At 32.9% G+C, this 144,179-nt stretch overlaps 1 protein-coding gene across 1 annotated transcript; it reads right to left on the bottom strand.

The window, feature by feature from the left end:
* Nucleotides 1-30,118: 30,118 nt before the first annotated feature.
* LOC129230019 (collagen alpha chain CG42342-like) lies at nucleotides 30,119-132,700 on the bottom strand. The gene is made up of 30 exons (XM_054864404.1): nucleotides 132,643-132,700; nucleotides 123,704-123,739; nucleotides 120,949-120,984; nucleotides 119,450-119,476; nucleotides 116,854-116,889; nucleotides 115,382-115,450; nucleotides 107,627-107,680; nucleotides 105,073-105,171; nucleotides 101,469-101,513; nucleotides 100,813-100,848; nucleotides 95,823-95,921; nucleotides 90,532-90,663; nucleotides 83,755-83,871; nucleotides 82,724-82,804; nucleotides 79,628-79,717; nucleotides 65,471-65,515; nucleotides 63,325-63,348; nucleotides 61,749-61,775; nucleotides 59,672-59,704; nucleotides 55,041-55,112; nucleotides 53,223-53,267; nucleotides 51,487-51,549; nucleotides 47,587-47,613; nucleotides 44,541-44,594; nucleotides 38,975-39,001; nucleotides 38,612-38,647; nucleotides 36,561-36,614; nucleotides 35,325-35,411; nucleotides 33,106-33,212; nucleotides 30,119-30,896 (listed from the first exon to the last, which is right to left on the bottom strand). The coding sequence occupies exons 10-29, from the start codon at nucleotides 100,840-100,842 to the stop codon at nucleotides 33,153-33,155; spliced, it is 1,203 nt and encodes a 400-aa protein (XP_054720379.1). The 5' UTR covers nucleotides 100,843-100,848; nucleotides 101,469-101,513; nucleotides 105,073-105,171; nucleotides 107,627-107,680; nucleotides 115,382-115,450; nucleotides 116,854-116,889; nucleotides 119,450-119,476; nucleotides 120,949-120,984; nucleotides 123,704-123,739; nucleotides 132,643-132,700; the 3' UTR covers nucleotides 30,119-30,896; nucleotides 33,106-33,152.
* Between the last annotated feature and the right edge of the window lie 11,479 nt (nucleotides 132,701-144,179).

Here is a 144,179-nt window from a genome sequence, read left to right as displayed (position 1 = left end):
TCTGTATGCGAACATTTATTACTACTTAGATATTCTGTTATAATGCTATAGCTTTTAAAAAGCTCTTACTTATCAGTGTTGTTTTCGTATGATAGTTACTGAGAATAAAAAATCGGATAGTCTAAAATGTGTGTAAACTTTTGTATTGTATTAGTATGTTTTGATTAATATTACTACAACTGTGAACATTTATTTCTTCGTAGATATTCTGTTATGATTGCTTTGTGTTTAATTCTACTAACATTTCAAAGCTTCAAATGGTTAGTGTTGTTTTCGTATGAAAATTATTGTGAATGAAAAATGTAATTGTTTAAAATTGATGCTAAACTATAATTTTTAGAAAAAAATAGCAATTAACCTCTACACAAAGTGGTCATTTGACAAGTGAACGTTTCAAAAAGGAAAAAAAAAATAATAATAGAAAAAAAATCAAAGCATGGCTGCAATTTTGCAAAAGCTAATTTGTCACAGAGAAATCAATTCACTCTTTTCTTTTATTTATTTACTAGAAAATGTCATGCTCACTTAAATAGTACAACACTAAGGAACCAAGGAGCATAAGATTTCTACTCCTGCCGTCGACTCGTGTTAATTCTAAAGCAGATAACACTGGAGTTTTCAGATTTGGCAACTAGTGACGTCAAAATTAAACATAATTTATGTCAACATGCTCGCTAAAAAAGTTAAATCGCTCGTTGCCGGGCGTCCACAATCATGGCGAACCGCCTCTTGACCTGAAGGGGTGCAAAGTCGTCGTGGCCACAGATTACACTAAGGAGCGATACGTCTTCGGACTCATGTAATTACTATCTATTATTATAATTTTTAGTAGAAAATCCCCCTTCAATGTATGACCGGTGAAAATTGCTTCTTCATTTGAACGAAGCCATTGCCTGTTCGGTGATATTTTAATAGTAACCCTAACTCCAGTGGATTAACCCTCAACTCCAGTAGAACACGCGAAATATCCATTTTGACGATTCCCGTGACGTCTGTATGTACGTATGTATGTATGTGCGCATGTGCGGATGTGCGTATGTATGTCACATAACTCAAGAACGGTATGTCTTAGAAAGTTGAAATTTGGTACGTAGACTCCTAGTGGGGTCTAGTTGTGCACCTCCCTTTTTGGTTGCATTCGGGTGTTTCTAAGGGTATCTTTTGCCCCTTTTTGAGGGGAAAAAATTGTTAATTTCGATGTAAACTCAAGTGGTGTTACAATTTGGCGGAAAATTGGCGATATATCGCCAGTCTTTTGGTCGCCAAGTTTGGTCACCAACTTGGCGACAAATTTGGTGATTTTTCAAAATCTGGTTTCAATTAGGCCTTTGTTGGTGATATTTAGAGAGTAAACTATTGAATCACATTAAAATTGCCAATAATGGGGAAATGACATTAAATAGAAGTAAAATGTAGTCATGTGAGGCACAGATCAGCTCGTTTAGTTTCTTCATTCTCCTGAAATGACATGGTATTACCAGTAAAACAGTTAAGTGACAGGATCGAGTTCAGCCTTGTCACAAATAATCCCTTTCATGCATATTAAGCAATACCAAAACATATGAAATTATCATGCCGTGGCGCGAGTTATAGTGTTGACACTCGCGGGTTACGCGATCACTGGCTATCATTTATTTGAGGATGAGTTTTAATAAGCATTGTCTTTACCTTCGCTTTTTTTTTCTTCTAAACTGTTACGAAGAAGTAGGCAAAAAAAAAAAAAACCTAAAACTACGCAAATTTTAAGATATAGATATTTTACTTAGTTTTCGCATACGATTTAATGTATGCTTTTTTCCTACAAGTTTTCTTAAACTCTCATGGTATTTATAATTCTCCACGGAACGTATTATTCTCACATAAACTGAAAGTGTTATTAATAAAACTGAAAAAAATATGAAAGGTGGCACTGTTAATTCTAGAAATGTTATTTTAATGCAAAAAAAAATCATAAATAAATAAATTCCTCCTGCGTTTCCTACGCGAATCCTCTACTAAAATCAACCTCAGCCGCATACAGAAACAAGTTTTGAATATTGATTTTTGGTTTCGATATCGGATCCCATCACGATTCGCGTCACGTAATTTCGAGCAAGTTCAAGGTAAAAAGAAAATCAAGACTCTAAGTTATGCACATCTCCTGATGATGGCAAATAGCTAATTTGAAAAAACTGCCTCAATGATAAATTGAGAGTGTGTAATTCACGCTTGTACAACCTATAATTAGATCAGGAAGATTTACCATCAGTCCTAGATCTGCAACAATTGTCGTCGTGTTGAACCATATTGCGTTAGTTAATTCCCTGATGGTAGGGAATTTGGTTAAAGAAAATCCCTGCAAAGTGGTACGTTGAAAGAAATTTACTCTTCATGGACCAAGGGACAAACGGGGCACCAAGGGATCTTTGATAAGAGGTCACTGCGACCTTCCAAAAATGTCCGTTCTCGGCAAATTTTGTCTGACGATTCAGTATAATTTGGAGTTCCATTTGGTAAGAGTCAGAGGCGGCATTTCAGCATTTCGTTTGGGAGGTCGAGTTTTTTGAATATGAATTTTCTCAGTACGGTATAAAATACATATTGGTTAACAAGAAGTGATAATAAAATGGTTTTAATGTTAAGAACAATAAAGCAATATTGAAGTTGAGACACAAAAGTTATCTACTATAAAATGACTGACCTGATTGAAATAGTCAAAAAACAACGAAACAAAACAACGAATAAAGCAATATTAAAGTTGAGACACAAAAGTTATCTACTATGAGATGACTGACCTGATTGAAATAGTCAAAAACCAACGAAACAAGAAAGTTATATTAAATAACACATTTCCTTCAAATTCCGCTCTTTAAAGTAACCAAGAAAACTTTTTAAATTGGGCTAGTATTTATTTAGCGTCATTAAAAAGTATAGTCGCAATTCACAAAACAATTCTTCTTTCCTCGTGCTATACATTTTACTTATAAGTGTAATATTTTCTTTTTCACTTTCTATAATCGATCTACGCAATATTGAACAGATCAATGATAAATATATCTCATCAAATCCTGTCTCAATTTCTTGAGAAACTGAATTGATCATTTTATTCAAAATAGTGATTTAATATTTTGACTAAAACTTCATATGGTTTTGTTACCTTTTCTACATTGGCATACAGTAAAAACTGTTATTCAAGGGCTCAAGCATGCATAAGTGTGAAAAATACTAAGAGTTTCAAATGTCAATCCAAGAGTTAAGGTTAGCGGATTGAAATTTTTATGATAGAGTGTAGCATTGTTCAAAAAATGCTCCGCAGTATAAATAAAGTAAACAAAAATTCAAACAAAGTCATACATATTAAAATGACATCAGATTTTCTATCATTGAAAAGGTCGCTTTCCAGTCATTCTTCCACGGGGCTTTTATAGATTTAACTTTTGAATACCATCGTGTGTCACTCAGAGATTGTCAAGTAAAGAGCCTCATGATATATTTGTTAATGTGAAAGTATTTTTTGATGTGGGATGTTTTTCATAAAGAGCATATCTTTACAAAGAGTTTCTAAGAAAGCATATAATGTTGCTAAATCGAGTTGATAAAATATGTTTCTAGTACAAGGAATCAATGAACACTTATTAGCTAAACATTAAGTTATAATATGAGCATAAAATTTTATGTAAAATGACATGGAGTTAACGCGTAACAATTGCACAGTCTAAACACTGTACGGGCATCTCATAGAAGATGCACCATCATAGCATAGATACACAATTTTGAAATATTTAACCCATATGAAGAGATTACTTCTTTAGTTAAGGCTAACAATTATTCTCCATCTGTTTTTTCTGTTCTTAAAATGCAAGCAAATAATTTTCTAAGTTATCTGAATTGAATTTAGCAATTTTTTAATTATTCTTAGTGAAAAATTTGGGGGTGCTCCCGCTCCCTCTCGCTCCCCCTATTTGCCACCCCTGGTAAGAGTATCATCATTCTGCAGAATTTGGAGTTCCATTTTGCAAAATTATCATCATTCGGAAAACAATTAGAGTTCCATAGACAAAAGTATCATTTGGTAAAATTTGGAGTTCCATTCGGCAAAAAGGGGTGTTCCGTTTTGTCAGCAAAGTTAAAATTTTTGTCAGATGCTATCTCGATTACAAATCTTTTATATATTATATTTTTCCCTATTTTTGAGACATCGCATCTTAATGCAATAGGATGTCAAATATCAGAACTAATTTGAACCATAGGTAGTTCGGATTTTCAAGCTGTTCGGATTTTTGAAAATAACAAACAAGTACCGTTTAAGAAAATAGTATATCATTTAATTAAATTAAATAGTAATACAATATATGTATGAACATAACGTACAAAGCAGAACATAAAGCTGAAATAAGGCAGTGAGAAGCTAAGGCATGTAAGTGGACATTTTCAAGTTTTTAGTAAAACGGTTCAAAGATTACATCCTAGGTAGGCTTTCATTGATTTTTTTTTCTAAATCATGCTATACAGTAGCACCTGCGAGGGCTATTAGTACAATATCTTGCTCCAAGACAGAAGAGGGGTTCACCTACTCCATCCCAATTTAATGCTTCCCAGAAAAAAAGTTACAATCGATTTTCAGAATCCCCCTCCCTCTTAATTTTAATTAAAACTTTATTTATTTGTTTAGTTATTTAGTTATTATCAGTCATCTTTTTTTTTTACTTACTTTACTTTACTTTTTTTTTAGAAAAGAAGTACTAGTTATTTCCAAATTTTTAATTTTGCCTCTTACATCCCTTTGCTCTCATTACCTCAAATGTGTAATCACAATTCTTAACAAAAATTAACTCGCATTGTTTACTGAATATAAAAGAAAGTTTAGTAAAACTTCATGGCATTGCGTTTGTATTTTTGACGATTATGATTTCGACGTTCTACTATATTAGCAAAAAAAAAAAAAGATGGCTGATAATAACTAAATAACTAAACAAATAAATAAATTTTTAATTAAAATTAAGGGGGAGGGGGATTCTGAAAATCGATTGTAACTTTTTTTCTGGGACGCATTAAATTGGGAGGGGGGGGGGGTTGTATTGCCTGCCAATGTTTCCAACCCTTTGTAACAGTGATTCGCCATAGAACTGCTCCAGACGATTGAGCGACCTATCCATCATTTTGGTTCCAAGAGCGCTTTGGTTCCAGACTTGTTTCAATTATTTGTAAATGCGCTTTACTGTAGTCACCGGTTGCTACGTGGTAAAAATAATTGATGTAAGGTTTAGTAAATCACAATTTTATCTTGTCTAGCAAGGTTACTAATTTCTTAAAATAATCAACTCATCGAGAAATATTTTTTCCTAAGAACCAAATTTCCTTACATAACTTGTTTTAAATGTGAACGAATGACATTTTCTCCTTTTGTTTACGGAAACTGTCAAACATCAATCCAATTACGCGTCTGATGTTTAGACACCATTTTTTTCACTGCACTGCACATGCGCAAGAAAACACTCTTCAATATGCAATCATTAGCGCCATCTTCCGGCTTTTCATTCTCATACAATTACATCAGTCCTGGTAATTAATAGCCGGACCTTGTATTATAAATACAACAAAATCTTTAACGAACATAATTTGATATTCAGATGCTTCAATTGCCAAATCGATTAACTCCACGTTTAAAAAAATCCTCATTTCTGCTTTAATAGTGCTTTACCAATACTTAGCATGTGAATTCATATTAAAGTTTTGGTTCAGTACATTTCTGACAATCTGATGACTGAAAATGTAACACGAGGGCCTATTTACTCCTCTGGATAGCTCAATCTTCTTCATAACTTTTCTCGACTTTTTGTTTTATGGAGTTAATCGATTTGGCAAGTGAGACATCAATTTATCTCTTTTTCTTAATATATAAAATTCTTCTGTGCGGACGTTTATTACCATAAGGCTTTTAAACGGCTCGACCGATTTTGATCAAATTTTTTGTGTGTAATCAAGCTGTCGCAAGCATGGTTTCGAAGCGCGATGTATCGAATCGGAAACGTTTTTTAATTAATTAATTAATTTAAACATTGGATGGTTATATCTCCCAAATAATTAATATTTATTTTAACCTATTGTTGAGCAAGAACTGAAATAAAAATTTAACTCGTTGCCAAAGGACAATTAGAAAGCTAGTTTTGCTATCTGTAATGAAATTTCCTACTGTGATATATCAATTGGGAATAGATAAAACATAGAGAGAAAGAATGAAGCCTTCATTTCTTGAAAGCAACGATTTTAGATCCCGTGATATATTTTAAAGTAAAGTACTGGAAGGTTCACGCAAAGCGTGTGTTCTGTTGTCGTAGTTGAACCATGTCACTGGATCGGTGCTTTAGGTTTTCCTAACCAAATGATCAGAAAGTACCGAACCTAGCAACATTTGTTTCTCGGCTCAAATCCATCTGAGTTTTGGCACCAGTGTCAAGAAGACTTTAAGGATTATCTAACTAATCAGTACATTATTAAAGGAAAAGATGATGGAATTTAAAGACGAAACAAATTTTATTTTCTTCCAGATAAATTACAACAGGGTAGTTTTGTACACAAAAGATCAGTGCAGTGGAAGATCTTTATCTTTGGTGGAAAGAACAAATTAGGCATTATATGAAATTCAAAAAGTTTTCATTAAAAAGATCAGACCACTAATCGGTCGGACCTAGCTTCTCTCACTGATCGGCTGGATTACAGAAACGTGGCGGTTTTCCGACTTCGGCTATAAACATAGAGTTGCGTAATCATTTGTTTACATTTTAAAGCTACTGTTAATATAATTTATTGCATTTTTTGTTTATTTGGCGAAATATTTCAAATTGCAAAGGATTGGTTTTTGTTTTGAAGAGTTTTTAGTCATTTTAGTTGAAGAATGTGTTTATTTTACATTGGGAGGGGGGGGGGAGGAATGAGTGATTTTCGCTTAGTCAAAGAACGGTTTTTACCTTTATCATTTTTTTAAAATGATATCCTTTCCATTGTTTTATTATTTTTCATATGAAGGACGTTTCAGCGGGATTTGCCGTTTAAGATGGGAAGTTAGTTTTTTACCCTTAATATCTGAGCACGATTTCAATCCTTTGAGTATGGCTGAAGGAACAAACCATCAAGTATGGGAGAAAAAATAGTTAATAAAACAACTGCTCAGTAGGGTGTCCCGAAAAATTTTTTTTTCGTTTTTCTTAATGCAAGACCTCTCAAAATTTGCGAAATCGATCGTAAATTACAAAAATAATTTAAAAAATAGAATAAAACTATATCTTCAGGGCTCTACCGATCGTCAAAGTTTTGAAAAATTGTCATTTTTATGGCAACTGAAAAAAAAGTACTGTGAATAAAGTTATAAATTTACTGTGAAATAAAAGCTCGACAGCTGAAATAAAAAGATCGTGATTCGTAATATCAACACGAACAGGAAAAAAAAACATATGGTGATTACTACTGTAAATGCCTATATGGGAATAACCCCCATTTCCGCAGTAGAATCGTCCACGAAGCTTGGCGCCACGTCTCGATTTGCATGCAACAATATGTTACTGACGACTTCGACTTTGTTTGGTTTCAACTTGCTAATTCCTTTTACTTGTTTCGAGGACTTTCTTGGCTTGACTCACGGGTGTTTTCTTCGTAGCCAAAGTAATTTTAATGCTATAAAAGTACAGTTGCAATTGTTAGTGTTATATGCCGATTCTGTTAGTTTTAAGTAATGAGTTCGAGACGTAGTGAGACTACTTGTGCTATACTCGGACCCTACAAGGAACTTGATGATCGGCAGCTACCTACTGTAAAGGACGTCATAAAATTTATTTTATTTATCAGGAGTGAACAGAAATGTATGCATAATGGAAAGGACCCTTCCAGTTCAGATATATATACAATTGTTTCTGAAAAAATCAACAGTATTTGGACAAAAGCTTCAATTCCAATCGTAACTAAGGAACGAGTTATTCAATTATTAAAATTCTATTTCGAAAAGTACGTCAATTTGAAACGATACCCCAGAAACAAACGAAGTGATAGTTTTGAAAATAAACTGAAGTGCTTTTTAGAGTCATCTGAGAAGTTCTTCGACGTTGCGGCTTGTAAGTGCCCTGTATTTGAGTCTTGTTCGTGTTTCAAACCTAAAAAAGTTCCCATCAATGAGAGAAGTTTCTTGTTGGATCAAAGAAATGACAGGAAAATGGTGATAAGAGGTGTCGATAAGAAAGAAACAGCTAGATTAATGAAACAACAGCAGAGAAAACTTGAAAAGGCAGCAAAAAAGTCTGCTACTGAAAATAACGATTCTGTCTCAGCAAATTTTGATGACGATTCGATGCGTGAATTTTCTCCAGAAACGTATCCCATAACAGAGACGAATACGGCCTCTACAGGGACACCATCAACTTCAACGACAAATAGGAATACACTGATCTTGCCAACAGTTGCTAAGGTCTGTGATAGATACAGTTTGTCGACGCGATCTGCTGCTGCTGTTGCTTCTGCAGTTTTAGCTGATGTCAGCTTGGTTTCAAAAGAAGATTTAACTCTAGTTGTTGATAAAAAACAAAATCCACAGAGCTGTAGCTAAAGCTCGAAAAGAAGCTTCCAAAGATATTGGAAGTATTGTTATAAAAAGCATTTACTTTGATGGACGTAAAGACAAGACTCTGATAAATGAGAAAATAGGAGCTCGTTACCATCGCAAAGAAATTTTAGAAGAGCACATCTCAATTTTAGCAGAACCCGGATCAATTTATTTGGGACACACAACGCCAAGTCGTGGCACTGCAAAGGCAATTCTAACTTCGATTACAGCTCTATTAGAAGGTCAATGCTTGAATTTAGAAGACGTGATTTGCGTTGGATGTGACGGAACTGCAATAAACACCGGTTGGAAGGGTGGCGTGATTCAATATTTAGAGGATTATTTGGAAAGACCATTGCAATGGTGTGTGTGTATGCTTCATGCCAACGAATTACCCCTTCGTCATTTATTCTTGACCTTAGATGGTTGCACTTTGGGTCCTAAAGAATATTCCGGACCTATTGGAAAACAGTTAGCTGGTTGTGAAAATAAAATGACATTGTTTTTTTTGCGCGGTGGATGATAATTTGCCGAAAAATGTGGTTGATGAACTAAGCACGGATCAAAAATATCTTTATGAGATTTGTCAAGCTGTATCAACTGGTTTCTGTAGTCCTGAGCTGGCAAATCGCCAACCTGGAAAAATGGCGCACTCGAGATGGCTTACTTCTGCTAATCGTATACTCGAACTTTATGTAAGTACTCTTAATCCAACAGAAAATTTGCGATTACTTGTTAACTACGTGGTTAAAGTGTACGCTCCAGTTTGGTTCTTAATCAAGCAAAAGTCATCTTTTAAGGAAGCAGCCAAACATCTTTTTCAAATGATTGTGTACTCTCGATTTTTACCCGAAAACTTGAAATCTGTTGTGTATTCTGTTATCGAAAGAAATGCTTTTTTTTTTTTTGCGCACCCAGAAAACCTGCTGGTCAGTATGTTGTTTGATGATAGGGAGCACATTCGGGAGTTAGCATTACGAAGAATAAAAAAAGCTAGAGAGGCTGAAAGTAGCACTAAACGCAGAATATTTAAAACACCAAGAATTAACTTCTCTGCTAAAGATTATACGGAAATAATTGTCTGGCAAGAGTGTCAGGTTACAGCACCACCGGTTCTTCGACATATTTCTAACGAGAACCTTCAAATTATGGCAAAAGATAATAGCTTGGAAATCGCTGACTTTCCTTGCCACTCACAATCTGTGGAAAGATGCGTTAAACTAATAACACAGGCTTCACAAAGTGTTACTAACGCTTTCTTCTAGAGATGACTTCGTTAGAACCAGGTTGCAATCTCGCGCAGAAATGCCAAATTTTGGACACAAAAATAAGTTTAAATTCTAAACTTTTGTCATTATTTATAAACTGTAGTTTGTTTATTTTGTTTTCTTGTGCTTTGTTTCATTAGTTTCTTAAATAAAATGCTTTCTAAACTTTATTTTTGTATTTTTTAAATCATATCGTTTAAGTCTGTCAAAAATGTGAAATATGCAAAACTTCAAAGAGCGGTAGAGCCCTCAAGATGACACGCAATTCCATTTTTTTTACCTTTTTCGTGATCTGTGAAAAATTTCGCAAATTTTGACACCTCTTGTGATAGTGTAGCTCAAATTTATTTTTTTCTCATATATGAACGGGACACCCTACTGCTCAGTGGGCATCAAATAAAGCAAGTTGTAATAAATATACGCATTCTGACAACAAGCAGCTTAAAACATTTTCTTTTTACTTAATTTTTTCAACAAAACGGTTTAAACACTTGATAGTTTATTGAAGTTTTTTACGTTTTCAATTTACAAAGTTTGAACAGAACAACGTCTGTCAGGTCCTCTATTCTAAATATATAAAGGTGACATTGTTTTTTCGTTTTTTTGTACACGATGGGCAGAAGACCCCATAGCACCTACGGTCCTGAAACTTGGCACAAAAATTCGAACGTACCCCGAGCCCGTGCACCTCCAAGCCGGAATTCTAAATTTCGAATTAGTTGTTTTATAATCAACTAATTAAGCGAAATTTTGCCTTATTAGGGGGTAAAAAATCCCCCCACCGTCTAACATTATATATCGTTGGAAAGAGTTTTCATTTCCGAACAAGATAATTTTTGTTCCATTTCTCTCGATTAATAACTCTTTTCTTTCGAGAAAAAGCTATAACACTAGGTCCACTTTCCAGACAATTTTGAACTATATAAACACTACGTCCATTTTCCAGAAATTTTAAATTACTTCTTTTAAAACATTTCGGGGAAAGTTGTCATATTTCTAATGAATGTTTTACTGTTATTACTCTAGGATAAATTCATTGTGTGTATGTTAATTGAATTTCTTTTTAATTAGAAAGCCGCTTGGTGAATTTGGCGATGAATTATGGAGCTGCGGAACTATTTTACACTTGAAAGCTACAGTAAATGTAGTTTTAATATATTTTTTGTTTATTTGGCAAAATATTTTTAATTTCAAAGGATTGTATTTAGGATTTCAAAGGGTGTTTACGCCTTTTAGTAAAAGGATATGATTATTGATTATTTGACATCAAAAGTGAGGGGAGATCGAGGAGGGTATTTTTTTTTATTCTAGAAATTGTTTTTTCTAACTAACCCTTTTCTCAATCGATAGCTTTTCTATAAATAAATTCTTTGCCACATGGGGTACGGGACTTCCTTTTTGTCCTAGATGTACCGTGTTTTTGAATTACGTTGTTTATCTGCTGGGGGAAAAACGTTGCTTTCGTTTAAACGTTTTGGTTAGAAAGATTGGATCGCTTATCGACAGGAGTTCGCTTACCTTCGCTGATTGGGTGTGATACTGTAGCGCGGTCGCTTTGACGATAAACAACAGATTTACGGGATCCCAAATATCGAAATATCCTCGTAAGTTCCCCACGCTACCGGATCACTGAGAAGAGATTTAATTCATGCTCTAAATACCGGACTGGGTTCCGGTAGCTTGGTAACTTGGCGCTGAGCAACTCAGTCTAGGATTATTGTTATAAAGCACCCGTAAATGTAATTCAATATTTTGCGAAATGTTTTGAATTTCAAAGAAACTTTTGATTTGTTTTTAACCGAATAAAATATGCGACGTCTTTTTCTCTTTTTTTCTGGTGATGATTTTCGAATGTCCCACGGTGTTTTTTTTTTTCGTTGTACGGATGGGATGGCCAATTATTCGGAGTTCGCTTCGCACTCTAACAACTGGGTTACGGTAACTTGGTCACTGGGCGAGTTTGGCAATAAGCAATAGAGAAGTGGAATTATTTTACATTTGAAAGATACTATTTGATGTATTTTTCGTTTATTTGGCAAAAACATTGTAAATTGCAGAAGAAACAGCTTCACTCGCTAAAGAGTTTTAAAGCAACTGTAAATCTATGAGGAGATAACATTTCCGGGCTTATTGGCCGTGGTCTAATTGGCATAGAAATTCCAATTAATTAATTAATAATTATAAATTAATAATTAATTAATTAATAGTTTGGAATTTCTACTCCAATTAGACCACGGCCAATAAGCCCGGAAATGTTATCTCCTCATATTAACGCCGGCCGTGAAAGCCCTAAACAGTATTTAACTGTAAATCTAATTTAATGTTTTGGTGAATAGTTTTAAATTCCAACGAAACTTTAATAGTTTTTTTTTTTTTTTTTGAAAAAGTGTGTACGCATTTTGTACAAAGAAAAATTATCATTTCACATCAGAGGGGGGGGGGGGGGCGTTTTATTTTATTCAACGGACTTCCTTTAAATTTTAGCGCGGGCATCGCAGTGCGGTTACTACTAATAAAAAATAAAAGTAAGATTTTAAAGAAGTTCTGGAAGGAAGTCTGTGACGGGCCTGCGTCCAGGAGACTCCATAGCACCTGCAACCTTGAAATTGTCTACAAAATAACTTCGAGCCCCGGTGTAATTTTTAAATTCAAATTTCGCGTAAATTGCCTATTATTGCCAATTAAAGGGGGAGGGAATACTTGCACATAATAATAGCATATATCGTTGGAAAGTAAAATTTTCCGCGTGCTACGCAATTTGTTTCAATGCTTCAACTTAAATACGGCGGGAGTTATTTGCGTTTTTAGCTCGAACTTTTTTAGGCTTGGCTAAAATTTAGGCACTACATTCTTCAATAAATCTATCAGTAAAAATTGAAGGAATTGTCCCACAGTTTTCTTTTTGACACCACTAGAAAGAGCCGCTTTTTTTACTCCAGGTCGAAAAACTAATCTTCTATTTCTAAAGGAGAAAAAAGTTACAAGCCGCTAAAAATCAATTTCGAATAATCTAATCTCCATTAAAATTATTGATGTTCTATTTGGCGTTGCCATAGTTTCGTCTTTTAGATTCGCTTATTTCTTCTTTCTTATTCACAAATTTTTAGGGTTTCGATTTTAACGGAAAATCTTATACTCAACTCAATTCAAGCCCTGAGCAAAGAACAAAATATATTACTAGAGACCACGAATATGAAAGTGACTTTTCAAACGTACAAAACAGCAGTTTTGCAATGCTCGGGAGCACCTTAGCCTTTATGGATCTGCAAGTTGGTACAAATTATTTTGAAACCCGGGGGAGGGGTGCTTTTTGTTCCAAAGGGAGCTAGCTCATAATGCGTTTTTAATATGTTTGTTTTTAATTGACGATTTAAATCTTTGCGAATCAAATAAGATTGCAAAGCAATTTTCAGGAGTTGTTGAGCGTTCGCGAGCAGGGAGCGGAGCCACCTAGTCTTACAAAAAAAAATATATTTTGTTGATCATGATAATTATTTATGTTTAATATCCTACATTAATTACGTTTTTCATGAGCTAGTTCTTTTTATAAATGTATTTCTAAAAAGAGCCAAATTCTTGAGCAGCGAGGCACTCAACCTAACGATCTCAGATTTTCATAAAACTTTTCGCAATCTTTCTCTTTTAAACAATTTTATTATAAATTTAAAAAAAATCTATGATTCATAATTTATAATTAATAAGTTTTTAAATTAATTCAAAATTACTTTTAGTAACTGGCAGCGTGTAATTTGAAATGTTATAACACAAGTTATATACTGCCATGGGCAGGTAAAGGGGAGTAACTGCAATTTTTTTTCTGAGCAATCACGATGGCTTATTGCTTTCATTTGACTGTTTCGATGTCCGATCATTTTATTTTCCCACAGCCACCCTCCGCACCATCACCATGGACCGGCCGCCTCACGATGCTGCTCCTATAGCGAAAGTCGTCTCCAGGTTGCGTCAATATCCTACACTTACACGCATACATACACGCACGAGCAAACAAACACATACACATGCATACATACACCTACACACATACACAAACGCATACATACACCTACACACATACATACACCTACACACATACACAAGCACATACACACACACGCATACATACAGACACCTACACATACACACACACCTACACACAACTACCCACACACTCATGCCTACACACACATACACATTCCCCCCCCCCCCACCACAAACACTCATACACACAACTGCCCACACACTCATACCTGCACACAGGCACACACGCCTACAAACACACACACACATACACTCGTGATTGCGGAAACATAATTTGAATTTCAGATGTCAAAATTCAAATTAATTTTTAATTTTTTTAAATTCGTTTTTTGCCATCTTTTGTACGTTAGCTTTATTGTACATGTTTATTTTATTTACGCTGGAGAAAAAACGTCTAATCCTAACATATCCGCATTGTTTGTATTGAATCCAAAGCGCGTTTCTTCAAATGTCTGAAAAACTGATTTTTGCAAGTATTGCCGCTTACCTGCCCACGGAGAGTAGAATAACAGCTTATTTTGAAGACAATGGGGTCTTTTCCAAAATTTTAAAAGTATTTTTTTCTGAAAGAGCATGCTTAAAAACATAGGATCTGACCCTTTTTTAAATAATTTGTTTAAGTTAAATATCTTTAAAAAATTACTTAAATCGTTGCGCTTTCATCGTTTAACGCTTCTGTCGATGACCATGCCATTCAGTGTTGTCATTCACGGAACAAAATATTTAATTATCATCTTTGCTCACGTATATTGGCAACGATATGGTTGTAAGCAAACGTAATGCGCAATTTTAATTCGCTTCTTGATTATCATAACGTGGATACGCGATAGAAAGATGCGCCAAAGAGCATCATTTGCGACGTCATTAAGACCACGCGTTGTTTGAAAAATCGGACATTTAAAAAAATTAATTAAAAAATAACTGTTGGGAAAATGAAAGTATTTTCTGGTTCCATGTTTTTTTTTTTTTTTTGCTTATTTTATCAATTTTAGTGACAAAAAGTACTACTTTTGACTGAAGGAAACAACCCCATTGTATGAACTTTGATATTATACTTGTATATAACTTGAGAAATTTTCAAAAAAAGAAAAAGAATGTTCTCAAAATAAAAAAAAGTTCGTTATTGTTAAACATGTTGTCTTTTAAATGTTTTGAGAAAAAAAATTAATGTAGTTCAATAAGTGCATATAAATATTTTAGAGAGGAATAATGAATGAATCAACAGTTACAGTCAATTAGATGGTCAGGTTGTATTTTAATAGCCTTTTTTGTTGATTTTGTTCCGAGTGACCTTATTTAATTCGTACATTGAGAGAAAATTAGGGGAAATGGTTCCCGTTTTCTGCGTTAGTCGCCTTCTTTGCATTAACTTACTTCCTTTTGTTACTCATTAAGTTGTTCTTGATTCGACTCTTTCCTGCAAAAAGGGAATATTGGCCGAAGTAGGGAATTTTCCAAACAGAAATTTAATTCAGTACATAGAACCAATTTCATGAATGTGGATGATATTTGAATCAACCAGGAAAGGTTAATGGGTAATCTTGTTTATCTTATTGTATTATAATGTTAGCAATTAAAGTGCTTATTTATTGTTTCTAGTTTTTTAATTTGGTCATTTTGTAATAAATATTCCGCGATGTAAATAGGTTTCACTGTTTTCAATTTCGTTACTATTAGACATTGAATTAGTTTATGATATTTTTTTAAAATACAGTTAATGGGCTTTTTAAGGCGACCTACTATTTTGCGCGACTTCTTTAGAGCGACCGATGCATGAAGTCCCATTTAGAGGCGTCCCGATGGGAGGTTACTGTGAATTTGCTTTTTCGGCAAATTTTGTCTGACAAAATTATCATCATTCGGCAAAAATTTGGAGTTCTATTCGGCAAAATTATCATCGATCGGCGAAATTTCAATCTACATTCGACAAAATTTAGAGCTTTTTTCGGCAGAATTATCATTATTCAACGAAATTTGGAGTTCCGTGAGTAAAAATTTGCAGCTTCATTCGGCAGAATTATAATTATTCAGTAAAACTATCATTATTTGGCACAATTTGAAGCTCTATTCAGCAAATGGAGAATTTCTGCCCTTCCAAAAATTCAAGTTTGGGAAGCTTCTGATTCCTCTTGCCAGTAAATAGATGTATTGTAATTTTAACATCCGTTAGAACGTACAAACTGAACTGTTCCTTTTAATTGCGTTCAAAATCAAGTTTAAAGTTTTTGTATTCTTAATGTCATTGATTTTATACTATAAATTTTATGTTTTCACTAGTTTTATTAAAAGGAGTCTAACTCCTTTTAATAAAACTGAAGAAATAATGAGTGCCTCACACAAACAAGACATTGTACAAAAACCGCAGCAGTATGAAAATATTTAATTTTAAGATTAAAAACTAGAAATCTTCTACAATAATTAAATGTAAGGATAAACTATATTTTGAAAAAAAAAATCAAATGAAGCAGAAAAAACGATTATCTCTAAATAACGAAATAACTGATTTCTGTCAGTTATTTCCATCGTATTTTCCTGCTGGATATATAATGCGGTTGTTTCCTTCAGTCAAAAGTAGTAATTTTTGTCACTGAAATTGATAGAATAAGCAAAAAAAAAAAAAAAATCATGGACGCAGAAAATACTTTCATTTTCCCAACAGTTATTTTTTAATTATTTTTATTAAATGTTCTACTTTTCAAACAAGGAGTGGTCTTGATGACGTCACAATTGATGCTCTTTGGCGCGTTTTTTCTATGGCGTTTCCACGTTATGATAATCAAGAAGCGAATTAAAATTGCGCTCTACGCTTGCTATCAACCAAACGGTTGCCAATACATGTGAGTAAAGATGCGAATTAAGTATTTTGTTCTGTGAATGGCAACACTGAGTGGCATTTCATCATTTGTGATGTCATCGGCAGATGTATAAACAATGAAAGCAAGTTTTTTTTTTTTTTTTTTTTTTTTTTCAAAAATATTAAACTCAAACAAATTATTTAAAAAATAGTCAGATCCTATGTTTTTAAGTATGCTCTTTCAGAAAAAAAAATACTTTTAAAATTTTGGAAATGACCCCATTTTAAAGTTATGCGAATGTTGTAGCACAAAATTAGAAAACAAAAGGTGCAATAATTTATTATTATTTTAGTTTCTTTACCCTTCTTTTAAAATGAAGCATAACTTGCGAAATTATTTTAAGTGTTTTTAAATATTACTAATATAGATGCAATACCTTGTATAGTTGCATTTAACGAACTTTTGTTTTAAGAGACCGATTTTGTTTGGACGACAAGGGTCGTTACACTGAGCGTCGACTATAATAATAAAGTGCTTAGGATCCCTAATGTATTTGAATTATAAAATGTACATTTAAAGCACTAGTGTTGGTACATTTTGGTGACCTCCTTCAAAATACACATTTTATTTTTTTGTTTTCGCCCCCGCCCCGATAAAAAAAAACTCTTCCGATTTTTGTTTAAGAGGTTTTTTCAACTCTAACAGAACTCGATTGAATCAAATACAATCAATTCTATCTACCGAAAGGCCATTTCTTTTGCTTCACCCGGGAGAAAATTTCTCGCTACGCTATTAGAAGATATAAATTATTCTAATCGAGCACAATCAAGTTGAAGGATTCCCTTAGTATTTTTTTCAAGCCACTTTTTTAACTATTTCAACGTTTCATGGAGATATTTAGGAAATTTTCAAATTATGCGTCTATTTTTCACTCAGATGTAATAACAACACACGTCAAAATTAAAGAAAAAAATGTTTTAATTAAAAACAATCAAATATTTACATGAAATAAAAGAACTCCATAAAATATGACCATTTAAGTCCAAACTATATGAAATTTAATGGAAAATAAACAGCGTTTTATCACACAAAGTTTGCAAACTACTTCATACGCGTATGATGCTTAGCAAATTACTGCATTGGAGTTTCAAGGAAAAAGGGTGATGAAAACGGAACCTTAGATTAAAATTTGACAGGAAAATTTTGCCTGAATGCAAAATATTCCTTTTATTTCGTACAAAGGAAGTAAATTTCATACGGTTACGCGAGACACACGAATATTAAGCATTGTCACAAAAAATTCAAAAGTCCAAAATATACAAAAACAAAAAGTTGCGTCATCTCCGTACGTAGAGCTATCGAAAATCATGCCATAACTCCAACGGAAAAAAAACAGATATCTTACCATTTCCGTGGGGAATAGAATGATTTTAGTTCAATAGATTTGTAAACCGCAACTTGTTTTATCCCAATTTGTTTCCTCAGGGATCTTTTCACTTTCAAATCTTTTAATGCAGTAATTAATGTTTATAAAACTTGTGAAGACATGCGTGCCCAAATTCCAGTTAATTACTTTCAAATTACCAGGGTTGTTTACAAACATTGATTGATTCGAAAGTTGTTTTGGGCTTCGTAGCTCTTCTTTTGTAAAAAGTCTTCCTAAGTTCGTTTTTAACAAATTGAAACGAGGATTTTCTTTATTGGAGCAAATTATTGAAAGAGAAACATGTTATTGGAAAGAAAACTTTGAATGAATTCTATTATTCGAAATAATTGTTGAAATAAGAATTCTATTATTGGAACGAATAAATTAAATGCAGAACTTTATTATTGGTACAAGTTATTGAAATGAAGGCTTTTTACTTCCTTTTACAAAAAAGGAAGTATTGTATTCACGAAAAAAAAGTCATTCAAAAATCGGCCTTAATTTCCACTTTACTCACCCCCGAATTAATGTTGAGTGTATTTTTTTTTCAACCCGACCACACGCGGATAAATGCCTAAGAACGTATAAAAACCCGAAGTATCCATTTTGACATTCCCCGAGTTAATTACAACGACTTTTCTCGTGACGTCCGTATGTACGTATGTACGTATGTGCGTATGTGCGTATGTATGTCGCATAACTCACAAGAACGGTATGTCCTAGAAAGTTGAAATTTGATACGTAGACTCCTAGTGGGTCTAGTAGTTCATCTCCCCTTTTGGTTGCGTTCCGGTGTTTCTAAAGGGGTCTTTTGCCCATTTTTTGGGGGAGGGGAATCATTGTTAATTTCGATGTATACTCAAGTGTTGTTATAATTTGGCAGACACTTGGCGATATATCGCCAGTCTTTGGCGATTTTTTTTTTTTAATCTCTTTTCAATTTGGTCACTGATGGTGATATTTAGAGAGTAAACTATTGAATCACATGAAAATTGCCAATAATGTGAAAATGACATTAAAATTGGAGTAAAAAAAAATCATGTGATGCACACATCAGCTCGTTTTTTTTATTTTTTTTTTTTTTTTACTGAAATGAATTATGGAGACAAATAAATGTAAAACTTTTGACTTCGTCAGATGTCTGAGTTACATCTCAAGTCCTTCACCCATGTGCATGCAATATAACCCTTTGGGACTGATTTTAGCAGTAAAATGTTTTAATCCCGGTAACAGAAACACCGTGACGCGGGTCGCAGATTATTAAGGATGTTTCCAAATAATTTATAAATTGAAAAGCTTTTTTTTCCCTTTTTCTGAGCGAATTTCTCAAATTTAAATCAGAAAAATATATAGTAAGATAATAGTAAAAAATAACAACGTCAAAAAGCACAAATTGCAGATTACTGCGGACAAGCGTTTCGGTGTTACAAGGAACGCCTTTTTCAATGCAAAAAGTAATGAGCTCATTACTTTTTGCATTGAAAAGGCGTTCCTTGTAACGCCGAAACACGTGTCTGCAGTAATCTGCAATTTGTGGTTTTTGACGTTGATCGGTTACTTTTCAGCAGGAAGTTATTTTTTTATCTCAGAAAAATATAGTTCAAACTGAAATTTAAAAAAATAAAAATAAGAAAAAAAAATCTTTGAAGGAGTTTTAAGTCATATTCAAATTTTTATACTGTAACCTTTTTCTGTCTCAAATTTTATTAATTTTAATGCTTGTTGCTCTAAAGACGGAGTTTGCTTTTTAATGGATAGTTGACGTTACAACTTTATGATTGGCTGTTTCCAAAATTATACTTTCCGCTAGCTGAGACAATGTTTCGAAACTTTTCACGAGTCTAGTAAATGATGAGTTGGAGTCCAAAATCAACCGTTTAACAGATAATGGTAACGTTTAGGTCTCTTGCTCGAGCGACGTCAATTTTAACGTTTGTTGCTCCAAAGCCGAGTTCGATGAGTTTGCTTTTTAATTGTTGGTTAACATTACAAGTTTGTAATTATCAGTTGTCAAAATTTTTCATTACACAAGCCAAACTATTTTTTAAAAACTATTTGCGAATTCAATAAATGAGGGATTGAAGCCAGATATCAACCATTTTGACAGGTAGTCAAGTTGCTTCTGTGATGCTAACATTTAGGTCTCTTGCCCTGTGCAATTAATCTTATGTTCTTCCTTTGGGATTAAGTACTATTAAGGTCCGAAAGTGGAACATTTTTTTGGGTAAGGAGGGTGTGGGTTCCGGACCTTCCTGGGTTAAAACACTACCTCCGTATCCACATTCGTGCTCATCTTTACCCTTGAACTTCCTTCTCAGTAAGAAGACGTGCTCACGATCGGTAATGATTGACGAGCTTTAGGTGCCATATGGGTTTCCGAACTTTCGTTATGAAAGGTCAAAGAAATTAAAAAGACGCGTTAATAGTGGGTGTTATTTTTAGTGGGGATGATTGTCGCTGTGTGTTTTTTTTTTTTTTTTTTTTGGAAAAGTATAGTTTCTTTTCTTTAATTGGATTCGTGCTGAAGTTTTTTGTTAAACTATTTTCAAATTTTATGTTTGGTGTTGCTTAATTTAAACACTGTCACGTGTGTAATTATCACATTTTTTTCAATAATGTTTGAAAAGTTTAAAAATTGTATTTTCATGAAGTTTTTGTCTTTGGAAACTGAGTTTAATAGTTTCAAATGGGGACGAGCATCACAGCAGTGTTGGCGTCATTTTGAACATTACGTGAAATAATCGCGTCTCTATTGGAAATAAATACAGGTTTTGACTAACCATTATATGTATTAATTGAATAAATAGCTTAGGAATAATATTAGGATAAATTGTATTCTTCACTTTACTCGTAATGACAATAACAGTAAAACTTGTAAAAACAATACAAAAAAAAATAAATAAATAAAAAAAAAATAATAATAATAAAATGTCATTTTTTATTTGTGACCCAAAAAAGTAATGGTTTCCTTAAAATTATGTAACTAAAAGTTGTCAGTAGTTCCCAGTGGAAGAATTATGGACTTTCTCATGCATTTGAATCGTATAAGTTTGGATTTAATTTGTTTTACGGATGAAAATGGTTTTTCACTCTTATAAACTTTGTAAGCAAAAAAAAAAAAATGAAACGGCTTATCTGTTGAATTTCTCACATTAATTTTTGAGTTAATTTGCACATTTTTTCTTTTTTGTGTGACTAAAAGCGAAAAACTGATGGATAATCATATTAAGTCAAAATTCCTCAAAGGGTTCAATCTTAGGTAATATTGTGGCTTTTATCTGGCCTTGTACTGTAAACGGCAGTCTTTTTTTTTCTCTTTCCACACCTTCCTTGAAGGTTTTTAAAGCAGATTCTTACTTCATTCGATAGAAAAAAAATCAGAGATACTTCAATGTATAACTTCTGTGCCGATTTCACTGGACTCAAAATTTTTCAAAGAAGTAATTCGCAGAAATGTTTTTTTTTTATTTCATCATTTTCATTATTCGATTTTAAGTGTGGAAAAAAGTGAAAACGAGCTATAGAAGATTGTTTTGTCAGCTGCCATGCTCAAAAGAGGAGAAAATTACTTGTTTCGATACCATAGAGAAATCATAAGCAGGCATCAGGACTCTCTTTTTGCCTAGTTTGCCAAAATATGGCAGAAGTTTAAAAAAATAATTTTGACACTATTAAAAAATTTAGCATGCGTGAAAAGGACAGTAAAATGGTACTCAAATGGCAGCTGTAATGATCAACTTTAAAAGCATGAACGAGAAAATTATAGTAATAAATGTATGCAAATACAAAGTTAGATGACATTTTATGGGATTAACAAATAATATAATGGATCAATGAAAGTTCCTCATGAAACTGCTTGACATAAAACTGCCATCACATGAACTGTTAATTGGTCTTGAAGCCATGTGATCAGAATAATTTTATTCATTCACATATTCTAATTGTGTGATTAGACCCTTCAGTACCTAAATAAAAAAGATGGATACCCTTTGCGTGACCTAGCGAATTGATACCGTTTAACTCTTCCGCCATTGTCCTTGAAATATTCCTCCTTTGGCCTTCAAGCAAGGCCACATCCACAGGATAGTGGACCGGAATCATACCACGACTCTTCATTTGGTAATTTCCTTTAGCCAATAAGTAGGCCGGTAAGTGTTCTTAGTCTTCCCTTTGGGGCTTGTGGAATCGAGACTTCCAAGATCGTTAAAAGAATCTCTACCTTGAGGAAAGCAAACCTCTGTTTTACTATCAAAGGTGGAAGATTCAGGTCATTGTGCGACTTACGTTTCTGTTATAAAAAATGTCGATAAAAGTTGAACTGAGTGTAAAGATGATCTACTTTTGTTTCTGTGAAACCAAATACAAAATTATGACCCAATTTTATAAGTATAGCTTTACCGGAGGTGTATTGAATTTGTACTAGTTTAGAAAGGGCGAGTTACTGTTTCTCAAAGTAAAAGTCTGTGGAAAGGAGATTTTATTTTGACCTAGTTAGTGAGTCGGGGGCAAGACATAAAAGTGTTTTGCTGCCCGTAACGACAAACCCGGAGAATACTGAAAACTAGAAAATTAATCCTTTTGTTTTTTATGGTCCTCACGATTTAGGCATCATAAAATATCACTTTTTTGCGATGCTGTAGATATCTAATAACGTGGTAATTGGAAAGGGAGATTTGTTTTCAGATATCATTCGAAATATCTCCCAGATTTTTTTTTTTTTTGAAACAGTTGTAGATCTTGAGGTTGTTTTTGCGAGTCGTTGGAGGGTTGCCATTCTGTGGAAAGTAATTGCAATTAGAAATTTATTCCAAGTCATAAAATTGGTGCTGATTAAAAAGCTTTTGTAAAAACAATTTTCAGTAATTTATAAAATGCATTTTATGAACTAATTTACCTCCTATATGTTGGTTGTTTTGAACTAAAGTAGGCGTAAGTAACTGTATATTCTGAAAAGAATAATGATTATTAGGAAATTGTTTTAATAATAATACTAGGAAAATGTTTCGAAATAAAGTGTTATTACCTCCTAAAAAAAGTGTTTTTTTTCCGCCGTTTTTTAACTCTACTAGTAAAAAAAAAATCTCTTCTGATGCTAGAATTGTTCAGGAAAGAGGAGTTTGGAGAAGGGATCATATTTCAAACATTCCACAAGAACATACTGCTTACTACGAACTTTCTAAGAGTACCGATTGTTAATTCACTGCTTAAATGTGAATGAAGAATACTTTCAGATAGATGATTTGCCAATAAAGAAATATGGCAGCTAAAAGTTTAATTTCAGCAAGTCTCGATATTTCTGGCACCATCAAATTGTTATGTTTTATTCAAAGTTATAAATGTTCGATTGTTGGTTCCTAACAGAATGAACACGCAAATATAGAAGTTTAGAGTATGTATTTGAAAATATTTTTTACACTTACATTGTTTACTCACAAGAATTTTGAGCTTTGCAAATCTTGAAAGCTACGAGCCATGAAACTGCTTTTCATCATGTAACATCGCAGAACATATGAAAATATCTTAATTGTATATCTAGAAAAAGTGCTTTTAGCAGTTATATATTTCTACTTTTATTTTCATACCATTTTTTCAGAATCCCGAAACGCAAAATATTAATTCATGTGCTTAACTGCACTTGATTAATTGATTGTGATAAATGTTTTCTCACAATTCTTTAAACGGAATTCAGACATAGCAACAGAAATTTATCAGATTCTACTGTTGCGCTTGCTTTTCAAAATATTCAAGAACTAAATCTTTGCATGCTGAGCACAGAAGACAAGGACGGATACAAGGGAGGAGCGATGGGAGCGATCGCCTCTCCCTTGAGGGATCCAACACCTAGCAATTTTTCCGAACTGAAGTCCCAAAATGTAAGTGTAGGCCTTTTTTGATGTAGTTAAGAAAATGAATAGGGTTCAAATTTCCCTTCCAGAAACTTTTTGTAATTTAAGTTTCAAAAGGGAAATTTTAGACGATCTTTGGCGGTTTTAGGGGAAGAAGATTTGAAGCCATTCTCCTGATCATTTTGCAAAATTTAAGTCTTAAAGAATTGATTGTGACAGCTCGGGAAGTATTAGGAGAAATAATAAATTCAGTGACTCTACTTTGGCAATTTTTCGTTTCAAAACGCAGTTTAAGATGATCTTCCATGATATTAAGAGGAGAGGGTTTTGAAACATTCCTCCAGAATTATTACGAAACTGAAGTTCTAAAATGCAATTTTAGGGTACCTCTTCAACGGAAAAGGAAAAAAAGGAATAATTTCGGGGGCCTCCTTGACTCTATATATTTTAGTTGCTTTACATAAACATGCTGAGGCACCCCCCCCCCCTCATTTAGAATGTGTAGCGCAGATAAGTTGTAAGAGGTCAGCTAAAAAATGCCCCCCCCCCCCCCCCCTTGAAAATTTCTGGATCCGTCCTTGAAGGAAGGACAGCTTGAGCTACGGAATTTTCATTGTTATTCATCAGAATCCAGCATTACGTTTGACGACAATTTTATGGCTTGCAAAACTGGGTCACCGGTAACTTTAGTAGCCAGACAGAACACTTTCACGTAACCTTTGATGTCTTGTTCCTAAAAGTGCATTCCTTTATCGAACTGGAGTTCATACCAGGGTGGGTTTAATAGGAGGGGGTCATTATCGTAAGACGGGTCATAAGCGTAATGTTCGGGCACTATAGAGACTGAAGGCTAAGAAGGGGGTACTTAACATTTAGCTTTTTGTCAGATTGATCTCATTATTGCAAACTTTTTAACAGCCAGTTTTGAGAATTTCAGGACTGTTTGCTTCTAAACGTTGTTAGAGCTGAAGTTTGCATGTTGGTGTTCAATGATAGCATGTTTAGCGAAAACTGCTTATAAATTTGAAATTTTTATATTTTTCCATCATTTTCCGACAGTAAATTTAAGAGATCTCAAGACTTCTAAAATGTCAACAGAAAAACGACAAATACCCCTTATTGAAAACTTGTAATAATATTTCTATGCAAGTTATGATTAAAATTGTAGTTTTAAATGAAAGCTGAAAATTTGAAAAAAAATACAAGATATACTATACGTTTAAACAGTAAAATTTTACTATGGGAAAAAATAAGGATACAATTTATTTCTTTTGAAGTTCGAAAAATAACATGCTTCAGCATGCACTGTTTCTCACTGTAAAATTCACGTATACTTATAATGTTGAATTTTAATCATTGCATTGACTTCCCCTTGGGAACCTAAACCTAAATTTAAATTCAAAAAATTTTAAAAAAATAATAAAAAATACTTTTACCTGAAACATTTATTTCAAAAAAAAAAAAAAAAAAAAGAAACAAAAGGCTAACCAATTGGGAGAAAATACTTTGTTTAAAATAAAGTAAATTTGATTTTTAAGAGAAATTTAGGTTCAGGCCAAAAAAAAAAAAAAAACAAAAAAAAAAAAAAAAACAGGCAAGCAAAGACAAAAACGTTTTTGAAAATATATATTAAAAACATTTTGAGAGATCACGAACGCAAAAGAAAAAAACAGACTTCTAAAAAAAAAGAGGTCTCGACCGGGATAGTACAGGTATTTTACGCTAACCCGAAACGTCTTTTGCGTATGTTGACAAAAAATCTATCATATTGTTTGGAATTAAATTATGCGTAACATATATGTTTTGAAGAGAATCAAAAATTTTGAAGGTTTAAGATCCTTGCATCCCTTAACTCCACCACTAATTTGATTCAGGTTTTGTCGGAATGTTTTTCGATATAACACTAGACATATGCATAAGACTTTACACTGCGTCTGCTTGAGTTGCGATAGAAACCAAGTAAATCCCTTTTTTGGTGCTTTGTAACGGTTTCATTCATTTATGCATGCACCTAAAAGTACGCGAGTAGCCCTTAATTTTCATTTATTTTCGAAATTTTGTACGAATTTTTACATATTAACAGAATCCAGGATAATTGCGCCTGGACCGGAGTACTGAAGACCTGCATTTACTTTACTTGAATGAAAGCATAGTATCAGTAAATACAGAACATTTCCTACAATCCGAAACTCTCTTTATCCGAACCTCGTTTAATCGACGCCGGCTTTCTTAAATACCTTTTAACTTCACTATTATTCTACGTCACCGAAGGAAGCCGTTCCAATTTTCGCAGATCTTTGACCTTTAGTACATGGTTCATTATCAAAGTAATGCGCAATTTCTGGGGAAAATAGATTTATTGATCGTACTTGTACAAATGTTTTAAGTTCAAAATACTGTCCTCCAGCATCTACTGTCCTCCAGCAATACACTGCAGATATGTGTTTGCACCGCCTCGAATAAGGCACCCTGAAGCCCATCGACGGGAATATCTCTCAGGAACGTTTGTAACTTGGTTTTGGATGTTTCTCACGGTATCCCAATGTTTTTCTTTCATCACTTTCTAGAGTCTGAGAAACAATCAAACAAAAAAAAAAAAAAGGTGAATGGAGCCAAGTTGAGACTGTAAAGGGGTTGGGGAAGCGCCGGAGTGTTGATCCGGGCCAGGAGGTTGGTTTTGCGTCAACACTTTCGGCAGAAGTTTCGCGCAGACCTTGCGTATTTGCAGATCCTTGGTCACTATTCCATGTACTACCACTGTAGGACACGTGTAGGGTTAGCAAGGGGTGCTGGGAACTCGATCGATCGTCGGAACGCAAAACTTCGCGCACGTGATCCACGTTCTCGTCTGTTCTGGCCGTTGTTGGGCGCCCAGAACGGGGTTGGTGGGTGACCTCCTCCCGCCCCTCCTTGAACGCCAACTTCTTGTGCCACCTCCCGGACTGTGACCTTGAAATGCAATCATTCTTGAAGGCATTTAGAAGCATCTGGAATATTTCGATTGCATGCTTTCGAAGCTTCACGAAAAGCCCTATGACGTATTCTCCATCGCAGGCCTTGTTACATAAGTCGAAAACACACTTCATGTAAAGTCATGTCTTTCCGCTCACACCGCTCGGAGCAAACTGACGACCAGCTGCGTTCAAAGAACAGCTACCCCACCATATTTCGTCCTTGTTTAACCGCACTGTCATCGATCGTCGCGCCACAATAAAATCATGCACATTACCTTCATAATGAACCATGTATATCATAAGGTATGATTAAACCTGAAACAGGTTGAGGGGGGGGGGGGATTTTGTGAGTCGGCAAAACTGGGGAACCACCGATATTAATACATTTCTATCATTTGTTTTTGTCTTTTTTCAAACGCATTTGTAAATTTTTTGGGCGCTAATTAATGCAATTAAAATGCTCTTAAAATTGAATGCGCAAAGTATTGTTTTAGTGAGTTAGTAATTAGTTTAATTCCCGTTTGAAAAACGCATTTATCTTTACCTATTAAGAAAAAGCCTTACAGTGTCATTTTTAATGAAATTATTGTTGTTAACAATTTAAGTAGGCAGTTATTATTAAAAGCAATATATCGAACCCATGTGCGCAATCTTTCCAACCCTGTGAGAATAGATTACGCAAAAATGCCCTCTTGTTTTGTTAGTACTGTTGCAGTACATAATTAAACGGTACAGCAAATATTCCCTTTAATGTATCCCTGCCTTAAAAAATCTTCAAATGACTTTTCAGAAACGGTTCAGTGCCATGTTAAAATACGGAAGCAACTAACTGGTTTTGGTATAAAAATAATAATATTTTTAAAAATTTTCTTTTTTTTTGGAAAAAAAAAAAGAAGAAAAAACTCACCCACACACACAAATCATAACTTACGAGGCTTTTTAACATAAAAGAGTGACAACGTTGTTGAAATTGAAAATAAATTTAAGATCACCTACAATTAGCTTTAGGGTTGTGTTCATTGTTATTTTCACGTTTTTAGAGCTAATTTTTTGCTCTATTTTGTTAATTTAGAATATTTGTAAAACTAAGAACAAACCCATACACTCCCGGTGCAAAAAAAAAAAAAAAAAAAAAAAAAAAATCTTTTTTTTTTTCCCAATAAAGATATCAGCGTATGGTTACTTTTTCCATCACCAGTTCTTTTACACGCGCTCTTAGCGAGTTTCATGTAATTGCTTTTGAGGCAAACTTGCTTATGACCTGCAACTCGCTTATGACCTATGTTTTCAACTCCTGTTAGTCAACAACGTAATTAATCATCTACAACATATTCCTTTCAGAAGTAATTTATTTTAGTGATGACAAAATTTCGTCTTGTTTTAATAATTCATTATGAAGTAAATTGAAAAGAACTATCTGGCTGAACGTGTTTGGATGGAAAATTCTATCATCCCTACATAGCGCAAAATATGAAGCACTCAAGCTGCAGAAGTTGATGCATTAAAATTAACATCATAACAATTAGTTTCTACAAGAGTGAAACAGACACGAAAAATGACGCTGGGAGGTTCGATTTTTGATTTGTGTCGCAGACTGGTGAGAAAATTCTGCTTTCGGGGACAGGGTTAAATGAAAAGCTGAATATGTAACATAGCTGTGGGGTTGGCATTGACATTATGACAAGTTAACATCGCTGTTGCAATTAGTGCTTTTGTCGATACGTCTGATGATCTTTCAAGCTTTCGGGAACTAATGGATAGCCCGGAGACAAGATACTGTTTGCAAAACTTAACGTTAAGTACTTATTATTTTTTTTTTTTTTTTGAAATGAATAATGTGATATGAACTCCATTTTGTCTTATACACAGTGAAACCTGTGTATAACAATACTATCTATAACAATGAACTTGTCTATAACGATACTTTCTGTGGTCCCATTCAAAATGTCAGAATTAATAATCAAACTGTCAATAACAATAACCTGTCTATAACAATACTTTTTTAGGTCCCAACAGTATCGTTGTAGACAGATTTTACTGTACTATGGGTATATTTCCAAACATTCCAGTACCTACATGGTTGTATGATGACTAAACCGAAAACAGTACTCACTTCTTCACCTGTCTATAGTTGAGGCAAACCTCACCTGGCTGTACTGTTTTGATGAGGATCAGCGTAGCCTTCTCAATGCTACCAGAATAGGGTCGCCCTAGCTTTTATTACGATTCTTTTTTTTTTTTTTTTTGCAGATGGGAAAACTTACATATTCAAATTCAAAATGAAAAAGCCCCGACCAAAAAACAATTCTTAAAAAATTGAAAAACGCATTTGAAAAACTATTAAAGTCACAGGATACTAAATTTGGAATCGATCAGGTCAGTAAAGTTGATTACATTCTTTCACGATTAGAAAAGTTCAGATTGCGTGGAAACAACTTTCTGTAAACCATAGCTAAGAACAATCCAGATTAGATCAAGTTACCTTTCAAAAAGAAAACTTAATCGAAGTTGGTTCATCTGTATAAGAGCTGTGATGTCTCAAACAGACGCTTAGATACCCAAGAAAATTATGCACTAACCCTCTTTTTGCATTGAGGGATTAAAAAATCGTTAACATGCCCCTCTATGCAAAATAACGCGAGTATTTGGCATAAGAAGAAACAGCTTCTAATTCTTAATTTGCTATTTGAATAAGACGTTTTGCTAAAATTTAGATTTTAATATTTGTTAAGCGACGCACCTTAAAATTGTTTACAGCTAATAAAAATATCCCTCATAACTTTAAAAGTATTGCAATTATTTCTTTATTCTTCCGGATTTGGTGCATATATGTACTTTATTAACTACGCAAGGAAATTTCTACTCAAGTTTGCGATAATGATGCAACAGGCAAGGAAGAAATGTAATTTTTACTATGTTTTTGGTATTTTTATGTTACCGTAAAATACCAAAATTGGAGAAAGTCACTGGCGATTCCCCAGAAGTTTCAAATCTTTTGCCTATGTATGAGGGTGTTGATATGCACCGACTAATTTCGACATTTTCCAGATTTTGGACTTTTTCAGTAACATATTCGTAAAAAAAGTCAGTGCATGGCGCTGATCACTGAAAAACATCTCAGCACGTATAGAAATTATTTGCAATTTTCTTAATAACTCCGGATAAAAATAAAACATTTGATCTTCGACAAAGTCATAAATAATAAACCAAAAGACAGCAAAACATGGATAATTTAATGAATGCTTACACAATTGCTTTTTTTTTTGTGATTATCTCCAAAATGTTCAGTTACAAACCACTCATTCTACTCAATGTAAACAGATCTCTGGTAGGTATGAAGAAAAAAGTTAATTCTGATTGATTTAGTAACAGTATTCAAACAGCATAAAAGATAATCACTGAACTGTTGATATGCTCATTACTGATAAGACTTGAGTTCATAATCAATCTTGATGAAAAAATTGTTCTTGACATTTAGAACAACCATTTTCACAGATAATCAATTCTCAAATCTACCATTTTTCGTAAATGGTAATGAAATGCCTTATTTAGAACCATAATCCATCGATATGTGAAATTCAAAACTGATCAAGTCCTTGAAAAATCGATATGTGACAATCTTGAAACTCATGGCTGTGTATATGGCACATACATGCTTCTTCAAGATTTTTTAAATGTTCAGAAAATTATTGTTATTTTTTCAGTACACAATGCAACGAAATTAATGTTCAATAACTTAAACGAGTGCCGCTACATTGATTGAGTAATTTATGATACATGTAAGATTCTTTTTCAATCAAACCAAACTTGAAATTATGGCTCCATTTTCTGTAATGTGGCATTCTTATGTTATTTTCTTCAGTGATGAAAAAGTTGACGAAAACTTCAACATAAAGTGTGAAATATGTTCGGTGCATCTGACAGTTTTCTCCGACACGGTGCATTATTGACGACTTGAATGCTGACGATTCCTTCCTTGCTGAGGTAAGCGCTTGCTCTCCTGGAAAATATAATTTGAAATTCAGTAATGTTTCATACATTCGATGTTTTAAAAAGGGGAAATTTAAAATTTTCGACATTGGTTTAATAAAAAACGTTTGGGTCAAAATTAAAATCTTTCATTGACGGTTAAATTATAGACTTTATTTTAGCTATCGATACTTTCCATAATTGCTACTTCTAGCTTAACCGGGTAAAGACCATAGTTTGCTGTTTAAAAAAAAAAGCGCTTGCTAATGAAGGTGAAAGGTTGCAACAAGCTGTGAAACACTTTGAAATATTGATGTGAAAAAGGTGTTCCAGCTACTGTAAACCGAAGCGAAAAAAATATAATAAAACTAATAATAATAATAATAAATTCCAAATTTTTAAAAAATATATATCAAAATTTCTCTATAAATAATTTTGGCTAGAAAAAGTTGATATACTCAAAATGCTCAATCGAAGCTGCGAATTACTAGGAGTTAAAAGCTGAAAATGCTGTTACATACCACAACTAAAATAATAAGAACGATAATAATAAAATACTTATAGTTAAAAGGACTCTAGGTCAGTAATTTTATGTTCATCCAAGTTTAAAGGCCTGGTTTCAGGCCTACAAATACACAATAACAAAATTATTGCAAAAAAGAAGAAACAACTTAGAGCATTGCAGAACATGCGATCTTTTAAAATGAATTAATTTTTAATGAACAGTTCCACGATAACAGACGGATCAGTTGCTGTGCAAAGTTCCCTGTATAGACCAGGGGCGAATACAGGAAACAGAAGAATATAGAGTTTCGGGTACGAAAATTTTCTAAAAGTACTTAAGTGTCTACAAAAAGCATCCAATCGGTCAGGAATTGGGCACCTAATAGGGCTTAAACGTTACTAATTAATTTCGTAAGCAATGACAGGAAGTAGTATTTACTTAAAATGATTAATGAATTGCAAAGATTACTGCAATCGTTGACATTTTACTCATTTGGTGATTAAACACAATGTGTATGGTTAATATTTTAAAAGGTTGGGGGGTGGGGGGGGGCATGACCCCCATGACCTTCCCTTTGTATCTACTTCTGATAAGGGCTCTAAATGTATGATAGGTCCTTGGTTCATTCCATGAACGTAAATGAAGAATATGAACGCTATTGAATATCTCAATTAATTTTTTGAAGATTTCCAGAACTAATTTTTAAAATAATATTTTTGTCCTTTGTACAGAACGTTTCTTAAGAAATTTGTCCGTTAATTACGTAAGCATACTTTACTCGTTCAGAAATCAAAGATACTAAGCTAGTAGAATTTATTATTCGTTCAAAGAACTTCAATTTTTATCATTCATGTAAGAGCACTTAACATTTATTACTCATTCAAAGACACTTAATATTTTTATTATTCGTTAAAAGACACTTAATTTGAACTATTGTTTCCATGATACGTTGTCAGCATTTATTTTCTTTAAAGAAAATTTTTGTTGCAAAGACTGTTTGTTCATTTGATCAAAGACATTTACTTAATTTTTTTTTAATGACATCCAACGAGTATTCATTATTTTTTCAGTGAGATACTGTATGTTTCTTCAAGAAAAATTAGCATTTATACCACTGTTTTTTCAGTGATATTTATTTATTTATTTATTCATTTTTTTTTCAAAGATAAGTATTGTAGTTTAAAAATAGATGATGTTTATTTTTCATTTCAAGATAGTATTCATTATTAATTCAAGACAGTACAGTAAAACCTGTCTACAACGATACTGTTGGGACCTAAAAAAATATCGTAATAGACAGGTTATCGTTACAGACAGTTTTATTATTTATGCTGACATTTTGCTGGGGCCAAAAAAAAATATTGTTAAAGACAGGTTATCGTTACAGACAGTATCGTTATACACAGGTTTCACTGTGTTTAGTATTCTCTCAAAACATGCAGTATTTATTATTCGGATTATGTTGTTTTCTCGTTTATAAATCTAAAGTGGGGAAAAATAGGAAAATATGTTTTAAATATTTTTAGTATTTAATTGCATAGAACAGTTTCGACTACTAAGAATCCCTCGCTGTTGATTATTTGCTTGTTTCTTAAAGTTTTATTTATTTTTCTTACACTATTTATACTACGAACACAGCATTTGAGAGTGTATTATAACACATTAAAATGTTTATCATATGTGTTATGTTACACATTAAAAATATATATATATATATATAAAAACATGAACTTACTCCTTTCTCGGTGGCAGTGTGGAGCTCCTGAGTACATGTTGAACCATTTAGACATCGGGTCCCGTAGGGTAAGGTCCAGGAGGATATGCTCCGGGTGGGATTGGTCCCTAGAAAAAACAATCGAAAAATATTCAAAATTAGAACATTAATCTTTAAGATTTGAAGATTTTCATTAGTTTAACTCTTACTTTAATAACTTTTAAAAATGTTTATGATTGTGTGTAACCGTTTTTTATTTTTGAGTTATTTATCAGGCAATAACTAATCGCTCCTTAACAGACTTGAATTACAATTCTATAATTTACCTATGTATCAACAGTAACGTACATAAACTTCGGTGTACAACCCCGCTAAATTCATAAATGCCCCACAAGTTTTCTTTCTTTTTTTTTAAATTTTAACATTTGTGCTATTTTTGCAGAGAGTACGCCCTCATATCTCTTGCGCCCCCTGCGCCCACGGCCGTCCGAAGAGAGGGGCGAGCGGGGCAATCGCCCCGGGCGCAAATATATGAAGGGGTTCCATAAACTAAGCTTTTACTACATTTCAAATTCTTTTTAGCATTATTCTTTTTTTAAAAATAGTTTAAAATCTAAGACATTAGATTTCAGATTACATGCTTAATTATGTAATACTTGATGTGTGGGAATGGGGCGTCAGAAAATACTCGCCTCGGGCGTCGTCCTCTCTTGGGAAGGCCATGCTATGTACGCCACTTGTCATCAATTACAATGTAAGAAACTTGTAAATTTTAAATTTTCAACATGACTGTGAAAGTAATATTTTTGCAATTTGACGGGATTCAGAAGTTTTGTGTGTGTACAAAGAGTTAAAAGACCCAATGATCTATTTTCAGAAAAAATTGCAATTATTAAGGGACAAAATACTTATTTATTTGTGAAGAATCATATTTTAGCAACACATATTACATTTATTACTGAATTTTCAAGTTTGTAATGAAAGTTTTCTATATTTCTGATTATAGACCTTTTCATTAGGTTGCTTGAGATTATTTTTCTCTTATTTTACAGAACAACTTCGTGAATTAAATATTAAACAAGCATTTATTTTTTCAAGATGTTGAAATTGTAATGAAAAAGTAGTATACGAAAGCAACATTCTGTTTATTTCACCTTTATGCACATTGTTGAGAACAAATCATTTCCTCTATGACCAAGTCATCAATCTCAAGAATGTTTAAAGCTAAATTTTGTACTTGTGATTGCATGTGAATAACCTTCAGATATAAGTACAAAATTGTTATGATTTTATAAAATGTTACAGTGGCACAGAAAATTAATAAATGTATTAAATCAGTAAAAATTTAAAAGGAGAATGGGGTCGTTTCCAAAATTTTAAAAGTTTTTTTTTCTGAAAGAGCATGCTTAAAAACATAGGATCTGACCACTTTTTAAGTAATTTATTTAAGTTTAGTAGTTTAAAAAAAATACTTAAATCGGTGCGCTTTCATTGTTTACACTTCTGTCGTGTGACATCACAAATCATGAAATGCCATTCAATTATGCAATTTTCACAGAACAAAATATTTAATTCGCATCTTTTTTCACGTGTATTGGCAACGATATGGTTGATAGCAAGCGTAGAGCGCAATTTTAATTCGCTGAATGATTAACATAACGTGGAAACGTAGTAGAAAGATGCGTAAAAAAGCAACATTTGTGACGTCATCAAGACCACTCCCTGTTTGAAAAATCGGACATTTAAAAAAATTAATTAGAAAAAATCTGTTGGGAAAATGAAAGCATTTTCTGGGTCCATGTTTTTTTTTTTTTTTTTTGCTCATTCTATCCATTTCAATGACTAAAAGTAGTACTTTTGACTGAAGGAAACCACCCCATTAAAACTCAAGTTTCAAATTGCAATAAATACGTAACTCTAAAAATATATTTAAAAAAATGTATTTCTCATTACATTAAGTAACGGATGGGACAGATTAACAAACTCTGAAAAAAGGGAGTTCCGTTCATTTGGTACTGTAATTGATGGCTATAACATAATTTTGTGATTGTACCTTTTTGTTTTACTTTTCGAAGCTATTTTGGAGTTTAAATCTTGTTTCGAGGTGAGCTACTTTCAGTGGCTCAAATTAGGCAGAAGCATTGCTCAAGTGAAGGCGTGGCTTAACTGAGTAAAGTTCAGTTAAGCCGCGTCTAGAATGTAATGAGGGTTTGTCTCGCATGTTGCAACGCATTACTTACCCCTCCGGGCGGGGGCCTCCAACCACATCCAGGGAGCGGCAAACCATCAGGGCCCAGGGGGCATGGGGCATCTAATCCCGGCACTCCCTGTAAAAAAATATAGAAATATGTATTCTACAATTTAAATTATGTTGAAGAATTTTTCTTATAAAGATTTAATCCTTTCAATATGTTGACAGAAAGTTTTATTTTCTCTTTATCGTAAATGACAACATGTTGTAGGCTATGGGAGGGGGGGGGGGGGGGGGGGGGGGGGAACAAAGTATCCTCATTAAAAAATAATAACAAATAAAATTAACATGAATTAAAAAATAATAACAAATAAAATTAAATTGACATGCTTGCAAAATCAACTTATTTTCGACAACCAGCAGATTAGTTACGACAACCATCATTAAAATGCATTTTATGTGCAACTTTTAAAAGTCTATCACATTTAAAACTATCTTGTCGTTTAACCAAGAATATAGGACACTTTTTCGATAAGGTTGTCGTACTGTAACGTAAGTTTCCTCGTGTTAACCATAGAGCTTATACATACTAGGGTGCGCGTTCCTTTCTGCGCAAAGCAGAAATTGGCTGCCAACACGAGGAGAAAGTAGAGGTCAAATAAGAACTACAATTGGCATCTTTTTCGCCAACTCATGGTGAAGTTAAATTCATTACTAAACTAAGTTTGTGCTCTTGCCTGATAGATAGACTATTGAGCTTGCCTAAGAGTGGTGGTCAAAACCGTTTTCGTTACTACAGCCAAAAAATAACTTAGAGTGGACTCTAGATCTCGTCTTTCCAGAAATTTATGTACGATTGATTTGATATGAAATTTAAAAAAAAAACTTCTTTTATGCACATTTTAGTGAAACGTCATAAATGTTCATATTTTGAATCACATATTTTTTTAGTATAACGAATACAAAAATTACGCAAGGGGATATCTTCAATAACTCTACAATGGATGAGTTTTTTTCTCATTAGAAAAATTTATGTGATTGTAATGACTGCACAAATAAAAGGTACCTCTTTTTTAAAATAGCAGTTCAGTATTTGTCTATATTTTAAGAAAAATTTAAAATGGGACAGATAGCTAATTTATAAAATAAACATAGAAAGCAAAACTTGTGCTGCGATAAATGACTGTATTGGACAATCTTCTGTCAAAAAATCTTTTATAAACTAAAATCAGAAATAAGATAAATTAGCAAAATGAATATGAGTAAAAATATTTGAAATACATACTTGATCTCCTTTTTCTCCTTTTTCGCCACGTTTGCCCCTTTTGCCTCTTAGGCCCTATACAAAAAAAAAACATGTTTTTGAGAAATAATAAAAATGCTACTATGTGACGTACGCAAAAAGCAGAATGGCTACATAAGTCTGTAAAAGTCGTTCTTGCTATCGTAAATGGTATCAGCATAAATGTATTCCATAGAAATTAACAAGTTTCAAATAGTAAGTTTCCATTTGTAATTTAGAAGATTACCGCGCTATGGGCTCGGATTCGAATCCCGGTGAAGACATTGATGCAAACCTCTTCTGATAATTTCCTATTGTTTCGGAATCAATTTAATAATTTACGTTAGGCATTCATGCTAAGGAACATTTTGAGTTCGGTATGTTAAGACAAATATAGGTGACAGAGATGGCCGATTGTTTATTGATGCAAACTCATAAAATATCATCGTGTATTTTTTACTGATATTCTGTGTTGCTTGAAGCTCTGTTTGGTGTTTTAGTTAGAGTTAAAATGTCATACTAAAAATTTCTTCAACAGCAACATATAGAACAAGATCCCGTGAGCCACAGAACTACGTCATAGTATGTAGGCCCAAAATTTTTCTGCGTACGTACATTACAGTAAGTAAGAAAGGTTCACTATTATTTAAACTCAGTCACGATGGCTTCGGTTGGAAACAAGTAGAAAAAATTGCGTCAAAAACTGAGTCATTCCTTGTCAAGTGGCTTCGTTGTTTCCACCCGACCATCTCCGAATTGAACGAAATTTTATAGAGGTGCAGACATGCCTTTGAAACTTCCCTTTTCAAATTTTCAACTTCCAAGACCCATGTCCTTAGGATCCTAGGATCGATAAAAAAAGAAGGCTCCAAATTGGCGGATCAGCTTTGTGAAACAAATTGTCTTTAGCACGGTTCCCCTCATTGGAGGTTATTTTTGAGCCTACTTTTTTTTCCCTTTAGGAGGTATCCTAGATCCTCATGATTTGCGTCTTGGAAGCTGAAAATTTGCATAGGTTAGCTTCAAAGGCATGTCTGAACCTCAATAAAATGTCCTCCAAATTGGAGATGGTTGGATAGGGACCACCAGGTCATGTGACATGAAATGAATCTATAATGTTGACGCACCTTTGCTACCTGATTCCTGCCAAAGATAGCGCGACTCAGTTTAAATAATAGTGAACCTTTCTTACCTGCAGTGATGTCCTTAAGCAGAAAAATTTTGAGCCTTTATACTATGACGTAGGTCTGGCACACATGGACTCTTGGACTAATAGATTGACAAAGGGATTATTTCATGTGAGTGAGTTGCTATTGCCTTAATCGTTCGGCATAGTTTAAAAACCTATTTCCGTATTCAAGAGAACATGTTATGCTTGTATATGACATTCTTAATCAATCTTAATTTTTCTTTATTTTTATGCAGACATTCTTTAGCCAGGTCTCCCCGTTATCAAACTATAAGCTCTTGCAGTCTGCTAAAATTTTAAGAAAAGTCGGCAAAGTTAGCGAGCTTCGGTGAGAAATGGAAGTCATTTCTCACAGCCTTTGCAGATGATGCTATGCCACATGAAGACGGGAAAGTCAGGTGGTAACATCAAGTTTTCATCAAGTTTTCAAATTTGTCAATGTTTCTTCAAGTTTGGTTAGATTTTAAGACTTTATGCTTCTATAGCAGGAAGGGGTAAATTATTTATGAGTAAAAAAATATTTCACTGTACTTTTTTGACTGTTACCTTTTTAATATTTTTCATGTATGAGGAAATTCCACGAAAAGTCAACCCACAGTCCCGCATATGGCGGTTCATATATTTCATTAAAAAACAATAATTTTAAAGGATAATGACGAGATTTTTTGCTTAAGAAATCACACATAGGTTTGAAAATTTTTAAGCAGAAAAAAAAATTTGTTCATTAATATTTGAAAGTATTATTTTTACTGAAATATAGGAGGTGACACGTAAGGAACAAAGTGACTGTTCTCTGTGAAATTGTTGTATTGCATAATTCGTGTAGTTCTCTACTTAGATTTAAAAAAAATACTGATGTACTTACTGGTGGTCCCAGTTCTCCTTTTTCACCCTTCGGTCCCTGAAAATAGAGGTAAGGTCATCGTCGTCATGACCAAACAACATTCATAACAGCTGCATATCACTACAGTTTCATTCGAACAGAATGCAGAGAGAAACAACACACAGCATGCAACTGAAAGAAAGAAAGAAGCGAAGCAGGCAGCTAACATCGAGAGTGACGGAAAAGAAAAAGCCGCAAAATCGAAATGAGAGCAACATGCAAATGCAAGTAGCAACTACAGGGTGACTCTTCTATGTGTGAATGAGTTAGTGGATTAGTAAGTAGTAGCCAGACAAAACACGGACTTGAATAACCAGCACTGCGATGGTTGTCCTCGATAGTTACCGGTAATCCTGGAATTCCATCAGTTCCCTAAGTAAAACAGAGAGAGAAAATTAGTGTAGGCAACATGTTAATTATTCAGCATAAAAAATGTACTTTTAGTAGGGTAGAGCGGGGCACGTTTGCGGGGATTTTTTTTTCCAATGAATTTTCTAAATTTTATTTTTTAACTTAGGAAATTTTAGACATTGCGGTTTTATGAATCAGTTAATGGAATCAAAATTGGTATATTCAGTTGTTGCTCAGCTTGTGTTTTTTACCGTTAAAAAAATTATTTTTCAGTCCAAGTCGGTTGCGTGAACTTGCCCCGAACACGGAACACGTTTACGCATATTTATTTTGACACATAACGTGGTTCTGTAAGTGTTTTCATCATAATGTCTTAGCATCGTTAAAATAAAACAAATTTATTACACACTGAGGAGTGTATCAAGTAAAAGCTGAAACGGGCATGAAGATATAGCACTACATGATTATAAGCTATAAGATACAAATTCGTAACTCAAATAAAAAATAAATGGTGATTTTCAAAACTAAGTAACCTGAAAATACTAATAATGTTTGAGACAGTTTCGAGCGAAAAAAGTGTCAGGAGCACGTATGCACACTTACAGTGCTTTTTACTTAAGTAAGACACAGTAAGAACGATCGTAAAGGTGCTCCGACGTTCAATGCGTAAACTTGCCCCGTCGGCTATTTGGATTTATTTTCAACGTGTAAAAAAAATCAATAACATTCACTTCATACAAATACACTTCTCAAAAAAGGATAAAATTCTTCTAATTTATATATATATATATATATATATATATATATATATATATATATATATATATATATATATATATATATATATATATATATATATATATATATATATACACACACTGGTATCCAAAAGTTAAGCATAATTGTTATTTATGTGAGTAATGTGAGAAATATACATCGAAATAGGGGAAACGTGATATGCGAGTGCAACACGGTTACAAAATAAGGAAACTACTCAAAAAAAAACGGTAATATTTACTTTTATTATCCCAAAAAATAGTTTAAATGAAAATTAGGCATATGAGGAGTTTACTCTTTGCACAAAAATTTTTCTTTAAAAGATGATGCTGAAGTTCAATAATGTGTATGGGCACCTCTGACTGCCAGGCACGCTGCACAACGAGTACTCATACTTTCTATGAGGTGGTGGATGAGTTGTGGGCTTAAACAGTTCCAAGCATGCTGGAGAGCTCTTTTTAGCTTCGGAGCGGAGCTTGGCGGGGGCGAACGGGCTGCAAATTGTCTCCCGAGCATATCCCACACATGCTCGATAAGGTTCAGATCAGGGGAGTTCGCAGGCCACGTCATCCGCTGGATATTTTCTGATTTGAGGAAGTCATCGACCACAGCTGTTCGGTGACATGGAGCGTTATCGTCCATGAATATGAACTCAGGACCAACAGCACCTCGAAACAAGCGAATATAAGGCTCAAGAACCTCGTCTCTGTATCTTTGACCAGTGACTGAGCCTGTCTCAAAAATATGGAGGTCGGTGCGGGCATCCAACATAATGCCCGCCCACATCATTACTCCTGCTGACGCAAAGTGGTCTTTCTCTTATGTTTTGCGGTTGGAAACGAGTCCCCTTTTCTCTCCAGATTGTTGTTACCTGATGAGGATCACTCTGTAGAGTAAAGCGGGACTCATCACTGAACATCACATTAGCCCACTGTCCCAGACTCTAATGCCGATGTTGCAAGCTCCAGTTTAAACGAGCGCGTTTATGCGCTGATGTGAGAGGAATGCAAACTGCTGGTCTTCTGGCATACAGACCGACATGATTGAGTCTCCTGTAAACAGTTTGCCTCGAAATTGTTAACCTGCGACGGCACTGAGCGTCGAACTCAGTTGTCTGGCACAGCTGTCCCTATGACGTCGTGCATAAATTGCCAGAAAACGATCTTGGCTTGCGGTTGTGACTCTTGGTCGACCTGGTACAGGTCGGCGGGTAACATCTCCCGTATTTCAAAACCCCTGCCACAATCTTGAGATTACACACTGAGGCACATTAAGAATACGAGACACTTCAGTTTGTGATCGTCCAGATTCTAGCATTCCAACGATTCTTCCTTTCGCAAACATGTCCAATTGGCGTCTTTGTGCCATTATTAGTTCTGTTTCACCAGATCCAATGTTTCTTGGTACAGCAATTGCATGAAACGCGCCTGAACTCTCTAAAGCGTGCGAGCTGTTTTATTCACATTCCGAAACGCACACCTAATTCGCGCATGACACCATCGACTATACTATTTTGCATAAACATATTGTTTCTTCTTCAATCAATGAATCTCCATAAGTAACTTTATATAATTTTACGAAAATTTACAGATTTTTCTCGCATTTTATGAATTATGCTTAACTTTTGGACACCAGTATATATATATATATATATATATATATATATATATATATATATATATATATATATATATATATATATATATATATATATACACTGGTGTCCAAAAGTTAAGCATAATTCATAAAATGCGCGAAAAATCAGTAAATTTTCGTAAAATTATATAAAGTTACTTATGAGATTCATTGGTTGAAGAAGAAACAATATGTTTATGCAAAATAGTATAGTCGATGGTGTCATGCGCGAATTAGGTGCGCGTTTCGGAATGTGGATAAAACAGCTCGCACGCTCTAGAGAGTTCAGGCGCGTTCCATGCAATTGCTGTACCAAGAAACATTGGATCTGGTGAAACAGAACTAATAATGGCACAAAGACGCCAAATGGACATTTTTGCGAAAGGAAGAATCGTTGGAATGCTAGAATCTGGACGATCACAAACTGAAGTGTCTCGTATTCTTAATGTGCCTCAGTGTATAATCTCAAGACTGTGGCAGAGGTTTTCAAATACGGGAGATGTTACCCGCCGACCAGTATTAGGTCGACCAAGAGTCACAACCGCAAGCCAAGATCGTTTTCTGGCAATTTCTGCACGACGTCATAGGGACAGCTGTGCCAGAGAACTGGGTTCGGCGCTCAGTGCCGTCACAGGAATAACAATTTTGAGGCAAACTGTTTACAGGAGACTCAATCATGTCGGTCTGTATGCCAGAAGACCAGCAGTTTGCATTCCTCTCACATCAGCGCATAAACGCGCTCGTTTAAACTGGAACTTGCAACATCGGCATTGGAGTCTGGGACAGTGGGCTAATGTGATGTTCAGTGATGAGTTCCGCTTTACTCTACAGAGTGATCCTCGTCAGGTAACGATCTGGAGAGAAAAGGGGACTCGTTTCCAACCGCAAAACATAAGAGAAAGACATAACTTTGCGTCAGCAGGAGTAATGGTGTGGGCGGGCATTATGTCGGATGGCCGCACCGACCTCCATATTTTTGAAACACCCTCAATCACTGGTCAAAGATACAAAGGCGAGGTTCTTGAGCCTTACGTTCGCTTGTTTCGATGTGCTGTTGGTCCTGAGTTCATATTCATGGACGATAACGTGTCATGTCACCGAACAGCTGTGGGAGATGACTTCCTCGAATCAGAAAATATCCAACAAATGACGTGGCCTGCGAACTCCCCTGATCTGAATCCTATCGAGCATGTCTGGGATATGCTCGGGAGACAACTTGCAGCCCGTTCGCCCCCGCCAAGCTCCGCTCCGGAGCTAAAAAGAGCTCTCCAGCATGCTTGGAACTGTTTAAGCCCACAACTCATCCACCACCTCATAGAAAGTATGAGTAATCGTTGTGCAGCGTGCCTGGCAGTCAGAGGTGGCCATACACACTATTGAACTTCAGCATCATCTTTTAAAGAAAATTTTTTGTGCAAAGAGTAAACTTCTCATATGCCTAATTTTCATTTAAACTATTTTTTGGGATGATAAAAGTAAATATTTCCGTTTTTTTTTGAGTAGTTTCCTTATTTTGTAACCGTGTTGCACTCGCATATCACGTTTCCCCCTATTTCGATGTATATTTCTCATATTGCTCACATAAATAACAATTATGCTTAACTTTTGGACACCAGTGTGTGTATATATATATATATATATATATATATATATATATATATATATATATATATATATATATATATATATATATATATATATCTTATACATATAAAATCTGAGTATCTATCTATCTATCTATCTATGTCCAAGCTTCTTCTCCCGAACGACAGTGAACTGACCATCGAACCAGGTATCGATGGATTCGTCATCTTCCCGTCTTCATGTTTGGCTATTTAACATAATCCTCCGATAATAATTAGCGGAGATATCAATTAAAAATTATTAATTATGACTCTTAGATTTCAAAATAAAATCCATATTTTTCGAAGGCTTTCCTCCATTCAAATTATTATTCAGTGCTTCAACTCAACTTTCCGGATGAACGCTTTTATTAAAATTTACAGCGTGAAGAAAATCATTGAGATGAAAGATCTGTTGCCATTTCTTTTTCTCGAATATGAACAGGTAAAATTCTTGTTTTTGTTTTAAGGCTTTTCCTGTAATCAGGGTGTTTAAGTTGTTTACTTTTCGATTATTTTGCCGTAATCTGCAGCAAAATTTTGCTGTTTTTTTTTTTTTTTTTTGTTCAAGCCTGATTGTTAAATACGCGTCACATGACATAACTTTCATTTTCGAGGAGGACCGTGCACGTCGTAAAGTAAATGAGTGATTTACAAGTTATTTGAGTTCTTTGAGGGTTTGTACCTGGAAAACGGATTGATGTAATTCTTGTACGACCATGTGGATAGAATCCATCCAAATATTTATCTGAGTGGTATGTTGCATTAATAAACACCCGGGCAACGCCGGGTAGTAGACTATTTTATGTAAAAAGCGGATTGTTATTGTGCATAAATATTTCCGATATAGTCTATCAGATGTAATTCAGTTTAACGTGAGTAAAGATTATAGTTGATAATGCATATATTTTCCCCTTTTGTGCTGACTGAAAATGTACTCATAACTTGTATCATTGATAACGATTATTAACGTTGATGAGGTGTTTTGGCAAAAATATGTTTTACTGGTGTTTTGCAAACCTTGCTTTACGCGCATTTATTTATTCCTTAACGCGTTAGAAACTAGTGTCAGTGTACTACAAAAGCATCAACTGGACTGCTCTTACATTTTTTAGGTAGCCCGTGCAACGCCGGGCACGCAGCTAGTATATATATAAATTTTGTATTATTTATTCACAATAAGCTTCAAAACGTTCAACACAAAATTTAGTAAACTTGGTAGAAAACAGATAATTCTTTCTGCATGCTAGAGCGATGCTCGACTAATGCTCAAAAACTTGTGAAAATATTTGCTAGGGAGTAGCATCAATCTGTTATGACTGTTGGCTCTCCAGTTACAATTCGTTTTGAAAAAAGGGCACTGCGTAAACGTGCCCCATACGTAAACGTACCCCGGTCTACTCTACTCTTTGAATAATTGAAATTTAAAATAACGTATTCTGCAAAATATTGCAAAAACCAATGTAGTCGAACATAAACTGTCGAACTGATAAGCAAGAGTGGCTTTGAAAAGTTGTTTTACTTACTGGTAATCCTGGTTCTCCTTTGTCACCTTTACGTCCCTGATCCCCTCTTTCTCCCTGAAATTCAAAAGCATAAATATGGTTATAAGAGCAAATTAAAATAATTTATCTCACGCAATGTCCTTTTTTATTTGCATGCTTGATTTTTTTTAGTGGGGTAAGTTGTCCCTTTTTTCTTTCTTTCCTTTTTGGCAATTTTGTACGTCTCTTCCTGCATATTTTCACTCTGCGCATAATTAAATTTTTGGTGATTTTCCTAAAACAATTTCATTTACTGATTATTTTACTGTTCGTTATGGTCATTGTTAATGACTATAAAGTCCATAAAGACCATTCTCTGTTCTTGTTTAAACCCCACTTGCTTCGTCTTTCCTCCTATGAGATACTTTCGTTGTTTTTATTCTGCCCAATTGAAATACGCTTTTTTTAATTTCTACTTTACCTCGCACCAGTGAGAATGCTGCTCTTAACATAGTTCGCCTTCCTCTTCGCTACATTGATTCAGAGTTTTAAGTTTAACATCTGCTTGATTGGTTAATTATTATTTCTTGCTGTTCAAATTATTTATAACTTCGTCTCGTCTCTCTTGTCGGCTGTCCAAAAAAAAAAAGTTTTCATTGTACTAAAAACTTTTAGTAGCGCAGAACAAGGTTTTAGTATTCTGCTCATAAAATGTTTTGATGTTAATTTAAAACTTTAAACTATTTTAGTGCCAGCAATACATTTTTATGGAGAAAAGGCTTATTTTCACAGTTTTATAACAATTAGGGTAACGCCACCACTCACAGACATGCGTAACACATCGCTCTCAGGTTACCTCCATTTTCTGAACATTTCAATGCATTTAGACATTTTAAACCAGTTTTCTCTCATGCAACTATGTCTCATCCAACGTTTGGCTGCTTCTGGTTCCTCTGAACTAGTTAATTCTATTTTTATATGCTCAATTTCGAAAAAAGTTCCGACCCCCAGTAACAGACATCGAAAAATTAGATGCATGTCTTACACCAATCTGATGATACACAGTAACAGGCAGGATGTGGAAAGAATGAGTAGCATACAACGTTCCCTTTTTATCTTCAAAATTTGCAAGAGTTCTTCATTTTTAGAACTAAAGCCTTAATATACTCAAATGAACTTGAAACAGCTGATCACATGGTAGCTGTTCATAATCTTCCACCACTGCCTTGTAAATACCACCTGGCTCATAAAATTTACTCTGATAACTGATAGACTGTACTGTATTCATGGGCCACAGTAACATCTCTTTTTCCCGCTTAAAAGGCTTATTGTTTTAATCCAAACTTATGACTGTTTGTTACTGGACCCATGTCTGTTACTAGTGAGGTTACCCTTACTAAGAAATAGAGAGAGAATTTTAAGGAAAATAAACTGATAGCAGTACGCTATCGAAGAAATGCAGTCTGTTGAAATTTTAGTTTTGAGAAACCTTTTTTTCATTCAAGGTAAATGAATTACATAGTTGTTATCTGTTTTCATACCCTTGTTTCATATAAAACTGGATGCAGGTGAACGCGATTAAGCTTAAAATTTAACGATACAAGAATTTTTTCAGTTTAAAATTAACAGCACATGCCTTTGCTCGAAAAGTATGTATTTCTCTTTTATACTTGCTTTCCGTTAAATACAATTAATACTGGAAGAGATGAAATAATTTTTGTTTTTAGGATTTTAATGCATAATTGTTGTTAAATAGTATTGTTACCTTTGCTTTCCTAACAAAAAAAAGGTGACACAATAACATTTTAAACTTTTTCTGTTTAACTAGAAATTCAAATATTTACATAACAACACATTTACTTTTACTGTTATTTTTACAATGTTGGCTGTTCATTTGAAAACCCGTTAATTTGAAAGAAATAAAGAGTAGACTTTTATGTGGAAATAATACAGAAGAAAATGATCGTAATTAGAAATTCTTACTTTTAAAATATTACATTCTTTCCGCATTCATAAGTCTCTGGTACTTTATTGTTTTTGTCAAAAAGAAAATTTCAACTTTTTTTCCCGTAATGTTATGTTAACATTTAAAATTAAATGAGGTTAAACTGTATAATATTTGATATTTTCTGCTCATGTAGAGATAAAAATTTTCAAAAAAATCTTTTTTCTTTATTATTATTTTAAAATATTGTCTATTTACTTCAAAATCATTTACTGATACGAACAAAAAACTTTTTTCGAGAAAAAATAATAAATTAGAAACATTTGAACTAATTCAACATTAATTTTTAGGAACAATTTTCAAAAAGTCAATAACTGTAACATTTTTCAAAATAACTTGTTCCCATTAAAATTAAGTTTTAGTTTGAAATGATTCGATACGGTTTTAAAAAATAATTTTGCATTTTAAAGCTTTAAATGTGCAAATTTCTTATGATTTTTGTAAAAATAAGTTCGTTTAAAGACGCAGACATTTTGAAACGGATATTTGAGAAAATTTAACTTGTACACTATCTTATAAAATTAAAATGAATAATAAAAAATGTTATGCAATGAAATAGATTTTTAGACACTTTCTGTTACATCTGTTATGTAAATTTAAATAAATAAAAAAAAGACGGGGAGGCAGTTATAAAATCATGTAATATTACGTTAGAGTTGTGATGTTCACGGTTTTCATAGTAAATGAATAAAATGTTAAAAAATAACGGTTAGATCATCGATAGAGAGCTCTTTATAAAAGACAGTTAAATAAAGAGCTTCATAAATAAAGAATTGCTGAAAAAGAATTAATACTTTTGTGCAACATACAAGTTAGAACAATGGTAAACAGCGTAATTTAAGCACATAGTTTGCTAATTTGTGCTAAGTTATGCTGTTTACTATTTTTAAGGGGATTGTTTGTAAAATACTTGCAAAAGTAAAATAAAATTGGATTTCTTTTTGATTTCTTAATCCCTAAATTTAAAGAATTTTAAACTTTTGTCGTAAAAATAAATTTTAAATTTAAAAATAAATTTTCTTTTTCAATTATAATTTAAAATATAAAACAAAAATCCTTAAAAATTCAAAGAAAGTACTTTACCTTCATGCCGTCCAATCCCGGTGGGCCCTGCGTTTAAATAACAACACTAATAGTCAAAACAAGATGAGCACAAAATATACTGAACGAATAAGTTATGTTTATAAAAGTAGCTGCAAAAGCAAACTATTTGAAAATATAGCTAAAATAGTTCATTTCAGCCCTTAATTTACATGTTTTTTGAATTTATTCAACATGTAATGCTTAAATAGAAAAACATTTTAGTTCAACTCTCAAAACGAAAAATATACTAAGTATATTTCCTCCTAATATTAAAATTTAATTTTTTAAAATTGCTTTTAAATAGGTATTTTTAAAAATAGACATTTTATATGACACATATGTAATGATAAAACATTTAATTTCATCTCTCAAAAATAAAATTATAACAAGTTTATCCTCCTCCCCCCAAAATATTAAAATTTAAAATTGCTTTCTTATTGGTATTTTTCAAAAATAGACATTTTATATGTCACATACATACGTAATGTGATAAGCTGAAATTCAATTTTTTTTAAATGTTTTTGAGCATGCTTAAACTAAGAAGAAAAGCTAATTACGTTTTTCAATTGATAATTCTTTTTTAATTTATGTGCAAATTATTTTTCTTTTCTATTGCATTTACAATTTATATTTATTGTTCAACTTAAATACAATTTATATTTATTTTTCAATGTATTTGAATTAAACTACGATTTCGAAGGAGTTACAGCAAAAAGTATTCATCTGGGGTCAACAAATTGGGTAAGCTTCACACAGGTTTTTATCAAATCCCCCCCCCTAAAAAAAGAGAAAAAAAAATGCAAATGGCACCACAATTAGAGTGCAGTAATTAGGAATATACATTAACTATTGAATCGGTCACTTTACTTCATCTTAATTAGGATGATTGGACAAGAACTATCTATTAACTGCAAATGTCTGAAATGATAAATATTCACTTTTAGCAGTTAATAGCTACGTATTCGTCGCATTGCTGTGCAAATGGCACCACTTGCTATTTTTAAGATTGGACACAAATCGTATGACCTAAAAGTAGAGCAGCATATCATTGAGATATCTTCAAAGTCACTCCCCCTATTAACTAAAATCTAGTAATCTTGGAAACGGTAAGTATCTAAAAATGTTAGCAGAGGCTGATATTGTAGCTGAAAAAACGCTTTCCATTCTATTCATTGCTACGTAACAATAAATTTTGAAATTAATTTAAGATATTATTGATAATGATAACGAATTTGTTAATGGGTCTTTAAAATCGAGAAAATCTATATAGTAAAAAATATTTTCAAACCGTAAAATAAAATAAAAAATGTTTTTACTTTGCAATTTTGACTCAAGTATTTTTAACTGAATTGAATATTAGTTGCTCTCATTATAAATTTGGAGCATATTGTATTTTTTAACTTTATTTCTTCAATGCATAAAATGAAATATTTGAAAATTTAGCCTTAATATTTCATTTGTTTTATCGTATTTTTTCCTCACACGAAGTGCAGAAATGAACGTAATTTAGCACATGCCAAAGCAAAATAATCATTTGATTGCGAAGAAATAAATAAAAATAAAATATATTATAAGCACGGACATAACAAAAAAGGAAATAAATATACTTCTCCATAAAACAAATTGTTACACATATATATTTAACCATATACGCATTATTTAATAAAATACTGTAATTAATGGCATACATTTCAATATAAAATAGCATGGAGCATTAAGTAAATCAACAGAAAGATTAATGTAATAACTACAAACAAGAAATATATAACACACAAAAAGACAATTTAAATGAAAATATGTGTTAGTAGCTCCCACCACCAGTTTTTGTTAGTGAAATATTTGAAACTTTAGGGTTAATTTCTGAGTGGTTAATGGCTTGCTGATTGACATATGAGCGAAAGGTGATCTAGTTTTACCTATAAAGAAACTAATATCAGCATTAAAAGAATCAAATGTTACACAAACAAAGCAGTTTGAAAATAAACAGTTAGCAAGAAACAATATAGTATAATACCTTTGGAACAAAGAACGGAAACAAAACTAGACATTTTTTTCCGTTTATACACAATGTGATATTTATTTAAAAGATGTTAGCTATCAAAACAATACACTTTGTTAAATAGTATATGTATTTGATGCATAAAAGTTATTGTAATACGTAATACAAAGAAGCATTTATTAATGAAATAGCACTTTACCGTGAACATGAAAAAAAAAATATTGTAATATTTTTCATTTCAGGGAAAAAAAATTCGATACAATACAAAAAAATTGTATGCTTAATTTTTCACTTAAGAAACCTTTATGCGCTATAACTCAAAATAATACATCTTTTTGGTAAGGTACGTACTTTATGTATGGAAGTTAATGTGATATGAAGTACAAAATTATGAAATAACATTTTAGCCTAAGCATGTAGAAACACATTGCAATTCATGAATAACAATATGGAAAAAAAATGTTCGGTACAGAACAAAAGATCTAAGATATGTGATTTTTCACTTAAGAAACTGTCTTGTGCGTTTTTTCTTTGCATGAATTAGAAAAATATTTTGTGTGGAAAAGAAGAAACTGTGTTGTAATTTCTAATCCTAAATTTCTAAAGTTTAAGAAGAAAAAAATGTTTGTTTGCCATTGTAAACTATCGTCTACGTACAGTTTCCTTTTTAAATGTTTTTTTTTCACTACACTTCATTTGTTTAATGGTAAAGACGTGGGATACTAGAAATAGGTAACAACACATTTTGAAAAAAAAAAAAAAATAGAATGATTCACTTTTGCTGAAAATTTTGTTTGAATATGAACTAAATTGCGTTTAAGTCTTCGGGTTAAATACAATTTTGAAATGTAGTTTAATAAAATTTGAATCAAATTACCACATTCCCCCAAAATTGTGAAAAAATTCATTTGTTGAGCACCCATCGATTTCAGATCGATACAAATTACTATTTTGCTGAAATGTTATGTTAGTGAATTTAGTGTACTAAATGGTGAAATCTCTTCAATTAATAAACTTCATTAAAAGTTCTATCAGAGATTTTTTACTAAAGCAAGTGTAAACTTAAAACGCAAGCGTAGTCCTGCTTTTACGGAAGTTTAAAAGAAACGTTTGTTACAGCGGATTTCGAATTTAATATCCCTGACATTTTGTAAGTGGAAAGTGGGCAAAATATAACCAAACCGGCTTGTCAGTCCTAAAATTAGAGCGCATCAGAGAAACATCTTTACTATACTAATCATTCAAAATCGCGAAAAAAATATTTTACCACACTTTGTTGCATAGATTTTTATGGTAAATCCGGCGGAAATTTCTTTTCATGTTTTTTTTCTTTTTTGCTTGTTTCGGCTAACTACAATACACTCAGCGTGTGGTCTCCATTTTCTTTTCCTATCTTGTTTGGCAGGCAAATAGCATCTTCTACTTCAGGAATGTAATGAAACAAGAATATTTCAGAATTTTTCATTTTTTGTCACAGCAAACTACGTTTCATTAAGCCTGTTAGTATTTTTGATGTTAATGTTTAGAATGATTAAGATCTTTTTCAGACATGCTGTATTTTCCAGACCGGTTTAATTTTGCTACCAACTTGTGTAAGTGAACACAGGTCATATTTCTTCCTCTACCAGGAAAATAATTAGAAGTGAAGTCCGGAATTCGATTTTTTACAACTTTGAGTTAAGCGTTGAATTTTTCTAACGGCAAAAGAGAAAGATGCAATCAAGTTAGCCCAGGTAGCACATTTCGCTTCCGATCTATAACTCTTTTTAACTTTACATTTTTTCTGCATGAAAATTCGAATTTCGGACAGCACTACTTCCGTGGCACAAAATATTTATTGTTGGCAGTGAAGACACAAAGGGGAACTCACTAAATAGTTCTAAAACATTAATCAAACATACTATTAATCCAGATGTACCATCTCTTCCATTTTTTCCAGCAACGCCTGGAAGACCTCTTGGACCCTATAAAAAAAATATTTGTTTTATTCAAGAGATCTTTCTTGACAATTGCTAAATTATATGAGACATACAGGAAGTTGTTAAAATAATGGAAACACCTGTGAATAAAAGTGACATTTGTGACTGTACTTCGTAAGTAATAAAAAATAAAACTAGATGTCTGTTTTTTTTTATCAGTAGAAATGTACATATTCAGGTAGTATATGGTGGCTCAATTGAAGCTCTGGAAGTATTGAATATTATCAAGCACGTGAAATGTCGGACCTATTAAATTTTAAAAGAGGCCAAATTATTGGAGAACGTCTTGCTGGAGCAAGTGTAACTGAAACACCTCAACTTTCTGGCGTTTCTAGAGGTACAGTATCTAAAGTCATGACAGCATACGCACAGCACGGTAAGACAAGCTCGGCAAAGCAAAATAGTAGATGGAAAAAGAAGCTCAGTGAAAGAAACCGACGGGTATTGAAGCGGATTGTAATGTCTAAAAAACGAGCAATAGCAGCAAAATTGACCACAGTACTTAATCACCATCTGAGTTCACCAGTGTGAGTGATTACAGTCAGAAGGCATCTTTATTAACAAAATATTTACGGCAAAGTAGCGATTCCCAACACCATACTTGTATCAGTGTTTCCATTATTTTGATAACTACCTGTAACTGTTCCTCAGGGCTGGACTAACTTTAGTCCAAAATGACAATTTTGAGGTTAACCGGACTGTACTTAGAATCTTATATCGCATGCAGTCATAACAACGTAATTCTTTTTCAAAAATCCTTTACAATTATTTACCATTGTTATAAGAGCACGAGAATCAATCCTTGTATAACGCAGACAAACATTATTATACTCTCCTGCCAGGTCCGGATCTGTGTACCCACAGACACTGCAGTGCGGGGAGGGGGCACGTTCTTAAGGGTCCAAGAAATTGATTGAAAAAAAGAAAAAAAAAGCCCTAAGACTGCTCTACAGGTTTTGTTGCAGAGGGGCCCAACATTTACAGATTGAGGCCGGTCTCCTGCGAAATAATGATAATGTGACTATCCTTGCTCTGGATTTAAAACAAAGGTGGAGTTACCGTGCCACAAATGTTGCAATAGCGAGGGGCACCACTACCACAAGGGTCTTGAAGACGATTCAAAGAAGCCCATAATAAATGTTATATATTATTCTGTAATCGAAAAGGGGGCAGCCAAAATCAAATTGCGAAAAACCCTTAAACCTATGTATCCGCTACTGCTTTGAGGCACACATAAATCGGTATATTTAATAATTCACGCAATTTTTAATTAATAGAATTCTTGCAACAGTCATTTTTTCTTGAAATTTAAAATTATTCATTACATTAAATACTGTGAATATAGTAACAGAAAACTATTTGATTTTAAAATATGTGCAATAGAGTAATAGTAGGTCAAGTACATACTAAAAAATGAAAATTTGAACTATTAGGTTGGTAAAAAACACGGAACTTTTAGCATCATTTCGACGAAAACAACACAGACAATAGAGCAATTAAACTGTCGTTAAAACTTACAACTACACCCATTGCAAATAAATAAATAAAGAAATAATATCACGAAGTATCTAGAACTTAGACCACTATTACTCTGACGTTCTCATGTGTTTCAATTAAAAAGAAATGTCCAAGTAAGATTGTCTATTTCACACACTTACTGGAAGTCCCATAGGGCCGGAGCTTCCCTTCTCACCTGGATCACCCTAATTTGAAAGAAAAATCCATTAGTTTGAATTTCAAGAGCAAGTCCATTTCATAGCGGATTAAGAAAATGAATTTCATATCGTTTCCGTTTCAGCTAAAATGTTCCCATTAGGATATGGAACAAGATTCCGCTACGGTCAAAGTGAGAAGCATTAAGGAAAAGTATCGCACAAGCAAAAAAAAAAAAAAAAAAAAAAAAAACGTTTTAATGAGTGGCCATTTTTTATATAAAAAATAGGATAAATCGATAAAAAAGGACTCGCTATGAATAATGCATAAGAGTTTACTCGTGGTGGAAGATTTAGATGATTCTCTTGATATAGAACTTCAATGTTTTACAACTAGGTCAAAGAGGCTGCTTGTTCTTCCACCATTATATTATGTTTTTTTTTTTTTTTTTTAATTCTTCTTTCGATTTCATTACCATAACTTGAGATTTGAAAGGAAGATTTAGAACGTTGAAAGGGCTAAGTGCGTAGCATATTAAAAAACGTCTTTGAGTTTATTTTATTCCTAAGCATGTTCAAGAAGACTTGGTACCATTACATGATTTTTTTTTATTTAAAGGAATGTATGCGCATTATTAGTAAAAAACAGTTTTCACATAAAATGCAAGCACACATTTAGCAGAAAATTACAAATTAAACTTTTTTTTGAAATCAAAGATTTTTTTTCCTTTTTTTTCTATATTTATTTTGTTTCCAAAATTTTTGTAACTTCAGTGATCAATTTTGCTCTTAAGGAGTTAGCTTCTGAAAAAGAATTTATAAAAATGCGTGTCTATGAAAAACACGTAGGTTTGGAAAAATATGATTTCTACTGCTATTCCATTTTTAATATTTTATCTTTTTCAGATGTAGTAAACCCCATTCATAAGCCTGCTAGGCAGATTGTATTGTCTTCACAAAAAGGTATCAAGTTCTTTGATGAATGCGTCTTGAAATTTTAGCAAAAATACAACAATTTTGTGAAAAAATTCAAACTGAGAGAATAGCGTTTAAAGCTGCGCTGTGAAGTCGTATTCGTCATTACGGATTCGGGAGCCAAAGGCTTTAAAATTCCAACAGTCAGAGTCGCAGTCGGTTGTTTTCCTAGAGAGTCCGCAACCTTTCCAGTGCAGCGAAGTTAGAGTCGGAGTCTAACATATTGTATAGTAAGGGGGAGTCGGAGGTTCTAAAACTCCCGGAGTTAGTCATTTTCCCTCCGATTTTGCAACCCTGGCTTAAAAATACAAACTCTACAACCAGTTCTTTCTACAGTTGGAGTATTTTAAAATCTTGTTGCGATGCTAATATTGATCAGATTGTTCCAAATCTTTTCTAAGCAGTACTAAAGTTCGTAAACTACATTTTTAGCAAAAAATGGATTTTCTTTTTTTTTTTTTTTTTTTGCCGTCTGAAAGCTATTAAGTCCCCTTCAAAATTTTACCTAGATAAATGAAGAGTTAATCATTGTACCAACTATTTACCGGTATCTAATCAAATTATTTTACCTAGCTCAGAAGTTTTTTTTTTAGTCGCTATTGTTGATTTTTTAACCCATTTGCGAGAACTGACAGCCAAAATAAACGAAGAAGGTTGCCGTTTCGTTGCTAACATTTGCCTCATTAATGATTTCCTCGCTGAATTGGCAATTTTGTTTGTACTGACCGAGGTTCAGTAGGATTTTTTTTTCCTTTTAAATCAATATAAATTGGGTGGAAATTAATTATCATTTTATTCTCCGCCATATAATATATCTTCTTAAATGCTTCAACACATAACAAATCTTACTGGTTCGCCTTTTTGCCCATCCAATCCACGATCTCCTTTGACACCGGGTGCACCTTGCACACCTGCTGGTCCCTGAAAGAACAATAATCTCAGAAAAATAATAAATACGATCATTTTACAAAGTACACATTTGAATGATAATTACATCTCTTTCATTCAATCTGACAATTTTCCCTTAAACTATTTGAACCAGACAAAGCGCAAGGCTCCCACTTTGAACCTAATTAACGTTTTACGAACAGAAAATATTCAGTTGTTTTTGGTTCAAGGCCCATTACTTACGATGTAAAAATCTCTGCGTAACCCTCTCTTTTGATGGATTGCGGTTAAACAGCGACCAGCCTACGTAAATCCTTCCCACTGGCTAACTAACACCTTTCATTTGTTCAATTTCTTATAACTTCGTTTCTGCTAAAGTACCTTATACGATATTACTATTAATCTATTGATCAGCATCGGAACCAATGGGAATTTTTACTAATCAGCACCGAGATTTTCACACAGTCACTTTTCCAACCCTTGCCATCAATCCTGGCGACTTTATTGTCTATTTTCTTTTATGAGGTAATCCACATGTCGAAGCCAAGGGTTAAAATCCTACAGATTTCGCTGCTGCTAACAATCTCGAAGTTCTCAAGGACAAACTACCAACCCTTTTGGAAGTTGGTCGAACATAGCATTTGGGAGAAATGTTCATCTGCTTGTCGCGTGGTAACTCAGTTCTGAACTTTCCCTTACCGAAAATAAGAAACATATAGCTTAAATCTGCTTAACTTTCTCACAATCTAGATTCATTCGCTATAAAAATTTATGCAAAAATATCTAATGAAAGAATTGAATGTAAGAATACTGGTATTTCGAAGTTCTCTCTACAAATCAGGGTAAGTAAAACGCTGGAAAGATTCATAACTGTCCAAGCAACCCATGCGTCCAAGAAACGACCCACACATAAACAAACACACGTTCACACAAACTGTTCGTTTTATTTACACTATTTATTATTTTTTTATTTTTTCTGTTGATGGACTGGCACCCTTTGCTTTTACGACAGCATTTTCCCGTCATTAACTCAGACAGCTATAAATATTCGGTAGCCAACTTCGCAATTACCTACGTTTATTGTATAATTCAATAGTAATGAATGAATGAAGGAGTGGAACTTAGGCAATTGAATATAAATCATTTCGAGTGAAATGTCTTTCCCTTTCAATATCGTAGGCACAATTAAATGATAATACATACACTCCACTGAGATCACTGTTTTCGTGATATTATCAGATTAATTTCAGCAGCTGCTACTCTTTATTCACCTGAAGTTAAAATCATCACTTTTAACATAATGAATAATAGGGTGGACCGACGAATAAATATTTTTGAAAAGCAACTTCTAAGAGTAGAAAAAAGTTGCCTATTGACTTCTTAAATGTGGAGTATATAATTAAAGACCAAATATTAAAGTCTTTAGCCTCAAGGTTTTTAAAAATGGTAAAAAATAATCCAATTTCAACTTAAAAAAATTAAAATAGGTAATTTTAAATTTTCGTTCTAATACCATTCAAATGTGTAATTTCAATACTCACTTCATCTTTCTTTAACATTAGCCTTAGTGGTAAATTTTCATGAAATGAAACAAAATTCGACTTTTCAGCTTTTTTTTTTTTTTTTTTTTTTGCACATTGCAGTATTTCTTTTATAATCCAGGTTTACATTTTCCGCAATAAATTTGCTTTGTGCAGCTCTTTGCTGGTAATGCAATTATATTTTGTCACATTAACGACCCAGAACCTACCATGAGGAGGTAGCTGCACTCCGTATTTCACCCTGCCCTCTCCACTCACCAAACCAAGAGAGACAGTTATTTAAAATATTTGTTTATATGAAAATTTAACATTTACAATTTGATTTTTAAAAAAATTCTACTTCTGGGTTAAAATTTAAAGTTGGAGACTCGCTTTTCGCATTGATGATTGCTAGTTTAAAGTTGAATAAAACCATCTCTTGTGTCTTACCCCAAATAGCTTTTCTGCAAATTAAATGACCAGTTCCACAATCCTTTCAACACTCTAAATGCGACCTGAAATTTTTGATAGTGCGAACTACTGTCGTTATTTAGTTTATAAAATTACACCTAAACCTGTTTTTTTGCGGTCTTTTTTTTTGTGCGCGGTATATGAACATTATTTATAAAACGAGTGCGAGGTAGTATCTTCGAGTGACGGAAGGGGCTTCCCGATGGGAAGTCACTGTCACTTCCCAAAAATTTCCTTATTCGGGAAGTTTTTTGGGAGTCGGCAAAATTATTAGCACTTGGTTTATTTTGATTTTGTTTAAATATAACATTTTGGGTTATTTTCTACGTAAGACATTTTTTATGCAACCCCTATCCACCGCTTGAAAAAAAAATATTTTTTAACTGTGTTGCGAAAACAACTTTTTGTAGCTATTAGTGAAGTTTCGAACATTTTTTTTTTTTTTTTTGAGCAATCACGATTGCTAATTGTTTTCATTTGACGGACCTTGATGTCCGGTTCCTTTTTCAACACGACCGCTCTCTGCAGGCTTGAGTCCTCCCGGTAGCCGCTGCTCCTCGTCAGTGGCGACCATGTCCCAGACACACGCATCCTCATACACACTCATACACACACACGCGCGCGCCTTTACACACATACAGGCACGTCAATGTGCATGCACACATGTCTACGCACACACACAAGCCTACACATACACAACTATACACACGTAACCTCCCAAGAGTAGGGACAGGAACCGTTTCTAGAAACAAGCGAGTGGGGGACCAATGAGTACGGTCCTATCGCAACTCGTGAATGCGAAAAACATAATTTGAGTTCAAAATTTCATATTACTCTGAAATATTTCGTGACGGTTCACCTCTTGTCTTGTGTTCTCTCTTCTGCAAGACAATTTCTTTATGCGTTGACTCTCGTCCACTGCCAAAAACAAGTTCTCAGGGCTGTGTGGCAAAGCAGACACATTTCTTTGAATCACTGAATTCACTACGTTTAAGGGATTAGCAAATGTCTTGTGGACTGTATAACCTTCATTAAGCGTAAGATTCCATGTTTTACGGAGGGTTTTTTAAAGCTAACTACTGTCTGTCTTTTACGAGAAAAGCTCTCGCCGTTAAGTCTGAGCCTGTCTACAGCCATAGAAATGGACGTCGTTCATTTTCTGCAAGGGTTAGCAGAAAAGCTTTTCGGCGCCATTTCGCCACTCGTCTTCTCGCCTTTGTGCAGTTGTACAGGTTTTTCCAACATTAAGCTTCCCTTGGAAAAATGAGAAGCGCCTCGTTGATATAGCGGTAGACAGGCGCAGACATTTTGGCGGTGGCTTTTCTCGTGATGGTCGGACAGTATACTGAAGCATATTTATTTAAGACATAGCTTATAAATAATAAGTTATAAGTTCAAAGTTCAAACCTTGATTACAAAATAGAAACTTGTTTAAGATCAAATAGTAGCTGTACTTTTAGATAAATCGTAAATATATAAATACTGTCAATGACTTTTTCTTGGTTTGTTGGATGGGAAGGGCAGGGTGTGTAACACAGGATGCAGCCACCTCCTCGTGGTGGGTTCTGGGTCGTTAATGTAATAAAATATGATTTTATAACAAGCAAAAGCTGTAAAATGTTCATTTTTGCGAAAAATTAAAAACGGGACTGTAAAAAATGAAATATTGCAGTGTGCAAAAAAAGCTGCGAAATTAAATTTTCGGTTAGTTTTACGAAACTTTAGGACTAATAAATGAACAAAAAAACTGTAAAAGAATGTAAACAACTTAAAAAGTACATGAAACAAGTATTAAAAAGAAAATTTGAATGGTTTAGAGATAGATGAAAAAAAAAGGAATTTGAAAATTTTTTAATCTTTTCTTTAAACACCTTTGACGCTTAAGCGCGATCTAAAGACGTAAATATTTGATTGTTAAAAATATTTTACCCATACTTAGGATGCCAACCCACAACCTTTCTTTTGCTATTACAATTACCATTTTTTCTCTTTCTGCAGTTTTTTCCCAGTTTAAAAGACACTTAAACTGCTGGATATGTTACATTAAAAGAAAAAAGAGAGAAAAATAAAATAAAGAAAGGGGGAAAACGGCGGAAAATATAAATGTGTTTACTTTACTTGTGAAGCCAATAAAAAGTGACAAAAAGAGAAAGAAGAGAAGAACAAAGAGAAAGCTTATAAAAGCGTTTGCTTTAGTATATTCTGAAGCCAAGTGGTAAAAAAGTGGTGAAAAAAAGAAATAAAAAGAAAAGCGGTGAAAAAGAAATAAAAAGAAAATAAGTGAAAATAACGATAAATTTGTTTCCTTTAACGAGTAGTAAAACAAAACGAAAACAAAAGAGAAACCGATGAAAAAATGGTACAAATGTTTGCTTTCAAGCGCTATGAACCCAGTTAATTGTCTACTGCATAAATTTTTACAACTGTTTTTTATCTGCTAATTAAAAACAATACGATTATACACTATCATTATCTTTGGGTTGGGGTTGAATGCAAATGCTGGGTTGTAGAAAATTGACTTTTGATATCTAAATAATATTCTTTCATGCTCTTGGCTAAGTTGAATGGCTAAATTTTAAGCAATATACTTATAATACTTACAGCCGGTCCGGGAGGTCCAGGAGGCCCAGCAAACTAGTTAAAGAAAATAAATCGAAATCATAAAAGTATTTTTTTTTAATTGTGTTTAGTAAATTTTAACTTAGAACAAAATTTAAAATACATCGCATATAAAATACATGTCATATAAATAATAGGCATGAATGGTTTCATCAGACACCTGTTATTCATTTTCAAGTTTCTAATAAGTTTGAGAAGACTAGATTTTTTATGGTGTTTTGCCAATTGTCATTAACTATAACTGTTGGCATATTTAATATTTAAGCATTTTCCAGCCTTTCGTAGCAGGATAAGTAATTCCGTCGCCAATTTTGTGTGGTATGTTTTGCTAGTGCAGCGTTTCTGAATGTAATGCCTATTTTTCTTAATCCTTCAGAAGCGTTTCTGAATAGTTTGTACTTTTGCACAACCAATCACCAGTTTAATATCAAAGCCAGCTCAACCCTTGAAATTTAAAAAGTCTTTTATTTATTTATTTGTTATTATTATTTTGAAATGTTGGTACTTATTTGTAGATACTGTGCTCTGCTGTCTCAAAGGCCTATTTCTTTTGAAACTAAAGAACATTTACAAGAGTGGCTTGTTTATACAAGCCACTCTTGCAAATGTTCTTTGTCTCTCTTGTTTTTTTTTTTGTTTTTGTTTTTGTTTCAAAAGGAGGAAAAATGAATATAGAAGGTTTTGAAGCTAAACGCATCAAATATGCTCTAATAGTGTCATTGTTGACCGACATTATTCAACTTTTTCCGATACAAAAATTATCAAAATGAATAAAACTTTCAAACATGGAGGAAGCTTTGCTCAAAAGCTGTCTCAAATATCGGCGTGTAGGTTGCTTTGCACAATCATGCAGAACTAGTTGACCAGCGCAAAGCATTCGATACCGACAGCAGGAATCAAAAATCCATTAAGTGTAATTTGCTTTAAAAAATAATCAAAATTCAATTATTTGTATTTTGCCGATAGCGGTGAAAAAATCTTTAAAATGAAATCCTTCTAAAGAAGTTCAATGAAGTACCGAGGAATTTGTGTCTTGCCCACATCAAACTCCCTTGAGAAATAATATAGGAAGATACTGCGATTTACCGTGCTAAAATAATCGTTTTCTTTTATATTTTAATGCACCAACACAACTGCCATTCAGAATAATACAACGGGCTTAGATGATATACTCATAGGAATTTGAACCAGATTTCTGCTGAGGAAATGAAGTCATTCAAAACGAAATTTTTTGGCCCATTGGCGGATAGATCCTACGACCTTCGAGCTATGAGAACAACACTCAAACCTACTCGGGACGCTATACATTAACACGATGCTTAAAACACGTAAACAAATATTAATTAATGCCTCCATTTTGTTGAAATATTTTTTAAGTCTTATTCTGCAAAAAATGACGTTCCCACGAAAAAAGGAAGAAAAAAAAAAAAAAAGAAAGAAACCATCTCTGAGAAATAATATACAGTGAAACTTGTGTAACTGACCACTTGCGGTTCACTACTTTTGTGGTCAACTTAAACAGGTAGTCAACTAACAAATGTTGATTTAAATGATAAGGGCTAATTCCGTGCCTGAAAAAAGCAGTCAACATACAAGGATGGTCAACTTCACAGGTTTTACTGTATATGACAGCGGTTTATGCATTTCCCTCATTTAAAAAAGGCGGTAACTTATCCAGCTACTTGATATTTTTCCACGTTAGGATACAAAATGTTATACTCCCAATAATTTGTTAACGATTTAACTAGGGGATAATTCTAAACAGTATGATTGCAGCACCTAAGCGCTTTTGCGTAAACAAATGATCAAGTAAAGACTAGAATAAAAATAACTTCTGTTTAAAGAACAACATGTTTTGTAAAAGACAACTTAATTTTTAGGGCTGGGAGGGCATTCTGCCTAATTTATAATTGTTTTTTCTCGTCATTATTTACCGTTACTAATAGAAATAATTGAAATTTGAATTTCAAAATAAATATTAGACAAACTAGTCCTTGACTAATATTTTAATACTTAAAAATGCTTTTAAATTTAAGCACATAAGTGTGAATGTACTTACAGTGTTCCGGTCAAATGCACTTACACCCTAAAATAAAGAGGAAAGTAACTTAGAACTGAACATATTTAAATCAGTAGATTTTAATAGTTTTGCACATTTTTCAGCAAATTTACTTGGCAATATCTGGCGAAGAATTTTTGCTTTTATACCTTGTTAGTGCCAAAAGAAAAAGGTTACGGCTTTTTAGGGTAAAAAATGCTTTACATGGACATATTTTCAGAAATATTTTTAGCCATACGTATGTTATGTGTTTTGGGTTTTTGAAACGACATTTCTTTTCATATACCTGATGAACTTCAATGAGCGAATACATAACTTATTTGCCTTGAAATAAATGTCAACTTTTTTTTGTTTTGCTTGAAATGTTTGCCAAGAATAATGCATATGTGTACAGTTCATAATGTGTAAAAAATAAATTTAGCTTCATTTTCGATAACAAAGTAAAACATTTTTGAGAAAAATATTAGAAACACTAGTAAACATAAGAAAAATATAGCTTCATTTAAGATAGCAGAGTAAGACATTTTTGAAAACAATATTAAAAACACTAGCAAAAAAAAAAGAAAAAAAAAAAAACAAGAAAATTTAGGGTCAGATAACTGAATAAGAAACTTTTGAGAACAATATTAGAAAAAGCTAGTATAAAACAAAGCAGCGAATACTGATTCATTCGATTACAAAAATTAGAAAAACTGAAATTTAAATGCTTAAAGATAATACACTGATATCCAACATATTAAATATTCAATTAAAATACAACTTTTATATTTTATTTCAAAATAACGACTGATATTTAGTTGCTGCAATTAAAGTAAAAAAGTATATATTATTTAATGATGTAGCGAGAATGGTCATATTTATGGTCATATTAATGGTCAAGTTTTAAATGTAATTTGATAGTTGATTTACACTTTTAGGTATCAAATTAATTAAAGTACAATGATTATGATTTATAGATGTGTGAAACAGTTTAGTTAAGCTCAAAAATATGATTTTTTTTGTAGAGGTATTTATTTAATTTAAAAAGAATAAGTCTTAGCATAATATAAACACTATACGCCTTAAGCAAATGTTTATCATTAGTTTAAACTCATCTTATAAACAAACCGATGAGAAATTTAGATTTAAGCCTATTAATAAATAAACAAGTTAAGGTCTTTTTCTAAAAACTAATGGGTCGAAATGATGCTGCTGCTCGTAAATTAAAGATTACAAGCGTTTATAATGAAGCTTCTAACGGCAAAAGTTTTGTGGGTTTAGCCATATTTTAATCGAGTTTGTATCCATTTTAAAATACAAGTTAAAATAAAATAGCTTTCAATTTCTATAACTATTTTTGCTTTGAATTTAAAGAAGGTAGCTTTTATTTACAAAAGTGAGGTTCAATGCAGTGAGAAATTTTGAAAGTAAAAATAGATTTTACTTGAGAGTCATCTTCACTTCAAATTTCCAGATTTGTGTATGAAATGTAAAAACGAAATTTTAGAAAAGAAAAAAAAAAGTTTTGTTTTGACAAAATGTTAGTTTATTAAATTTTGGAACTATAAAAGAACATGGAAAAAGAAAGAATTATTACCTGCTTCCAGTAACGGAGAGGCATCTGATTAAAAGGGAAAAAAACATAAATTACAAAATTTTGAATTCAGAACATTAATTTGAAAAGAAAACTTCATATTTTTGATGAAAAAAAAGCATTGAATTTAAAAAATAAGTAAATAAACTCAATGCTAAAATGTTAATTTGTAGTAATAATTTTATCAAAATCAAATTTTTAAAAACTAGTAGGTTTTTTGCAAAAGAAAAAAACAGCGAACTTTAAAATTGTTATCTATTTTTTCTATTTAGTTTTTTTCTTGCTATATATTTTCACTATAACGGTAGTTAAAATAGCAAAACATGTGCTAAAAGAATGAATACATGAATTCAAAATACCGAGTTCAAATGTAAAAGATACAAAACGGATAGTAAGAGCTCAACATAAACTAAAGCGATTCAGCTGGTTTAGTTAAAATTTTGTTGGTTGGATGCTAACTGACGTTTTGTTCTTTGGTTTGGAAAAGCTATAAAAGTAAAACTGTAAAAATAGGAAAATGACTGAGTCGGAGATGGAAAACCTCGTAAGGAAGCCAAGAGTGCCAAACAAACTGGTAGCTAATATAGAAGAAGCACATACCAGACAAGTGACCGAAGCAATGGTTCGGTTCAACTAATTTAATGGACAGTAATTTACTGAATAATAGCATGCCTAGCCTTCAATCTTCGAGTTGAACCGAACCATTGCTTCGGTCACTCGTCTGGTCTGTGCTACTTCTATATTAGCTACCAGTTTGTTTGGCACTCTTGGCTTCCTTAAAATGTTTCCCATGTCCACTTTCCTATGCCGGGCTGATGAGTGCTAATAACCAAGAAACTGCAGTCCTCGGCTGGAAATGACTGAGCTGGTGGTGTAATTCATGTATTTCTGCTTTAGCCCTGGCTAATGGGCGGTAATTTATTGAATTATATGATATTTATTAGTTAACTTTAAAACGGTTACTTGCTGCTTAGTTGATCTTAATCACTTTTATTTCAGTTCACCTATTTTTTACTTATAAATTAGGACCATTTTTTACGCATTTTCCCTTTTTTAAAGAAGTTTCTTTAAAAATTGTAGTCTATATGACAAAAAAGTATTAATTCCCGATGATTCAAGTTAATAATATATATGTAGACTTATTTATTGTTGACGATTGTATAAATCGACGATTCTCATAAAAATAATTGTAAGTACATTTTAAACACTTATGAAAATAAATTAATTTTAACACGTTATGAATATAAAATATTTTTGGCAAAACTGTTACTTGATATCTTTTACCATCGTAATAAATGTAAGTAAATAAAGTTAAACTTGTGTAAGTTAACCACCTACGGTGAAGTGGTTTAGTGGTCAACTTAGACAAGTGCTCAACTTATGAAGGTTGATATATATGATCAAGGACTAATTGTGTACCCGAAAATAGCGGTCAACTTTACTGGTTTTATTGCACGGGAGATTTTTTTGACAAGTCGTTTTTCAAGATCTTGTAAAAATTATCTGAATAAAAAAATTATGTTTAACTCTTGATATCGAATAAACTCAAAACGTTTACGTGATAGTAAAAATTCCATTCTAAATAATTTATTGAGTAGTATAATTTGAACAAAAAAAAGTACAATTAAGTGCTTTATTTTCTGAATAATTTTAATACTTGTTTGAAATCTTGTTGGTTTCCAAAAGGAAAAATCCAAATGAAATAGAGATCAAATTTTAACCTATTACTATTTTACGTTGTAACTTATCTTTTATGTTGATTGATAACTAATAGCATGAAGTTAACAGATTATGACGTTTAGGTCCTGAACCATTAATCCGCATCCATTAACTAAGTATAGTCCTTCACCAAATATTGCCATTCTTATTAAAATGTTTTTTTTTTAATTTTATTAATATCTTGTTAAACAAAATAGACCAATGAGATATTGAACGCAACAAAATGAAGCATTTTATTAATTTTCATAATACAATCATTTCAAGGGGAAACATTTCAAACTGAGATGTTGTTCTAAAGCTATGCTATTAATAGAACTCGAGTTCTCGGGTTCTTTTTGTGGTCTTTATTTTTCGCAACTAAAATTTCGTTAGGTAATTATCATTTTTTTAAAAACATTATCAACAATATGAAAATTTATGGAGTACTTACTATGTCACCTTTAATTCCTTTGTCTCCTTTCAACCCCAAGCGTCCCTTCGATGAAAAAAAAAAACAAGAATCAATTTCCATTGTTTGAACTTAAGTTTAAGATCATTTTAAAATATATAGACAAACGAATAGAAGAAAAAAAGTATGTAAAACTGATTTATAAGCACTAACTTTGCGAATAAATCTAGGCTGTGATCTGATCAGCAGTAATAGTTACAAACAGCCTGAATAATAAGACGTTTTTTTCAAATCCGTATTAGATTATAGCCAAGACAAGGTTCTGTTCATAAATTTAACACGTTTTCTACCCCTACCAAATTGAATTGTTCAGCGGTAGTTCGTGACTTATAGACTAAAAGTAATACATAAATTTATATTTTTTTAAAAATGAAAAGCAGATGAGGATACTTTCATTTAAATACAGAAATATAATAAATCAACGCACTCAAGTAGAAGGAAAAATTTTATTGAAGCCATACAAGTTTTTTCAAATATCTTTGAAAAGTTTCCGAAACAATGTATTCGTACTATTGCTGGGAAATATTTTTTCAATATTATTTCCCTGTTCTAGAAAAAGAGGCAGCATTCCGCTTCGGCTTGACATCATTGCTCCTTATTCTAAGAAGTGTTGTTCTGGATATCCGTATCCGTATCCACGGATATCCGAGCAAAAAATAAAAGATATGTATCCGTATCCGTTACTTTTTTGACGGATCTTAAATGAATCTTTTCTATTCTAAAAAACTCTTAAATATTTGAATAAAAGACTCTTAAATTCCATTTAAATTTTTTTTATTCAAAATTTACATTAGAAGGTATTATTTTATAAGCCAATTTAAACCCCCCGTCGCAAAAAGGAACGGGTAATAAGTTTTAAAAGTGTATCTATGTGTTGATTTGTGACATCGTAGCTCCTAAACCGATTTTGATAGTTCTTTTTTCGTTCAGAAGGTGACTTGATCGAAAGTGTTCTTAGCTTGGCCTCGTTTTTGTAGAACTTTAATTACCGGAGATAAAACCGACTTAACGTTTTCAGAATTAAGGTAGTAAAAACTTACCCACCCCAATAATGGCCCCCAAATTGAAAGAAAACTTGGTCTAAGCTATTATACTCGTGATTGGTATAAAATGATTTGTTAACCATCTTAATATGAGGTCGGCCCTTTGGGACATGTTTTTTTTTTAAATTTTAGCTTAAAATTAGTTTTTGTTATTCATTTGGGGTTTCTGTTATTCTTCTTTTTGGTTTTTCTTTGCATCCTTCAAAAAAAAAAAAAAAACTAAATTATCAATTCACTGTTTATAAAGGTCTCCTCGGCTCTGTTAATCCGTCGGTTGGTGTAAGTTAAACTTCATTACGGAATACTTTCCGTAACAAATTTTACACTTGGATAGTTGAATTGGGTAAACATTTTTCAAGATCCGTATCCGTATCTACGGATCTGGACACTGATGATTACTTTTTTAACGATCCGGCACATCACTAATTCTAAGCATCTCCGTTTACGAAATTTTTGTGGTGACAATTGGAGTGAACAGTTAACGTCTATCCGAAGCGGAATGATAGCATAAGGATGCCGAAATAAACTATTAAGCAAGGAAGCTTTTGAAATCTTGATTATATTTTTGAATCTGGTTTGAACTGCAATAAAAACGTCTCATATTCAGGATGAGTCACAAATCTCTCCCGGGTTTCATGGCTTATTTAAACTGACATATTACCAATATAGCCACAACGTTGATTTTACTGGAGAAAGAAGTCTGCAAATTTTGATCCACAAATGTTCGATAGGTCAACCTTTTTTGATGCGGCAGATCAGAGCCGGCCTTAAGCCGATTAGAGCAAAAGAGCCCAATGGGGCCCCGCGCCAGCAGGGGCCCCTCTAAAAAAAATTTCCCTTCGCAAAAATAAACAAGAAAATAAAGAAAATAAAAAGTTCAAATGAACTTAACTGATAATAATTATAATATACTTAACTGATATTTAAGCTGGGGGTATGGAGCTACTTTCAGTGTGATTAAGGGGGTAGGGTTGATTCCCTGAGACTTTTAGCATCCCTATTAAAGTAAGCAAATATCTGAGCCTAGAAACCTATCTGAAACTAGTAGTATCAGATAAATTTCCAGAAGAGAAAAAAAAACATATGGCCGATTGAACATTTTTAAATCCATATCTAAGGCCATATCCGCTGTACCCTATAACTTTCGGTCAAGAGAAAGGAACTAGGTAGTGGGGAACCAAAGTACAAATTTTTAATGATTATCAGCAATTAATACGGGCCCCTATCCCAGGATCTTACTATCACATTGGCAATGCGGAAATTTACCCCCGAGATTCCGAAATTTCAGGAATCTAAAGAGCAATCTTTTTAATTTATTTCATTTATATATTTACTTTTATTATTTTTTTACTTTCTTCATTTGTGTTGATAAAAAATCTTAAAACTCAGCAGTAATGACAATTTTTTTAATACACAATTAACACTAACGTAAGTGCAATTCTGAAAAATAAGCAAACAAAAGATACTTCAAATACTGCGTGCATTTATTAGCGTAAAACGTCTCCATAACAATTCTATAAACCAAATTGCCATTAATCTTCTAACGTTTCTACATACTGCCTGGAATTAGGTTTTTAAGTCTTCAAGCCCAAAAAATTTCTTGGGGCATCCACCAAATCCTGACATATCTCCTAACGTGACTGAAGATGCGTTTTTAAAATTCAATTTCAAAAAATTCAGGAGGAGGCTACTCCTTACCTCAACTTTATCACAAAAAAACTGACTAAAAGTACATCATTCAGTTTAAATTTTAAAGGATTTCCAAGAAGGAAAATTCATAAGTTTCACCACCCTCCTCCCTTTCTTCTCCTCTAACGTCTCCAAAGCACTGAAATTTTGGGCCGTCACAAATGACTTTTCCCGGCCTCCCTTTTATATTGTTTACCCCTATATTTCACCCCTAGTTTAAAAAATATTGGATCTCTTTCAGGCTCGTTCCCGGGACAACAGATGCCCCATCTCTTGCCCCCCCTCCCTTCCCCCTACCGCAAAGACAGCCTAAAATAGTGCTTTTAAGATTTAAATTTCAAAATATTTTCTGATAAAGTTAACTGAAACCTTTTTCCTAACTAATGACCCCTTTCTTTAGAATCAGCACAATAGCTTAAAATTTTCGTTTTAGAAAATACTACTACGAGAGAACCCTCGAACCCTTCTTTCTCTTGGATAGCATAAAACTAATTTCAATTTCGAAAAAAAATAAGGGAAGAATCTCTTCCCTTTTCCTCCATCGTTTCCAAACAGAGCCTAAAATTGAGTTTTTAACACTTCAATATCAGAGCCGGCCTTAGCAGATGCGGGGCCCGATTTGAGAGATCTGACGGGGCCCTAAACAGAACGGTGATACAAATTCGAGGTGCCGACCGATTTTTCTGATTCGGGCAAGGATTCGAAACTGCCCCCAATTGTCCGTCTTCCTTCAAATTTCTACATCACATTTCTTTTTTTTTTAATTTTTTTAATATTATTATTATTAAAGAAAAGAATGAATGAATGACCACAAAAATAAATGTAAATTTTAAGAACGTAAGAAAAATAGCTCTGAGAATATTTATGCTCAATCATATGCGTTTGGTACACGAGAAAAGGGGGGGGTTAAAAGAAGTGTGGGGGTTAGGGAATGACGCCTCGGCTGCTGATTTCTTTTTTTTTTTTTTTTTTTTTTTTTTTGTAAAATTGGACGATATTGTGGGATTTTAACATGATTGATTAAATTAATTCCAAAAAATGTGGAATATGGCCTCCAAAACCGGGACGGATGACCACTGTAGACTTTTTTCTTTCAATTCAAAGTTCGTTTATCGTGAAATAACACTAGAAAAGTCCATTTAGTTAGAATTTTATTTTCGTGGAATAAATCAATCCACCCATAAAAAATCATTTTATGTATCGATCATTATTGTGCAACTTTGAGAATATGAAAAGTGAGGGGGCAATTCCCTTCACCATTGGCAGTGAGCGGGCGGTTGCTCCCCCCGCCCGAGGAGGGGGGGGGCCTCTCGTACGAGCCGCCTACGCAATTTACAGCTTAGACGGAAAAAGAAAATGCACCAAAATTTATCAGTTCTAAAAAAGGAATTTCAGACTACATGCAAAAAATCAGCCGTCTTTGGGATGTCAAAAGTGGAACGGAATTGCAGGGAACGGGGGAGCTCTTCTTGGGTAATTTTTCGAAATTGAAGTTTAAAAACAGCAGTTTTGGTACGGAGACAAGGGTTTGGGGGGGGGGGGGGGTTGGCGTTAGAGGTCAGATAAACCATCCACGGTCCCCGGAAGGGTCTTCAAAGCCGACGTCTAAAATCGCAAATTTGGACAATTCTGTGTAAAATGAAGGGAAAGGAGTAAGGCGGAGGTTCCCTGCCTACCGAATTATTTTTAAAATTTAAAATAATTTTAGATTAATTTTGGTAATGATAGGAAATTAAGGGTTCCTCTAAAAAAAAATTCCGGAATTTTAGTCCCAAGGTGATGTTGATGAAAATGGAGATGAAAGGAATTTGGTGATCTCCTATCGAGGGCTTTAAGGCGCAATTTTAGACTATTGTTGGTGACGTTAGGGCACTCAGTGACTCTTCGAAAATTTTTCCATATTGCAGTGTTAAAAACTCAATTTTAGGCTATGTTTGGAAACGATGGAGGAAAAGGGAAGAGATTCTTCCCTTATTTTTTTTCGAAATTGAAATCAGTTTTATGCTATCCAAGAGAAAGAAGGGTTCGAGGGTTCTCTCGTAGTAGTATTTTCGAAAACGAAAATTTTAAGCTATTGTGCTGATTCTAAAGAAAGGGGTCATTAGTTAGGAAAAAGGTTTCAGTTAACTTTATCAGAAAATATTTTGAAATTTAAATACCTAAAGCACTATTTTAGGCTGTCTTTGCGGTAGGGGGAAGGGAGGGGGGGCAAGAGATGGGGCATCTGTTGTCCCGGGAACGAGCCTGAAGGAGATCCAATATTTTTTAAACTAGGGGTGAAATATAGGGGTAAACAATATAAAAGGGAGGCCGGGAAAAGTCATTTGTGACGGCCCAAAATTTCTGTGCTTTGGAGACGTTAGAGGAGAAGAAAAGGAGGAGGGTGGTGAAACTTATGAATTTTCCTTCTTGGAAATCCTTTAAAATTGAAACTGAATGATGTACTTTTAGTCAGTTTTTTTGTGATAAAGTTGAGGTAAGGAGTAGCCTCCTCCTGAATTTTTTGAAATTGAATTTTAAAAACGCATCTTCAGTCACGTTAGGAGATATGTCAGGATTTGGTGGATGCCCCAAGAAATTTTTTGGGCTTGAAGACTTAAAAACCTAATTCCAGGCAGTATGTAGAAACGTTAGAAGATTAATGGCAATTTGGTTTATAGAATTGTTATGGAGACGTTTTACGCTAATAAATGCACGCAGTATTTGAAGTATCTTTTGTTTGCTTATTTTTCAGAATTGCACCTACGTTCGTGTTAATTGTGTATTAAAAAAATTGTCATTACTGCTGAGTTTAAGATTTTTTATCAACACAAATGAAGAAAGTAAAAAAATAATAAAAGTAAATATATAAATGAAATAATTAAAAAGATTGCTCTAGAGATTCCTGAAATTTCGGAATCTCGGGGGTAAATTTCCGCATTGCCAATGTGATAGTAAAATCCTGGGATAGGGGCCCGTATTAATTGCTGATTATCATTAAAAATTTGTACTTTGGTTCCCCACTACCTAGTTCCTTTCTCTTGACCGAAAGTTATAGGGTACAGCGGATATGGCCTTAGATATGGATTTAAAAATGTTCAATCGGCCATATGTTTTTTTTTTCTTCTGGAAATTTATCTGATGCTACTAGTTTCAGATAGGTTTCTAGGCTTAGATATTTGCTTACTTTAATAGGGATGCTAAAAGTCTCAGGGAATCAACCCTACCCCCTTAATCACACTGAAAGTAGCTCCATACCCCCAGCTTAAATATCAGTTAAGTATATTATAATTATTATCAGTTAAGTTCATTTGAACTTTTATTTTCTTTATTTTCTTGTTTATTTTTGCGAAGGGACATTTTTTTTTAGAGGGGCCCCTGCTGGCGCGGGGGCCCCATTGGGCTCTTTTGCTCTAATCGGCATAAGGCCGGCTCTGTTCAATATGGAAAAATTTTCGAAGAGTCACTGAGTGCCCTAACGTCACCAACAATAGTCTAAAATTGCGCCTTAAAGCCCTCGATAGGAGATCACTAAATTCCTTTCATCTCCATTTTCATCAACATCACCTTGGGACTAAAATTCCGGAATTTTTTTTAGAGGAACCCTTAATTTCCTATCATTACCAAAATTAATCTAAAATTATTTTAAATTTTAAAAATGATTCGGTAGGCAGAGAACCTCCGCCTTACTCCTTTCCCTTCATTTTACACAGAATTGTCCAAATTTGCGATTTTAGACGTCGGCTTTGAAGACCCTTCCGGGGACCGTGGATGGTTTATCTGACCTCTAACGCCAACCCCCCCCCCCCCCAAACCCTTGTCTCCGTACCAAAACTGCTGTTTTTAAACTTCAATTTCGAAAAATTACCCAAGAAGAGCTCCCCCGTTCCCTGCAATTCCGTTCCACTTCTGACATCCCAAAGACGGCTGATTTTTTGCATGTAGTCTGAAATTCCATTTTTAGAACTGATAAATTTTGGTGCATTTTCTTTTTCCGTCTAAGCTGTAAATTGCGTAGGCGGCTCGTACGAGAGGCCCCCCCCCCTCCTCGGGCGGGGGGAGCAACCGCCCGCTCACTGCCAATGGTGAAGGGAATTGCCCCCTCACTTTTCATATTCTCAAAGTTGCACAATAATGATCGATACATAAAATGATTTTTTATGGGTGGATTGATTTATTCCACGAAAATAAAATTCTAACTAAATGGACTTTTCTAGTGTTATTTCACGATAAACGAACTTTGAATTGAAAGAAGAAAGTCTACAGTGGTCATCCGTCCCGGTTTTGGAGGCCATATTCCACGGTTTTTGGAATTAATTTAATCAATCATGTTAAAATCCCACAATATCGTCCAATTTTACAAAAAAAAAAAAAAAAAAGAAATCAGCAGCCGAGGCGTCATTCCCTAACCCCCACACTTCTTTTAACCCCCCCCCCCTTTTCTCGTGTACCAAATGCGTATGATTGAGCATAAATATTCTCAGAGCTATTTTTCTTACGTTCTTAAAATTTACATTTATTTTTGTGGTCATTCATTCATTCTTTTCTTTAATAACAATAATATTAAAAAAATTAAAAAAAAAAGAAATGTGATGTAGAAATTTGAAGGAAGACGGACAATTGGGGCAGTTTCGAATCCTTGCCCGAATCAGAAAAATCGGTCGGCACCTCGAATTTGTATCACCGTTCTGTCTAGGGCCCCGTCAGATCTCTCAAATCGGGCCCCGCATCTGCTAAGGCCGGCTCTGCGGCAGATAGTATCAAGTCTAAAGTGAAATTCTTGTTTCATTCGCTGTAATATCTCTCGATCAATAGTAGCATATGCGGTGATCCTTTGGCGTAAATCTTATAAATCACTAGGTATAGGGGACAATGACGCAAGGTCTTTGATGTAACCCTATAAAAAATTTGCAGCGACTAACCGCCGGACGCTGCGAGGAGAAGCCAAGTCCAGCGAACTGCTACTATTTGGTCGCCAATTGGCGACGGAGAAAATAAGGCAAACCCAAGTAAAAACAAGGGTGGAAAATGATTTCCAAGCAGACATTCAGGTAAATGGGAGTCCCCCCAGGCCTGTTAACTATTACATGGCTTGTCTTGGCTTTCCTTGTCGAGGTGTGATTGTTATCAGTTGCAATGTAATTGTGAAGGTGTGGTTCCTGTTTTAGATTTTACAAGTTTAAATTTTAGTTTTTTAACCGGTGTTTAACAATTCAGAAAGTTTTATTTTTACACTGTTATTTCATATTCGGAGTGCTACAAATTGCATGGAGAGGGGTCAGATATGCATGGGGTGTCCTATTTTGCTGGAAAATAAATCACTACTGATTGCGACGCGTTAGAGAGTGTAACCAAGCATTAGACTTAGACTTGATATCTTCCCCATTACGAACAATCGCACATTTGTGAAACAAAACTTAAAGAGCTTCTTTCTCCAAAAAAGACAATGATGTTGCTGTATCGGTAATGGGTTTTTTAGCCTTGCTGTTGCTAATAGGTAGTTTAGCCTTCCAAACGCTGGAGGGAATTATGACACACCCTGATAATGAACTAGAGGGCGATCCGTTTTCATCTGAAACAACAGTCTAGCAGCGCAAGAGGAACTGCGCTCTCAGTAGGGGATCCCAAGTTTTTATCGTTATTGATATATCATTTTAAGTAAAAACGGGATCTTTCAGGAAAAAAAATCAAACACTAAAAATAATGAAAACTATCTATTGCTACAGAAATGTTGTATTCACTTTATTCTCAGTTTAAATAGCAAGCTTCAAACTAAATTAAATCTGCCTTTGAAAGGTAGAGCGCAGAAACTACAAATTTTTCATTTAATTTTTTTGACAATGATGTTGCTGTATCGGTAATGGGTTTTTTAGCCTTGCTGTTGCTAATAGGTAGTTTAGCCTTCCAAACCCTGGAGGGAATTATGACACACCCTGATAATGAACTAGAGGGCGATCCGTTTTCATCTGAAACAACAGTCTAGCAGCGCAAGAGGAACTGCGCTCTCAGTAGGGGATCCCAAGTTTTTATCGTTATTGATATATCATTTTAAGTAAAAACGGGATCTTTCAGGAAAAAAAATCAAACACTAAAAATAATGAAAACTATCTATTGCTACAGAAATGTTGTATTCACTTTATTCTCAGTTTAAATAGCAAGCTTCAAACTAAATTAAATCTGCCTTTGAAAGGTAGAGCGCAGAAACTACAAATTTTTCATTTAATTTTTTTTAAACATATTTTTCGTATATTGTTCTTCAGCTTTATTGTACAAGCTTGCTTATTTGATTTCCACTGAAAATAAAGACTGGAAGAAAAAGTTAACAACATTTCCCTATTGTTAGTATAAAATACCTGTTTCTTCCATATATCCAAGCCTTATTTCTGCAGATACTGCGCTTTCCCTTCCCACGGCAGAGTAAGTGCTTTATTTTAAATCGTATGGAATTTCCTACTTCAAAAATTATAACTAGATATCTTTTTTTTTCAACGGTTTAAGTAACCATATTCAGCACAGGATTTCACCATAATTAAGACTAAGCAGGAGAGGGGGGAGGGAAAGAAATTCAATGTCGCTATACCATAACTGTCTATATACAAATACTAGGTCTTGAGGAAGCGTCAGTGTATACATACATATAAGGTAAACGCACCAGTAGTGGCCACTGCTTCAGTAGTGGCCACTTTAAGGTTTATATTTGAAAAATAAGGATTACAGGTCTCCCAATGGATTCAAATTTGCAGGAGGTAAAGTTCAGACTATATTGTAGTAAGCAGTTCAAGGAGGAGTAGGTAGAGCATCATGGAAAATTATTATAAATTATTTAGTATGGTCGTTTGGATTGTCCATGTTTTTTCAGCTGTCTTCTGACGCTTCTCCGTAAGGAGGTATAAAAACATTGTGTTGTATTATGAATAGAACAATGCTCAAAAATAATATTTTTAGAGCTGTAACCATGTTATGAAATGTGGAAGATCATGTTTGGAACGTTTTCAACTCCAAATAGTTGTTTTCTTGGCTGACCGTTTATCTGGCCACTAATGGTACCAAAAATGTTGGGAAATTCAAAAGTGGTCACCGAGTAGCCACTACTGAATCAGGAAGGTTTTTCATAAATCAACTCAATTTTCCTTTTAATAGGTTGTAATACTTTAACATAATAACCTCTCTCATTTCTAATGTAAAATTATTGTGTGATCTAGTAGTGTGAAAAATTCAACTATAACTGGTTAGATAAATAAATACCTTTGTGCTGAATAGTAAAGTCAGACAAAACAACGTAAGTAGAATCACAAATTTGTAAATTACAGCAAGACACGTGTTTCGGCGTTACAGGGAACGCCTTTTTCAATGCAAAAAATAATGAGCTTATGGATGAAAAGACATCCGACAAAAGCCAAGAGCAGATAAGCATGCAGCTTAAAAGATAAAAACAGCGGATTAACCAAACACCAATGACAAAGTTATAAACCTATCAGGAACCAATAGGAATGCAAGCAAAGGCCAAGAGCTTTCTCTTAGGTATGAACCCAGAAAGAAAGAATTCAATTGGACAAGGATTAAGCCGAAGCTTAAACAAAAAGAAAAGAAATTGTCAGTAACCGTGAACCGCAAGAAAGGAAAAGCAGAATGGAGAACCATGAAATAAAATAAACAGAAACAAAAAATATTCGAAAAAAGGAAAAATAAAGATAAATAGAAGAAAATGGGGGGGGGGGCTGTCAATCAAGACAAAAAGGTAAAAATAAACAAAGGAAGATAGATAAAAATGAGTGGGGAAAAAAGAGGGGGGAATGGGGGAAAGGACAGTATTAAAGATATGGGAGCCAAATGTTAGAAAAATATGGAACTGCACTAAGATCGTTAACTAAGTTACAACTGTTCCGCAAAATATGAAAGGATTCCCAAAAGTCAAGATCTGATGAATTGGGGCATTTAAATTTGTGCTTCTACTTACGTTGTTTTGTCTGACTTTATAACTGGTTGCAACTTGCCTGCTAAGCAGGTAAAAAATTTGAGGGGGAAGGGCCTAATATTTGATCAATCCCTTTTCTAATCAAAGCAGATAATTTTTAATTTCTTAGATTTAAGAAATCATTTCTTGAAAATACAGATTTTCTTATTAGAAGTAAGTCACACACCGGAAAATTAGTAAAAGCCATGACACATAAAATTTTTAGTTATAAAGTTTGTTTTAGGAACCATTTTTTTCTTGGAAGTCTCTAACTCCTGTCAGTAAGTATGTGTTTTGCAATTACTAATCAATTGATTCATATTTATTTATGACTGCTAATAATCAGGGACAGTTCAAATTTTTGGGAAGGGGGACGAACCGAATACCGAATTACCGAATAACGAAATGCGAGCATTGTACTACTAGTAGTTTTCTAAAATATCTGTGACTAGCAATAATTTAGAGGTTACTCAAATTATGTTTACAATAAGTAACATAAATAATCAGAAAAAAGTAAAATATTAAATTAAAGTACTTAAAAATTAATTTACCAGACAATACCAGATATTTACCGCCAAGGTATTAGGTTAAAAATATTGTAAAATTCCGAATTTGTGAAATATGCAACATTTATGGACTTTTTAAAAAATTTGTCTTTGAAAGTTCCCTGATTTCTGTATTTTATCGATGTTCAAAACGTCCGTAATTAATTCTTTAGACCGATTTTATTTTCTAAAATCTTCATTAAATCAAGACACAACTGAGATTTGATGACAATTTTTATGAGTCTCTTGAATCAAAACGGATGAGTTAAAATTTTGAATGCGATCGGCAAAAAACTAGAAGTCTAAAAGTCATCAACTACACAATGACCCATATAAGGAGGGTCAAAAATAATGCTAAATACTTAATTATAAATGTCCAAATGGTAAAACCACATAGAAAAGAAAAACGAGCGAGTATTAAAGAAGCGGATGTAATCGGATTTCGAAATGTGTGAAAAATTGAGATTGACGGGTAACAGCGTAAAAAATGGTCAAGATGTGTATGTTTAATCTAATGTGTCGAATTCGATAAATATGCATGTTCTTGAACTCAAAATCCATGACCAATAGTCAATTTCCATGATTTTTCAGCATTTTTTGCAGAAAATCGTGGTTTTCCATGAACATTTTCGATCATTGCCGAAATCCATGACTTTCCAGGTGCGCGGACACACTGCCTTTAGTAGTATTGAAAACTTATGCTACCAATATCCGATATCCATTGATGTGCCTTCGTAAGTTGTACGAAACAAATTGTCCTAGAATTACATTGAATGGTGTGCTTACCTTATTATTAATTATGAATGATTTGGAAGAGAAAGTAATTATTCAGTTCATACTTTCCGATGTTTATATGCATAATACTTATATAAGTACGTACATGTTCTTTTACTTTATTTTTTACATTAGCGTACAAAAATTACAAATGCAAATTTTCTACTAAAAACTTTTTCTCTTATCCTAAGTACTTATGTATTTTGAAGAAAGAAATTTACTATAAAAATGTGATTAATGTAGAGAAATACCGTTATAAAGAGCTTCAAGGAACCTCAAAATTTGCTCGTTGTAACGGGAATTTCGTTGTAATGGAATTCCTGTAGCGCAATGCAAATGAAGTCGGGACTGAAAAGTTCTTTCGTTGAAACGAATGTTTCGTTGTATTGGTATTCGTTGTAATGGGATTTCACTGTACATTTATACTTAACGTAACTATCATATTGAATCAATTTTATTCATCAGTTATTTGAATTTAAAGCAAGTAATGTAAATTCTAAGGAAAAGATGTCAGATGGCCACTACTGACTCATGCATGTGGCCACTACTGAAAATCTCAGATTTTGGAGTGGCCACTATTGGATCAAATTTGAAGTTTGGGAAAAAACGGATAAAAAATTGAAAAAATTAAAATTCTGGCATTTTTAGAAAATGGGACGATTAAGGAATAGTTGGGCTATAATATGCTCATTGAGTTTTAAAAATAGAATTAATATTGTTGACCCACAGTTAAAAAAATACACAAAATATGCTTAACTGTGGCCACTACTAGTGCATTACCTTACATAGTTTTTAAATGTTTCTTTCTTCCACTAATTAACCGAGCTGATGTGTGCATCACATGACTTCCTTTTACCCCAATTTAATGTAATTTCCCCATTACCAGCAATTTTAATGTGATTCAATTGTTTACTCTCTAAATATCACCAACAGTGGTTAAATTGAAATCAGATTTTTAAAAAAAATCGCCAAATTTTCGCCAAGTTGGTGACAAAACTTGGCGACCAAAAGACTGGCGATATATCGACAAGTGTCCGCCATATTATAACACCACTTGAGTTTACATCGAAATTAAGGGGAAGTGCACAACTAGACCCCAGTAGGAGTCTACATACCAAATTTTAACTTTCTAGGACTTACCGTTCTTGAGTTATGCGACATACATCCGCACATCCGCACATATATACGTACATACAGATGTCACGAGAAAATTCGTTGTAATTAACTCGAGAATCATCATTATGGATATTTCGCGTATCTATACGTTCTTAGGCACTTATCCACGTGTGGAGCCTATTTTGAAAGTTTTTAAAGAATTGTAACAATTGGCTCAATTAATTTTTTTAGATCGACTCAATCCTGTTACTTTCCGGACAAACCCTGTATAACTACAAAGTTGTGAAAAAGTTAGTTTTATTAATTTCTTTTATTTTTAACACTCCTCCCTAGAACTTCTCTAACGCTCCTCTGGGGGGTGGGGGCGGGGATTTCTACCCACAGTTAAGAATCCCTACTTCATCAGCTGATTTTACTACAGTAATATTACACTATTTGGTGGTGTATCTTAGTTCTTGTACGTTTGGGGAGCTCCTCTATAGCCGTTGAAGAAATTAATGATGCAAAATTTCCTAAATTTAAGGCCTTGTAAGTTTAACTAAATGTACTATTAACGAACAAGAAAATAAATGATTTTTTACTATCAGTACAAAAAAAGCAACAATAAAGGTCACACGGTGGTTATAAACGAGACTGGTTTCAAAATTGCATCTTTCCAAAGAGCACAGTAAGTGTCAGAGAGTCTGGTTTCACTATAAATATTCAACTCCAGATGTCACATCTCTACTCTTATTTTTACTTTGATAACCTACTGGTGAGTGCTAAAAGTCATAAAGTTGTTCTTAAATCTTGACACTTCAAGTTCATTACAAGTTCAGAGTGTGAAAATAGGAGTTAAGTTTTGACTACGATTTCATTTTTTGCTGTCCCTAATAATAAATTTGTATATCTGCGAAAGTCGACAAGTAAGAACTTAACGAAATTCACACGCTTTGAATTTAAACAGTGATATCTGATTAGTGATCGATTAAATTAAGTTAAGCAAACATTCCTTTTTTACGTAAATACAACATGCCTCAGAAAAATGCGCACCACCTACTGGAGGTCCGGGAAGTCCAGGTGGTCCCATTAATCCGGGAGCTCCTAGATCGCCTCGTTCTCCTTTATCACCTCTAGTACCAGGAATTCCCTGTAATGAAACATTTAGCATTTACATCAATCACGTTACAGTTTAAAATCTCACTGCAAATTTTTATCCCCTCTGTTTTTTAAACAAAACACAATTTTTATACATGCATGTAATTACAATTACAGAAATATGTTTTTGCCATTTTGCCTATGAAATATTGCTGGACGTATTGAGAATTCGTGCCACCTTAGATTTTAGGTAAATTATTTAATTTTTCAATTCATATCTGAAAAACTATGTACTTGCGAGAAAAATTATAGCTTGATAAGTTATATATCATAAAACTATATTTTAAACAGTGTTATTCTTCTTATTGTAACATTAAAAGAAACGGAGATATTTAATTTGAAACGTCTTGAATTTTGAATCAGATTTTGACTGTAAACGAGCTGATGTGTGCATCACATGATTTCCTTTTACTCCAATTTTAATGTCATTTTCTAATTATTGGCAATTTTAATGGGATTCAATAGTTTACTCTCTAAATATCACCACCATTGGCCAAATTGAACAGATTAAAAAAAAAAAAAAGTCGCCAACTTTGTTGCCAAGTTGACGACAAAACTTGGCGACCAAAAGACTGGCGATATATCGCGAAGTCTCCGCCAAATTATAACACCACTTGAGTATACATCGAAATTAACAATGATTTCCCCCCAAAAAGGGGCAAAAGACCCCTTTAGAAACACCCGAATGCAACTAAAAGGAGAGGTGCACAACTAGACTCCACTAGGAGTCTACATACCGTTCTTGAGTTACGCAACATACATACGCACATCCGCACATACATACGTACACACGGACGTCACGAGAAAAGTCGTTGTAATTAACTCGGGAAATGTCAAAATGGCTATTTCGGGTGCTTATACGTTCTTAGGCACTTATCCGCGTGTGGTCGGGTTGAAAAAAAAACTCAACATTACTTTGGGGGTGAGCAAAATGGAAATTAAGGCCGAATTTTGAGTGAACATTTTTTCGCGAATACAATACTTCCTTTTTTGTAAAAGGAAGTAAAAACGGATTTGTAGGCCTGTCGCAGAACTCCAAAAATAAATAAATGCAGGGAGGCGAGGAATAGTCGGTATTTTTTTAAAACTACACGTACTTTTAACATCTTCGCACCTTTTGCAGCTGCAATAAAATCAGAAACATCTTTTAAAAGGTCGTTTTCTGCTCTTTAATTTTCCAACTAATGATTTTACTCGAAAGGAAATAGTTTTTGAGATATGAATTGAAAACTGAAGATACTACGCACCTAAACTTCAAGATGGCGGCGCGAGCTCCCCCGATTTCTGGCCATATTTGTGATAGGCCACTTCGCAGAAACCTATTCATCTAATCATAATTATGTTTACAGATTGTGTTCTGTTCAAAAATAGATGGGGTAAAATCTTGCAGCAGGACTGTAGATTATTACATGCGTCAGTTTTAAACGAAAGGAATAATAAATATGAAAACAGTCTTTTTTCATTAAACCTAAGGGATTTATTCGATGCTACGACTTATAATAATAACATAAAATATCATTTTTGCAGAAACACTCATCTTTTGTTCGATAAAGAATACCACTTTTTTCTTTGCTACAATTTTACTTGTTGTGTAAAGTACAACAAAGATGATATTTTTCAGACTTAAAAAAAAGAAAGAAAGAAATTCAGGTTTTTATTTAGTGAAAAATGTGTAACTTTTGACTATTTTTTCCATTTCTGTAAACTTAAAATCGCGTTAAGGAAGGTAGGTACCAACATTGTACTGTAAATTTTACTCATCTGAAGTTTTGCCGGTTTTTTGAACATAATCTTACGTGAATTTATGTTTCGCTTACGAAGTTGACTCAAATACACGTATTGCATTTTTTTAATAAAAAAAATAAAGTTTCATGTTTTTTTTTCGCAACAAAATTTGAATTTTATAAGTATTTTCAGACTTTTTGTACACATTACCTTCTTATGTTTGAGAGTACTATTATTTCAAATTACAGAAAACACTTTTTTGACTGGAACGTATGAGCCAACAAAATGTTTGTTTTGTACTTGCAATCAATGCTTAGCATCTAAAATGTTAGATCCGGAACGCATATTACATACCGACACATATGTCCTCTCCCCTTTTATAAGCTCCCATTATAAAAGTCACAAGTTTAGATGCTTTGGAACTCGTGATAAAACTCACAATGAGCAATACATTTTTACGAAACATTTTTCTAAAACAATATTGTTGGCACCATGCTAAACTAACGAATGTGAAAAATCACGTTTTTCAAATTCGATGTTTGCCGTAAACTACTTCAAACGATGGTTTTTTCTTTGCTCTTGAAGTTACCGATAAAAATTGAAAATAACTAAGCACTTGAGGTGGGGAAAAGATATATTCAGTGTTTTGGCTATCTTGAAAAGTGCCAATTTTCACATCCGATAATTTGCCATGGGGCCGACGAGATTTTGTTTTCAATAACTATTTAATAGCGCTTACAGTTCTTTCTTACTACAAAGCTACATTTTCTCGTCTGTTTATTATTCAGTTTTAATGAGAAAGTTTTTGAACTTATTGAATTTGAAAATTTTTATATAGAGTTTATGCCTCAGTGACTCTAAAATGAAAGAAAAAATATTTCAAAGACGATCAATCACTGAAACAAACTAAGTCCGATTTTATTCATGAAAAATATTAATTGTCAGAATAAATATGGTTTAATCAGCGTTCTGTGTTTTAAAATGCATGTTAAAAAAAGTGACCCTTCTGGCCAAAATTAAAAACTGTGCTCGAAATATTTTTGTCAATATCACCCGTTAAATAAACTTTTGTAGCATTTTTTTTTCGATAAAAAAAAACAACTCCCTAAAATTGTCGTATACGTCTTTCTTTTCTGGCATAGTTAAATAGTTTATTGATTTAATAAACCTATATACATTAATTAAAAGGAATTTTAAGTATGTAAAAAAATGTCAGATAAAAAATACAAGAATTCAGAATAAGCTGCTTAAAAAAATAAAACATCATACGTACAGGCAAACCAGGTGGACCTTGTATTCCGTCGTTTCCGGCTGACCCATTAAATCCAGGAACTCCAGGTAAACCTCGGTCACCCTAAAAAATTGTGTAAACGTTATTCAAAAGAAAAGCTGGCTAGATTGTGGCCATTACGAAACTTTTTTCTACACCATTTATAGGAATATTTTAACTCTTAAAGTTCTCACGCTTGAAATGAGAAACTTGCGTTAGTGTTTATTGAGGGTTCATCAGTATATCAGTTTTTTTTTAATATTTGTGTTACTTTTCAAATTATAGCAGTTAGGATGTTTGAGATAAACATAATTTCCTCAATTCCCTTGAAGCAATTGAGGTCGCAAACAAATCAGCATCCGTTCACATGTGATGCAAATAAGAAAAACGTTCAATCCAAATGAAATAAATGAGAAAAAGATTTTACCAGTTGAGAGTACCTGATTGACGCATCACTTTGCAAATGACTGATTAAAAAAAAAGAATCTTGCCTGTGTAGCAGAAATTAAGAGATTTTAGTGTTAATCTTTCTTTTAAAAAATTACTTGATGTCTCTAAGATAATATGATGCTCATTTATTATAGTAAAAGAAATGAAAAGTTATCTTTCAATGCAGTGGCAGATTTGCAAGTTTGGGGGATTGTCACAATGCGTAGTTCAGGGCTCCTTTGCTTATAACAGAGTTATTTTAAGCATTTATAACGCGCATTTTTGAATCCCTGACGGATGCTCCTAACAAATGCTACAATTGCTACATAGTAAATCCGTCAATTTTATATGTTACGCTTGTTAATTTTGTACAACATGATACGCAAATACTTTATTCAAATAAATATTTATCTAAAATGTGTCAAACAATAAAAAAGAGAAAAGATTTAAAAAAAAAAAGAAAAGAAACTATAACCATTTCAATTTAAAAAATTCTTCATGACATTTCGGACAGAGTGGAAGGTCCCACCGTACTTTTTTCCTCTAATGTGAACCCTGGTTGAAACAAATCTTAAATTTTAAAGTATAATATTTCTATGAATTACTTGAACTCCTGGAGATCCTTTGTCTCCCTTTTCTCCTTTCACACCTGTTTTTCCGGGTTCACCTTTTTCTCCGGGAATGCCTGGTAGAGCATCTTGGCCTGGAAGGCCTCTTTTACCCTAAAGTAATCACACACAATCATACATAAAAATACACATTTAAAGAACATACAAATTAAATGTATATATGAGCCGTTGTGAGTAAAAGTGCTGTAAGTCAATAAAACAAGATTTTGATTGAGTTTAGTGGCCACTTTTTCACAAGACTCTACTACTGTTCTGTTTTACGATTACCGTCTATCGCTAAATGGTTCAACCAGACTTATATCAATTTCGTATAAGTAAAATGAGGTTAAAATGATTTCTGTTGCAGGGCCGCCGAGAGCCACAGTGGTCCCCTTGTCAGATTGGTCCCCCCCCCCCCGCCCCCTCTTCCCCCATAAAGTTAAGATTCCGAATCGGACCCTCTCAAAGATCAGGCCCGTAGTTTCCGATTTGGCTGACGTGGCCTCTTTCCGACTCTTTCTGTTGGTGCACATACGAATTATACATATATGTAAAAAAAAATATTTACACCACTTTTCCTCTCAACATTTCTCGATTACTGTATCCATTTCCAAGGTGTTACAAGCTAGCAAAAGTTGGTTCTTGTAGTCAGAGCAAAATTTTTAAATATTCAAAGTAGATAGCTGCTTTAGGAGACAAAGAGGGGTTGGGTGGCCCAAAGCGGGTAGGTTTTCGAAGAACGCTCGAAAATTGTAGTTTTTTGGATTTTAATCGCTCATTATTTATTTTATAGGTATTATTTTAAGGTTTTATTTCTTAGCAAGGTTCTTGAACTTGAAACTAAAAAGTGATTTTTGTATTATTTCAAACCTAGTATTTATTTATTATCATACTTAACAAGCATGTGAAAAACCCGCTTTGCCCTACCATTGAGCCCAAAGCGGGTAAGCTTAAATAATTGTGGTTTGGTACATTTTCCAATCAAATATGAAGTTATAAATGAATAAAATAGTTGACTAGCTACCTGCCATTAAATTAAAAAATATAATTCAGTTGTACTTATCCAAATTAAAGTCAGTACATTTGTTTATAAAACATCAAGAAATAGCAGAGTTAATTAACAGACTAATTAATTGCCATCTTAAAAAATAACTTTTTAAAGTTATACTTATCTTGAAAGCGAAAATCTAAGTTAGCACACGAGTCAAGACCTTTTAAATAAATATATAATTAAATCCTATACCCGCTTTGCCCGCCCCTTTTTACCCAAAAGTACGTTTTTTATTTCAATAATTATAACCTTAAAATAAGAATTTTTTAAAAAAAAACGGAATGAGCATCGTAGTTTATAGGTGGATGATGTCAGAATAAGTTAATATTATTGACAATAAAAAAAAATAAGCTGGTCTTCGACTAGTCACAAGTTACAAAATTTCATTTTTTTAAAAATGTATCACTTTTTTTTAATTTTAAGCCTGGTCACGCCATGCCGCTTCACTGCTGCTTCGCTGGGACTGAAAATAACTTGGGGGGAATTCGTGTAAACACTACATACGTATTTATACACATTATGGGGGGGGGGGTATACGAAGGCCTTCCCGTTTTGGGCCACCCTCCCCTATTTCTTTTTGTGTACATTTGTTTGGTATTCCCAAAAACACATATAACAATAAATTTTTATTTTTTGTGATGACGTCTGTACCTTTTTACAAAAGCATATCTTATATAATTAAAAACTGAGCGTATGTACCTATGTATTTATGTCCAAATTTCTTCTCCCGGTCGACAGTGAATTAACCATCGAACCAGATATCGATGGATTCGTAATCTTCCAGTCTTTATGTTTGGTTATTTAACATAATCCTCCGGGAATAATTAGCGGAGATATCAATTAAAAACTATTAATTATGATACTTAGATATCGACATAAAATAACTTTTTTTCGAGGGCTTTCCTCCATTCAAATGATTATTCAGTGCTTCATCTCAACTTTCCGCAACAATGCGTTTATTAAAATTTATAGCTTTGAACATAGAGTAAAGAAATAAAATAGCGAGGCTCCGCTATACTAAGAAATGGAAGCCGGACGTTGTACCGCTGTATCCTAAGATCCTTAGCTTCTTGCTAAATATCTTGAGACACATTTTGATTCAAAACATTCCATTAAATCTCAATTGGTTGTTAATTTAAACTTGGATATTGTTGCAAGTTTATGAAGCACGTTTTTGAAATTGTATTAGAACATGAATTAGAATGCAAACCAATCCGCCAGCTACTTTATTCGGTCCTTTTGCGAGATTGGTGAAAACTATTCTCGCGAAGCGATCATGTTGTCATAACCCCAACCATAATTGCATCGCTGTATCCCATAATTCCGGCTTCAATTTCATTTCCTTTTTACCATAGACGGGGCCTCTCTATGTAAATTTCTTTACTCTATGAGCGTGAAGAAAATCACTGAGGCGAAAGATCTGTTGCCACTTTTTTCTCGAATATGAACAAGTAAAACTCTGGATTTTGTTTTAAAGGCTTTTCTTGTTGTCGGGGGATTTAAAATGTTTGCTTTTTTGTTATATTTCCGCAATCTGCCGCAAAACTTTACTGATTTTTTTCTTGTTATGGTTCAAGCCTGAGTGTTGAACACGCGTCACTTACATGTTGTTTTTGAGGTTGACCGTGCAAAGTCTGGCAACGCAGCTAGTCTATTGTTATTTATCTCATGAAAATAAAATATTTTCAAAACATAATAAAGAATATGTTGAGGGTCCATGGGAAAGGGGGGCGGCAGGTTTCAGGTCTGTCTACTGGGAGAGGCATAGACCTAAACTAGGCCTTTCTCGTAGTATGTTTTTTTTTTACACATAAAACATTATTGTTTGATCGCTGGGAGACAGGAAAAGCAAGTGTAATCAAGGAAAAAGATTTCTCGTAATTACACAGACCAAAAAAAGAAATAGAAAACTTAAGTTTTAAACGTCTAAAACAATTTGTTTACTACTTAGAGCGTCCATATTCACTGAAAAAACAATATATTATAAGCAACGTTATTATAATTACTACCACTTTCAAAATGCTTTGAAAAAAGAACCATATGTCAGATTGTCTGCAAGTTAGAACTGAATGTACTTGAAGAAGAAGAAACTAGAATACAAATAAAACATTTTCAAGTTTGATATTATAAATGACGTATCATACTCTGATTGTCGAGAAGGTATTTTACGAGAACGGCATCTGTGCGGTAACAGCTTTAAACAAATTTTAGTCATGCATAGAAAACAGCTCTAGTTCAAGGGCTTGAAGAAAATGATTAAGAAATTTGAACAGGGTGGTTATTTTGAAGTGAAGTCTGTAGGGAGGAAATCAATTGCTTTGGCGTCATTGAAGATGTGGACACAGTTTTACAGGAAGAACAATTTTCTTATACCACAGTTTCCTTTATCTGCAAGTATATTCTGTTAAAATTTCAAATCAATCTGATCAGTGGTTCTTTTTATACGCCATTTTGAATGTAGAAACTTACAATCACCGTGTACATACATACAAAGTTTTATAGTTATCACCAAAATATGAGTTAATTACAGATAACTGTTAGAAAGTATTAATTGGTAGTAAATGATTACAATGATAAACATGTTAGTTACATCTAGAGACAATAATACTAATTAGAAATGAAATAAGTGTTACTTAGATGTTAATAATTTTAATCACTAAAATATTAACGAAGCAAAATGTTACTTACTCAAAGTTAAAAACAGTGCAGGAAGTTAGTTCTTTGTTAGTTGTTTAAACAATCACTCCTCCTCTCCTATATCTTGGGACATTCAGGCTCAAGAAATGTATTAATTGAGAAAATTAATTGTTTGAAATGTTATGGAAACGACAAAGGTTATTTTTTAGAAGAACAGGTGGTTCTATTGACATGGTGGTGGAAGCTACATGTATTTGTAGTACAAAACATTTAGTGGAAACATGAAAATTTTAACAAAGAACAAGTTTTTAATAAAAGATGCTTTAATACATGCTGAAATCATGCAGATTTTTCAAAAGTTCGAGAAATTCTAAAATAGTTTTCTTTTAGCAAAATAAAAAATGTTCTGTGCATTTGTCAAACAAGTGCTAAATATACTGAGAGACATAGAGATGGTGGTAAAAAAAACGAAAAAAAAAAAAAAAACAGATATTCTTAACAAAATCTCTTAACAAAAATGCTAAAATTAAATGGAATCATCTAAAAATTTATGATTTAAAGCAACAGTTCGTTTACAGCTTTCTTTGAAAATAAATTTGAGGGACAATTTTTGTTAAAAAATGTCAAATGAACTTCGACTTAGCTGTATAACGCAAAAGTTTGTACATCTTAACAAGTGAACATTTCGTGGTAAATCTAAGAACAAAAGAGGAACTATAATGAGAAAGTTAGAAAACATGTGAAAAAAAAATGGCATAAATGATTTTAGACGTCAATCATTGATTTAAAAAAAGAAAAACTCGTTCTAAAAAATAACTTCTTTTCTTTAAAAATAAAAAATGATTTAAAAAGAAAACATTTTTGACTGCTCAAAACCATATCGTGTACTAAGAAGCTTCTCATTGTGATTATGTTTATTTACATTTATTTCTAGCATATCCGAGGGGGAAAAATCCATTTTTTCTTTATTTAAAACAATCGTGTCACCTTACTAATATTAAAAAAGATAAATGCTGCGATAAATAATAAAGCTCTGACCTTATTTTTCATTCGAATCACGACTTTTTAAAGAAGGAAACACATTCATTTTTTTAGCAACTTCTGTTTACAAACATCAATTCGATTTCGATAATTTCTCATACAGAATGTAAACAAACTAATGATTTAACTCTTTTTCTGAACAGAGAGGGAGAATAAATTAAAGTATTAAATAAAAAAAATTAAAACTTCGGCATGACTTTTGTGTTTAATAATAATAATTAAAAACGCATTTGAGTAAAAATATATTTCTGGAAGAAGAACAGAGTACTGTGTAGTAAGAATTTGTTACAAAATAACAATGCTTGCTTAAGTAATAATACATAAGTGAAAAAAGCAAAGGAAAAGAAAAGGCATAAAGCTAACTTAAGAATAGATACTTTCAATATGATGCTTTCAAGCAGCAGCGTACAAGCAAAGCATAAAACGTGCAGATAAAATTTCTAAAATCGTACCCTTTTTCCTCTCCGACCCCTTTCGCCTTTGTCTCCTTTATCCCCGTGTTCTCCGGGGGGTCCTGGAGTACCAACGTCGCCCTGCGCATGCGCTCTTGTTAGTAATATTAGTTAAAATGTTAAAATATAGGACTTTTTGGAAAAGAACACGAGGCATGTCGTACTGACGGGAAGAGAATATAAAGACTCCAGATAGATATAAGACGTTGTAATTTAGCATTTAAACGGTGTAGATAGGAGGGACGACCCATGAGGTTCAATTTCGAACAAATCTGACACCCTGATTTTTATACTTTTCTAGTACAAAATGTAAATAATTTTGAAGCTGTCATCGAAGAGGTGACGTCAAAAAAGAGTTCGACCGCAAAAAATCAAAAAAGGAATTGAAAGTGTATTATTCATTATACTGTAAGTAACGCGAATCGGCGTGTTAAGGCCAAATAACTTTACCACATTCCACGCATTTCTATTTTTGGTTGTCTTGGTTACGACGCTACGAACTCCGCCAACCCCCCTCCATTGCTTCTGCTACACATAACATTCGCAGGAACAACGTGGGGGAAAAATTCCCAGTACTGTAATCATGACAACCAGAAGAAGAAAAACGTTGGGAGTGGGAAAGTTACTTGGCCTTGACACTCCGATTCTCGTTACATAGAGTGTAATACGTTTCGAGCTACGTCAGACACCGGTGACTAACACTGAACTTTCCGTTGAGACCACGTTAGTCATAAGAAACTGAGAATAAAATTTTCGTTTATACTGCTGCTTTTATCGATGACTGAGAGAATCAATATGAAACTAAAAATACTATATAAGTAAGAATTTAAAATCGTATCCTTAATGTACTTAAACATTATTTATAAAAACATTGTGGGATAATTTAGAAGTATTTTAAACAAACAATTACCAAAGAAAAAAAGGCTGCCTTTGATACTTGATCACTGCGCGAGAGGCATTTTAAAAAATTGTTCAGGAAAAAAAAAACTTAAAACCAGATTCTCTTTCTTTCTTTCTTTCTTTCTTTTTTTTTTTTTTTTTTTTTTTGTTCAAAAATCTGCAGTCAAAATTGTTTCTGTGAAACGATTTTTAGGTATGAAATTTTGACAGGCCTTTTGTTCTTTTCCAGTGGGTTATGGGTTATATGCATTAACATGGGGAAATAAAGATTAAAGAAATACCTCATTGCATGGAACATAATACATGGGTTATAAACATGACAATAAAAAGGTAAGTTATTTACCATAGCAATTACAAAGATTACAAGATGTGACTCTTAGTCACCCCTACTTTCAATGACACTATATTACCCCTTTTCAATTATGCAACTCCTTGCATTTTGTACACAATGTGCACACAAGTTTCATTATTTTTTTAAAAATAATCCTTAGTTAACATAATTGATCTGGCCACACCATTTCTTTTCAAGTTCAAATAGCAAGTATAACTTGCTTTTGAGGAAAAGTTGACTAAAATCATTTTTAGCCACAGTAGTTGATATAAATTTGTTAAATATCCAAGCATAGTACGACTTTTCATTGGTATTGTAATCCATTGTAATATTCATATTTTTTTTACAGGGAAAAACCTTACTTTGCGCCCAGGTGGGCCAGCGGGTCCGGGAGGCCCAGGAGGACCGGGAGGGCCTTCAATAAATCCGGTTGGGAAAGCATTGCCGTCAAGGGTTGTCGTGAGTCCTCTGTCACCTTTATCACCTTTCTCTCCCTAACAAGGAACAAAAATTTGCATCAATAAATTGGTTCTAATTTGAAGAAAAGATAATCTACCATCGCCATGGTTCGTATATATCAGCAAACGTTTTCTCGCTAATAAGGTAGGCGCTTAAATTTTATTGGACCTAGTCTAGAAAACGAGTTGTTCATGTCCAGAAGCGCAAATAGAGCACCATAATTAGTCCAAATATTTCAACTTTGGAGCCAATAATTCAGAAATTGGTTTTTGGGAAATGGGTGCAAACATTGCATTATCAAAATAAGTATCAGATAATGATAATAACAATTCTTGGTTCGTAATTTCCTGGCCTTTTCCTTGTTTTCCCGCGTTACCTAAAATTATTTAAATATTATAACATTTTTGGTCCGCGAGAATAATCTGTGATCCCTCTGCGAGAGTAATTTGAATAATTTTTCTATACGGCTCGTCATAAAACTGTATGTTTTCAGCCTAACTTTTAAAATTATCTTATTTGATCTACGATATTAAGTTCGATTATTTGTTCAAGATTATTCCATCGCTAATCTAAACTTTAATGGTAAATTTTTCTTTTAGCTTAAGAAAAGCTTAAATGCCTACAGTTTTGTGATAAAATTATGCATTTATCCTAGTGTAGGTAATTAATGAAATTTAAATAAGTTTATATATCTGTATGTCTTTAATATAACTAGCAAAGATTCGTACATACCATTTTAAGTGCTTATTAAAGGAATGTAATCAACAAGTATAATCTTACTAGTAATCTCAACTACATATTTCTTATTCAGTATGCGTCACTGGATTACTAAACTGGATTATGAAATCAAGACTGATTTATTTGAAAAGGCTATATTCAAATTAAGCAGTATAAAAATTACTGTGATAAAATTAGTATTACATACGAAATTCGGATTTAAATTACCAGCTCCAACAGCAAAGCATAAAAAAATGGACAGGCTACACATTTATACAATCAAAAGTTATCTCTTTTTTAAGTTTAACAGTAACTAGATAATAATTAATAACTAGTGTTTTTAAGAGCTACACTTAGAAATAAATAACTGCTAATTAGTAACTTTAACAGTTTGGTATTTAGAAGCGGAAACTTATACTTGGTAACGTTGTTCTAGTGCAATTACAATTCCAACAGATAAATGTTTAACAATAACTTTCGGAGTACAAACAATAAGAGCTTCCTATAAGATGTTTATCAAAAAGGAATGTTTTAATATTGATGCTTCGCACAATTATTTTTTAATATGCCTGCAAATGCAGCACACTAGGATGTATCTTTTTTTCATCAACTAAATAGGACCCGAATTGGTTACGCTAATTAATTACTGCTTGATTAAAGTAAACTTCTGTCACAGAAGCGTCGTTAAATCAGAGCGTTAAACATATAGCTCATTTTCAGCTAATGATTGGCCAAAGGCATCAATAATTCATGAAGTTCTTTTTCATCTACCTCCAATTTTGATTCATTAGAAACATTCTTTATTAATCACGTAATTGCGTGTTCTTTGATAATTTGCTCTGAAAAGGTTGATTGATTTATCATGTAACATTGTGAATAAAACTTTTTTTTCCTGAGGAAAAACTCTTCGTTTTAGGGTGAAATACTAGATTCGAAGGTCAATGTCACAAATTGAATTCCTATAGATTTTAGTTGTTTTTTTTAACAATGTGCTATGTAAATATAGTGGTGACTTTAATGTCAAAGTATAGTGTAAACATGTAAATATTTTTTACAAGATTATCAACGTTAGTTTTTCGTTTGCAGTAAAAAATACTTTTTTTTAATTGAAAATACTGCATTTATGTGTTTTACCTTTAAAAAAGTATATAAATAAGTGTACAGAGGCTTACAGCAAAATGTGCAAAAAGAAAATTCTAATGTATCAACTATAGGAAAAAGAGAAGTAAGGAAAAAAAAAATTGCACTTCAATATTTTTTAAGAAATCAGAAGAACAAATAATAACAAAGCTCTTGATCATTTGATTTTCTGCCGCTTTTTGATTGTTTGTTCTATTTAAAAAATAAGAACAACGATTAATTATAAAGCTCTACACAATTTTGTTTTCTGCAGCTTTTTGATTGTCGTTCTACTGGTGCTAAAGCAAACCTTATTGCATTCAAATCTAACAAACTACCTGCCGTATCAAATTAACTCAACTTTAAAAGTAGAAAAAACGTATTTTTTGCTTAATTTGCATATCAATAAACACCTGGTTTCTACAAAACTCAACTCATAACATTTTTTTCCTCAATGAGGTCCCTTTATTTATTTCTCATTTTTGAAAACACGCTCTGTTATTTAATATTGATTTTATTTTTTATTCAGTGTTATTTGTTTGTGATTTTCAAAATAAATACAAATTTTATCACATGGCATTGCTTTAATTTTTACTAATAATAAAGATCAAAGTCTCTCTGTCTGGATATCTGTCAGGATCTCTGTGACGCGCATAGCGCTTAGACCGTTCGGCCGATTTACATGAAATTAGGCACAGAATTAGTTTGTAGAATGGGGGTGTGCACCTCGAAGAGATTTTTCAAAAATTCGATTTTGTTCTTTTTTTATTTCAATTTTAAGAACATTTTCCCGAGCAAAATTATCATAAGATGCACGAGTAAATTACCAAGTTATCCTAACGGGGAACCGTAACACGGGCAAGCCAATTGGCGAGAAATTCATCATACATTATTTGTAAAAATACAGGCGAACCAAATGACCTTTTAATTTTCTACTACGGCAAAGCCGTCCGGGTGTCACTAGTGCACAGTAAAGTATGATTTAATTTAACCTAAGCAGGTCTTTTCATTGACAGACACATGTCATTTTCATTTTTAATATAAAATTAGCATATTATATTTATCTAAAATTATCTAATGCATATGCTTAAAATAATTAAACATATAGCAACTACACACACACAATAGAAAACAACTAGATAATGATATATCTATCACAATATCTAATGCATAATACAATTTTTACAATGAAAATTTGGTAGAATGTAGATATAGCAAATAAATAGTCAAATAAGGGTTAATAATTCATTTATATAAAATTATTAGCTGAAAAATAAAGCATTTTTTAAAAAGTTGGTGCCATTTAATAAATAATTAAGCAACTAGTTAAAAGAGTTGTTAGTTGAGAAGAAATGAATTCACATTAACTTCGTACTTTTCACAGACTTTGAGTTTAGATACAAGCACAGCATATTTAAAAGGCTTGAATTATGGTGGTGTGGAGTATCAGATACTACCTATATGTGTATCTACTTATATAAGATATGTTTATCTACAATAACAAATACTAGTTGGACTGTGTGTCGTGATTTCTAATTTTTTATTAAATTTAAACGTGTTTTATTTTTACTCTTTCAACAGAAGAGCAAATTTTATTTTTAAACTGCAAGTTATTTGTACTGCAGTAACACATGCATTGTTTTCGGGGTTTTTTTTTTTTGGTTACGCAAATTATTGCGAATATGCTCATATGCTATGTCAATTGTAGGAATAACAGTTGTAAATTGTATTTCAGGTAATTTTCTTTTCTGTAAATATGAATGTTCATGATATGAGTAAAACTTGAACATATTTGAACAATAATGCTTAAATCACACTTTAAGAAATAGCATGTAAAAAAAAAGCAGTTGCCTAGGTTTTGTATCTGCGTTCTGTATGCTAAGATGGCACAGAAAACTGTGCGCAGTCGCAGAAGGTGAGTGATGCAATTATCGTTACTGTTGTTTCCGATCGGTACTCAACTCAAAATTACATTGAAAAATTATGTTTAAAGATGATTGGAAAAAGGTAAAAATTTGAGGTAATTCAGTATAAGCAATTAACTAAAGGTAATTTGTCTGAACTATCTTTTCGGATGAGTATAGCACCGAAGGTCGCGTTTGACGCAAAACAATCGTATTTTCCTTTTTCTGGTTGGCACACGTATTGGCAATATTTTCTAATTAGTATGAATTAACTAAAATGTAAAATTACAAGAACGTGTCAAGTACAAAAGAGCACAGTTCGAAAAATATTTTAATATAAAAACCTAATTTTTCCATTGATATTGTAACGTTACTGACTAACGCTGAGTAATAAAAACTTGTAATTATTAATTCAATAGCTTTGCTATTGCTCACAAATTTTAACGTTCTTAGACCTATTAAAATTTTATGAAATTCTAGTTTAAGAAACTACCTAGTTAACCGCTCCATAAACAAGGTCAACTTATCTTTAGATGCTTGTAGAACGATTAAACCTACAAAGAGTTCGTCGTTTATGAATGGATATTGCAATCATGGTGGAAGCAAGAACAAATACTATTTTAACGGCTGGAGAAACTTTCAAAAATGTGACGTATCACGCTATTATTGATAATAAACAACAGTGTATAATCAAAACAAATATTATTTAAATGCTGCAGAATGTGAAAATAAGAGTTAAAAAGTCCCAAGAAACACGAGTTTGTGATTGGATATTAATAACACAGTAGAATGGGGAACAATAAGCACTGCGTTTTTTGTTGAAAGTTAGAAAACTGAGTTAAAAAGATTCACGTACCACGATGAAAAGTGTTAACCAATGATGAAATGTTATAAGAATCCCAAAGAACAGAGTTAAAAAGTTCCAAATAACATCAGTTTGTGATTAGATATTAGTATCACAGTAGAATTGAGAACAAATGCTTGTCGAAAGTTAGAAAGCTGAGTTAAGATGACTCAAGTACCACGATTAAAAGCGTCGACCAATGGTGAAATGTTAGAAAAAAGCATAAAGAACAGCGTTAAAAAAAGTTCCAAGTAACACCAGTTTGTGATTAGATATTAGTGTCACAGTAGAAATGAGAACAAACAGCACTGCATTGCTTGTTGGAACTTAAGGAGCTAAGAAGGCTCATGTACCACGATGAAAAGAGTTAACCAATGTTGAAATGTTAGAAAAAGTTTGAAGAACAATGTTAAAAAGTTCCGAGTCACACCAGTTTGTGATAGGATATTAGTACCACAGTAGAATAAAGAACAAATAACATCGTGTTGAATGTTAGAAAGTTGAGTTAAGAAGACTCATGTGCACAATGAATAGTTTTAACTAATTGCGAAACGTAAGAAGAAGCTCAGAGAACTGAACAGAATTGAAAGACTTATATATTTAATCTCACTCTGTCGCCTTTGGATCCTGGTAATCCTAAATATCCTGGTTTCCCGGGCATGCCGGGAAGGCCTGGAGCTCCCATAAAACCACGTTCTCCTTTATCACCCTAAAATGTATGCAGAAAAATTGGGCAAAATATGTATTTTGTTCAATGAAGTTCAGAACAATATTATGAGTTATTTTATCAGGTAGTTGCTTCTGATAGTATTCTTTTTGCAACTGATATAACTTCCTTTCATTAATATAAACACAATAAACAGAGTCAACTTTTCACACTTGCATCAAATAACATTTTTGGTAGATTCGTGTAAAAAAATAAATAAATAAAATACGAGAAATTTTCGAACATTGGAATTCAGCTGTCTTGGAATATTGGTATCTAAAATACAAAACGAAATAACAACGAATCAATAAAAATAAATATTGATAAAAGGGAAAGTTTCGGTTTGATGATGGACCTGCACGGTCGCATACGGATTGATTCATTAACTGTACTGAAGCTTTCAGGTTAATAACATTTTGTCGAGCATTTATGATAGGTGTTCCATTCATCAAAAGTACATCTGTGATTTTTTCTCTTAGAAATGGTTTTCCTTCTTTTCTTTCCAGGAGAGAATACCATTTGTATACATATAGTATAGAAACCACATGCCTTAGAAATGCTAAGACACAATATAAAGACAAACTCATAAAAGATTGACAATTTTACCACAACCTGTTACAGTTTTAAAAAAAGTAAACTAACTATAGATATTTCTTACGTAGAAATAAATAATACTGCTAACAGCGTTAAAATGGCAACTTTTGCATTTAAAACCCTCTTTCTGTTTTGTCTTTTAAAAAAGTATCGTCTTGAAAAAATATTTTCACTATACAGTTAAAATTATTCACCTAAAGCCATAATAGATAACAATTTGATAATTTTTTGTTTTGCTTATTATTATGTTCTGAAGAACTAGCTAATTAGGCTATTAGTCAGATCTTCAAAAAAACCTATAATTAGCAATGAAATAATTTCCATCGAAAAAAAAAAAATGCAATACAGCAACCCCCCTCCCCAAGTGCAATACACTTGGGACTTCGCAATGGGGACCATTGGGACTTTCATATTTTTACAATGTTAACATTATCCGCCTAAAGGCTTAATTAAAAACATTGTTATCATTTTTTCTTTTTGCTTTTTTATGTTATGAACAAGTAGCTATTTATGCTAATAGTCAGACCTTCAAAAAAAATAAATAAATAAATAAATAAATGAAGCCTATATAATTAGCAATGACATAATTTCCACCAGAAAAAAATTGCAATGCAGTGAACTACGAAGTGCAATAAATTTGGGAGCTCGCTATGGGGAGTACTGGGATTATAATATTTTTACATATCTTTATAATGTTAAAATTATCCACCTGAGTGCTTAATTGATAACATTTTGATCATTTTTTTGTTTTGCTTATTATTATGTTATGAACAACTAGCTAATTATGCTTATAGTCAGACCTTCAAAAAAAAAAAAAAAAAAGCCTTTAATTAGCAAGGAAATAATTTTTAAAAGAAAAAAAATGTAATCCCAAGTGCAATAAACTTGGGAGTTTGCTATGCGGACTATTGGGACTATAATATTTTTATGCATTCTTATAATGTTCAAATTATCCATTTGAAGACTTGATAACATTTTAATTCTTTTTTGATTTGCTTATTATTATGTTATGAACAACTAGCTAATTATGCTAATAGCCAGACCTTCAACAAAAAAAAAAAGCCTATAATTTGCAATGAAATAATTTCCATCATAATAACAAATGTCTCCAAGTACATTTGGGAGTTCGCTGAATCAAATTTTGTGCGTTCTTAACTTAATGAGATGCTAATTTGTCGAAAGCCTAATTCCTTTAGTCTCACTCAGTTATGATTTATCGCATAATTATGATGAACATTTATCATCAGCATCTAGGAGCAAGACTCTAAGAAACTATATTTAGAACAACTCGTTTAATATAATATTAGATGGATCTCGAAATTTCCAGAAGTCACACATCCAATATATTACACGTGTCTTTATAGCTAAGACAAAAAATATTGTATAATCATTCATATGTGTTGTTATTTACGCAACAGTGTTTAGTTTAAAAAAAATAACAGAGGAATGTGGGACAAAATGAAGTAGTAAAGATAACTTATCTTTTTCTAAGTTAAAAAAATTGGAAAATTCTTTTGAGAGTTACAGCAGATAAAGAAAGAACTATATATTTTATAATAAAATGTGCATTGAGACATTTTTTTTTCTTTTGACAGTATAATTTAAACCTTCAAAAAAGAAATAATTGTGTTCATTTTTTTTATCATGCGGCAAAATAAAAATAAAATATTTTTCGAATAAAATACTTTCGATTTAATTGCCAAAAATGATATCCATCAAATGTATTACGGAATAAAATTATGAATGATAAATAATAAAAAAATAAACGAATGAATAAATGAATAAAAATTGATAGAGAAAAAAAGAGCGAATAAACTATTGAATTAATAAGAAACTATTGAATGAACTTACGTGGTTAATAATAAGAACTTTATCATTTACAAATATCGAAAATAACTTTCGACTTACAACAAAATATTGCAATATGAGTATCAATTTTTGAAAATTGCTTGTATTATAATTATATGCTCTCTCTCTCTCTCTCTTTGATCCCTTTTTCCTAACTGGCAATTTTTTCCTAACTGGAATAGACTGCGTATGTTACTACATAGTTAAAATATTACCAGATAGATGGCGCTAAATACGAAGCCAATATTTCCCAAATTAGCACTTTGCCCAAAATTCCTTTACTAAAATTCGAATTAATGTTGATTCTTCGAAAGCCACCTAAAAGAATTGACGCATACAATGATTTTTGCTCGTGATAAGCTGAAAATAAGAATATTATCCCTCGTATTGGCTGATGCAACAAATTGGCTACAACCATTGTGATGAAATAATATCAAGATATATTAAATACGTTTATTGATCAAGAACTACAATGAAATACATATTATTAATAACATTGAACTGTAAAGATGTAGTTCAAGAGAAAAACTCATGTACTTGGTTCCTCATACATGTGTTGGTGAAGCGTTTCCCAAAGTGTGTTCCGCGGAACCCTAGGGTTCCGCCACGATTTGGATAAATCTTTTAAAAAAATCATGTGAACATCGATTAAACAAATCAGTGAAACTTGTTTTCACCATTGGCATTACATCATATTAATGCCGTTTAGAAACGCATGTCCCCCAGAGGTTGCAAAATTGAGTATCTTGGTGATAGTCCTGATGTCTAGATTCTTTTTAGCGCTTTTTAAAGCTTTTGGCCGCTGTTTAATCTGCCATCTTAAAAATTCTACACAGGTCATTAATATAGTTTAAGAATATGGAACAAATATATTTATTTTTTGTGCTATTAATCCATCGTTCGAGTTATATTAAAAACAAGGGACATTTTTTTTTTTTTAATATGCTTCAAACAAAATAGATTTTCTTGTGAGCAAATACATTTATTTTTCCCCAAGCAGCTTTTTAGTAATTAAATTTATGAAACGAAACACTGTCAGATATGTTGCTTTCGCAGCCTAATATAAAGAATATTAAAAGCAAGCAACACTTTTTGGGCAACTATGTTCAAATCTTGATAGGTTTTCAGCAGAAGTTGTTAACCACATAATTGGTTCAAAAACAACTTTGCAAATATCTGTTTAAACTCATGAATTAAATATAGGAGAGAGATAAGAAAATGTGCGGCAAAATTTTGATCGGGGTGAGACGGGGCGATAACAAGAAAGAGACACACCGGAACATAGGGTCGCAAAAACAATGCTGACGCGCTACACGCACACAAATTCACAAATTGGCAAATTTGAAACACGTTGTTAATTTTTAGCACAAACCCAACATTAACAAGACTAGTAAGTACAGAAGACAGTACAAAATATTTTAGTTTTTAAAAGAGGTTTGATGCATTTGTCGAAGTTTGCGGCCAACAGCTGCTTTAAATTGCGTCATAATATCAACCAACCGACCGTCGCAATAATAGCCAGCGATTTTGACGTATATTTAATAATAGGGCCGTGCATTCCCGAAATATAAGTATAAATAAATATTACTTTATCAGCATACTGATTTACGTTTTTAATCTTAATTATATCTGTGAATGAGACTTGCGTAAATATAAATAATGCAGAAGTTTCTTTGTTGAAGATCTGCTGGGCGACTCTCATGCAACGTGCGATGCTTTCAAGATTTTTTTTTTTTTACTACGTTATAACGTTTTCGGGCATGTGGCTCACAGGAGTGACTCCGATACTCCTGTTTTGCACAGAAAAATACGTTTAAAAAGCCCTAGAAAAAATATCGTTTTAGGTTGTTTTTAAATTATTTAGAACATCCCTATGAGTCTCCTGACTTCCAGCACAACCATAGAGTCTGGAAACAAAGTGTAATTACGTAACTTGTTGCTTTTTAAATATAAAATGTATTGAACACCCTTGGAACTTTTTGAAATGAAGGGCCTGTTCAACGTATTTACAAAGAGCTAAAATCCATATAATTCGAAAAATTACACGAATCCAACACTTTTTTTTAAGTATTATTTTTTATATTAGAAATAGTAGAAATGACAGCGAATAGTTACAATTTTTGCTATATCAGTGACTTTCACGTGGCAAACATTTTGTCTTGTTATGGACAATATACCAGGGTTCCTTGAAGTAAAGGCAGAGCCGTAAGGGTTCCGCAGACTAAAAAGTCTCGTAACCACTGTTAGTGTATTGCTTGTCTTCTCATGCGAAGATTAATGCTAAAATATTGTACCGAAATCCGGTTAATAATAATTTTTTTCTGCAAAGCTAAGAAATACACACGTTTAATGCTGTAATATTTCTGAGGTTTTGTTTTGAGTAAATTTTGCATTTTACTCGTAGCTTTAAAAATAGAAAATAACCACAAAACATATTGGGAGTTCTTTATACCTTTGGTCCAGGAAGTCCATCTTTACCCATTGGGCCCTATAAAGAAAAAAACCCTTATGAATAAAAAATATATAGATATAAATCAATAGACATACTACATTTCCTATTCAAGTTTAAGTATAAGTTTTTCTTCTGGCAGTAAATTTTTACCTTCAAAAAAGAAAAAGTTCCCGTTTTTTATCATGTGGCAAAATAAAAATAAAATATTTTTCGAATAAAATATTTTTGATTTGTTTTTTTTTTTTTTAACCGTTTGAAATTAAAGTGTCCATCAAGATATTCCTTGAAAAAATACAGGTATATTGGTCAATCTAACCAACAGAGATAGACTTAGCTCTGCTGAAGTTAATAAGAAATATAATGGACCATTCCTTTTAACTCTGAAACGCATGTTTGTAGCTTTTCTGCTAATTTGAGGTTCAAAACGTTATTTTACATTCCTTTAGTTTTCATGTACAAATTTATTTGTTTTATTCTTTCAGCAACAACATTTTTTGAAGACGTACCATACTGATATTTGCATCAACCTTTTTTTTAAAGGCATGATATTAGCTCATCAACCGTAATTTTAGAGTATCTAAACCGACCTATATAACAAATATATTTATCTGGCAGACTTTATAAGATTGGTATAAAATATGTAGATCAAAACTTACCACAGGGCCAGGTGGTCCAGATGAACCCAGTTCTCCAGGTGGTCCCTAAAAAATAACGAACGCTGAATGTAAAAAACAACGTATATATGCTGCAAAATTTTAGCGTGTAAGTGTCAAAAAAGGTTCACGACACTTTTCGGTTTAAAACATTTTTTTGAGAAAAGAAAACCTTTTACAAAATTATGTCCAATAACATGATGAGTCAATTCTAGCTATTTATCACGTTAGCAATATCACTCATGTGATACCCAGTGGGGATTCTCCTTTTTTAAATCCGGAAAGTTTCTGAACCACAGGATACAACTTTTTCCAAGTGCTATTTTCTAGTGATTACTTCAATTTGGTCGAGTCAGCTCTGTCAACTTTTAGTCACCGTGAAACCATATTAGATGTTTCTCACCCGAGGAGTATGTGCTGTGCATATGTTTCGTACCTACACCTTATAGGTACATGTGCTTTGCCTTATCTGAGGTCAGTACGTCACATCTTCTCAGATTTTGATAACGTGGTACACAGTAAACAAAAGATTTACTAGAAATCTCTTGGAAACTGAGCTTCTATGAAGGTTTTTTGTAAACGCGTAGTCCAACAGTAAAAAAAATAATGAAAATAACTGCCCGTTAACTAGAAAATTCCTTGGAAACAGAACCTGGGAAAATGTGACGTACTGAACTCATGTAAAAAGAGCTAAGGTACATGTACCTTAGGGTGGTTGAAAAAACCTTGTTTTTTAGCTAGAATCCAGAACAGCCCCTATTTTTTTAGACTTACTAATAGTATTATGCATTAAGAGTTTTAGCTTCTTCCTCAAATTTTAAAAGTGTGCTCAATGACCCCTTAATTTAACATTAGCGGTCGCATAGAAAATGCCAAAAATTTACAAACATTTAATTTCCCTAGCTGTTTTTTTTTTTTTTTTTTTTTGTAAACATTCATTTTATTGTAATGTATGTGCACATTACCAGTGTATATTATAATACGTAACATAGTTTTTTCAGTTCAATGTATTTTTTTAACCTCTATCTACATACGTTTGAAGTTTGGGGGTGAGGGTGGATCAACCTCTTTCATTTGAAAAAGGAAGCTAAAATTCTTCCAGTATACTACTAGTGAGGGGTGTCATGTTATCTAGGAGAAACATTTTTTTTTACATGTGTTTTTGAACCACCCTAATGTACCTATACGGTATACAGGACATGTGCCTCGACTTATTTTATCTGTCAGTACATCACATCTTCTTCGGTTATGATCTCGTAGTACACTATAAAAACCTTTGTTAACAAGAAAATCTTTCGAAAACTGGGCTTAAATAAAGGTTTTGAGTAAATGGGCAGTTCCTTTTTAGTGTACCCCGGGATCATAACCTAGAAATATGTGAAGCATTTACTGAATTCAGGTAAAATGAATAACGCAAATTTCTCTTTATTGTATAAGGGATATCGGCCTTGACAAATGTTACCTGAGGTCAGTAAGTCACAGCTTCCTATGTTATTTGGGAAACTGCTTCCATAAAGGTTTCTAGTAACAATAATACATCCCCTTCTTTGGGAGCGTTACGAAAATAGAAGCTGTATTATTTCAACATTAGTTTAAAAAAATCTGTACCGTTACAGCGTTACTTAAGAAAACCCAGCATCGTTCTGGAAATCTTTGTGGAAGCCAGGTTTCCTAGGGTTGTTTTACTAACAGGTAGTTTTTCCATCCTTTTTTAATAGTGTAAATGGGAAGGAATACGAAACAAACGAAAAGATTACCATAGTACAATCCACTTAACTAAATATGAGAATTCAGGTTACGTGGGCGTTGTAAGTTAAAAAAAATTTCCAATACCTTGTAGAAGATAGATTGTTAAAGTTTATTTGAGCTCCATATTAACGACTTTCATTTGCCCTATATATTTTCTCTTTACACCGCACACATTTATATAGACGCTACAGACTAGTATTTCACAAAAATACTATACAGGGTACGAATAATAAAGCAAAATGATTGTTTTGCCCGACAAAAAGAAGTGAGCTTTATGATTACTTAACGAATCAAAATAAACTATTTGTGAAATGAATGAATTTTCTAAAAAAGGTGCAACATATTGACGACTTCAAATACGTTTGCATTACCGCATCCGCGTAAAACCAAAACTCATACGCGTAAAATAAAATAAATGTGTCAAATCTTAACCGCGTAAAATCGAAACCGCGTAAAATAAACCCGCGTAAAACGAGGGTCTGCTGAACAGTTATTTGATCATTTGCAAGTAAGGCGGTCTTAACTTTCAGCCTAATGGTTTTTCGACAATGATGATTTGCACGAAAGTAACTAATTTTTACATTAATTTCACCGTGATTGTGATAAAGGCACCAAATACAGATCTCTCTTAATCATAGGCCCCAATATCGTTTTAATGCCAACATTTAGCTTTTATCTTGCACGCAACAAAGGACGCAGTCTGCATCATTATTCTTCTGCGAAACCTATCAAGAGTTTACAACCTTTTGGGATAGAATTTACGAAGAAAAAATTACTCTCAAAGAAGTTCAAGTTTTTTCATGTTAAAATAATACTCCCTTTTTTGGGTACTAAACGTGAATATATCTTTTTTCCTAAATGCACTGATCATCAATTATGTTTTTAAAATATTGCTCGTTAAATTTATATTTTGTTACTAATTTCAAACGAGCTTTTTTTTTCTTTGACACCAAGAACAAGTTCATGAGAGTAATATTAGGCTAACCTATCGAACCAATCAAAACTAAATTTCGTTAACTGTCAACAGCTCGTTCAAATTTATTTTGGTATGCATTTTACACCGGTTGGGCTATAGATCAAGCAATGATCTGCGGGTCACCGGGTTTATGCTAGGTCTGAACTATGATCTTTGGGTTACCGGGTTTATGGTTGCAAGTATAACCCGAATGAATTCCGAAAATATGGTAAAAAAATAATAAAATAACGTAAACACTTAAAACAAAACCTTTAATAACACATTAATAATTGAAGAAAAAAACCCTCAGAAACAAATGAGAAAATAATAATTTGCACATAAGTAAGCAGTAGAGCCTTGCTTTAAGAAAATTAACAATCTAAAATCGAACAATGTCTAGAAAAAATTCATCCGTTAAACACATGAAGTACACATAACATGAAGTTACTCTTCAAAAAAAAAAAAAAACTCTCTGGTCCAAAACGAGCTCTTAAAACGCATATTTTGTGTTTCTATACATCGCCAAAAAAGTTAGTCAAACGCCACAGTTAAAGATTCTGATGAGCGATCATGATCGGCCTTAATGTTTTCCTAAACTGTATAAATGGAAATAAACGCAATATTATAATCAAAGTATATTTATTAACGTTGAGTGTGTAGTGTATACTTTGAATACCATAAAGTTTTTACATATTACTAAATTTAGTCAAATAAAGCTTGCACACATAGACAAAGTTTAAAATTATGTACGATAAATTTCATATTAAAAATAAAATATTCGTATTTTATACTTCTAGTGAGAGAATAGAAAGAATGGTTGCGTTTTGTAGTTAAAGCATGATACTCCGCTAAATTTAGTATTAGCATCGCAAAATTTAAGAGTCTTCAATTGCTTTTACTTACAGGTTCCCCAGGTAATCCAACTCTACCATCAAATCCAGGTAATCCAGTAGGTCCAGGAGGACCAGGTGGGCCCGGGGGTCCAGGCACTCCAGGATCTCCCTGTGAAGACATAAACATATTTTTTTTTAAATAAAGTGTGGTTGATCATAGTAACCTGTATCTCTACTGTTTGTTGCCAAATTTAGAAAGAATATTACATTGCACTAGTCAAGTAACAGTTGAGGTTTTTCAGCAGTTACCTTTTCTCTAAAACTCTGATGAATCTTTAATTGCCCTGGTCCTGGAAAATAGTAAACCTTACGAAGGCAGAAAAATGTATTTTTCAAATATTCCGCTAAGTTTGGGTAAGCAACAAAGATGATTAAACCACTGTCGAAGACTGTTCCATCCTTAATTTTATCTTAATAGCTTACCAAATAAATAGTTTAAGATAAATAGCGATTAGTCGTATTCACTTTACGTAAAAAACAACAGAACATAAAATTGAAAAGCCAAATATTTCAATTAGAACTTGCATTATTTATTGTACACACTATTCAATTGGCGTTCTTAAAATATTCTAAATTGTAAAATGCATTTTATTTGGTTTACGTAGCACATTTTGTTTTCGTATAACTATTATTACAATGTCACACTTGCAAAGCATCCTTCAAGTATTAATGTCTAAGTTAAGGTAAGTGCACCAATAATGTACAGTACATACTGCAGACGCGGAAAGCGTCTCCGAAAATTAAAGGTAATAAGAACTTTCCCCTAGCTAGATGGCCCCCTAAAAATTACCCTCTTATTTTTTTAAGGGGCCACCAAGCTAGAGGAAAAGTTTTGTTTGGGTTGGTTGGGATAAGTGGTTCACCATCTAAAACTGGAATATGTATGAAGACGTTTTCAAACTTTTTTGCACTGATCATGTCAAATTTTATCACATTGATTGGTTTTGCACATATTTGGGCTTTGTGTAATTTCTTTCTAGGTTATAGCATTCACTCAAAAAAAAAAAAATGAAAAGATAATGTTTTGCGAGTTCAACCGCCATTTTTCAAAGAAGTGTTTCTAGGTTTGGTTTTATTATTTTTTGATGATAATTATTTTTTCATGTATAGTTTTCATACAGCAACAAGAATTTTTGTATAAAATATTATTAATAAGTGTCTAAGAGAAGGGGTAGCACTTACCCCATAAATTTTTGCTATAAGGGGTAAGTGGTTTATATAATAATGGGGATTTCAAAATCAAAAGCAACTTTGATTAAGCATTTGTATAAGTGAAATACAAGACAACTATGATGACCTATTACGAATTGATTGTTCAGTTACAAAAACTGCTAAATCTGGTGATTAAGTATTTGTTAAACTTAAATCAAAGTAATCCATAAAGTAGGTGCCGCACGTGTTGGAAGTTGTTACAAATTAAAATACACTGTTGAATTAGCGAGAACGAATAGAACTGGTCACACTTTTTCTTGGCTTGGTGCAGATGAAGTTGGAATCTTTCTGAGGATAAAGTAATAATTATTCTTCCTTAGCCAACTTTACATAGACTCAGTCATTTAGAGTTTCCAATTTCCTTTTCTATTTATAGTTTCGGCAAATTCACCAAAGTTGATCTTAATCAACTGTATTACGTTCATTAAACACACCTTTACATGTAAAAGCAAAATGTATACCTATAGGCTTTCAATAAATTTCCCAAATGAAATTGTTTTGTTTTTTGTTTAAAAATTTTCGTGATACAGATTTAAAAGGAAAAAAAAGATTTCATAAATGGACGCATTTACAAAAAAAAAATCATTCACATTAAAAATTTACATACTTTATATCATGTAACCCCTTTTTTAGATATATTTCATTAAAATTAAATTAAAAGGGGGGATGACCCACTTACCCCTCACTATGGGGTAAGTGGGACATCAATCCCATTTTTTTCAAAATATATTCGTTCAGAATAGTTAAAGCATTATTTTAGAAAATAATGATGAACTTTTGTTTATTAATGATGTCCAACATAAAATAAGACAATAAGTTTCAATTGTTTTTTTCTAAACTTTTGTATAAGATTTCAAAAATGAACAATTCTCAAAAATGGGCCCCACTTACCTCAATGAACCCTATCTTTATTTTTTGAAGACGTTGTTCGCTTCTGGTGTATGTACACTGTAGGTGCTCTTAAATTATGATTATTTAGCAACTGCAGGTTAAAACTGCGAGTTGTATATGGCACTTTTTAGAGTGAAACTTTGAAACACACGAGGCACCCCTTCAAAGGTGCCATTCACCTATCTCTATTTGGCACAACCGTGGCACCCTTAAAGGTGCCATTTTATTCCGTATTGCACCCTAGGACATACCATAGAGCTCCATTTGGCACTGTTGAGGGTGCTATAGGGAGCTAAATGGCACCTCAAGGAGGTACCGCTGATGGCTCAACATGTAACCCTAAAAGTTGCCATGTGCAACCTGCAGTTTTACCATCGTACATACTGCAGGAAAAAGAATGTTTTAAGAAAGTTGTTAGTTGAAAGAAGTTAAGGAAATGAAATGTTAGAAACGGAACTCACTTTTAGTAATAGCAAATCACCTGGTGCAATAGTCAGGCCTAAGCTTTCCAAACCCTGGAAATGCAAAGAAAATGGCACACAGAAATATTAACACAATATATAGTACATTTACTAAAATAACCAAGCATGCTCAAAACTGAATGATGCACGAAGTATGAGGATTTATTAATGCTTTTGGAGTTAGTGATGCAGAAAACATGCATTTACGTGCATTTGTGAAACTTTTGGTAGTGGTATAAAATATATACGTTTTGTAGCTTAGAAGGCAATTCCAAACCTTGAACACTTCCAAACCCTCAAAAGTTCCAAATCCTGATGCGAAGACATGCATTGCGTGCATTTGTGAAATCTTTGATTAAGATGTTAGTTTTAACCACTGATTAAAATATATATAAGTTTGTATAAACCTTTGACATAAAATATATATATATGTTTGAAAAAAAATTTTGATTACAATATATATGTTTGTATAAAACTTTGCTATAATATAAATATTTGGAAAAACCTTTTATTAAATATATATATATATATATATATATATATATATATATGTGTGTTCTGAAGCTTTTTAGACGAAAGTTCCAAACATTGTTCAGACGTTCCAGTCTCCAAACCCTAATGCAGAAGACATACATGCATTACGTGCGCATTTGTGAAACATTTGTTAATAGTTTAAAATGTCTGTGTACTGAAGGTTCAGACCGAAGTTCTGAAAGATATATCGATTAAGTTACGAAAAGAGTTTTGTCATAATTTACTTTGCAAAATGATATCGTTTTATTTACGGAATGAACATCAGATTCAATATTCTTGTAGAAGTCCCATGTGGTTGACTCGTTTAGAGCCAGTACTTTACACGGACTGAATAGTAACCCTAAGGAGTTAAGCTAAAAAGTAAGGATTTTTGAGAAACGCGTTTTTGAAAAGATATTTTCAATATTATTTATTCATTAGAGTAGTAGTTTTAATTTTTTTAGTAAAAATGAAAATGAAAAATTTGCAGTTCCTGCCCTTTACTTGTCCTCGGCAGAACTGTATCCATTTTGGTAAGTTAAGCTATTGCAGTTAAGATTTCAGGAAAAACAAGAAAATCCAAATCAGGTCTTTTTTTTTTATCATTAAAAATCTTGTACATCTTGTAACTATGAAAACAATTGCTTGTAAGCAAGCATTCAATGATAATACGAGTTTTGTAGCATGATAATTATAGCACTTTAAATCACTAAATCCTAAGTAATATTTATTTTCTAAAGATTATTGAATCATGACTTCAAAGATAGATTCCTGGTTTCTAAAAAAATTTTCAATTATAATTTTCTTCTGTTTTTTTTTTTCCTTGACGACTACCTATATTTGGCTAATAAAAATCTTCAAAGCAATTGTAAATAGTTGTCTTTGATTTGCTGTTTTATTATACGTGCTTTAGAATTGTTGGTTTTTACATATGTATGTAGATTCTTTACTACTATTCTTCTTCTCAAAGAAACGATTGAAAAAAGGAATGAATCACGTTAAAAATATTGATCCTTTCAAATCGGTATTTGATGGAAAAATAATCAAAAGTTTTCGCGTTAAACAAATAATTTTGTTTCTTCGTTTGCAGAAACAAAACAATATGTGTAGATGTTAATAAACCAACACAATCAACGTGCGTAAAACACAAATGTTGAAGGATTATTTTCTTGTAATTTATTCAATGTCGAAATTTCGATGGGGAATCAGCAATAGTGATCTAACATTATCATCTCATTGCACATTAACAAAAATTTGGGTTATTATATCTGAAAAAAAAGTCATAAGACAATATTTTAAAAGCGTACATGAAGATTTTTAAAATACCTTTTCAATAGTAATGTAGTGGGTACGTATAATCCTTTTTAATGGAATTTTGAAAATATTTCTTTTTTTATGAATTGCATTTAATTTAAATAAATTAAAAGTATGATACATTAGTCCCGAATGAATGATAAAATTTTAGTAATCGTTGTGATTTAAAAATTCTTGTTATCACGTGCAAATTGTTTACAGCAAACCGGGAGTAATTGTTTAGCGAAAAAATGGCGCTTGGAATAAAGGGTTAAAAATAGCAAGATGAAAATGTACTAAATAGAACAAAACACGACAACTAACGTCGGGAAACGTCTCATCAAAAACAGTTTTACCAATTAATTTTGCAATAATAGCATGTAGTATTCTTTGTTTGATTTTTTTGTATTGAATCAAACTAAATTTCTAATGTGTTCTTAATCTGTTTTGTTTCTGCTTGATAGGAATGAAATCGATATTTTTGGCCTATTTTCCTCGAAAATCTGACCTGCGATGGCATGAAACATTTTTAGCGAAAGCTGCTACAATGGCGGATGTTGCTGTTTTATTGAAAAGCATTGGTAACGGGATATTGACCTTAATAAATCAAGGTTAAATACCAGTAAATTGATTTCCTCGTTCATCTTAAATGCGATAGCGAAAGAGTTAACCGTTTTGTGGATATAAACCGTTAAGCGCATTATTGTTTTTATAGTAGAGAGTGAAATAGAAAAAAAAAAGTTTTTTTTTTTTTTTTTTTTTCCCTGAATTGTTATAAGGCATATTTCATTTACCTAGTTACAGGAAATTTTGACTTACTGTAAAGCGGGGTAACTTTGGGATTCGGTGGCTAACTTTGGGACGGTTTACTGGTTTCTCTTTGGGACACACTGCTTTGGTTTCGCCTGAAATCATTTCCGTTGAGTAGACCTGTATTGTGTAGGGTTTCCAATCCCGTGCCGAATTCCGTTCCGCGGAATTTCGGGATTGTAAGGAGGCAATCCCGTGGGATACCGGGGGATTGGCTTTATTCTTCTAAAAATTAAATTTTTATGTCAAAAAGAAAAACTTGTGCTTTTTAGGAAGGACTGCTTTTATTACTTGAACTAATAGTCTTCTTCAAACCCGTGCGGCAATTGTAAAGCACTACATCCTAATTAGCAATTATCGTTTGGTAAGCAAACGTGTGACACCTGTATGGGATGGTAAAGGATTTTTGCTCTAAAAATAATACACTTGATGAAAACACATGCAGTGGTGCTGTGGCTCCACTGCAATTGGTTTTACCAAAATTTAGTAACTGTGTACATGTAGAAAAAGATCCGTATTAACTTCATCACCTTCTGAAATAGATTTTTCTTTTCTTACGCTGGGTTTTTGCTCAAGAACTGCAAAATTTTGGATAAAAACGATGTTTGTTGGATATGTGTTTTGCTGTATCCTATTTAACTTGCATTGACAATAAATACCCTTGTTACTTCATTAACGTTGGTCATTGTATCAGTGAATTTGATTCATTACAGCAAAGGGGAAATACTGCTTGATTTCACCGTTTCACCAAGTCGCAGTCTCGGTAAAAATGTTTGGGTAACTTCCCTAATTGTACCTCTTACTTTAAAGAGGAATTCAAAAACATGAGCTGATTAACTTACTGCAATGTCATGCGAGTTATCCTGTGTTTCATACAAGTTTCTGCCGCCCCTTTTAAAATCGTGCCGAATATAAAGATAATGTCAGATTTTTCATTGCTTCCATCTTTAGAGTACACTTTTTGTAACTTAAAGGTTTTGAGTGCATTACTAAAGCTTACAGAAGTGCTTCAACATTGCATTCAGGCTACTCCAGAGGGTTTTGGAACATGTAATGCACTTTCTCTATTTTTTTTAAAGCGTAGTTTACTGGATTTTAAATTTTAGTGATGGTTTTTGAAAATGCTTATAAGTTATACGCATTTTCTCAATCGCTGAACATATGAAAACTGAAACCTCGAATGAGAACACAAATTCATTCTCAGAAAAATATACTCTATTTTTATTGTGTTCTTAAACAGTAAATCCATCGTTGGTCATATGAGACACAGTGTTCCTTGCTCTTCTTGCAGATACATACGAAGAAGAAGATTCACACTTCAGATGATGCTTGTGAAAATAGTCGTTGTATCAGCGGCAAAAGCTGGAAAACGCTTGAAAGGAAAAAAAAATTGCGGGATTGGGAATCCCGCGGGATTGAGAGTAAAATCCCGCGAGATCAATCCCGATAAATATCCTGCGGGATTCAGTATTTTGGGATTGGAAACCCTAGAATTGTGCAACTACCTAACGGCAGTTGTCAGAACCCTAGTCCAGTGCACTTGTTGTGACAGCAAAGTGTTTAGAGCCATTTGTTTTTGAAAATTCTTGTTTTGGTGAAACTTTCGCTTACGTCTAAGAACTACGCACACCAAAGTACATTCAGATCTATATACACATTGAAAAATACCTCCTGAAGTGACTAATATGGAAGTAACCATGTTAATATAAATTCTATGTTTTATAACCTCTAAATTCCAAATTTTCATTTTTTCACGGGGTAACTTTGGGACTGAGAAATTTTCAATGATAAGGAGCTACAAGATTAAAGTTAATCTTTTGTCTTTTTTTCACAAAAACTAAACTATACAAAGTGTTTAAATAATATTCATTTCATTATCTGTTTGTTTAGTAACATATAAAAGGACAGTTTGAAACAACATCTGTAATCTTGAGCTTTACCAATTAAGTAGAATATTGTTTTTATGACCCGCTTAATATAATATTCTGGGATTGATATAAACTCTCATTTCCTTTGTTGTTTCTAATGTAGATAATGCACCTACAAAATAATAGTAGGGTAAGGTTGGCACAAAATTTACTTTGAAAATAAAGCTAGGAACGGAGTAAAACTTTGAAGATTGACTCAAAGTTAACTCATCTTACGGTAGCGAAAAATAGTGAAAATATTTGTCACTTTTGTTATTATATAAATCATACACGTTTTAAAAAGAAAATGTTTTTGTTTAACACAGTGTTTTTAGAAATTTTGGATACCTGTAATATTTGAAATTGATAGTTGTAAAGTGTCTTCTTATATAATTTCTGCTGAAACTCTCTCCGTGTTTTACTTCAACGTAATAACTTTAAAGGAGTAAGATTAAAAAAAAATAAATAAATAAACGAGAGTCAGGAAACCAAACGATTGTTTGAAAGATTTATTTATTCAAAATTTTGAAGAATTTTTTCCAAGGCGGTATAAAAATACATTAACGCTTCGAAGGAAAAAAATATGAAAAAAAATCAATCAGTAAAAGCAAAACATTAGCAAAAAAGAAAGAAAATCTGCATCAGTAATAAAAATATGAACTGTTTTTTAATTTCAAAAACCATAAAGTATTAAAAAACCAACACTTACATCAAAAAAAAAAAAGCTAAAGAACATAGAATTTGACCATTTTTTAAATATTTTGACAAAGTTACTATTTAAACAAAAATTTTTAATCGGTGCGCAGACTCAATTTTATTTTTTACGCTTCTGTACATAACATCACAAATGATGAACTGCCATTCATTGTTGCCATTAGCGTAGAGCACAATATTTAATTCGCTTCCTTACTCACATGTACCGTCAACGATATGATTGATTTCAAGGGTAGGGCGCAATAATTAATTCGCCACTGAATTACCATAAACTGGAAACGCAGTAGACAGCAAGCGTAAAAATTTAGCGCGCTAGTGAAACGCTCCAAAGTACATCATTTGTGACGTTATAACGACCACGCATTGTTTGAAAATAGGACATTTTAAAAAATTAATTAAAAAATAACTGTTGAGGAAAATAAAAGTATTTTTTGGGTCCATGTTTTTTTTTTTTTTTTTGGCTTATTCTATCAATTTTAATGAATTAAAGTAGTATTTTTGACTGAAGGAAGCAACCCCATTATTTTTAATTGATTCTAATCATTCTCAGAAATTAAATTAATGCATAGTTTAAATATTCTCAGCGTACTTTATACTCTTTCGCTGTAGACTTTGTCTTGGTTTATTAAACTGAGTTTCGATCATTTTAATTTAATTCGTAATTATTTTTTGACGTACATTAGTATTCCTGGTACTATTATGCGTTTCTAAAACTTCAAAATTCATATATTGATATCTATAATATTCTTGGGTTGAGAAAGTTTTATACACTAGTATTTACCAAAGTTTTTTTTTTTTTTTTCGTGAAATATTTATTTGAAATATTGAAACAGTGCGTAGCATGAAAATTTGTAAAAATATGTGGAGAAGTAATGCAATAATAAATCTGCCCCCCCCCCCCAAATGATATTCGTAACTGAAAAAAAAGTAGAAAAATAGTAAAATAAATGCTTGTAATTTAATCTTTAGCCGTTTTCTAGTTTAATTGTGAATCTCTTTATTACAGATATATCAATTTGGTTCTTACCTTATAATATTCTTCAACTAAAACATCATATACATGATTAATTAGCATCAGAAAAAATGTTTGTAGAAATAAAATTAGTTTCTTAAAAAACGATAAAAACGTCTGTTTGAAGATTAATAACAAATAAAAACCCAGACTCTACTGCAAAAGCATAAAAGTAGCGCTTTTCCCTGGCATAAAAATACATATAACAAGATGATTTCACGATAGTATTCCTAATAAAGTATTTTTATGATGCCAATTCTGCAAAGTGCGAAAGTGCTTCTTGCATTGGTGCTTTACTCTTGTAAAAAACAAAGTGAAGAAATCTGAGTTATAGTATTTTTTGAAAAAAAAAAAAAAAAAGACTAGGAGTAATAAGGAGTTACCACATTCTCCTTTGCCAAAGCACAAAACTCTTACCTACAACTGAGCTCAAAAACTGTTCATTAGGTTTAATACCTCCACATAATTAATTAAGTTGTACTTTTTTAGAATTAAAAAAAATATCTATATTTTTTTCCGTTAACAATCGGAGACAAAATATTGAATAAGATAAAATATATTACAAAGCGAAGGGGGCGGAATGCTCCGCGTGACAACCACTTACAGGGTAACAGAGTTCAGAAAGAAATATAATGAGGGCAAAAACTCTTACTTTCCTCAAAATGAAACTATCAATGATTTCACATATTGAAAAACTTCGGTAGTTTTATATGAACAGAAAGTTGAAAATGTATCGCGAAATAATACTTCGCAAAACTTAATTTTTTGCGATTAAGACGAGCTCACCAAAATTAAAACCTTGCGAAAAAAAAAAAAGGATTTCACGCTACATTAATTTCATAATTTCACTCCAATATACCCTAATAATTTTAAAATAGTAGTTTTATCAAATTTTAAGGAAAATAGAACTTAATATATGAGGAATTCAAAATTAAAAAATCCTGTATTTTCAGCCGGAAGAGCGTGATTTGTTGATTGAGCTATGACATCATTAAGAACACGTTTATTCTCAATGTTGGTTTGGCTTCCACGTCCGTTGCAACAATCAATTAGGTCAAAATCATTTATTGCTGTCGCAGAACGTGTGATTTAAATATAAATGTAAAGGCAACTCCTCTTTACTCACGAATAACAAAGTATTTATAGGCTTACAATATTATAAATTTTATTGAAATATTTTATCAAAGGACGTAAATGGTGGACAGCAATCACTCGATTTCTTCACATTGCTAAATTAACGGTCGTATTCAACAACCAACTCGAAATTCAGTCAGGCATCCGAACCACTGTTTGAAACCTTTTTCAACAAATCACAAGGCCTCTATCGACAGTTCGGGTGTCTGAACCAGATTGGAGTCGACTGGTAAAGACGGCCATTAGTGGTAAAAGAGGAAATGTGTAGTCGCGTGTGAACTGGATTTGTGCAAAGCATTCACAAACAGGTGTTCCCGTGCAGTTAGTAAGGGATGGAATATAAGTGCTGGCATTCCTCTTCCTAAAACTGACCTTTACACTGATGACTTCTGCAAAATCAACAGGTCCACTTGGTAGACTATTTACTGATCGCTTAGTTCCCTAGAAAGGCGCTTAGTGTTATGAAATAAATTTTTCATTCAAATCAAAATAAATGTATCCAAAATAACGTATAAATTGAACGAGACTCGCTCCTCAAGCGTTTTAAACTATTTATTCTATTTGTTGGATTCATGTGGAAATCAATAATACACGTTTATACGAGAATTGGTTTTTATCCTTTTTTTCATTCATTTATTTGTTTATTTATTTTAGTTTTTCACATTTAAAGACATGAAAACAGAAGTAATAGATTTGTAAAAGAACTTTTTCAAGATTTTTATGCAGGGTTTAAATTTGTAGGCAATCATACTTTATACAACCTTTAATAGACATTTTAAAAATATATATATATGAACATGAACGGATGTTTTTTATTTATTTTTTTTTATTTTGTTTGTCAGCAGTTTTATGCCAAATAACTGTCTGAACAGAGACAAAAACATTTTTATAGTTGTGCCACTAAGAGATGACGGATGAACTGCAAGCGAAAACAGAACACTTCATTTTTGAGATAGGTAATAGGATCAACAAGAACGCATATGCAACTAAAACGATACTTTTTGCCAGTTCTTTCTAATTCTATCTATTACAAAACGAAGTGTTCCGTTTCTGCTTCCATTTCCTCAGCCATCTATCCGTGGCATAACTACACTAAATATTAGATCATCCCCTAAGTTGCAAACATCTCTCTTTAAAATATCTCTCCAGTATTTGTCAAGGAACTGTTATAGAGTAATTCATCTACAATAAAATGAGTTAAGTAAAAACCCACTTCTATTGATCATTTAATCTTGCTTTTTTCGGTATAAAAATAATTTTGACGGTTAAGTTTTAAATAAATATTTTAATAGGCATTTTTAAAATATGTTATATTGTATTTTACATACAAAATTTGTGAATTGAAAAGGATTGATAGTACTATTAAGGTTAAAAAATGTGCAGTTTAGCACAAATAATGAATTTAAATTGACGGATACAAAACATTGGCTACTATTTTTTAAATTTTGCTAAATTACATGCTAATATTTGTATAAATTTTAAAACCGGCATTTACAAACAGCTTTTACATAACCGAATAACGCTTAACGTACAGATGAACAGTATTCTATTTAAATAAGCGGAAAATTTCTTCACTGTTTGAGATTTTATACCTGTTTATGGATTCTAAAATAGAAATTAAGTTAGAGAATATTCTCATATTTCCTTTCATAAATGCGCATTTATATCTATAACTAATACTACATAAAAAACAAAATTTGATTTTAAAAAAGAAAATCTGAAAGTGGATTGCGACAATGAAAGAAAAGAATCTTTCCTCCCAAATATCTCAGGTTTCGAATAAGTAAAAAACGTACTAAAATAAAACTTTCAACAACGTAGGTTGAATGTGAAAAACAGCTTACCTTAGTTGTCGTAAATAGGTCTCCACCACTTTCACCCTAAAATAAAATTAAAAAATGTTTAATAAAAAAATCAAACGTTAATAAGACCTCCTAAAATTAAGAAATTACCAGATTGATAATGCTTATTTTGATGAAAAACGTTTAGAATAATGGAGCACTAGGAAATATTTTTATAAAAATATTTCTGAATCTGCATTTCAAGGGAAAAATCGAGTTTTAATAAAAATATTAAGAATAAATATCAAAGGGGAAATACTTACGATTATTAACTGTCAAAAATATTTTCCCCAAACTTATAAGTCGTTGCGGTAAGATTTAGGAACTGAAGACATTCAACCATTTAGAGAAAACCCAACGTGATTAGTTTAACCCTCTCTTAACGCAAGTTCAAATCAATTACTAAGAATGATTTTAATCATATTCCTTGGCCCTGTACAAATAGTACATAATAACTTAATTTTATTATTTTGAAGTTAAATATTTTTCAACTAATGCTAAAAATATCTCCTAGGAATTAAATTAGTATTTCACCCGTTAGTGCATAACTCTTGTTATTTTAAAACTTCTAGTTTTATCGAACCTTGTTGCTGAAATTAGATTCTTGTTTTGTCACAAAAATCTTTTTTTCTTTTTTTTCATTCAAATGAAATGAATTCTTGCAGAATTTCGGTATTTATTTGCTTCTGATGATCATGTTTAAACCTTCTCGTTGAAAACGTGGATTCAAAACTGAGAAGTTTCTTTAAAGTTATAGGATCTAAGATTCGTGCGAATTGGAACAAGTGCTGTGAAATTAAGTAATTAAAAATGACAGATGCCAAAACCACTAGTATTCCATAGTTTCTGTGATAATCTCCCTATATGTGATTCCCCGTTTTTTTTTCTTTCTTTGAACTCAAGTGTACGAATGGATAGACAGAGAACGGAGGAACCACTAATTACACTGTGAGGCAAAAAAAAAACAAACTTCAAAATGCTTCTGACGTTTCGTCGGCTGATTCTTATGTAAAATGACCCTCTGAATCGGAATATGACCTCCGTTTCCAGTCTAGAAGTACCAAATGTTTTTTAAAGGCCGCCCAAGTTTTTTTCTTTTTTCCATTTTCCTTAGTTTTAGAGTAATTATTATTATTTTTTTAGGGGAAAGGAGCTTTATATTAACTGCTAATATAGTTTTAGTGGGCAAGAGAGGATCAAAATTCAAGATCATTACAATAACCATTATTCTGAATGACTAGAGACTTCAACATTATTCTGAATGACTAGAGACGTGCAAAGCTCAAAATCTTGTGCATATGTAGCAAAAAGGATAAGATGGGGGGCAAAATCCCCAAACACACAGGGCAGCAAAGGAACTCTTAAATGCTTATGAAACTATGTCGGCTGATTCTTCTGCAAATTGACCCCATGAATCCGAATATGATCTCCATTTTTCTCCTACACGTAACAATTTTTGCAGAAAAGCACCCCACACCCTTTTATTAATTTGAGGGGGGCAAGTTATATTTTTTGCTACATATGCACAAGATTTTGAGCTTTGCACATCTCTAGTCATACAGAATAATGTATACGGTTATTGTAATGCTCTTTTCCCCCTCCAAATTAAAAAAAAATGGCTCTGAATTAGAGGGGGGGGGGTTAGTTTCTAAAAAGGGACGTGATGGGGAGAAAGGTGGTCTTATTTGGAAACAAGGGGTCATTTTACATAAGAATCAGCCAGAAGAATGTCTTTTTGAATGAAGACCTGCGACTCAACTTGTATGCAAGTGCGACATTCACAAGACAGTTTCTTTTTTTAATTTTTTTTTTACATTGCGAAATTTTTTTTTGGACATGGGAGTCATAGAAGCAAGTCTTATACTCTCATTCTGCACCAAAATTTTTTTTAAAAAACATCTTTTTTAAAAAACAGAATTAAAAGATCGTTTTTCGTGACTTTTCTATTCTGGGGGTGTATACCCCCTAGTCCCCCCCCCTTTTGCTACCGGTGGCCATGATCTTGAAGTTTGAACCTCTCTTGCCCACCAAAACTATGTTAGCAGTTAATATAAAGCTCCTTTCACCTCCAAAAAAACATAATTGCTATGAAACTAAGGAAAATTGAAAAAAACTTGTGGGGGGGGGGGGGCTTTAAAAACAATTGGTACATATAGGGGGGAAACGGAGGTTATATCTGAAACGGAGGTCATATTTGGATTCAGGGGGTCATTTTACATAAGAATCAGCCGAAGAAATGTCAAAAGCATTTCGAAGCTTTTTTTTTTTTTTTTTTAACCGAACAGTGTTATTTGAACCAAAGGTCCATTGACTACAGAACTATCTTTAATCTCTCTCTCTCTCTTTTTGCGCAATTATAAAAATTTATATCATCTTTATTCAACCTCATCAATCTGCTAAAGTCTGTAACTTGCAATACCGTATATTACCTATGACACATTGACATTAAGTCGTTGCACTGTAAATCTATTAAATCAAGCAGCCGTGTCAAAAGTGAAAACTCTGCGATTATGTGTATTCTGTTTCTGTTACTATTTAAAGAAAATGTTTTATATACAAGTACACTTCATCTATCATTCAAACCATCATCCTTACTTACCTTTTCGCCTTTATCACCTCTGTCACCCTAGAAGAAAATAGGATACATCTCAGTTTTCAATAGTTTAAATAGTACTGTTAAATATATATCTAAAACAAATACGTTATAAGCAAAACACTTAGGTGCTGAAGATGTGAATTAGGACTAACCATCAAGGAGCACTGAGCTGTATTATTAATTATAGTGATATCTGTCATATCATTTACAATAGAATGAGGACCTAGAAGACAGCTGCGGAGTCAGAGGGAAAAGGACAGACTCCTATTCCAGGAATTATAAAGCGTTTTTATTTCATTATTTTTACAAAAAAAAAAAGAAAAAAAAGAGAGTGCGATGTTGGATGACGTGTTTAATATATTTATAACACAGGGTTGAAACATTTTTTATTGTTTTATCTGCCACTTTTCAAAGTTTTTAAACATATCTACAAGCTTTCTATTTTGCATGCTTTAAATTTTGTTTCACTATTCTCTCATATTATTGCTAACATTAATGAAGCGCATGTGCGTGTCATAAACTTGCAGTGCTTCATGAATTACGTAGCAAAAAAAAAAAAAAAAAAAGAAAAAGAAGAAGAAGAATTAGGATAACGGCACCAGTAACAGACATGCTTAAGACATCGCTCTCAAGTTAGCTCAATTTTCCGAGCCTTTTACCGTTTTCAGACATTTTGAAATATTTTCTCTCATGCAAATACATCTCATCTAACGCTTGGCTGCATCTGGATCCTCCGAACTAGTTAGTTATATTTTATTTGCTCATTTTTGAAAGAAAATCCGACCCCCAGTAACAGACACCGAAAAATATGTTGATACCCAGTAGCATAGATTAAGAAAAGATGAGTAATGGACGACATTCCATTTTTCTCTTCAAAATGTGCAAGAGTTCTTTATTTTTAGAACAAAAGCCATCTTAAATTTGAATGAACATGAAACACCTGCTGACATCGTGGTAGCTGTTCATAACCTTCCACCACTGCCTTGTAAATACCAACCGGCTCATAAAATTCCCTCTGATAACAATAAATGGTGGCACCGTATTTATGGGCCACAGCAGCATCCGTTTTACCGGCCTAAAATTTTTATTATTTAAATTCAAACTTGTAACTATCTGTTACTGGACCCTTGTCTGTTACTGGTTCCGTCATCCTGCAAGATTTTTTTTTTCAATTCAAAACATGCGATACTGAACATATCTTTTTAAAGTAATAGTAAAATTAAAAAAAAAAACATAAGTATACAATATATAACTGGTTAATGAAACATTTCATACAGATTCGATGTGTTTAAAGTCTGAGTTGTACAAGCCTCAGATATCTAAAAAATTAATTTATTTCGCATTAGCACATTTCCAAGATTCAGAAATAATTCTTTAAATTAAAAAGTAAGAAAAAAATAAACTTCATAACAACTTCTCAAGAAAAAAATGTATGCATTTTTGTTGCGCGTAAATCAAGTAATGTACAGCGATAGAGTGATGGAGTTATTTCAAAAACTTACGGGATCTCCTTTTGGACCGTCAATTCCGATAGCACCCTAAGAGAAAAAACATAAAAGTGAAAACTGATGGCGGATATGAAAACACAATAACATTATACAAAATGAAATTTTTTAATCATTCATTTTTGTTCAACAAATGATTTCATAAAATTAAGATGGTTTCGAAAATTTCTAAGCAAAATATTTATTGCACATGGCACGGTGATTTGTATGAACTTTTATTTGCAGTTGCTTACTATCACGTTATCAAATTAAAAAATAAATAAATAAAAATCAGTTGCCTTAAAGTATACAATAAAAAAAGTCTTGCTGTGCAAGTTTTTATAAATTCTATTATCACTTCCTTAGTTCTAAAACAGGTAGTTCTGACTAATTATATCCGATTGATACACAAAACGTTTAAAATTAATGAAAATGTAAAATATTATACTAATTTATATGTCTATACGTATATCATCGCTGAAAAAACGATTGGGCGTATCTCAAAAAATCGAAAAATGAGTTATGACCACAACAGAAATGTCCGAAGTCGATTTTATAATATGACCAATGAGCGTATCTGTACAGTAAATAGTACAAAAAGTTACAGTCCCTCACACTGGTGGCGGTTCTCTAGCGATACAGTAAACTGGAAATCTTTAAATCGGTTTTCTGCAAAATTCTTAAAAGTGAGATACGTCCATTCGTCTTTTTAGCGACGGTATATATGGGTCATTCTCCAGAAAACGTAACTTTTGAACGCAAATATTTTTCAATTTCGAAACCTTTTCTTTTCTTCTTTTTTTTTTTTTTTTCGTTCTTACATGAAAGTGTTACCTACTACAAGTAAGCATAAAAAGTGGCCCAGCTAAGTTCCAATTATTTTACTCATAAATAAAAAAAAATTAAAAATGCCTTGTTCATAGAAATAATTAAAAAAAATTATATTTAAAAATGGAGGCCAATTTAATATCAAAGTAGTAATTTTGTTAATTGTGCAAACACTCAGCTATTTTAATAATTAGTGGAAATATATAATATTAAGCTCTCTTAATTAAAGTACGGCTGAATTAGTAGTTTCAAATGTATGTTAAAAAACAGCATTTGGAAAATTTCAGAATGTACTGGCAATAAATAATTTTGGTAGAATGCTTATTATTGATGTATTTCTCTTCCATCATTTATTTTCACCTCAGAAATAATGACATTGATAAGGTCTGTCACGGAGGTGAGATTCACGGATATGAAGAATTTTCCATTAATATAGGCCTAATAGATACATTTTACAGGAATTTTTTTTTTCTTCGTTACTACTTATCTGCACATGTTAAGCATATGAAAACGTGTTCACTTCTTTTTTTACATTAATTTACATCCCTGAAATTCAAGTTCACTTAGGTGAGAAGTCAGAATAACGACACTAAGTTTTTAAAGCAACATCTATGTTCTTGTTCTTCAACAAAAAACTCACAACATGACTGAAAATAAACAAGGGGGCTCCCTTGTATCATGGAAAATAAAATTTGATGTCATTACTGCCACGTGTTAATGAGAAATAGCATTTTGTGTTTAGGTAACGGAGGTAAGAATTTATTGTGTGACATGACTTCTTGTCCTATTAAAACAAACTAAAACACAATATCAAAAAAAAAAAAAAATTCTTAAACAGTTAGTATTTGAGACACTTGTGAAAGGAATAATCAATAAATAAATATATACTTTTAATTAAACAAGTTATTAAGCAATATAAACAGTCACACAAGGTGTGTGACGTGCCATGGAGGGGAGAATTCACATGTTGTAAACCAAAAATAAACTAAAACAAAATTTATTATTAAAAAATTGTTGGCAGATTTAAATAGATATATTTTTGATGAAATTAAAAATCATTGTTAAATGAATTGTTCATTCAAAGTTTTTACTGTAAAAGGCGTGTGACAGAAAAATTACACTTTTCGAAGAATAACCCATATATATACGTACAGGCGTCCTCGTATAACTCAGTACTTGTACAACACGGTTTCGATATTACATGTTACCTAATTTGCGATTATTATAACACGGTTTCAATGTTACACGGTACAAAACTTGAATTTAATGCAGCACAGTCTTGATGTAACTTGAATTTTCAAAGATGGAATTCATTTTTGTTTAATACACTGTTAAAAATGTACGATAATAACTCTAATAAGTTTTTACTTTATTTTAAAGAAACTTATACGCAAAATTATCTGTCTTCGACTTGTAAGTTAGGTTTCCCCGTATAACACTAAATTGTAACTTTTAACTACATTATTTTTTTTTGTTTCCAATGCATTGTAAGAAAATAACATTAGGATTAAACATAAGCTAAATTTAACAAACAATAACTAATGTAGTATAGTACCGTGTTATACGATAGACACCTGTATATGTCATGGTCATTTTTATGAAATACTACATTTCCACATTATAAGGATGGATTTAACTTACAAAAAATTGCTATGTAACATAAAATTACGTACAAATACATACGTATGTTCAAAATTTTCTGAAGTTTTTCTCACTTGGAATATTTTATATAATCACTGATATTTTTTAACACATTTAAAATTTTTCTTAAAAACATTTTTTACAGAAATATTTGATAAGTTTTTACATTTATTAGTTTTTTAACATGTTCATTTTTGATGTTATAAATATGTATTTAAATAAAAATAATTTTATTTTATACACATTATACGAAGATAAAACACATATATCAGTTTATATAGAGTAAAAAATGCATAAAATTTACCGGAAACCCTGGTTTTCCTGGGGGTCCGATAGGTCCCTGCAAGTTAAAAAAATAAAAACCAAAATTATTGTAACTTTAATTATGTAAATAGTTTCAACCGTACAAAGGAAGTAATAATGACAAATTTAAACATAGGAGAAAACACGTTATTTATCAAATGGTAATCAACAACGTATTGACGCGCAAAATTAGCAGTTTAATGCATACACGTGTTTCGGGGTTTTAGGCAACCTCTTTTTCAATGCTAATAGTGAGCTTTTGGATGGAAAGATATCCGGTAAACGAAACGAGAGTCTTTTCATCCAAAAGCTCACTATTTGCATTGAAAAAGAGGTTCACCTCTACACACTCGTGTGCAGTAATCTGCTAACTTTGTACGTCAGAGTGTTGTTGATTACAATTTCGTCGCCTCAGAGCAACAGTAAGATATCTTAGTATTATTTCTGGGATTAGATATCTTTCTGTTGCTCTGAGGTGAAGATTTACTTTTTAGCACTTAGGTATTTATTTATTTAAGCTACTTATTGTTAACTTTTTAGCTGATTTTTTTAAACTACACGTTTGTCTTTAATGCAAACACGAATTTGCAAAAAAAAAAAAAAAAAAAAAAAAAAAAAAAAAAAAAAAAAAAAAGATAATCATTATTAGTACTAAACAATTTTCGAAATATTAGTGCCACATTTTTCACTAGAGATATTCGGAGGATTTGCAGTATACGAATCCACTAATAATTTGCTTTTCTTCAAAGAGAAAAATAAACAAAACAATTATGATAAAAATTACGTTACGCTGAGCAAACATTCTCTTTTTCAGTAAATTTGTATCATTTTGATAATACCAATTTGTAAACCGAATCTTTTTGGAGCAAAAGCTTTATTTATTTCATTTTTCCTCATTTTAACATTTTTGTTTTTGTAAATTGTGTACCTCAAAGCCAGACCAACGTTCATAAATGAAGTTGAATAAATTCCTTTCCGTTTGAAAAGTAAAATAAGAAAAACAACATTTAATTCCAGAAAACTGAGTAATACTGCATACACGTGTTTCGGGATTACGAGGAACCCCTTTTTCAATGCAAAATAAGTGAGCATATGGAAGAAAAGATGCCGTTTTCGGATGTCTTTTCATCCATAATCAAGAAACTCATTCATTTTGAATTGAACCCCGAAATGCGCATGATCAGTATTTTGCAATTTTGTGCAATCAAACAGAGTTTTGCTTTTTTAAATGCAATCTATTTTGCAAGAGCACGTAAAAAATGTTTGTCTGATTCATGCCCAGGGGCGTGTACAGAAATTTTGGCGCCCGTCACAAATGACTTTTACGGGCCCCCCTCCATACTAGTTACCCAAGAGCTCTGCAAATATTCCACACCAATTTTGAAAATCTTGATCCTGGGTCAACAGGTGTCCATTCCCCTCCCCCTCCTGTGCTATTCCCCTTTTTTAAACAAAATTACTTTGTTTCTACTCAACGTGGAGCGAGAGTATAGACAATGTAGTAACAAACTGAAAATTACAAATTTTGAACTTTAGGTACAGAATTTATTATTAATTTACTCTTTTGACATTGACACAGTAAAATTTCGCAGTCATAAATGCGGCCTAATGCCAAAAACAAAAAAGAAAAAATTGAAAATTCCGGAGTTTAACTTAAAAATCAACTAATTTATGTTTGTTTTAGCAAATAATTGCTCATTATTTTAGAAAAATTTAAGTCCGAATTTCGCAAGAAAAGAAAATGAGTAACTTTTCGACGATATTCAGTGCTGCCATCTATCGCAATGTTTTCAAAACTCTGACTATGAAGAAATATGTTTTCACACAATTATTTAATTCAGGGATAAAAGATGCTTCTGGTGTAAAACTTAGAGTACAATCACGCATATTTATTGAAATAGTTAATCAAATCGTTTCGAAATATGAAATTAGTAATAAAAAGCATTACATTTTATTATTATCCAAAGGGAGAAAATTGTCTTATAAAAAAACTTTTTTTCCGTCATATCTTAAATTGTCTAAAATCAATTAAATGTTCAATCATAAAGCACTTACGACTTATTAGGTTTTTCTTTTGTCTTGTAAGACTTTTTCACGGAAGAAAAGTTTATTTAAAGTAGAATGAATCTCTTCTGTTTTGAGTATTTTTCTTTCAAAAAAGTCAATAGCTTTTATAAACATTGAACACGCTGATACTGTCTTTTACAATAAACCGTTTTTACGTCTAAGTTCTTTCAAGTAATTTTTAGTGTTTTTTTTAAGCGTTTATACAAAAGAAAAAGATCGAGTTTTCATATTTTGCAGGAGATATCAATGCTGTTACATCTTATAACATTCCAAAATGTAATTTTTTTTCTTTCCTTGCATTTTTCTTTTCTTTTCAGGCACTCATTATTCTAATTTTTTCGCAGTATAATGTTGAACAAAAAAAGTACCATAACGATTGATGCTTTAGGGGGAATATGGTTTACTTCCATACGCGGGTGGTTGAATAAAAAGTCATGAACAATTTTAAATTTCATAAATTAAAACAAACATATTTTTTTTAGAACTCGCTTAATACTGTGGGACAAATAATACATACCGAAATAAAAAAACAAAACAATAAATGATTCATATTAAAAGTAGAAATCAGGGGAATAACTAAATAAAAACAAGTTTTGCTCGAAAGGAAAATATTTTAACAGCTAATCAGTAGGGGATTGGCATACCAATACTATCACTCCTTCATCCTTTTAGGAAAAAGTACTTATTCAAAACAAAAAATACGTGAAAGGAATGTTTTTTATATTCCCGAGCAGTTCTTTTTGAGTTTTGCCAACAGATGACGCCACAAATATGTCGCAAAAAATTTACGTCCGGAGGTCCGGATTATAGTGCCTAGAAAGAGTAGTGTGCCGATCGGCGGGGAAAAAGTGAGGTCAGATCTGAGGAAAATCCAGGTGGCGCTACACTCGAGTAGTACGTTATGCTCCTCAATCAGACTCGTTTTAAATCAGCGATTGCATGCTGATTTCGCAGTTTAAAAGCCCCGTTTTTCGGATTAAACTTATTTTTGCGCATAAGACAAATTCTGTAATAAGTGCTAATTGTTACATGGGTGTTCGTTTATTTTTTGAAGCATATAAAATTACCTTATTACCTTATTATAAAACTACCTTACTTCAATGAAAATAGTAGACTATAAGGGCCCATTCATTAAATACGTAAGGGTCCCGAGGGGGAGGGGGGTTGGAAAAGCCTCTACGTACCCTTACTTGGGGGGGAGGGTCAAACTCATTCTTACATAATATTTTCCAAGTCGATATTTCACATTAGAAATTGCGCGGTCAAGTGATTTGGCAGAGATTATGTTCCATTTGCGTCTGGAAGGTAAGAAACGTGTTAGGATAAGATGTTTTTTTATTTGTTTTACAAAGAATTTATAGTGTAAAATATAATAAAGGAGTCGCATTGCGTACGGCATGTTTTATTTGTAATTAATATTACATAAAAAAAAAAAAAAAAAGTCGAAAAAACATTCAGTTTAGATTCTTTTCAGTAACTATTTCTTTACGCAAAAGGTTTAATTTAATAATGTGAATTTAATAACGATTCCAGTGATGTAACGATTCAAGATTTGTTATTTTATCATTTTGAAAAACAAAATGGAATCTTACATAAAAATGGGGGGTGGGGGTGGGGGGGGTGAAAATTCTTACGTACCCTTACATGGGGGAGGGGGGTCAAAAATTGCCATAATCATCCTTACGTAATTAATGAATGGCCCTTAAGTATTCAATAACAGCGCGTCTCTTATTTCTCTACTAATAATAAAAATGAGTCTCTCTGTCTGGATTTCTGTCTGGATTTTTGTCTGGATTTCTGTCCGGAATTCTGTCTGGATCCCTGTGATGCGCACAGCGCCTATACCATTCGGCCGATTTTCATGAAATTTAATACAAAGTTAGTTTGTAGCATGGGGGTGTGCACCTCGAAGCGATTTATCGAAAATTCGATTTTGTTCTTTTTTTATTTTTAAATTTTAAAAACAGTTTCCGAAGTTAACTGTAAAGGTTTCGAAAGTTTCGCCTTATTCTTAATTTCCTTAACTTTTAATTTGTTTGATAAATCCATTGATTTTTTCTTCAGACGGTAAGTTACTTGATGCATGTTTTTAATTTTTCCGCAACCATACTTCTTTGTAAATTTGCTATATTTCTTTTGTTTTTCAGAGCTCTCTGTGTCAACAAATATTTACGTTGCTTTTTACAAAAATTACAACTTAATTTTTCACTCAATACAAAACCTTGACATTTACAGTGTCTTAAAGATGAACCATCAGCAAAATATTCAGTTCGTTTCATTACAGGCAACACAAATTTGAATTCCTCTGATGTACCCATCCCATTGCACACGATTCTAGCATCAACGTCAATAAAAAGTTTTCTGACATCCGACACTGATTTAAGAACAGGATAATCTACTTTTACACCTTTGACTAAAATAGTAGCATTGATTTGTAAATTTTCTTCTACTTCAATAATGATCTTTTTATCGTCAATATTATTTTCCACATAATTTTCATTATATACAAAAACTACAATATTTGGAGATTTTTTAAATTTCATACAAACCCAATATTCGTTAGGCAAATTAATATGAACAATTTCATCTATAATAGATTTATACGTGGTTATTTCAGTTTCATCTGCGGAAAGATCAAGTTTTATTTTTTTTCAAACAGGGAACATTTTTCTTAACTGCATAATTCCTGATGGACCTTTGCTTTGGTATTTTTTTAGTAAAGTATGTTGGCAGATTTGGGAAAATTGTCGGAATTGCCTCATCTTTCAAAAAAGGTCTTCCTCGAGGAATTAAAACTTCCTCACCATTTATAATATGCTTATAATGCGTTTCAATAAAATGTTTTTCGAAATGCAGAGCACAAATTGAGCAATATTTATCAAAAACTTTATCTAACCTGGGAATTAACGAGTTCCACTTCTTTAGTTTTTCTTCATCTGCTGGAGCTTTAAAAAGCGAAACTTTTTCTTTGCATGTTTTGTATCCACTTTTGCACCCTGGTACGAAACAAGATGAAGCTTTACTTCTTCTAATATTAAACTTTGATGCCTCCATTAAAAGCCTTAAACGCTGTTTCATGAAATATTCACGAAATAAAGGTAAAAAAGAGAAACGCGGAACTAAATTGTAACAAAATCCCGCGTCTACTAATATAAACACCGCGAAATTGAACGTACACCTCGACCGCACTGCCCCCTAGCGGTTTTCATACATTTTGTCTTCAAGAATCGAAGGGGGAAAAGCGCCGATCGGCACACTATTCTTTCTAGGCACTATAGTCCGGATTTCGGACACCTCCCAAATTAGGACGCTTTCTAATCAGAAATTTAAAATAATACACCAGTACAAAAAAAAAAAAGATTTTTGGTTATTTGCAAAGCAGAGTGCTATTGGTGAATGTTGACTGAATAGGCATAGAAAAAATATTTTTCTCCTAAGTAAACGCGTTTGTTGTAAACTTGGGATTGAAAAAGTAAAATTTAATTAGAGAAAAATCAGGGTATATGCATATGTTTTTCATATTTAAAAATGTTACATTAGAAAAGAAAATCTAGCGAAATTAATAGTACATAGAATGTTTGTTACAGAAGAAAAGAAGTTGTGAACATTTTGTCATTATCATTTTCTCCATTTGTTACAATTCATTAATAACAACTTTTTTGTTCATTTTTCGAAAACATTTTTTCCTTCTTTGTTTATTATTATCATTACTACAACGATTACTAGTTCTGAAACGGGAAGAATGTTTTAAAATTCGAATTTGAGCAAATTTATTTATCAGCATACGCAATTGTTTTCAAACAAAAGCATTGACAATGACTTTTAGAATTATTCATTTTAATTATTCATTTATTTATTTTCTTGAAAAATCTGCAAAAAAGAAGCATGAAAGCTAAAAGCCTTTTAAGAAGAAACAGTAAATATAAATGAGATTTAGGAACAGATTTTTACTTTAAAATTTTTTCAAGAAAAACTACTCAAAAATCAGTAGTAAAAATTAACAAATAAATTTAAAAAAAAAATACTCAAAACGATAGGTTCTTACCCCGGGATTTCTAAAATGAGCGTCAACACATAAAAATTTGTAATGCAAAACTTAAATTTCTAGGACCCATTTTTTATTTTTAATCTGAATCATAGTAGTTTTAGGGAATCAAAATCTTGATTTACGCAATTTGGTGATACAAGTTTAAAAAAAGGAATCAAATGTAAAAATTCTAATAAAATATATTTTAGAACACTTCAACTCGGAACAAGTATAAATCAAACTGTTTCCGTGCCTTGCTTTGCGTCAGTTTTGCATTGAATTTAAAATCAAGGTAATAAAACACACGTCTGTGCAATAAAAATTTGTTCTGCACTAAATTGTGTCATGTAGTTATGTTTAAGTTTTAGCAGATTGGCAATATCGAGAAAACAAATCACGTAACTTGATATTGGAAATGATTAATTTTAAAATTATTCATTCCCAAAATCAAGTTACGTGGTTTGTTTTCTCGATGTTGCCAATCTGCTAAAACTTAAAACATAAATACATGACATGCCCTTTTTAAGGGAAATAAAAAGGATTAAATAAAATATTTTCTACAGAAATAAACAAATTATTAATATCAGTTCAAATGTATCCATATCGCTGAGGCTTGACAATAATTCTTGACGATCTTCTTACCGGGTTTTCCGCGGATGCTTGCTGGACTTTTGTTTTGTGAACCATTTCTTCTGGCATGATTGAATGTTCTTTATTTATTTCTTGATTTGATTCCTTAGCCAAAGTCGAAGGATAAAAATCTTCCACTGATCTTCTTTGTGAAGAACTATATTGTTCTGATTTGTCTTTAATATGAGCTTTTGTAATTTCAAAAAATAAAAATGGGTGAAAACTGAAAATTGTATGAACTTTATACTTTGCTTAAAGATTAAAAGTTATTATTATTATTATTATTATTATTATTATTATTATTTGGAGGAAACCAGAAGAGAGAGGTACCACAAATTATTGTCGCAGGTGGCACTCGCGCTAGGTACGCCATTGATGTTTAAAGTGAAGAAATAGAGGTCCTATAGTTCTAATTTCTTCTTACATAAATCAAAAGAAATATTTCATGATATTTTTAAAACCAAAAAAAAAAAAAAAAGAATATTGATGAAAACATGCAACAATGCCAAACTATTGAAAATGATAAACGTCACATTTTTAATCTTTGTCCCAGAAAGAAAACTGCAAGAAAAAGTTTCTTCGCTTCCGATACCATTACGATAAAATGCAATTTATTAAAGAAAGCCGATAGAAGCCGGAGAAAAACTTTTTGATGTATTGATGAATGCCATCCTGTTTAGATACTTTTTTCAGCATAAGTGGCTTAAAACATGTAAGGCGATTACTTCAGCGCTGGCATATCAAGATAAGCTCTCGGTATCTTTCGCTTTTTAATGTTAGATGAACGGATAGAGGCGAAAACATCGTAAATTAAATACGAGCTGATTTTTTTTGGTAAACATTTGCTATAAAAATTTATTTATTTATTTATTTGAATAACGAATTATTAGCAAAAAAACTTTTACAAAAAAAAAAAAAAAAACATTGTATTAAATAACTGTTTAAAACCCTGCTTATCGCCTACATTTAAAATTTCCTCCCTCCTTTAATACATCAAAAGGTGAGGTTGAACCTGAAAAACAAGGGGCGGGGGGAGGAAATTTCGTGTGTGGGCAATAAGTAGGGGACATCGTTAGAAGCAGGGCTGCGGAATCGGAGTTTAGGTTACCGATTTTGAAATAAAAGAGTCAGCGCCGGCGCTATGGTGTAGTCAGGGTTTCACTTTGGTGGAAGTCCAACAGTATGTACAGTTTTAAAAAGTAAAAACTTGCCTAATAACAAATGTTGCTTGAAGCCCTCTGACAAACTAATACACTACTGGCCATTAAAATTACTACACCAAGAAGGAGTTGTCAGAATAAAACAAAATTTTGCACACGTAATGGCAACATTCTAGAAAACGATTTCAAAATGAAAGCAAAATGATCATTTATTACTGGAAAAATCTCACATGAATGGAGGTTTAAATACCCTGTTGCGCCACCTCTAGCTGGAATGTAAGAGTCGATACAATCGAGCATTAAGGTAAACAGTTTCGTACGATGTCCTACGTCCTCTCGTACCACAGTTGTTGTAAACGTGCCACTAATTCGATCAAACTTATATGATGTCCAATTAACCGTCTCAAGTGATCCCAGATAAGCTCGATTTGTGAAAGAATAGTGCATCGCGCAGGCCAGAGAAAGTGATAATGTGGAAGAGGAAGTCCCTTGATACCCTTGCTGTGTGTGACCGAGCATTGTCATGTTAAAAAATGGCTCCTGGGAGCCCCGTCGTGAGAAACTAACACATGCGTATGACTTTGATCGAATGAGTGGCACGTTTACAGCAACCGTAGTACGAGATGACGTAGGATATCGTAGGAGACTGCTATGCCTCAATGCTCGAATGTATCGCTTCGTACATTTACGTTAGATGTGACTTAACAGGGTACTTAAACCTCCAGTAATTTGAGATTTTTCCAACAATAAATCATCAATTTGCTTTCATTTTGTAATCACTTTCTAACGTAAATTTTGCTATCACGTGTGCAAAATTTAACTTCATTCTGGCAATTTCTTCTTGATGTAGCAATTTTAATGGCCAGTAGTATAGTTCTGGTTTTTAAAGCGTTTTTACCCCAACTATCTTTTAACAAAAAGGCTCAGAGCATGCGTAGGCTTTAAATTTATGCCTTATCAGGAACTACACTGTGAGTGTAATTTGTTATTATATCATATTTTTGCTAATAACTACGTATTTTAAAAATAAAATAAAAGAAAAAAAGTTGTACTCACAGGTGGTCCTGCATCTCCAGCCTCTCCTTTTCTACCACGCTTCCCTCTTTTCCCTGGTGGTCCTAAGAGTGAAGAGTAGAAAAAGTCAAGAAAATGGCACAAATAAAAACTAAGAACAATTTTAAAATATTTCCTAAACATAGAAAAAAGTCAATGAAGAAAAACAAATATATATTCTCAAACCCGCCAACCACAAGTCAACAATAGTTATAAAGCCACTAGCAGTACCCGCACTGTGATCCCCCTGCTAAGAATTTAAAGGAAGTCCGTTGAATAAAAAAAATCCACCACCCCCTCGACTGATGTGAAATTATCATTTTTCTTCAACTAAAATGTTTACACACCTTTTCAAAAAAAAAAAAAAACTATTAAAGTCTCTTTGAAATTTAAAACTATTCGCCAAAATACATAAAAAGATTAACAGTAGCTTTAAAATTCAAAATAATCCTTCAACTGTATAGTTCATCGCTTAAAGCGCCAAGTAACCACGCTACCGTAACTCTGCCCTTTAGTGAGAGAATCTTTTTTTTTCTGCAATTTTAAATGTTTCGTCAAATAAACAATACTATAATAAAAACGTTATAAAGAACAATCACAGTTGAATAATACGACCAATCAAATCATTTACTTAGATCAGTAAATATAAGAACAAAAATAAACGTTGAAGAAATAAGGAAAACGAAACCCAATAGAAAAATCCTACAAAATCAAATTATGTATCTAAACATCGAAACAAACGCATTCAAAAATCAGTTGGCTGACCACAACAGTCCCACAATAGCGTAGCCGACCACGCGTCTGGGTCGCGCGGCATGGTTCCTCGCAGCAATCGACACTGTCGACTAGTGCCTTCTCGATTAGTTAACTTAGCCTGTCATCTATTTGGAATTCATAGAATTCAACATAGCCCGCCATCTATTAGGAATTCATAGAAGTAAACACTTGATTAAACATTTAATTTGCAATATTTTGGTGAATCTGATTTTAAAATAAGAAATGACCTATAGTTTTCCTCAATAACTAGACTATTCAACACAAGAAAAAATTTTCCATTTGAATCAGTAGTTTCTGAGATTAGCGCGTTCAAACAAACAAACAAACTCTTCAGCTTTATAATATTAGTGTAGATATAGATGACAGGTTCTGTGGGATTTATGATGCTAAAAAAATTAACGTTATGCTCGTACGTTGCTAGTCAAACGACAAAATGTAATAAAATTAAAATACCTTGATTAATATAGCAGAAGACATTTTATACCAACAATTTGCATTTCATAAAATTTATGAAACAAGCTTTGTGATAGTGGGGAAATTTTTTGTTCCCCTTTAAACTTTCAATGTAGTATACAGCTGTGGGCAGGTAAACGGCAGTATCTGCAGAAACCAGTTTTCGAGAAACGATTTTTGGATTCAATACTAAGGATTGGAATTAGACTTTCGTTTTCGCACTTTTTTTTTCCAGCGAAAACCCCATAAGCAAGCTTCTTTACTAATAATAAAGCTGAAAGTCTGTATGTCTGGATCTCTGTCTGTTACGCGCATAGCGCCTAGACCGTTGGGCCGATTTTCATGAAATTAGGCACAAAATTAGCTCGTAGCATAGGGGGAGCACCTCAAAGCGATTTTTCGGAAAATTCGATTTTGTTGTTTTTCTATTTTAGTTTTAAGAACATTTTACCGAGCTTTACCATAACATGGTCGAGTAAATTACCATAACATGGACGAGCAAATTATCATAACGTGGACGAGCAAATTACCATAACACGGACGAGAAAATTACCATAACATGGACGAGCAACTTACCATAACGTGGACGAGAAAATTACCATAACATGGACGAGCAAATTATCCTAACGTGGACGTGTAAATTACCATAACATGGACGAGAAAATTACCATAACAAGGACGAGCAAATTATCATAACATGGACGAGAAAATTACCATAACATGGACGAGCAAATTACCATAACATGGACGAGAAAATTACTACAGATATTGGCGGGAAATTCATCATCCATTATTTGTAAATGTACAGGCAAGTCAAATGACCTTTTAATTTTCTACTACGGGCAAAGCCATGCGGGTAACGCTAGTGTACAATAAAGCCAACGTACAAGAGTTGACAAAAATGTGAAAAATGAAGAATTAGCAGTTACTGCCCCTTTACCTGCATATGGCAGTACACATCAATGCATTTCCCCCAATTCATTTTCTACACCAGAATCTTTCCCTTCACAGCCACTAATTGCTTTCTCTGATTTTGAAAAACTGCGATATTGTTTTTAAACTGTTCAAAGCTTATCTGGTGTTGAGTTTTAAACTTTTCAAAATTCACGATCGCAAAAAAGCATTTTGCAAACTTAAAATAAAACAAATAGAACAAATAATCAATGAAAATAAATAAATGAATTATAAATATTTCGTAAAAGAATACAAATCTAAAAAACACATCTTTCAAGAACATCATGCAGTAAATAGTCCTTTTATGAAAGGCTGTTCACTGAACGGACCTAAAAACAATGCCTTCAGAGACCCTAAACGAGACAAATGTTTTGTCAACTGTCGTCCAAAGTTTCACATGCCCACATGCTACACAAAACCATTCAATTTCTAAGTTGAATTTCATCAGTGTAATTAATTTATATAATACTTTCGGCTCTGAAACATATTTACACCAATACCTTCCACAACCGTTGTCAAGTAAAAAAAGCGAAAATAAATAATGCTTATTACTTATTTTCGCTTATATGAATGAATGAATAAAGTCATGAATGGAGTTGTTTCCTTCAGTCAAAAGTAGTACTTTTAGTCACTGAAATTGATAGAATGAGCAAAAAAAAAAAAAAAAAAAACTAATTTGAATTCTGAAACTTTGAATTCAAATTATGTTCTTTGCAATCACGAGTTGCGACAAAACCCTACTCATCGGAGTTATTGTTTAAAGAAACGGCTCCCCCCCCCCCCAAGAATATCCCTCCTCCTGGATGGTTACGTGTGTGTAGTTGAGTGTGTATGTAGGCTCACGTGTGTGCACGTAGGCATGTGTGTGTGTATTTGTGTAAAGGAGCACGCGTGTGTGAATGTGTATGTCTATATGAGCATGTGTGTGCAGGACATGGACGCCACCGCCCAGCATAAGTGGATTCTGGGGCGCTGGGGGACAGTGCTCAGGACCAGAGGAGCCGCGCCGGTGGGCGGTGGTGCTGCAGAGGCCCCTGATCCAAGCAGAAAAAGGAACTACAACATCAAGGAAAGTCAAGTGAGAACAGTAAGCAATCGTGATTGCTCAAAAATAACATGGACCCGGAAAATTCTTTCATTTTCCCAACAGTTATTTTTTAATTAATTTTTTTAAAATGTCCGATTTTTCAAACAAGGCGTGGTCTAGATGACGCCACAAATGATGCTTTTTGGCGCATCTTTCTACCGCGTTTCCACGTTATGATAATCAAGAAGTACAATTGCGCTCTACGCTTGCTACCAACCATATCGTTGCCAATACACGTGAGTAAAGATGCGAATTAAATATTTTGGACCGAGAATGGCAACATTGAATGGCATTTCATCATTTGTGATATTATCGGCAGAAGCGTTAAACGATGAAAGAGCACCGATTTAAGTAATTTTTTAAAAATTATTAAACTTATACAAATTATTTAAAAGTGGTTAGATCCTATGTTTTTAAGCATGTTCTTTCAGAAAAAAAATACTTTTAAAATATTGGAAACGACTCCATTATGAATTTATTTATATTCAATGATTCATACTTCAAAACATAGAAACAATTCATATTCATGAGGACGACATTTTAGACCATAAAACGCATTAAAACGTACAATACTTCTTCCGTAAAGCAACTCCTTATACCAAAATCTTTCAACATTTCCTGAGCGCATTTATTCTTCACCACGCTAAACACTTTGCTTTTCTAAACTCCTTCAACAAAGTGGTAAACCTTCAATCTTGTCACAGACTCGCAAATAAGCTTGATGATTCGGTAAGCAGGCGTCGGCCCACAGCACGAAAGCCATTATTCATACAACATTTTTGGAAGGTAATTTACTTCTTTCCCTAACGGCTCTAACAGGATATATCCTCTATGTGACAGAAATGATTACATCAAGACTTGGTGAAACGACTTAAAAAAGTCGCCGACGACAAGCACGGAATAAAATTTGTGTGTGGAATTTATTTCGTGACAGGGCTTAAATTTCAGTCATTTTTATCTGTGGTTGAAGTATTCGGAAATAAATTTTTAACACCATGCCATTTTTTGTGATGGTAACAGATTCTGTGAGTTTGTGCTGTTGAGAAGAATTAAAAGGTGTCGATAGTGAAGCCTCTTATTCTAGAAGCAAAGATTCAAAGTCATATGATAGCATTTGAAGCAAAGGATAGAAAGAAATCAGTTTTCTTTGATTATTTTTACGCAAAGTGCCTCGTCCATTTGTCGTAGTTAAATCACGTCACTTAGGATCTTTGCTTCAATTTTTTCAAGTCTATGATTGGACATGCTCCCCCCAGTTACTAATTCCTGCTCTAAGGTTTGTGCATTGCTCTCCGGTTACACCACTATGATATTTATAACTTTCAAAATGGTTTAATATAAAACATGTTTTAATTGACAACCTTTTGCGATAGACTTCTTTAATTTGTTCATGTTTGTCATTTAAACTTTCGTGTTAATCAGTCCATGTGTGTCAATTTTGTTTTCTGTTAGACAGTCATGTATTTCAATCATGTTTTCGTGTTAACCTGTCTATGTGTGTTAATCGTGTTCTCGTGTTTACTAGTCCATGTATGTCAATTTTGTTTCGTGCTCACAAGTCTACGTGTGCCATGCCAATCATGTTTTCGTGTTAACCAATCTATGTGCGTCAATCATGTTTTCGTGTTAACCAATCTATGTGCGTCAATCATGTTTTCGTGTTAACCGGTCTATGTGCGTCAATCATGTTTTCGTGTTAACCAGTCTATGTGCGTCAATCACGTTTTCGTGTTAACCAGTCTATGTGCGTCAATTGCTAGCAGGTCCATGAGCACAATATAATTATGCAACGTTAATAAGCATTAATTATCCGAAAACTGCTGACACGTGTTTCAGAGTTGTAAGAAAAATGCAAAACAAGTGAGCTTTTGGATAAAAATACATCCGACAAAAACTTGTGTCGATTAGGTTTTCTTTCAACATAATCGTGTTTTTCGATCTTGTTTTGTTTCTATCAGTTGAGGTGTTCTATTGAAGTGAAATTTAAATTAAGGCAAAAAAAGAATACCAAGCAAATTTTTTCTTCAAATAGGAAACATTTTCCTTTTCTTTGCACGATAACTTTTTCTTTCCCATCAACAATTTTTATGAAAACAAGAAGTCAAGAGTACGATGTATTTATTAATAACTTCTAATAGAAGTTTTTTCCCCCAAATAACTACAACATGCACTTCATTGATTTACTACAACGACATAATAAGGTAGTGAGAAGCAAAGGGATGTAAATGGAATTTTGAAAATTGCGAGGAAAACTCGTTTGAAATTCAGATATTAGGTACGCTTTCATTGAATTGCTTTCTAAATCGTGTTGTATAACAACACCATCTCCTGTCCTAAAACAGAGAAGAGGTTCTCCTACCTCTTATGAATCGATTATTTTAGTAAGGGCGTAAGTCCAGGACTTATGCCTTTTCTGAAATAATAGATCCTTTGTACTGATAATCTCCAAATTTTTAATTTTGGCACTGACATCCATTTGCTTTTCACTGCCTCAATAGCCAATCTGTTCTATTTAATTTAAAATAAAATTAACTAATTAAGAAGAATGTTAGAAAAAATATTTAACCATTAATCTTTTTTATCTATTTTTGCTTTTAATCAACAGTTTCCATGAAAACAAGCAAACGTGGAGGAACCCTTTTTAAATTTACTCAAGAAGAAAATAAATTCCCTCCTGCTCTCTCAGTTTCCTCCTTAAACAATGGCGACAAACACTTTTACTCTCTTGTCCACACCGCTGGATAACGAAGGGTTTAGTTACCCTCTTTGAAAGCTCCCCATTTACCCTTTTGACGGCGATATTACTGCCAGCCTTTAAAAGCTTACAATGGCTTGAGTTGGATTTTATGGCTTCTTTGCCTTAACATAAAGCGGGTATGTGAGCTTTAATGAAGTTAAAAAAAAAAAAAAAAAAAACTACAAGGCAAGCTGTGGCATCTAGTTTATTAAATTGCAAGCCAAGCAACGAACCTTTTTAATTTGCGATTCTGACCTAGGTAGATTTGACTTGACACAGTTTATGAAGTAAAGAAATATTTTGTTGCAAGTTTGTTGCCAAAGTAAGTTATCTTGATGTCGAAATGCAATATTGGTTGTATAAATAATAATTTCTCTTTGTTGCTTTTTTAGACACTTTTCGAATGTGAGAACAGCTTTGTGATGGGGAAATTGCTTAGTGTTTCTGATGTTATTTGAAACCACTTTACGCTGGTTTCTAAATACATGGAATACTTTTTTAAAGACATTTAGTTTTAAACTCGATAAAATTCAATTACTGTTGCTTCTGCGATGATTGTGTTAACGTGTTTAAATCACGCAAACACAGCAGGATATAGAGATATAAAAATAGATTGGTAAATATTCTTGAAATTGATGGCTTAAGTCGATACATATAGAGAAATTAGATAAATAGAGAGTGAAACAGCATTAAACAGATTGATGTTCAGGGATATGGATATTAATTGGAATACTCTCTTCAACGCTGCCAATTTTTTTAAGCAGCCGCCGAAGACGGCATTCTTGGTATATAAAGGTGAATAGCATAAAAAGCTGTTACATAAAAAAGGGAAGAGCGGCTAGGTTTTAAAATAGTTTTTCGTTCCTATCAAAAATGAAAGTCTTGTGATTAAAGAAATTTTTTTTCAAAATAATACGTTGAGCAATAACAGAGCTACATCGTTCTTCCTCTGAAATTTAGTCTGCTATATCTCCTTTCCTTTGACGTATTATAAAGTTCTGTTTGGAAATGTCTCGTTTTTGTATACAAAGAAAAATAACTATTTTTTCTTGTATTTCCATAAAAAATGAAACAAAACAAAAAATGTTTAAAAATTAATTTGAATTTTTACAACTGGAATTCAAATTACGTTTTTCGCAATCTCGTGTGCGTTTGTGTCTGTGTGCAGGCATGAGTGTGTTAGTATGTGAGTGTGTGTGTGTGTAGGTGTGGGTGTGTATGTGTGTGTGTATGTATGTAGGTGTGTATGTAGGCGTGTGTGCGTGTAGGATATGGACGCAACCTGGAGACGCCTTTCGCTAGAGGAGCAGCATCGGGAGGAGCCGATCGACGGTGGTGTTGCAGAGGGAGGCGGGAGGGAAATAAAATCATATTAATTCAAAACAGTCAAATGAGAGCAATAAGCAATGTGATTGCTCAAGAAGAGAAAAAAAGCATGGCAAAATTAGTAGCTGCTCAACGTTGCACAGAGGCCCTTCATTGAAGGACTTAATTCCCAATGTAGTTGGGGTGCATGGTTGCTTGGGGGGGGGGGTTATAAAAAATCCTAATGGGCGCAAAGAAAAAACTAAGTCCTTATTAAATTAAAATAACCTTTGCTCGCGAATATCTAAAAGCAATAACCCCTCTAAATTCCGGCAACCAAAATCAGAAAGTAAAAGAAAAATCTTTAGAACATCAATCCCTGAAAAAAATATAAATACTGAATCGATTGTTAGAAAAGGTAAAAATACAAAAGCGACAAATTTGAATAGAAATACTTTCAAAATGTCACGCTACTCATTTTTTTGTACAATTAAAAATAAGTTACTGCTTCCCATTAGGGGAAATTCCGAGACATTTGTGATTTTCTGTTCCTTGATAAATGTCGGATTGCTATATGTTGCTATTTCTCCGTTATTAAAAATGCTGCAATCTCTAATGATTTACAAAGGGACTTCTACATCACGTCTTTATTGAGTTACTTTGAAAAAGCTTTTGTGAAAAATGGCTGCAATTTGCAAATGAATGGCTTCACGAAAGAGAAATTTTAAACGGAGACATGGAGTATTCATTACGCTGATTAAAATTTCATTATTTTGGAATATTTATACATGATTTCTCTGCGTAATAATGATTAAAATTAAGCTTTTGCGGCTTGTTAAAAATATTATTTGATGGGAATTGATTTTCAGCATAAATTATTCATGAAATTTTAATTTCATATATGAACTCTTTTTAATTTTACTTTTGAAATATTTCTTCCAGAATTTTTAGTGGCTAGTTTTTTTTTATTACAAAAGGTTAAAATTTCTATTCTTTGAACGTTTAGTTTGTGTTATTTCATGATGCCAGTTTTGAGGAGTTTTTCTATTTAAAAAAAAAGTTTTTTTTACACGTTATTTTAACTATTAATCTCAAATACCGCAAAAGGCAGTTTGTGAGATCCGATAACTAGTAGTAACTATTTTGATACACTTTTTAAAGACGGTTTTGTGATGATGAAGCTGTCACATACTCGTGTGAAGTATAAAAATGTAAATCTAGTGTGTTAAAATTTTTCTTTTATTTTCATTTTAACTATTCAGTTTAGTGTGAAGAACGGTAGAAACTCTCTGAGCTAAAATATCAATATGATGAGTAATCCACATTGGTAAAGCACAAATTGTAAAACAACAATGGTTTTTTACACAAACTGTTTCAAGGACAGAATAAAGCAATTTCTTTAACGAAAAACGCTCAACAAACAACACTAAAGTTGCGGAGTTGGGGTGAATATTCATGTATCAAAGTAATTACTTTTTCTCTTTTTTTAATTCCATGCTTTCTTTCTTAAGAGAGTATGTTCGGGTATTAAATCTCCTTTGAAGATGTAAATATAAGTATGGCTTGGCACCAAATTAGGTGAAAGAAAATCTGAGACGATTTTTAGAATAAATAGACAACTCCCTTTTTAAATTAAGGTTTTATTTTTCTATGTAAGTATTTTATGAAATGAAATAGGCACATGCAGTGCGAAAGAATCAAAAACTCTAGAGTCTTTAAAAGTCAGGTTCCCATTTTGATACCAAACAAAAGAAGAAAATTACTGTATTGGCACAAGTACTGTTTTTACTTCATTTTACCAAAAAGGAAGTATTGTATTAGCGAAAAAAATTTCACTCAAAAATCGACCTTAATTTCCATTTTGCTCACCCTCGAATGAATGTTGAGGATTTTTTTTCGACCCAGCCACAAGTGCATACATACCTAAGCGAGTATAGACACCCAAAATATCCATTTTGACTATTCCCGAGTTAATTACTGCGAGTTTTCTCGTGACGTCTGTATGTACGTGCGTATGTGCGTATTTGCGTACATATCTCGCATAACTCAGAAACGGTATGTCCTAGAAAGTTGAAATTTGGTACGTAGATTCCTAGTGGGGTCTATTTGTGCACCTAACCTTTTGGTTGCATTTAGATGTTTCAAAGGGGGTCTTTTCACCTGTTGGGGGAAAATTATAGTTATTTTCAATGCAAAGTCAAGTGGCGTCATAATTTGGAAACCACTTGGCGATATATCACCAAGATTTTGGTTGCCAAGTTTTGTCGCCCACTCTTGACGACAAATTTGGTGGTATTTTTAATTTTTTTTATTTATATATTTTTTTAAAATCTGTTTTAAATTTGGCCACCATTGGCGATGTTAACCATTGAATAACATTAAAGTTGCGAATATTTGGAAACTAAATCTGTACGAAACGTTTTTACTTCCTTTTACATATTAAACGAAGTATTGTATTCGCGAAAAAAATTCCCTCTCGTGCATATATGCCTCAGAACGTATGGATGTGTGAAATATCCATTTTGACGATCCCCGAGTTAATTTTCTCTTGACGTCTGTATGTAGGCATGTGTGTGTTTATCCCAGATAACTCAAAAACGGGTAAGCCATAGAAAATTGAAATTTGGTATGTAGACTCGTAGTGGGAATTAGTTGTGCACCTTCCCTTTTGTGTTGCATTCGGATGTTTCAAAAGGGGTCTTTTACACCTGTTTTGGAGAAAATCAGTGTTAATTTCAATCCAAGCTCAAGTGATGCTATAATTTGACGAACACTTGACGATAAATCACCAAGTTGGCGAACTTTTTTTTTCGAATGTGGTTTCAATTTGGAGCTATTGGCGATATTTAGACAGTTAACCATTGAGCCACGTTAAAGTTGCCGATGTTTGGAAAATTAATTTGTGAAAAACGTTTTTACTTCCTTTTACATACCAAAGGACGTATTATATTCGCGAAAAAATTTCCCTCATATTTCGACCTATCTTACCTTTAATAATATCCTATTAATCTCTGTAAAATGCTTGTTTACTTCAGTTCGCGCCAAACTAGGGGTGAAAATATTTAAAGTTTTTCCTTGCTTACTATAAGGCATTATTAGCATTAAATTGGTGTAACAGGAAGTTATGCGATGCACACATCATCTCGTTTAGCATACTTTTCTTCCAAACAACGCGTTAAAATTTTCGGAAAAGAAGTTTCTATTACTGTTTGACCATCGATTACATGGAAAGGCTGATATCCGGTTTATAGGCGGAAATGGACGTATCTATTAGTTTATAGGGGTGTTAGTTAATTTGCTACAGATGCGCACTTTTGCCTCTCTGTTATTTAACCTAAGTTTTGTAAAAATGAAAATTTGTTCACAGCAACATTTTTTAAATCTAAAGTACATTCGATCTCTATTCTCGCGGCAAAAATTGATTGATTTACTTATTCACAGCAAAGTTTTGAGCTTACAATTTTGCTTTTACGTTCCTGAACGAAATGAAAATATTTTCTTTTCTGTTTGTTGTTTCCATGGTAACTATTTTTGTTTTCCATTATTTTATTTTAGAGAATGCAAAAAATGAATAAGGCACTAGTTAGAGTATAAAAAGCGTGCATCAAAATCCCACCGTTATTTTTCCTTCTCCCCTGCTAGATTAATTCAGATAGAATAGTCTTTGCTTGGTAGATTGCCAAATTACATACAATCCGCGGTCAAACAGTAATATTGCTAAGCAAATAGAACACGGCTCTAGTTCAACTCGTATCTATAAGAGACTTAGCGAAAAACTAACTCAGTGGCATAGTGCAACAGCCCATGGGGGGAAAGGCCTACTGTTCTCCTATCAGTTTACGGGACCGAGGGCTCTGAGGGGCAAGGATGGTTCTCCGATTAGACGGTCAACTGGAACGCGTGATCCCCAGAGTTTTGTTCCGAAGCACGCTTGCTACTCCTTTGATCTATCCACTGAACGGTATGAAAGGCTGTCAAACGCGCCCAACCTGGCAGTCGAATTTGGGTCTATCACGTGGAAGCGTATAAAGCGCAACAACTGAGCCATTAAACTTCGACTTTCGAAAAACATGCGAAAATTCTGTACCTCAGAGCCAGAAGGACTAAGTCCAAAACTTCCTATTTTCTCTTTATTAGTGCATTAATATGGAAGCCTATCTCACATCAAGCTATGTGAATTTAATTCTAAGAAAAAAGAAATCAATTTCAATTTTTACTAGGGTTAAA

The sequence above is a fragment of the Uloborus diversus genome, chromosome 9, assembly GCF_026930045.1.
Source record: "Uloborus diversus isolate 005 chromosome 9, Udiv.v.3.1, whole genome shotgun sequence".
In the NCBI taxonomy this organism is placed as follows: Eukaryota; Metazoa; Arthropoda; class Arachnida; order Araneae; family Uloboridae; genus Uloborus; species Uloborus diversus.
This window is presented reverse-complemented; position numbering and strand designations above follow the sequence as displayed.

What these genes read in the sequence shown, in the direction of transcription:
- LOC129230019 (XM_054864404.1), bottom strand. Translation starts at nt 100,842, where the DNA reads ATGGGTAAAGATGGACTTCCTGGACCAAAG. An exon ending in ATGGACTTCCTGGACCAAAG is followed by an intron (nt 95,922 to 100,812) that starts GTATAAAGAACT and finishes CATACATTTTAG; the next exon opens with GGTGATAAAGGAGAACGTGG. An exon ending in CTCTCCGTTACTGGAAGCAG is followed by an intron (nt 61,776 to 63,324) that starts GTAATAATTCTT and finishes TCTTTATTTTAG; the next exon opens with GGTGTAAGTGCATTTGACCG.